The sequence below is a fragment of the Acartia tonsa genome, chromosome 6 (assembly GCF_053477335.1).
Source record: "Acartia tonsa isolate MP-2025a chromosome 6, ASM5347733v1, whole genome shotgun sequence".
Taxonomy (NCBI): domain Eukaryota; kingdom Metazoa; phylum Arthropoda; class Copepoda; order Calanoida; family Acartiidae; genus Acartia; species Acartia tonsa.
The window spans coordinates 48,959,166-49,087,233 of NC_137265.1; the positions used below are offsets into that span (position 1 = coordinate 48,959,166).

Here is a 128,068-nt window from a genome sequence, read left to right on the forward strand (position 1 = left end):
ACAATATTCAACAAAAATTCATTAAATTTGGCTACTTTGGACTTTTAGTGTTTTAAAAACAAATGAATTATTCGTCTACGCAGATTTTAATTTCTATCTTTTATTGGTGGATGGAGGATTATTACGCTCCATTTAATTGATTAAAAGTGAAAAATTCTATAAAAAAATAAGTTGATAAAATTGTTTTTCAAAGCTATGCGGTAGGCTTTACGAACAAAAAGACGAACATAGAATCATTTCGCAAAACCATACTTTTAAAAAGACAACTACATAAATTTATATATTTTCATTTTACCAAAAATATACTTTTTGTAAATCTTCCTGATAATTATTAAAATGACAGAAATAATAAAAAGCTTTTCCTGATAATTTTAGAAACACATATAGACACACAAACAAACATCTATCTGTATTTATTGTATGAGATTCTAATCTAAATTTTATTGGGCGTTTTTTTCCTTATTTTGACAGTTAAAGCTAGAACCTATATCAGAAATTGTTCTATATAATTATCTTGTTATTGAATTTTTAATCCTTGATATTTGTCCGCTTTCAATTTTAGTTCCAGAAAGAAAAAGTATAAATAGAATTGCTTACATGCTGATTTTTTTTTCCAGAGGCGACTCCAGTGACGTCATATTTTTCTTTTCCGAAAAAGGGAAGGGGGGAAGAAAATCTCTTCAAAAGATATGGGGAAACCCCCTTTTCTCCCATCTCTTTTTTTCTTCCCCCCTTCCCTTTTTCGGGAAAGAAAAATATGACGTCACTGGAGTCGTGTTCCTCAAAAAATTATACAAAATCGGGAAAGATTGAGTTGTGTCCTTTTTGGTATGGAGCCCTCCCCTAATTAGCTATAAACCTCCACGAGACCTATGAGAAGTTACCCTGTTAAGGAGAACTCGATCGGTTTAGCGGATAGCGATATCCTTCGGTACAAACAGACACAAATACAGACAACACATCCTGTTACTTTATTATAAGTATAAAAGATTTAATTTAAACATTTTCTTCAATTATACAAGTGTAGTTAGCTAACTATTCAAATATTTTAATAAAGTCCAGCAAAATTGTCTAAAGAAATTTAATTAGACTTTATGTAATATCATCCTTATGTAAAATTTACATGTAATATTAGACAAGGACAAAAACATGTTCAAAGTAGTGCAGTAATAACAAGCTTACAATATCTTTATCAAAAAATGAAAAAAACGTCTAAATTTTAAATAAATTTTGTAAATAAATCACAGAATAAGAATATTTATTCTTTGTATAGTTATGTAATAAATAAGTTGGTCGCGAAGGAGAAATTAAAATGAATAAAACTCTTAAATTGCTCTATCCCTCCCTAAAACAGACCGCCACATTATTTGCAACAATTTTGCAACGGTTTTTGCATTGTTTACTGAGATTGCGAGCAGACAACAATTCCTTACCCTTTTTGGAACACCCCTATTTCCGACCCTTTTTGCTGGGGTTTGATGTATGCACCCCCATCCCCTATATTTAGATTATAAAAGCAACTACACAGAAGCGAAAAGTAATCAGATTTTTGTGTAGCGAAAATTAAGATCTTTTAACGGGTAGTTTAAAGACCTAAACTTGTAGTTATGAATATTATGTTGTAAGATTTTTTTTGTATGAAAGGGTGAAAAAGGCCAAAAAGAACATCCCCATTCTCATTGTTTACAGACAACCAGCCCTCAATCTTTACAAACCATGTGTGGAACACTAAACTCTATGTTGAAAAAGTTGCAACTATTCATAGTCCAAAGGATTACCTTAATTCGTGTTAGTATAGTGGCATGTGTCTGCCAAAGACACAGTAAACTTATTATTAAATAAAATGTGTGTTGCTTTTTATTAAACTAGTTGCTTTGCCTGTAACCTGGAAGAGGGGGGAAGATGGCAAGAAAATAGCCTAAAACTATACCAATACATTAGAAAGCTTCCCTGAAAAGTACGATATTATTATGACTAGCCTTTTCCAAGATCTTTAGCTTTAGGTAAGAAACCCTACAAATTATATCGTAGATGTGTCTTTTTAAACTTGAATACCAAAAATAATATGTCCTAAAAATCATAGCTGTTCTGTAGTTGCGCGGAATGGTTCGTTACTTTTTTAAACACTTTGTATAAATCTCTCCTTACATCTGATGGTATTCAACACAAAATATCACAGAGGGTTTAAAGATCTGTAAAGAACTGTTTTGGGAATCTTCATGCAAAGTTTAAATTAATAGAACAATTCTAACATGTATAAATTAACTAAAACAGCTAACCGTTACGGACTGACGTACAGACCGACCCTAATTATTGAAAAGCTTCGCCATTAAAAAATTTTGGGGGGAGGGGTTTAAATTAAGTTGCAAGATTTTTTGTAACGTTTATATGTTTATCAGAGACAAACAAATTATATACTTTGATACTTAACATTGTACTCAAAATTTTTTTTAATAAGGATGATTTTTATGATGATCATAAATATACATTCCATTGCAAAAAACGCGATCTTTGGTTTGTTTAAATGTCCATTTATTTAGCATTTTTCAATAATGTCAAGCGTGGGAAAATTTTTAGATTAAATGTCTGATTAAATGATGAGCTAACGCTCGATCATTTAATACCTTGGGATTTAAATATCCATTTATGCTAAATTTTGTTTGCTTAAATAACTCATATAAATTATCTATTTAAATACTTTGTAATTTAATGATATTTTTTAATGATAATTTTATCCCTAATAATAAGATTATTTAAAAATTATTTATTTACTTGTTTTATATTTTAAAACTTAAAACCATTAAAGAATCTATATAAAGCTAGTTTTAAAAGCTATTGATCCATCTCAACCCAAGACTACTTTATCAAACTAACATCTTTGTACAGGCCATATATATATTTCAATAACTAAGGTTATCATTCTCAATCGTCCTGTAAAGGAAAAAACACAAATCAGTAAATAATACATACAAAAAGTCTATTTTTGAAGAATCTGAATAAGATATTTAACGTTTCTTTTTTTCTTTTTGATTTGAAGAATTGTAGAGATTCATCGCATCTTTATAAAAGGTTATGTAATTAGAAATGCTGTTAAAATTAAATTTTTATAATTCATATTAATAAAAACACATACCTATAAACTTTTTTGACATTTTAAACGTATTTACACTCCCGCTACATATCTATTTATGGTCTAATAGCAGACCATTTCAAAACAAACAAAAAAAACAGCTAAAAGAAAGGGTTGAAGATTTTGAATGGGCGTAGCAAGAGGGGATTGTGGTGTGGTTGTTATTTTCATTTTTTTTAAAAACATTGCAACTGCATTTTACATTCTAATATTTAATACAGGGTCAAATTTACGAATATAATATTTTTCTCTAGATAACAAAATCCAAGGGTCATTACTCTGTACTTGCTCTAATGGCACCATTTGAAAATCATTGGGTTGGTGTCCATTAGAAGAAAAATGAATACCTACAGCTTTGGTTGAATTTGGTTTAATGGAACTGTTATGGGCATTAAATCTATCACAAATACGATTTTTTGTTTTGCCAATGTACTGTGGTTTTAGTCTACAATTGCCAGATTGTTTAACACATGTTATACAATAAATTACATTAGAAGATAAACAATTCATACTAGAGAGAATAGGAAACTTTTCATTTGTTGTTGATGATGTTAAATAATTTGCAAATCTGGGTGAATGTTTACAAAGATTACAATTTCTATTACAATGTTTAAAACCAATCTTTTTTCTCTCTGATTTTCGATCATTTAAAACAGGAAGTTTGGCTCGAATTAAATATTCTCTGAGATTTTTTGGCCTAGACCAAGTAATCATTGGTGGGTGGGGAAAAATTCTTTTTAGTCTAGGATTTTTTACCATAACTTTCCAAAATCTAAAAATTATATTTGAAATAGAGGGTAAACGGGGGTCATATTGTAAAGATAAAACTGGGCGTTTTATTTCAGATTGCTTAGCTACTTTTTGTAAAGCAACATTTCTATCAATAATTTTCACTTTATCAAAAGCTTTTGTTATATAATTAACTTTATAACCACGTGATAAAAGCTTTATTTTCAAACAATCTAATTTGTTTAAAAAATCTAAATTTTCACTGCAAATACGTTTTAGCCTTAACGCTAATGAGTAAGGTATATTTTCTGTAATGTGTGAGGGGTGACAGGATAAGGGCGAAAGATAGTTGCATTTTCGCCCCGGTTTCTCATAAAGGTCAGTTTTGATAAAGTTATCCTTTGTCACAGAAATAACTGTATCCAAAAAACAACGGGTTTCTTGGTGAAATCATAACTGGCTGTAAACTTAAGATATGGATGGAAATCATTTAAATGTTTAATAAATTTTAAAAGCTCATTTTCACTACCATTCCATAAGAAAAATATATCGTCAATATATCTGCGAAAATGTCGGGGTTGTAGGCCTTTCCATCTTTTTAGAGCCAATTGCTCTACACCAGCCATAAATAGACACGCGAACGTCGGGGCGACTCTTGAGCCCATCGCGGTGCCTATAGTCTGTAGGTAGAAAGTATTATTAAATACTAAAATATTACACGTAAGGACAAATGTAAGAAGTATAATCAGGAACGATGTTGGTACAGATTTATCTTGTCTCTGGTTCAAAAAGCTACCATATATAAATCTAAAACCAGGCACAGATTTTAGCTATTTAACCCTTACAGATCGGGCCCCAATTCCCACCTTAATAGATCGGGGGGGGGGGGGGGGGGGCTCAAAGAGCCCCCTCCTCTATCTCGGCTCCTGGTACAGATAAAGACGTAAAATTTTTTTCTGGTGGTTCATGTGTATTTTTAGAGAAAATTACTTTTTCTAGTCATAGCAGTCAGACCGCTCCGCTAAATTTTAAAACAGCTGTAGAGCTGCCAATTTTGCAGCTAGGATGACCAAATTTTAGGACGAACTTTTATTTTTCATAACAAAAAAATTACTTTTTCTGATCATCGCCGAAAAACGGCAAATAACGGAAACCGCCATTTTTGGCGGTTACGGCGGTAAAACGGCGGTTGGCGGCGCAAATTAATATTTTTATCTGTTTATTGTTGCTCAAGTATTTACCAAAAAAAATTATAGGTCTCTAACTGTGATAGAAGCCACGATATTCATGATTTATATCTGTAGTAAAAGCCGGACAAAAATCGGTCATAAAGTCGGTCAGGGAGCGGTCAAACGGTCATAACACCACTTTTCTCAGAAGGTCATTGGTATCTAAGTATTCACCAAAAAAAATTTAGGTTTCTACCTTATACACAAAAGTCATAATGTAGAAATTAAGATTTATTTAGAATTTTTTCTAATTTTTTTTGCTACCCAACCGACTTTGACCGGACACCACGACCGACACAGACCAGATATCCTAATAAAATCAACTCTTGCCGACGTATAATTACTAAACTTAAAAAGTCATGAAGTTACAGCTCTCCATCTTACCTACAAAAAAAATGAGATTGAAAAAACTAGAGGGAGGGGCTCTTTGAGCCCCCCCCCCCCCGATCTGTAAGGGTTAAGATATTTTTAGCATTAAACTTACTATACAATATAATCTTATTGCTTAGAAATGGTTTAATTTATTAATATTTTTATTTGAGAACATAAGTTTTCGGAAAAGTTTAAATTTTGTAAATAAAAGTTTAGTTTAGAAGTGATATTATTGAAGGGAAAACTTATAATTGAAAATAAATAGAAATTAATTGGAAGTGGCTTGTTACATAACATCGTAGTGCCACAATTAGTCAGGGATCTAAAGGGATAAGACAATAAATGATAAGTTAATATACAACCCCAAATGACCCCACATGAAGAATACAATTATAGGTTTAGACTTGCAAATTTCAATAATTAATGAAAGTGCCAAAAGTCTGTATTTTTATAAAACTTTGGGTACCATTATATTCACAGCCAAATATGTCTTTCCCTACCTCTCTGACTTTTAATAAAAATAATAACTTTTGTACAAATAAGGACCATATAGAAATTAATTGATGTATGGAAACCATCATTTTTTGCATGAAAACTTATGATAACATCATATGTCCATAATTTGTCACATATGAACTCTTTTTATGTGATACCATATAGTCGACAATAAACCATTAAAATTGTATACCAATTAAAATCTTCCAGAATTGACAGATAAAATATGGCTTTATTTAAAAGTAGTCATGATTTACATATAATTAGATTATCATTTTATTGGATTAAATTTTTTCTGACATATTATCAACAATACTTTATTTTGAAAGCATTTAAACTACGTTATATTTGCTTATATGTTTTAAGCTCCGCTACTGTCAAATTTGATTGTCCATGTACCTGTATGTTGTAAACCTTGTTAATCTGAAAATTTAGTATAAAGTTTTTAATATATTAGTTAATGAACAAACTAAAGAGATCAAAAGCCTTAGTTGCTAAACCCTTAACGGTCGGGGGTGGGGGCGTTGAACGCCCCCCCCCCCCTCCGGTTTTTTCTATTACCTCTCACGAGATTGTTTAGTCCTTTGACACTGTACATAATTATTATTTGATCTGTCCTTAATATTTTATTCATATTCAATTTTTTTGTTTGTATATGAATATTTAATACCTGTATTATAACACTGTTATTATTTTTACTTGTTATGTGTGTCATAAAATAAATATCTAAAAATCTCATTTTCTGTGTGAGAAAGATAAAGAGCCCAAACTGCGTGACTTTTTAAGTATGGGTATGACACATAACTGAGAGTTGGAATTTTTTGAATATCTTCATCCTGGCGGGCACAGGATGCCAGCAAACCTGGCAGGGTCATCCAGGTAAAGAGCAAAAATATTTTTTTGACTAAAACAAAGCATTTTATCACACAAAAATACTAAAATATCCTCTAGTAGTACATCCTTATATAAAATACAGGTGTTCAAGTTACTTTTAGGTTCCAGGTATGATCCTGCAGGTCCTGATTCTCCAGGCCTCCAGAAATCTTTAAAAGGCTCCTGTGGCCGCAATTTTTGACTTAGAGACTTCAAATTTTAAACTTGTCTTACATATCTACATAATGTATTGAAATTTTATAAAGATCCGCCACCGTTTTCCCGCCGACCGCGTTAAATAAAAGGGTGAAGAAAGCGAAAATTTACTTAGACTTATAAAAGGTCGGAAATTCATTATCAAACAGGCGATTTGCACAAAAAAATTTATCCCTCTAGCTCTAATAGGAACTGAGATAATAAGGGGGGGGGCGTTGAACGCCCCCCCCCCCCTTCCCCCTGACCGATTAAGGTGCCGCAAGGGGCCCGACTGTAAAGGGTTAATATTATTATTTATATGAATTAAATAAAAATCAAAGTTATATAATGTTTTGGTTCATAGTGATTTGGTTGTAGACATGACGAATTATGAGCCTTCAAACAAGAATGTATAGCAGTAAAGTTTTATAAAACAATTAAACATATACTTTTTAAGAGAGATAGCAAGAGAAAGAAAGAGAGAAAGAATGAGAGAGAGAAAGAGTACATTGTCGAAAAACAAAAAAAGCGAGATTGTCTCATGGTAGTTGAATAAGAATATACAAACACATTCACTCATAGAGCTGCACCGCTCTTTTCATTGCAAAATTAAATTTTGTCTTTATCTATTACTACTTGTATTAAATCACGTATGAATTATAAACAGGTTGGAAGAATATCTTATTTTAATAGTGAACCTCACTGTTCTTCTTTTTAAAAGCGAAGCTTTTCTATAATTAGGGTCGGTCCGTCCGTCCGTACGTCCGTCCGTCCGTCCGTCCGAGATAATTTTATTCGTTAATTGTCCTATCGATTTCAAACTTTGCATGATGATTCCTGCAGTAGTTAGGTTAGATTTAGAAAGCGTATCAACTCTATAATCATTACCAGAATGTCCGTACGTCCATTTTAAACATGTTGATTTTTCTTATTTTTTAACAGCAAATTTTTATGTGATCTAATTATCCGTTTTATCTGATTTTTGGTATTTTGATTCCTGGGACAACAAAGAACAATATTTTAAGCGAAGCAACTCTATAATCAAATCCTAAAAATGTAAGTATGTCCATAAACTCAATAAACATTATCCTGTATCAAGAAGTTTTTCAACAAATTACTTACAATTTTGCTTCGACTCTTATACTTTTATATTCTGATGATTCAGTTTAGACACTATACAAGTGTTAATGTCCGTTTGTCCTGCCGTTTCAGTGCTTCGCTTTTATGGATGTTGTCATCCTTGTTGATAGAGAATCAAGGATGAAAACATATTTAAAAGCAAAGCTCAACTAATATAAAATACAACAAACATTAAGAAACTTAGAGTTGCAGCGTTTTTCTTATTTACAGAAGAACAAAAATATATCAAATAATAGACTATAAATAGGATGTGATTATCGACATACCTACAATGGTTTGTTAATTATATTGTGTTTAATCTCTATAGTAATCACCATCTCAAAAATCAGATCAAATATAGCATAATTATATCATATAAAATAACAAAATTTCTAAAAGTCAACTGGTTATAAATAAACGAATGTTCTGACTTACTGGTAAACTACGCTTTCTAAATTAACCCGAATTGTTACAGGAATCATCATGAAAAGGTTTGGATGTTCCACTGATAAGAAAATGGACTTAAACAACAAGTTCTATAAATAATAATATTGATATTGATTTGTGTAATACATAATAGAGTTTTCAGGAGACATTTATTTTTCTTTGGTTAGGTTCAAGCCACTTTTTATACCAAATACTTTTCAACTTAATTTAATCTTCTAAAAAAAACTAATATCTTTTATTTATAGATAGCTGCAGTAGAAACACTTTTTAACATCCATATTATGATGCAATTCAAATGATAGTAATAAATAAAATATTTGTATTGTATTGTAAAAATTTTATTTAGGATGCCTGTAGATTTTTCATTTATTACATCTGTGCCAGAAATAAAAATTTGACATAAGGTATTTTTGATTCTTGTTTTAGGGTGGGTTAGGTTAAGTAAAGGTTGGATAAACCCCACTGGGACAGTATTTTGTAGGGGAAATAGATGAGGGAGGGGAGAATTTCGGTGATCAAGAGATAGGTTTGTTTGAAAGCACCATATGACCTTTTAAAAATTCAATATCACACCTAATCTTTTAAAACATAATATTAATTTACTTGTAACCGTTAACTAATTGACATTTTAAACTGGACAATAAACAAGGAAAAATTGAGAAGTTCACAACTTATTGTCTATTGGCTAAACAACAGATCTATAGTATAGATGTATATACAGACAACTACCTCCCTTCCTTTTTCAAAGACCTCTTTCATCTGCTTCTAAATTATTTTCTGCTACTTGGCTGTGGTAATAAAGCTTCACGATTGGTTGATTTTCAATGACCCAATAGAAAGGTTGCACAAGGTGGTTGCGATGGGGAGATACATTTATTTAACCCTTTCTTCCTCTAGTGTTTTACTCTAATGATTGTCTATTGGCTAAACAAGTCACTAACTTGCGCAATGTCACGATATCTACAGAACAAGGATGATCAGATGCAATTCTGTTGTATCGGAGATCTTAAGGGATAAGACAATGGACGATATATTGATATTCAACCACAATGATAAAGAATAAATTTATTATTAGGTTAATATTATTTGTTGAAATGTTTGGATTAGTCTGAAACTAATAATAGTGATTAAAGAGAAATTTTGTTTCAAAAGTGAAAAACAACAATTAAAATTATTTTATTCTTAAAATTAATGAAATAAAGAGAATGTATAGGTAATTTTTGGAAAAGCTACATGAAGAAATTTTTCAATCTTGTCTATGATTCTGAAAAAGTAAAGAATAAATGAACAGAAAATCAAAATTTAGACAACTGGAGGCTTTTTCTTACAAAGTGTCCGGTCGAAACAAAAAAAAAACTTTTTGAAAATTATGGGTGGGGGAGGGGGCTGTGGTTAGTTTTTTGGATCTTTTTTCATCAGGTGAGCTTAGGTTATATTGGTTACTTAGTAGTTTAGCAGGGTTAGGGCACCAAGAGCATAGGCCCCCCGCAGTGGTAAGGCATAGGAAAAAACTACCCTCCCACCAGTTTCAGTCATCTTATAATAAAGGGTGGGGGGTTCAGTGCCATTCACTTTTTTGAAGGAAAAAAAGGTTTTTTTTTGGTATTTACTACTTTTCCTTTTATTCGAGATAAAAAAGAAATGATTAATTATTTGTTATGTGAAGGCGGTCTCAAATCAAATTTAATTTTGCAACATTCATTCAATTAAAACATCTTAGTAACCATTCATTATTATGCAAGGATGAAAGCATCCATAAAAGCGAAGCTCTGTAACTGTTAGGCAAACGAACATTAACAATTGTTGAGTGTCAGAACTAAATAATCAGAACATAAATGTATAAAAGTCGAAACAAAACTGTAAGTAAATTTGTTGCAAAACTGATTAAATACATGTTACTGTTTAAGGACATACTGACGTTTTTAGGACTTGATTATAGAGATGCTTCGCTTATTATACTGTACTTTGTTGTAATAGGAATCAGTATTAAAAATCAGATGAATAGGATAATTCATAAAAAAATTAGTTGTCAAAAAAGTAAAAAGTCAGCTTGTTTTAAATGGACGTACAGACTTTCTAGTAACGATTATAGAGCTGCTGCGCTTTCCAAATCGTACCTAACTACTAAAGAAATCGCCATGCAAAGTTTGAAATTGATTGGACAAGTCTAACATGCCTAAATTAACGAAAAAAAGCTATCCGTTCCGAACGGACTGACGAACGGACCGACCCTAATTATGGAAAAGCTTCGCTTTTAACAATGTCTATCCGGTTATTTTCTTGTCTGTTTTTAGGTCTGTTCTTTAATGAATACATCATTTTGAACGGTTGTCTGTTTGTCAATTTCTCCCAGGGTATTAGGTTAACTAACAACCAACAGACAATCAACTCGTTGATTGCACGACCTTTGTTTGTAAGTCTTAACTGTGCATGATATTGAGTTGCACGTGTTTTGGGCCAAGGCATTACTCCTACTCTAACTATTTATGTCAAACACCTTACATATTAGCAGTATGAGCCGTCATTAACGTCTTCAGTTATGACGCGGTTTTGAGTCAAGATTCGAACCCAACATCCCCCCGACGACTAATAACGAATAATCCTATTGTTTAAAACTTTAGAATAATTAAATCTTCGATTATGATGTATAATTCTCTTTTTATGGATGTTATGTAAAATCTAGCGGCTTCGCCCCCTAGAGGCCTCTAGTGGCACTTTAAATCTTGCGTTCTACCTAGCTATGTTGCGTTTTTTATTTATCTTTAGAGGGTGGTGGTACCCTCCCACAAAATCAGGGTGGGAATACAAAAAACCCACCCAAAAAACCCACCCAGGGTTTTTTTAAAAACCCAATAAAACCCCCCAAAAAAACCTTAAAAACCCAGGGTTTTAAGGGTTTTTAAGGGTTTTTACGGGTTGGGTTGGGCTGGGCTTTTTAAAAAAAACCTGGGTTTTTCCCCACCCATCCAAAATAGGTATAAACCTCCTGGGGACCTATGAGAAGCTAACCTGTTAAGGAGAACCCGATCGGTTCAGCAGTTAGCGAGATCCTTGGTACAAAAATACAAACACACTTTAGTATAAATTCGTCTTTTATGGATGTTGTCATCCTTGTTGTACTTTGTTAAAAACAATAGTTTTATGAAACATAAATATTCTGTTAGATGTTATCACGGTTATGATAAATTTTGTCATTACAAACTTAATTTGGTTTAGGTCTTTGTACGGTCATAATAATTTGTCAGCATATTCTAAGGGAGGGGTAGGAAAATGGGGTAAATTATAATCTGCACAAATTCTTATCTAAAGTACCCAAAATTGTATTTTAGTTTGCCTAAAAATTTTGGATACTTTTATAAAACTTGATTGGTTGGTTCAAACTAGTAGCGATAAAGACTTTCAACCATCAATTTAAATCTACTGAAGGGGTAATTTTATTTATCATAATGACAATCACATCAATTTATCGTCCATTGTATTATCAATGGGCAATGGGCATAACTACAGCTTATCTTTGGGAAAATATTCGAATTTTAAAATAACTTATTTTCTTTCTATTCATTAATAAAAATCTTTAAATGTTGTGCTTTTTATGAAAATAATTGTCTTTGTTTAATTAAAACAATATATTTTGTACAAACATTTTATTTCTTGTGTATAAAATAAACATTAATTAATTTTGTATATTAATAGATACTTTTACGGTTCAGTAAAAATGAGAATAAAAACATAACAAAACAAGGACGACAACATTCATAAGTAGCGAAGCTCCAAAATTAGTCATGAAAAATTAAACTGAAATAAATCACGAAACCTTTCAAAATTTATAACATGATAACCTAGGAATCGACGTAGCAACCCAACAAATAAGGAAATCTGAATGAAAATTTGTGAAATTTTATAAAATGTTAATTTATTTCATTCCAGAAATTTTTAACCGTCTACAATGAATATGAGAAGATAAAATTATGAAAACTTAAAAAATCTAGGAATCGAACTAGCACCCCAACCAATAGACAAATCTCAATAAAACTTAATAAAAGTATGCAGAACATTAGGGTATTCAATCCCTGAAAATTGCAGCCGTCTATCTTAAATAGGAAGAAAGAAAATCATGAAAACAAAAATATCTAGGAATCGATCTAGCAACCCCAATGATTAACACATCTTAATAAAACCTTTTGAAAATATGAAGAAATGAAACTTATTTCATCTCCGAAAATTTCAGGCTTTTATCTTGAAAAGGAGCCGAGAAAATCACGTTTCTCCTAAAACGATTCAGACGGACAGACGAACATTTCAAATTATAGAGAAGTTTCTCTACTAAAAACTTACAATACATATTCCTAGAATATTTTATTTCTTCAGACCAATTAATGATGTTTAAGATACTTAGGATTATATTTTTTAATGAAAAAAAAAATATTTTTTTTTATGCCAGTTTTCCTAAATTAAAACATCTTGTATTGGTATTTATAACATCACCTGTCACCCTACGCATCTAATAATACATGTGTTTGAGACGCTTTTCTATGTTTTTTATTCCATTTCTGTAGATTAAAATTTATAGTTGAAGAAAAGTTTTGACAATGTAAGTTTGAGATTTAATAAAAGTCCCCAGTGTTTTTTGCCCTAAATGCTAGAGGGTTGCTTGGTAGTAGTATGACAAGTTTTTAAAACTCATAAAAGCGTCTCATTAAAAGAAAGAAGGTGCTAGTATTTATTTCCCCCCTTCTTTTTTTCAGCCCGTCATAATCTGACATGATTTAATTTTGTGGAATATTATAATTCACCGGGTTAATGGGTTTTCCCTGAAGGCTTAAAGTATTAAATTTACAAAAATATTGCTATCTTCTGCGTTGAGCAGAGATAAATGGATTGACAGATGGGTTACAGTTTTAGTCTATCCTGTTATATAAAGTAGTAAGCTTTTTTTGTCTGTATCAAAGGATCTCGCTAACTGCTGAACCGATATGGTTCTCCTTTACAGTAAAGCTTCTAATAAGTCCCGAGATGGTTTTAGGCTATTTTATTTTAATAAATAAGTCCAGATATAGTTTTAGGCTATTTTTCTGCCCTTCAATATCCCTTCGAACATAGAGACTCTAGATGCTATGCGCGCAGCCGCTAGTTTTTAACAAAGTAACAAACACATATTGATAACCCGCGTCTTTGGTGTAACACATAGCGCATACGATGCAGAAGTTGATGGGTTCAAATCTATGCCAAATCCGCGTCAATATTAAATACAGGTATAGTTGTATCTACTGCTGCTATGTCAGATGGGGATGCTAATAGTAATGTCATGGGGAATGCCTTGGCCTCGAAAAAGTGTAAATCATTACCATGCACATTTAAGACTTCCAGTTAAAGGTCGTGAAAACAAAGGGTTGGTTGTCTGTAATATATTGGATCATTTTTAGAGTTTATGATCGAAAAATGGTATTTTCTTTAATATTCCTCCAATTTCAATTTTATTTAATTCGTCATATAGTCAAGACGATTATAAAATTTAAATAGCGCAAATAAAAATTATTCAAAGTTATACAGTAGAATAGTTATTTAACGCCTCGTATTATTGACAGCTTTCCGCATACTTAAAAATTGAAACTTTTTAATTTTTTTATTTTCTTATTTTAATATTCGTGGAAAATTGTATGTAATACGAAGATGTACATGATTTTTTAGTATAGCTGAGAACTGGTTCGAATCTAGCGGATATGATTCGGTTTCGAAGCCATAATCTATTTAATTCCTTTACCTAATCCTTGAACCCTGGGGGGAAGGGAGTGAAAAATCCTCGGCTTCTTATTTTACCTATTCCGTACAGAAAAACATAATTTTCAAAATATTTTGAATTTTATCATCATATTGGACAGCTTCTGCTAGCAGCCGTATGCGGCGTAGCCAGGTGATGATACACTGATTTAAAAATCAGCCGCTTTTTGTCATTGTTCAAATCTAATATGTCTATAATAAATATCAAACAATTGAGTAAATTTTACGGCCGATTAACAGAACTTTTTCAAGCACGTGGTTGTATTTTTAGGTCTTTACCACACTACAAAATAATATAGCTGTTAAAAGTTGTACCTGCTGATTAAATGTTATGCTTATCTATAATACGAAGAAGAATGATATCTGTCTGTCCGTCCGTCCGTATCTCAGTAACCACTGAACCGATTGGATTCTACTGTTCAGGTAATATACCTACTGTTCCTGTGGTGGTTTCATGCTATTTTCTTGGGGTGTGTAAGACTCCTAACTCCCCAATTTTTTAAAAAACCAGTTTGAAATTAGTGATTGCATCTCCAATTTTTTTTAATTACCTCTTGGGACAAAGCCCCTAGAAGCTAGGGGCGAAGCCGCTAGTTGATTAAAAAGTATTTCATTATTTTTCAATCAAAATTTGATCGGACATTTTACATTATGAATAAAGCAAGAAGTATCATGAAAGAATAATATTTACACCCTGAATTAAATGTTACACTTTACGCCCTTGGTAAAAAATTATGATTTGATATTTATAACTCAAGGAATATTGAGTTAGCACAGCAACTCTTTAAATATGTATTACTAAAAAGTGTTTATGATGTTTTTTCTTTGTGAATCTATTGCTAGCAATTACGCCCATGGAAACTCTTCTAAAAAAACTTTAATGTCCATAGTTCACCTATAAAATTTAAATTTATTTTTTTTGTTCCAATTTTAAAATTAGATCTTTTTAGGGACGAGGGGGTGTGTGGTGTTTAAGTGAATATTTTTTTCTTAGGCTGTACCCTATTTGGAGTGTTTAACCACCCCCCCCCCCCCCCCGCCATACTAAAACTTATTCTGGAACACTTATTTTATTTCCTGATAATTTCTTTCATGAGATCTTATTGGACATACACATACAGCTTCTTTGGGTAAGGCAACCGAAATTAAAATGGTATTTCTAAATCATAAACTTCTATTATTCCAAACTGGTAAAATGATTTTTCTTTGATTGCAATATGCCTGCTAAGTATCTATTTGAAATAATATTATTATTTGCAAGATATTTGCTAGTATAAGATCCCCTTGGCCCCTAAAGCCTAAACATATTCAGGACTACGGGTAGTGGTAAATGGAGGATAAATTATTCTTCCCGAACAAAGTTTATACAACGTTTTTTCATCATATATTCTACACAAGCGGCTACGCCCCTAGAGGCCTCAAGGGACACATAAATTTTTTTTTTTCAATCTATTTTAAAATCTGCTATTTATAAAAAATATTTTTTTCATCTCTAGATGGTGTCAATTATGTTTATAGCCAATCGCAAAAAAGTCCGCAGGGCGGCGTTTTTGAATTTTGTCAATTTCTCTGGGGTAGGTGGTGGTACCCTAGCCCCAAAATAGTTATAAACCTTCCCGGGACGTATGAGAAGCTACCCTGTTAAGGAGAACCCGGTAGATTCAGCGGTTAGCGAGATCCTTCGGTACAGACAGACAGACACACAGACAAACACAAATCGTCTTACTTTATTATAAGGATAAAAGCAATAGGATAGCTGTCTGTCTGTCAATAAGTGTTTCTTTCTATGTGTACCGAATGTTAATATCTCCCTAACCTCTGGAATTTGTGGTTTTACTTTACAGCTTAGCTTATTATAGGTGCAGGGAAGGTTTGTATCTATTTTTGAGGAGGGTACCCAGGGGCGTCCAAGCTTTTTATTTTTTGGGGGGGGGGGTAAAAATTTGAAAATAAAAATTTTGGGGGTGCCTACGTAACCCCCAAACTCATTTTTTTTTGGGGGGGGGGGGTAATCTTTATATCATAGAAGGAAAATTTGAAAATCCAAAATTTTGGGGGTGCTTACGGCACCCTTAAGTTCACTTTGGGGGGGGGGGTAGATATACCACACTTTTCTGGGATCTTGCCAGATCAAGTATCAACTGTGGGGAATACCAAAGGATGACCCCATGCAAAATTTGAGCCGGATCCGGCCAAAACCGGCCGGATTTTTATAAAAAACCGGTTTTTTCCGGTTTTTAGGGGGTATCTGTAAATCAAGCCCCCTCCTGGGTACGCCCCAATGATTATTTTTGCTTTAAGGTCTGATCTGAATTCCTCAACAGTGGATATGACCCCTAGAGTTGAAAAAATGGTTAAAATCTGGTCTTTTGACCGGTTTCCGGCCATTTCCGGCCCAAAAAAAAAATTTAAAAAATCAAAATTTCATCTAAAATTAAAAAAAATATGCTTTAAATTCCATTTTTCATTAATAATTTTTCAAAAAACAAAAACCTTAGGTAATGAAGATAATTTTAGCAACTTAAAATGTTAAAAAAGGTTGAAAATTGACAAACTTATGTCAATTTGGAAAATGTTGGTAAATCCTAAAAATTTGACGGATTTATACATACATTTCAGAATTTAGCTTGACTATAGTCTTTAAGACACGCCATATCCAACAAAATTGCAATGAGAGGGTCTAGATGTTTTCTTAACCAAAATTCTACATACCCTGGCGGTTCCAGGGATATATCATTAAAGCTTGTCGGCTGGCCAGAAAGCTTTTAACAGGCGGCCGACTAAAAGCCGGATTTAATGGTTATCAACTATTCAAAGTAGCGATTTTCGGTTTTTTGACCAAAACTCATGCAGGGAGTTGTGTTTTGGGATAAGCAAGTTTGTACAACTTATTGGGGCGGACATTTCTTTACTTACGCATTATCCGCCACGGGCGAACCATTTGGCCGATACGCGCCGCACAAGGCGCGATTTTTGACGATTTTTCAAAAAAATTCGGTTTTTTGCCCCTTTAGGGGATGATGGAGTCGATTTAGCGACTTAGGACACTTCTTCAATAATGTTCAACTTTTTGAGGCGGACATTTCTTTACTTAAGTATCATTCACCTCTAGCAGACCGTTTGGCAGTTATTCGCAGCCGAAATCGCGATTTTCGGCGATTTTGTTGTTTGCGAGGTTTTAAAGACCATTTTTGAGGGGAAGGAGTCATCCAATCAAGATAACTTTGAAATACTTTTCATTTGCAAATTAAATTGGCTACATTTTATGTTAAGTAAATTTTTTTGTGCGTCCAACTGGTTTTGTTCCAGTTGAAATTTAAAAATTATTACTTTTTAATTATAATTATTTTTTTCTTGCAATTTTGAAATTAATTAAACACTAATTGTTAGTACATCATAATTTGATAATTAATTCCACATTTCAATCACTGATATTTACTACTTGGTAATTTTTTTCTAATTTATCTTTTAATTAGGTATCTAATATTCATCTCTAGCAATTATTTATAAATTAAAAAGTAATAAAAATTACTATAAGATATGTAATAGGTTAGGTAATTCAATTGATAATCAAATAAAGTAATTTAGAAATGGTGATAGTTACTACATTATAAAAAAAAAGTATTGATCAAGTAGTAATAGGATATTTTACATGGTTAATAATGATAAAATCATAAATAATAAGTAATAAAAAGATAACGATAATTAAAATGAGTTATTATTGATAGATTTAAAATAGGTTATGTAATATAATTTATTGATTGATTTGTAATAGGTTATATATGATAATTAATACTTATAATACTATAACTGAATAATAATAATAACATAATCATAATTATTATGTATAAATATGGTAAGATAATATAGTTCATAATTATAGTGTTATAATTATTAATAAGATAATTTGGAGCCTGCGACTGAAAAACTTATTTCACCCAAACTTGTTTCTTGTGGGGGGAAAATACATTCCCATATAAACAACCCCTTAAATAGTGGATGTAAATATTCATTTATTTCCCTGGTATCTCATTTATATCCCTGGTATGATTTTAGAAGATTTTTAATTTTTTTTGGAAGATTTTATAATTTTTATTAATTACTAAAAGAAAGAAAATAATCTCCTTTTTTCATATTTATAATATTTTTTGAAAAGAACACTTATTTTCAATATATATAATTTAGCATAAAAATGAGTTTTTGTTTAAATGAGAATGATATTCCTGTCCAGTTTTTTGTTTAGGAATGAATATTCAAAAAACTGGACAGGAATACCCCATTTCATGGGGTTGGTGTAATTTGTAGTTGTTATCTTTTTTTAAAATTTCAACTGGAACAAAACCGGTTGGACGCACAAAAAAATTATGTCACATGAAATGTAGCCAATTAAATTTGCAAAAGAAAAGTATTTAATAATCATTTTGATTGGAGGACTCCTTTGCCTTTGAAACCTCATAAACGGCAAAATCACCGAAAATCGCGATTTTAACGGCAAATAACAGCCAAACAGTTTGCCAGAGGCTCATAATGCATAAGTAAAGAAATTTCCGCCTCAAAAAATTTAACATTATTGAAGAAGTGTCCTAATTCGCTAAATCGACTCCGTAATCCCCTAAAGGGAGCAAAAACCGAAATTTTTTTAAAAATTTCAAAAATCGTGCCTTTGGTGGTGTGTATCGGCCAAACAGTTCACCCATGGCGGATAATGCGTAAGTAAAGAAATGTCCGGCCCAAAAAGTTGTATAAACTTGCTTTTGTATGTAAATCCCACAAAAACAACTCCCTGCATGAGTTTTGGCCAAAAAACCAAAAATCGCTACTTTGTACAGTTGATAACCATTAAATCCAGCTTTTAGTTGGCCGCCTGTTAAAAGCTTTCTGGCCAGCCGAAAAGCTTTAATGATATATCCCTGGAACCGCCAGGGTATGTAGAATTTTGGTTAAGAAAAACATTTAGACCTTCTCATTGCAATTTTGTTGGATATGGCGTGTCTTAAAGACCATAGTCAACCTAAATTCTGAAATGTATGTATAAATCAGTCAAATTTTTAGGATTTACCAACATTTTTCAAATTGACATAAGTTTGTCAATTTTCAACCTTTTTTCACATTTTAAGTTGCTAAAATTATCTTCATTACCTAAGGTTTTTGTTTTTTGAAAAATTATTAATGAAAAATGGAATTTAAAGCATATTTTTTTTAATTTTAGATGAAATTTTGATTTTTTAAATTTTTTTTTGGGGCCGGAAATGGCCGGAAACCGGTCAAAAGACCGGATTTTAACCATTTTTTCAACTCTAGGGGTCATATCCAGTGTTGAGGAATTCAGATCAGACCTTAAAGCAAAAATCATCATTGGGGCGTACCCAGGAGGGGGCTTGATTTACAGATACCCCCTAAAAACCGGAAAAAAATGGTTTTTTATAAAAATCCCGGCCGGTTTTGGCCGGATCCGGCTCTAATTTTGCATGGGGTCATCCTTTGGTATTCCCCACAGTTGATACTTGATCTGGCAAGATCCCAGAAAAGTGTGGTATATCTAGGGGGGGGGGGGGGTAATCACCTCTTTACCCCCCCCCCCCTGGACGTCTATGAGGGTACCTCTTCTCTCCCAAAAGAAATCGTCGAAGAAAAAAAAATACCCACTCCCACAAAAAAAACTTAAAATTTAGGGTCGCTTATCACCCTCCTTTCCTTTTCTCAAATGCTCCCTAGAGGCCTCTAGGAGCATAGCAGCTTGTTTAGTATAAAGATTTAGGATTTTGTTTAATCAACAGGTCCCTGTTAGCCTGAAAGACATTAAATGCCCTGCTTGACTTTCCTTTAACATATTTATCAAATAAATTTAATCTCCTCTCCCTTCTCTATCTTTCTCTCTCTCTCTTTTCTTTCCCTCAATCTCTCTCTTTCTTTCTATCTCTCTCTCTCTCTCTCTCTCTCTCTCTCTCTCACTCTCTCTCTTTCTTTCTATCTCTCTCTTACATCATTTTTATATATTTTTATATCAGGATCAAAAAATGTTTGAATATTCATGGAAAAATGAAAAATAAATTGATTAAACAGCCTTTGTCCCCAAATCTTATTGTAAAGGATTATCACCTTAGCTTTTTATGTCACATCTATATATATTTTGATTTCTGTTATATGTAAGAAAAATGTTGGGAATAGTCCCTTTCGTAACATCGCCCCATAAGTAGCGATTCGTCGAATTTTAAAATGGCTTTTTATAGGTTATTTTAGGTTAGGTTAGGTTATATTGGGTTAGGTGATTGCCCCACAGGGTTAGGTAATTGGCCACGCAGGAGAAAAGCTACTGTGAAAAACACGAAGAATCGCCCCATAAGGTGCGATGTTACGAAAGGGACTATACCCAAAATGTTTAGTGTCTCAATATAACGCTGCTTTAAAAGTCCAAATGCGTGCACAGGATTTTGCCTGATGGTGTGATTCAAAGGAAAGGATCTTTGTATTTATTTATATTTTTAATCCAAGAACCTATATATTTATTCCTGAAGTAAAAAGTTGAAGTTTAGAAGTTTTTAAATCTAAGATAATTTCAATAAGGATTCTAAGCTGAATATAATAGTTATCTATTTCATTGTATGATAGACAGCTTTCCGTGGATTTTAAAATAAAAAATATAAGATTGAAAACAGTTTAGTTAGCCCCAAGGGGACGAAACCCGGACTAACAAAACTGGTATTAATTTTATTCTTTTTATTTTAATATTAGTGAAAACTTGTCTGTGATTAGATTCTATACATAATTTTTCAATATGGCTGTAAACCGGTTCTTATCCACTGGATATTAATTTGATTCTTGTTTTTCTAGTTTTCAAACTTTCATTGAATCATGGATCAAATATATGATAAATAAAGTAGTAAAAATATTTTAAAAGAGATTTATAAAATTTATGATGTAAATTTTAGGAATTTTTATGATTTTTATGCAGAGATTGTTTTTAATCAAATTTCAGGGATATTAAATTTAACTTATTTTTCTATATTTACGGTTGGTCTGTACGTCCGTTACGGATATATCTTATCGTTAATACAGCCATGTTAGAATTATCCTATCTATTTCAAACTTGGCAAGATGGTTTATGTACAGTTGATAAGATTTTAAAAGCATAGCAACTCTATAATACACTCCCAGAAAGTAAGTATGTCTGTCCAGTTTAAACAAAATTATTTTATTTACATATTCTATTTATTAAATTTGTGTTTTATGATTTCATTCTTATTGTGCAGTTTTAAAACCATTCAGCTATTTCATCATTACTTTATACCTAAGAACTATAAAATCCTAAAAAGAAAAATTAATTACAAATCTTGATTCTAAAAAGCAGTAAACAAAATTGGTGTAGATACTAAAGATATTAATTTATTTTGTTTAAAGTACACCTACCTACCAGTCTGTAGAAATTTTAGACAAGCAAAGGACAAAAAAACAAGAATGTTGACATTTGTTTTAGTGGAAGAGCTGAAAAAATATATTTATAAAAAAAACTAGGTAAATTAATGATTAATTAATGTCTTTACTATTGACAATTAAAGTAGGAAAATTAAGATATTTTAAAATCAGAATATACGAGATAAATATATGTCTTTCTGTTTGTGGGTAGTGAAGATATCAATGGCCATTATAAAATGTCTTCAGGTTGAAATTTCCACTGTCATGAATTGGTGAAAGGAGGGGAGTGAATGGGGTAAAGGGAGTTGGGGGAGGAGGTTGATATTTTAGCCCGCTGCGTTTTTCACTTTATTAGAGAACAAGATAGTTTGGTGTAAGACCCAATTAATAAAAATCCTTTGATCTTGCCACCCGCTAGACCGATATGATTCTTTATTACAGTGAAACTTCTCGACTTACCCCAAACTCCTCGTTGATACGTCATAATAAACAGCTAAACAACAAGGATGATTAGTAAAGTAGCTACGCAACATAAATCTAGTTTTCTGATGACAAATGAGAAATGTTTTGAATGCAACTTTGTTGCAGACTTGTTCAGACAAAATTATATATGGATCAAATGCAGTGAGTAAATCTTCTCATTTTTAGACCTTTTTATTATTATTTATTCAATTATTATTAAACTGGATTTGAACCTATATCAACAAAAAATACAAGACCAATTTAAATATTTTAGATAATTTCAATAAATACTGGTTTCAAGTGTGGAAAGTCTTAGGGATCTTAATGGATAAAACAATGAGCGTTTCATTAATGTACATCTTGTTGATGGTAAAAAAATTACCCCTTTTGTAGATTAGAATTCTAGGTGGATAAGTGGTGAAGTTTAATCTAAAGTCAAGAAAACAAAACATTATTATAACCGGTTCTACCCCCTCCCTTATTCTCTTCCCCACTTTCAGTTTAGAAGGGTGACGCAAATTTCAGATCCCAGATTTCGCGATTTGAATAAAAATTATCTTTATAATATAGCGAATTAAATAATCTTGCAAGTATTGCTTTTATCTTATGAAGAATCAGCGAAAAACGAGAACTGAAATTTGCGTCACCCTGCCAATATGACGCAAGACGCATGACCGCTACGACCGTGGCAATATTTAAAACCCAATCGGATAAGTGGGGATACTACTAGTTTGGTATCAATCAATCACAATTCAATAAAATAATCCGAAGTCTTTGTGTAGACGAATAAGAACACTTAGCTATAAAACTTTGGGTACCATTCCATTGTCCCAATATCTCGACAAAATTACAGCTTTGTATTAAACGTTTCTTGTCTACAAACTGAATTTGATCCTGTAGTAGACAATAGTAGACCAAGTTGCACATTTTAGATCATTTGTAATACAGAATGTAGTTTTTTTTACTGTACATTATTACAGTTCTGCAATAAATGTTCCGTGTCTGCAAACTGAATTTGATCCTGTAGTAGACAATTATAGACCAAGTTTCACATTTTAGATCATTTGTAATACAGAATAGGTTTTTTACAGTACAATATTACAGTTTTTCAATAAATGTTCCATGTCTACAAACTGAATTTGATCCTCTAGGGGACAATAATAGACCAAGTTGCACATTTTAGATCATTTGTAATACAGAATGTAGTTTTTTTGACAGTACAATATTTAGTTCCATGTCCACAAACAGAATTTGATCCTATAGAAGACAATAATAGACCAAGTTGCACATTTTAGATCATTTGTAATTAAGATTAACATCTACAAATATTTATCAGCTTTAATGACAGGGATATACAACCTGAATTTAAAAATTTGTTTATATCAATGCATTATTTTCTATATTAACTAATTGCTTTGCCCTTAGCCTCAAGGGAAAGCAAAAAAAAGCCTACAACCAAGTCAACACATGTATAAAGCTTTTCTGAAAGTACAACCCCTATCGAACAAGAGGTTTGCAAGATCTTAAACTTTATACATAAAAACCTTACTACTTTATATAATAGGATAACAAATATGCATAATACTTTAGCATAATATGCATACAATCAAATTTCTTTTTATTAAGACCTTGCATATGCCTTTCTCGATCCGGGACGGTTTAAAGCTATTTATTCCGCCACCTCCACCTTTGAACAAGTACCTAGATACCAGGTACGAGCAACCACTTTTAATAATAAAGATATTAATTTAGGTTGCTATTATCAAAGTACAGATTAGCAAAAGTACAAGAAAAGTACAAGAAACAAATGACCAAATATGTTTTTGTATTTATTTGTATTGTCTACTCGGCTCTCGTTAACGGCTGAAACATTGTTTCAGAATTCAGAGGAAATTTAGTTTTTGTAGGTTTTAATTTGGCGGGGGGAGGGGGGGGGGTCAACAATCAACATATTGTTCTAGGAATCCTTATACAAGACTTTACATCGGTTATACATGCTTTTGTTTTCATAGCTATACGTTGCGGAGAGACAATCTCAAAATGAAATGTAACTTTGCTTTTGCAAATATCATTAAATACATTCTATACCGGTGTAGAAGCTTTCAAAGTAATCTGTATTTGGAATAAATGTTTTGATTACCTTGTAAGGATTGATCTGGGAGAAAGGGATAGGTTAATGGATCTAATATTTTTTATTTCTAGCCCGTCATAGCAAGGTGATGGGGAGGAACTTATATACCCCTCAGGTACATCCTTGGGCACATTTTGATTTATAACTCAAAAATTCAAAACTTAAAAGAATGTGTCCTAACTTTTGTGATTTTGTTTTAACCCATTTAGGACGAGCTCCCAAAGTTCAAAGTTTTGATTCACAGGGGTTCAACAAAATAGATTTTTTCAATGATTTCTCAACAGAATTAAAAAAAAATAAGGTGTCAATATTTTTGTTCATTATGGCAATTTTCTTCTTTTTTGTTTCGTTTTAGTTCCCTGAAACCAACTTAGAGGTCTGCAAAAAAAAACACTGCTTGCATATATAAATTCTATGGATCATTTTACACCTAATATTTACTAAAAATACCGACTAGCTATTTTTAAAAAATCACAGAAGTTAGGACACGTTCTTTTGTTAAAATTATTTAAATTTCATGGTTTTAGCCTTATTTATAAAAAAGTTTAAATATTGAAGTCTTGTACATATTGTACAACTTAATAAAAAATCTTTAAAAGTTCCATAGTTTCTAAACAAATCAAACATAGATTTCTTTCTCAACATTTGGACTCATAAAGTTTACAGTTTATTGTGACTACGTCCAAATTGTGTTAAAATTGTGTCAAAAATGATCCATGTGACGTAATTAAATAAGGGAGGGGAGAGGAGAAGTGGGAAAGAAAACCCCTAAAAAAGAGATGGATAATCCCTCATTTTTATTACGTCACATGGATCATTTTTGTCAAAATTTTAACACAATTTGGGCTTTGTCTTTATTGTTCCTCCCTCTTTGCTTTTCAGGCAGGGATCTAAAGGATATAATTGATGCACATACCCCAATGATGATACACAAAATTACCTCAACACACTCAACTAAATGAAACAACCAATCAAAATTCAATTAAAGTCTCCAAGGTTGTTAAGCCAATGAATAAGAAAACTATTATTATAAGACTTTGGGGACTAGTGTAATAAACAGCCAAATATTCAAATTTTAGTCCTCGCACTATTTTCCTATCCCTGTATCCCTGGGTTGGGTAGATAGAGCACCTACTTTCTTTTTAAACAAATTTAGAAAAATCAGGTTTTTATATTTATGAATTAAGCAGAACTTAAACTTGAAAATAAATATCTATAATACAAATACATAGGTCCCGGGAAGGTTTATAACTATTTTCTTGGGGGGTGGGACACCCCCAACCCCACAAAAAAATGTAAATTATCCCCCCCCCCAAAAAAAAAAATCTAAAATACGAAAAATTGGTTTGATTAAACCTCTTGGGGCAAAGCCCCTAGAGGCTAGGGGCGAAGCCGATAGTTTCTATTAAATGAATAAAAATATGATGAATAAGTACTATACAGTAAAACTAGAGAAACCTCTTAATAATTGAAATATATGATTTGCGGATAGTGTTAACACTAGAGTAAAACCCATCCCATGGACCTTGTGCCGACTCAAAATTGGGTCTTTGAAATTGAAAATCATCCAATAGTATCGGGAATATTAACACAGCCAAGTAGCAAAAATAGCTAGCAGACGAAAAAGGTTCTTGGAAAAGGGGAGCAGGTAGTTATCTGCATATACATTCTGTATATTATACGTTTCACACAATTTGCTTCCCCCTAAGCATGCAGGAGAGGTCGAAGGATGTCAAAAAATAGCACAAATCCACCCATCCACACATTTTAAAAGAGTATTTTTAAACTTTCAAAGGGCTTATTACTTTATAATGTTAGATTTGCATATATATTTAGATTTATTTCAAATAAGCTTTTTTTTATAAATGTCAGCAAGCAATAAAATTAAAAATATTTTGAAATTCTCAATATGACAAACAAATGCATGTACTGACGGATGGTAATGTATAGACGAACCCTAGTTGTAAAGATGCTTCGCTATCCAAAAGAACCCTTTTGAAGTGCCTTATCGTTAATTTAAGATGTATGCATACATTTAATGTGTATATTTGGATTTTACAAAGGGAAACTACGAGTTTTTAACTTTTCGTCATGTGAAATACATACTTTATTAAGGTTTAAGTCTGTTTATGAGCAAAATTATTACTTTAGCGATCAACTGAAAATTGATTACCCATTTGTTCCCTAATTTCCAAAAGTGTACGACAGATAACTCAACTATTGCAAAAGCTATTTTCAAAGGTAAAGGCTCTTAACAAAGCGAATTATACATTATACATTCAAAATTTTAATTTAAAAAAAATTGAAGTTTGAAGCTTTTTAGCTAGGAGTAAATATTGAGATAGGATGATGGTGATACATACAAAATTAGAAACTAAGATTCAGCTGACCACTTTAGCTCATGAATCAGGAATAAAGGGACTAGACAATTGACGATAAATTGTTATACATACCCAATGAGGATAAATATAATCCTCTCTTCTATGGATACTTCTAGTTTGGAACCAAATTGCAAAAAAATTAAAGTTCCCAAAGTTTTTGTGTCAACAGGTAAGATTACGATGGCTATAAAACTTTGGGTACCAGCATTGCATATTGTTAAACTATAGGAGTGTCCTTTTATGAATAAATTTAGCTCCGCCCATTTTTAAAGCATTTTATCTGTGCACACTCCTTAATTACAACTCATTAAACAAACAATTTAAGGAATAACCAGGGATCTCAGGGGATAGGACAATGGACAAAAATAATATGTACATATGAAATCAAGTTGTGTATCAAGCTTATTGTACAATAGTTGTACAAACCAATCAAGATTTTTTCAAAGGCACCAAAGTTTTTAGGCAAAAGAATGGGATAACTAAAATTTTGGGTATCATTATAATTTGCAGTGCAATGTTCCATTTATCCCTGGGAATAAGGAATAGATAGAACAGTTAGGGTCTTGAAATATTTTGCTTTTTTCGGTAGCCGCGCATTTTTGAAAAAGCGAAGCTTTTCTATAATTAGGGTCGGTCCGTAGTAGTTAGGTACGATTTAAAAAGCCTAGCAACTCTATAATCGTAACCAGTATGTCCGTACAACCATTTTAAACATGTTGATTTTTAACTTTTTTTAACAACAAATTTGTATGTGATAAAATTATCCGATTGATCTGATTTTTGGAATACTGATTTCTATGACAACAAAGTACCATGTTATAAGCGAAGCATCTCTATAATCAAGTCTTAAAAACGTAAGTATGTGCTGAAACATTATCCTGTACTTTTTTTTTAATTTACTTAAAATTTTGATTCGACATTTATACATTTTTATTTTCTGTTTTTTCAGTTCTGACACACTACAAGTATTAATGTTTGTTTGTCCTAACGTTTCAGAGCTTTGTTTTTAGGGATGTTGTCTTTCTTGTTTTTATTTAATTTTGGCTGCCATTGATAAAATTAGCTGCATCTACAGAATAAAAAATTCTAATTGTATAATTGTGTTTTAAAAAAATCTTTGAAAAGTCGAACTTTTTATTTTAGATGTTCACACCCTTTTCCTATAAGCCCCTGGAAACATCTAACAAAATATGAAAATATAATGGATATGAATAATATAAAAAAACTACCTTCCTTAGGCATAAAAAGTTTTCATATAAAGATGTAATATTTTTTTTGAAACATTTATCCAAAAAATTAAAAAAAATATTTAAACTTAGCGCGATGATTACTTTAACATTTAGGTGAAAATGTTATATTATTTGAAAAAACTTTTTAAATCATATGATTATCGAGATCACTTAATTTTGAAATCATTGATTTCTAGGACGTTTAGGCACAATTATATAAGAAAGGCATCCCTATGATCAAATCTTAAAAAGTAAGTATGTCCTTGTAAAGAATTGTATATATTATATTAATTACCTCGCCACTAGTCTCTAGGGGAGGGCAGGAGGGGTCTAAAACCACCCCAAGCTAACCTGAAGAGTACAGCCCATTAAGAAAAGCAATATCCAAGATCTTAAGATTCTGACAAAAAACCTTAGTACTTAGTATATTATAGGATTATTATTTAATTTAAAACTTGTTGCTGTTTTGGAGAAACGCCTTCTTAAAGCATCCACCTTTTATACCCTTCAATCATTGAAGCAAATGAATTTTTGATTAAATTTTGTCCAATTTTACAACGTTTTTTTCGATTAATCAAAACACTGATTAGGGGGCGGGATAGAGAGAGAGAAAGAAAGAGAGATAAAGGTGTAGGGTTAGAAAAAATGAAAATTATTAAGCATTTAATAAAATACGTAAAAGTTACAAATCAAGTTGGTACCATAATAAAAAATTATTATTATTGAGGACATGAAATGAATTAATTTTATAATAAAATTTGTTTTGTGATTACCAAATATCTTTGTAAAACTAAAACAACTTATATGATTAGTCGGTTTGCTTGCTTAACGTATATGATCAGTCGGTTTGCTTGCTTAAAATAATTATTTGGAGTAAAATTGGTACAGTATGATTATTGACGGGCGGGAGATATCGGATGGTGCCAACGCCCTCTTGAAACCTAAATTTGAGATGCCTGCCGTACCCTGTTTTACATCCCATAAAGATTCATCCTCTGACAAAATCTCTGTGCAAGCCACTGACATTTTATATATATTTAGTATTATCTTCTAAAAGGAGCTAAAGGTCCAAAATTTTTCAGCAAATTCAAAACGTATATTTTTTCTTATAGCTATAAAAGGAGGTATTTTTATTAATTCCAATATTTTCCAACCATTTGTTTGAAATAGCCTGACAATGAATAAGATTTTTAAAACGGTTTCTTCCTTTTTTAATATTTTTTTGGGTTAATTGGTTAAATTGGTTTTATATTTAAAGTAGAATTTTGAACAAAATTGGCGATGTTATCAATTAAATGTATAATTTTAGTTCATTTATTATATTTTCAAAACTAATTGAGTTTTTTTTAAATCTTACAGCTTGTTTAAAAAATTGTTGAATGTACCAAATTCAAAATGGGCCTTTGAGATTGATTTATTTAAATTAGGACATGGTAGCCGCAGCTGTATTCGGACACACGGCTTACAGAAGCTCTACTATTAATGCTGTCCATAGTACCTATATAAAAAATGACGTCATACAATAAATATGACCAATGATAGGCCAATACACAGAATAATTACCAATGGCAGGCCAGTATCCATTTTAATTGACCAATAGTAGGTCAGTATGACGTCATTTTTTATATGCACTTCCCACTGTCAGCTGTGCACTACTTGCATAAGCCACCCAATAAGCCCCAGCCGCAATCGCGCTACTTAGTGGAAGTATTTATAAGCCACTCAAAGTCTCCATTCTTCGTTAAACTCAACTTAAGCCACCTTTATTTATAAAATTTTGAAAAAATTCAATTTCAACACTTGTGTTTAATAACTATACTTAAGTAGACAATTAGTTATTTAATTTTAGCTTGATATTTATGTTGACTTTAAATCCAACTTAGATCAAAATAAGATTCTAACAACAGCTTTAAGATTTCTGTTGATATAACAATATATACTAATTCTAACATAGAAAATATGAAATATGTTTGTAATAATTTTTGTATTGAGTTAATGCATCCGTGTGTGGAATTTTAAATAAAATCGGGGCTTTACCTCAAAGTGTCTATCGAGCACTGTTCCCCCCTTCCCTTATTTTTTAAATAAATTGAAAATAGAGAGGGTGTATTAATAACCCCTACGAGGGCCCTAACCCTGTAGGGCCTATAACTGCGTTGCGTTATAACCTAAACTAACCTGACCTTTAGTAATAAAGAAACAAAACATTACTCCGTCTCTCCCCCCCTCCACCCTTTTTGCAATTTATTTCAAAATAAGAAGTCAGGGGGGAGGGTTCTTATTCGATTAAAGTAAATTGCCATTAACTCGAACTTCACAATAGTAAATTGTGTTATGAAATAGGTAAAATATAGTTTTCTATGTAAAAATAACAATACAATCATCCATTACGGATGAATCATAAAACTAAACCATATTGTTGACCTCGACCAGGTGCCCTACGTGGCAAACAAAAATACAATTATTTTTTTACTTTCCTCATGAAATTGTCTATGATACAATTTTATAATAAGATATTTTTTCCAGTATTGCTTCGAAACCGATTAATAAGAACTGATTCTCAGCAATACTAGAAAAAATATGTATAGAATCTTATTATATTCTTCGACATATTTGGGCTAAAAAAAGGAAGCTACTTTGTCCGAAGCTACTTTGTCCAAGATCCTAAAAAAACTGGTTTTAATCTTATAATTGTACATTTTTATCTCAGCAGAAAGCTGTTTATAATACGATGCAAGAAAAAACTATTCCAGTATGGCTTCGAAACCGATTAATATCCGGTGGATTTGAACCTATTCTCAGCCATACTAAAAAAATATGTATAGAATCTTATTATATCCTGTGTCATCTCGGGGCTAAAAAACTGGTTTTAATCTTATTATTGAAACATTTTTATCACCGCAGAAAGCTGTTTATAATACGATGCGAAAAATAACTATTTTAATCAGACGTAATTGTCATTTAAATAACAGATCTATAGCATAGATGTATATACAGAGAACTACCTCCCTTCCTTTTTCAAAGACCTCTTTCGTCTGCTTCTAAATTATTTTGTGCTACTTGGCTGTGTTAATATAAGCGACACCATTGGTTGATTTTCAATGACCCAATAGAAAGGTTGCACAAGGCGGTTTCGATGGGGATATACAGTTATTTAACCCTTTCTCCCTCTAGTGTTTACCTCTAATATTTAAATATCTGGCTACAGCTACTTTGCATATTGATATATTTTGCCCATTACCAAGCCCAACTTTTGGACTCATTCATTTTACCATAAACAAGAACAATCAAGATGCATAGAAGCATAATTATAGTTACTTGTGGATCTTAAGATATAAGACAATGATAAATTGATGCACATCCACAATGATGATAAATATAATTTCCCCTTATGTATATTAGAATTCAGGGACAATTAGAATTACTTATGGAGAAGTTTGGATACTAAAGTTTTATACCAACCAATACGGATTTAAAAAAAAATAAAAAGTGTTGAAGAAAACGAATAAGAGATTGATAAAAGATACACTTCTGAAACTTTGGATACCTCATTAGTGTTACTACACATTATACCTTATCCAAATATTTAAATATTTAATCATTTCCTGAATATCCTGATTTAATAGTAGCTCTACACTCTGCAAATTAAGCATTTTTACACAAGTATTTTTCTTGTATTTTCCTATTGACTACATCATAATTCGTAGAATAGTTGGTAAAGGCATATCAGGAATAAAAAGCATAGGACAATTATTTCAGTACAAAATAGTAAAGGAATCCTTAACAAATGATATATTATAAAATCCGCAATTCTTATAAACAGATTTAAATTACTGGTTGAAAAGTTTGGATACTAGACTTCTAGAAAAAAAACCAAGTGTTAAGCAAACTTTGGATACCGGTGTAATTAAAAGCGAAGCTTTTCTATAATTAGGGTCGATCCGTCCGTACGTCCGTCCGTAACGGATAGCTTTTTTCGTTAATTTAGGCATGTTAGAATTGTACTATCGATTTCAAACTTTGCATGGCGATTCCTTTAGTAGTTAGGTACGATTTAGAAAGCGTAGCAACTCTATATTCATTACCAAGAAGTCCGTACGTCTATTTTAAACATGTCGATTTTTTTACTTTTTAACAACAAATTTTCATGTGATCCAATTATCCGATTGATCTGATTTTTGGTATATTAATTCCTGGCCGGGACAACAAAGTATAATGTTATAAGCGAAGCAACTCTATAATCAAGTCCTAAAAATGTAAGTATGTCATTGTCCATAACCATTATCCTGTATCAAGCAGTTTTTCAACAAATTTACTTACAATTTGGGTTCGACTCTTATACATTTATATTCTGATTATTCAGTTCTGATACTATACAAATATTAATGTCCGGTTGTCCTACCGTTTCAATGCTTCGCTTTTATGGATGTTGTCATCCTTATTTTAAGTATAATTTCTCCTACATTTTGTATCAATCATTTTCCTAACATGTCTCACCGAAAATCCACGATTTTAATTTTTTGTATTGAATCGTTATCCTTTTTTATTTGTGTTAAAAAATGATAATTCACATTTAAATGTAATATTAATCTGTAAAACATGAAAAATGAACCATTAAATTAAATCAATTCATTAAATAAAAGATCTAAAAGTGAAAGTGTGTATATGTTTTTCTCGTATTCATTCGAATCCGGTGGATAAGAACCGGTTCTCATCCATACGAAAAAACTATGTCTAGCATCGTATTATATCCAGCTTTCTACGAATATAAAAATGTACAATCATAAGATTAAAGCCCGTGCCTAAGGCACCTTGGGACTAAAAAAATGGTTTTAATTTTATAATTGTACAATCTATATCCGCGGAAAGCTGTTTATTATACGATGCGAGAAATTACTGTTATGTGTTTACCGATATGGTTTTCTTTTACACTGAAGCTTCTTATATGTCTAGGGAGAGTACTTCTAGCCTCCAAAGAGAAATCAACTTTAGAAAGAAAAAAACCCTACCACCAAAAAATTGTATCTACTTAGGGACGTAGACTCTGGTATAATGTAAAAGTGCATTATAACTATCATAATGGTTATTTCGTGCCTCTAAGATAACATTATATAATCGTTTTCGAGATCGTACTGAACACAAACACACACACACACACACACACACACACACACACAACGTCATCCTAATACTTTATTATAAAGTTAAAGTATATTATACCTCCTATAATGGTTGTATCGTGCCACTAAGATTACAATGTTTAACCGTTTTTGAGATCTTACTGAACACAAACACGCACACACACACTCACACACTTACACACACACATAGGCATCCTAATACTTTATTATAAAGTTAAAGTATATTATACCTCCTATAATGGTTGTATCGTGCCACTAAGATTACAATGTTTAACCGTTTTTGAGATCTTACTGAACACAAACACGCACACACACACACACACACATAGTCATTCTAATACTTTATTATAAAGTTAAAGTATATTAAAACTCCTATAATGGTTATATCGTGCCACTAAGATAATATTATATCACCGTTTTTGAGATCTTACTGAACACAAACAAACACACACACACAAAGTCATCCTAATACTTTATTATAAAGTTAAAGTATATTATACCTCCTATAATGGTTGGTTCGTGCCACTAAGATTACAATGTTTAACCGTTTTTTCATAATTTCACCCGCATACAAGACCACTAAAATATAAGATAGCACAAAATCAATAACATTTCAGTTCTGTAAGTGAAATTATACCATAATGATTAAAGTTGTACAATTGTCTTAAGGGTTAAGAAGGTGTTAAACTACCCTCTCCCCAATGTATTTTGGGGTGCTTTAAGCACCTCCAGAACTTTTGAACACCCCACCCCTTACCAAAAAGTCTTGGATGTCCTTGCCAATAACAGTAAAAAAAATCAAGGATATAATTGTTTTGCAAAAATAATACGTAAGTCTATCGGTCTAACAGAAAATCTAGTGCGGCTGATTTAGTTAAAAATTCGTTGGTTTGTTTGGCAACATTTCTGTTAACTAACCCTTAAATTTTACCAGTAAACTATAGATACAGGAATAGGTAAATAAAAAGAATTTTTATTTTGTTTACGATATACTAACATTAGAGTAAAACACTAGAGGCGGAAGGGGTTAAACAACTGTATGCCCCCTCTCTGAGGACCCTTTGCCGACTTTCAATTTGGTCTTTGGAAATCAACCAATAACATCGGGAATATTAACACAGCCAAGTCGCTACAAAAGATCAGAAAGGTATTTGCTAGCAGACGAAAAAGGTCATTAACAGGGTGGTCCAGTTAGTTGTCTGGTTATTCATCTATACTATAAATTTATCATACTAACAGATGTATAAAAATATCTAAATTCAAATAGACATCTTGTTACTTTAGTAAATATTAATTTGTAAAGAAAAGCTTAAATATTGTATCCCTTTTTCCCTGCATCGAGATGACTTTTGAATTATTAAATGACTCCTGTGGAGCTTCCTCGATCCTCTAAATGAATAAGCATACCAACAAGTTAGTAAAGTGTATCTAATAAAATAACAATAGGTAATCTACAGGGTGTTTTTTTAATAAGTTAAAAGCAGTGTTCCGGAGCCGGAGCCGGGAGCCGGGAGCAGCAACATTTTTGGTGGAGCCGGATCCGGAGCCGTATTTTTCGTTAAAAACGGCTCCGACTTCGGATTAGCTAAAAATGATTTTTTAAAGTAATATTATAATTTGGCAACGGTCTATTTCCATATAATAAACTGAAAAACTATTGTTACTTAACAAATAGACACACATCCTTCTACTTTTATATAGCTTTAATCAAATATTATATATTATTTTTTTTATTTGATCAAATTCAATAATGAAAAAAATTGATATATTAATTTTAAGGTAGGAGCCGGAGCCGCATCAAAATTACACGGCTCCGACACCCTGGTTAAAAGTATTGCTTAATTTAACCCACTTGCCATTGACAGAAATTGATAATCGATATCTTAATTTCTTCATTGATGTGGGACATTTTGTATTTAAGAAAAAAACATTTGGCGATTTTCAACAAATTCTGCCTTAAAAACCGGTTTTTCCAAAGTACATATTTTCGAAGATTTTTGGATCATGACTAATTTAAAGGGTTTGCAAAAATGCGTACATTTTTAAAAATCAAATAGCGCGGCTTGTGTTAATAGTAAAAATGTTATGCATATCGTTAGAATCGTCATAAACTCTAGTTTTTAGGTGTTTAAGAACTATTCCTGTGCTAGGATCTACGTGGTAAAATGTTCCAACTTACCTAAAATTTTCAACATTTCTCACATTTTCCAATGTAGCTTCTATACTACAAATAGCCTGTATGTGTTACATATATTTCCAAAAACTAGAGTTTATGACAATTCTAACGGTATGCGTAACATTTTTCTACTATTAACACAAGCCGCGCAATTTGATTTATAAAAATGTACGCATTTTTAGTCATGATCCAAAAATCTTCAAAAAATAGGTACTTTAAAAAAAAGGTTTTTAAGGCATAATTTGTTGAAAATCGCCAAATATTTTTTTCTCATACAAAATATCCTACATCACTGAAGAAATTAAGATATAGATTATTAATTTCTGTCAATGGCAAGTGGGTTAAATTAAGCAATACTTTTAACTTATTAAAAAAAACACACTGTACTTGTATTGTATGCTGAAACATTTTTATGTTATTCTATATTGTATCAATAAATGTATTCGGTATAGATATATTTAATCCAGCAGTGCAGAGTTGGAGACAGTTTTCGTCTGCTAGCAAATTGTTTTTTTTTGTTCTTTTGTATTGAGCTGTGTTGATATTTTAAACAATATTGGCTGATATTCAAATACCCAATTGAAAGTCAGCACAGGGTCCACGGAGTGGGGGCATGCACTTCAATCTCTTCTACCTCTAATGTTTTACTTTAATATCTTTTCTCGTATTCATTCGAATCCGGTGGATAGGAACCGGTTTTCATCCATACGAAAAAACTATGTCTAGCATCGTATTTTATCCAGCTTTCTACGAATATAGAAATGTACAATCATAAGATTAAAACCAGTTTTTTTTAGCCCCGAGGAAAGCCGTTTATAATACGATGCGAGAAATAACTATTCTCGTATTCATTCGAATCCGGTGGAAAGGAACCGGTTCTCATCCATACAAAAAAAAACTATGTCTAGCATCGTATTTTATCCAGCTTTCTACGAATATAAAAATGCCCTTCGGCACCTCGGGGCTAAAAAACTGGTTTTAATCTTATAATTGTACATTCGATAACCTCGGAAAGCTGTTTATAATACGATGCGAGAAATAACTATTCTTTCATTTTACTATTTTTTGTGGGACATATTTTTTAGGGAGGAAAAATCAATTGCATGGATCTTAAGGGATAAGACGATGAACGATTATTGATGATAAACAAATTCTCCCCTTCTCCAAATAAAATTATTGGTTAAAAAGTTGAATCCTTATAATAAAGTGACAGGATGTATGTTTGTCTATGTGTCTGTCTGTGTGTCTGTTTGTCTGTACCGAAGGATCTCGCTAACCGCTGAACCTATCAGGTTTTTCTTAACAAGGTAGCTTCTCATAGATCCCAGAAAGGTTTATAACTATTTTGGGGGAGTGTACCACCACCCTCCCAAGAGAAATTACAAAAATCGAAATTCCCTTACGTAGAGACTTGAACGCAACATAAAAATGTTAAGTATTATTTTTAAAAAAAAACAAGCATTTAAAGTTCCACTAGAGGCCTCTAGGGGCGTAGCCGTTAGTAACTGATAAAGAATCAAGATCTAATAAAAAGTTATTAGGCTAATGAAAAAATATGTTCATACAACTTTGGAATCATGTAAAATTAAAATGCCCCTTCGCCCTCTGTAAAAATCTGACTTTACTGATTAAAACACTAATCTAATAGTCACAAATTACAACTTCCAAAGTATATGTAATATAAATAGAGGATTGTGTTTAATGAACATATATTATATTGTATTGTACGTATTGTTTTTAACTTGACGATAGAAACTAGTTTAAAATCCTGTTTAGGAAAAGGAACCTGCATCCCCCCCCCCCCGGGCCCCCCTCTAAAATATGATTTTAGTATAGCTTTATAGTATTCCGTCGACATCCAGTTTTTAATGTTTTTTATCGACAATATTACATTCATTAAAAGTGATCAAGCTGATATTTATTGACATGTATTATCCTATTTGATTGATAGCACAATATTTACTGCTCTGAAAAAAACTAAACATAATTTAATTGAGGGTAGTTTTACATTGATAATTTAGATCAGTACAAGGTATCCTAATTTGTCACGTGTCTAACATAGTAGAACACTTAATCTTACCCACCATCCATAAAAAGGTTTGTGACAAAAAAATTAATTAAACTTTACAAAAGAATTTGTAAAAGTTTAATTTCTCATTAAAATGTAAATTTTTCGAGTAAACTTTTGGCGAAAATAAATTAATGAAAGTTTTTAACATAAACATAGACACACAATTTTTAGTTTTATGACACAAATATTTAAGTATTATATAACTAATACTGCTCCCCTAACAGTTAATGGCGCGAAGCGCGTCGAAACTCTCACAACCCCAAAAAATAACTGGGGGTAAAACAGGGGTGGAAAGGGTAATAACCTTTTCCACAGACCCACTTGATAAAAGGGTGTCAGACAGTCCCAATTATGATAAATAAAATCACCCCTTCTGCTAGTTTGCATCAACCAATCAAGTTTTAATAAAAGTACACAAAGTTTATCAGCCAAAACGAATAAAAAGAACTTCATAAACTTTGCATGGTTACCAGTATAACATAAAATTCAAATTTCTATGCCCCCCTTTTTAAAATTTTTCCCATTTAAATATTTTTGTTTATTTTTAGTAGCGAAGCTATTCTATAATTTGAAAGTCCGTCCGTTCGTCCGTCTGTCCGTCTGTAAGTGACGAAGTGGGGTAAACGTGATTTTCTCGGCTCCTATTAAAGATAGACAGCTGAACTTTTTAGTTAAGATTCCTATGACATGTGCCCATCTAATCTATATGTCCATCTGTCTGTTATTTGGGGTGCTAGATCGAGTTCTAGATTTTCAAGTTTTCGTGATTTTACCAAGTTTAATGTTTATTGTATGACACTGCTCTATAGTATTTTTTTTCGGATCTCCATTTATAATTTTTGAGCTTCGCTACTTATGGATGTTGTCATCCTTGTTTTTTCAAAAACATTCAGGTTAGGACTTCAATTTTAACTTTGACTTTAAAAAAACTTTCTCATATTAACTCTTTTCAATAAAAGTAAAGCAAACTAAACTTTTCCAATTTTCGGAGAAGAAAAAACTTAAGTTTTGGTTTAAAGTTAAAAAAGTTGAGAAATAAATATCTGCTATTTAAACAGTACAAAATATTCATCTTTTTTTACTTTTTAAACTCCTACTTTTTTAACTTTTTAATTTTTTTAACGGTTGGGGGGGGGGGCGTTAAACACCCTACCACCCCCCCCCCCCTCTTATTATCTTAGCTCCTATTAGAGCTAGAGGACTAAAAAATTTGTGACTGTCCCCTGTTTAATAATAAATTACCGACTATTGGTGAGTCAAAGTCAATTTTCGCATTCAAAGCCCCCCCACCCTCGACCGTTAAGGGTTAATGTTGCGAATTTAAATGATTAAATTTAAAATTATGAAATGTTTTAGTTACGTAGCTACTCTATAAGTTGTTTTTTTTACATGTAGTTTTGATCATGTTGCCTTTTATATTTCTAATTAAGAAAATAACTGAAAGATTAAAATTCTTGAATATCTATACATGTCTTTGAGTTGGGTAGGACTTTTCAAGTGTTAACGGTAGAAAACTAAGCTAAGTGAATCTTCTATTTCTATTTTGATCTTTGTAGATTTATAAAATATTGTTTATAATATAAATATTTCAGGCATATTTCTACTATTGAATATAATGTTTTAGCTCACAAGCAATATGAATCAAGACTTACAGATAAGAATAGCTCTTTTGAAGGAATCGATATATAATTAATAACTTTGATATTGCACCAGATTTTCATGTAATCAAACTATGTGATACTAAAAGATACCCCTCGACCCTACTTACCTCATATCAAACCCTTCTACTAGATGAACGAAATGACCATATTAGCAAATTTTCTACTTTCAATATATCCACGTTTATTATATCCATTTTTGAAAGGTAGGTTCTTTAAAATACGTTTAATTACATTACAATGACTTTATTTTGTACTAGCGGCTACGCCCCTAGAGGCCTCTAGTGGCACTTTAAATGTTTTTGTTTGTTAAAGTCTATGTTAATTATTTATGTTACGATACCTACCATATGTTACGTTGAAGTCTCCTTATCTATGTTACGATACCTAACATATGTAACGTTGAAGTCTCCCAATATTAGAATTTTATTTGATTTTTTTGTCATTTCTCTTGGGAGGGTGGTGGTACCCTCCCCCAAAATAGTTATAAACCTTCCCAGGACACATGAGAATCTACCCTGTTAAGGAGAACCCGATCGGTTCAGCGGTTAGCGAGATCCTTCGGTACAGACACACAGACAGACAGACAGACACACAGACAGACACACAGACAGACACACAGACAGACACACAGACAGACAAACATCCTGTTACTTTAGTATAAGGATATATTTTTAGTAATGATAAGACAAAAGATAAAATTACTTTCCTTGACTATTCCTTTATCCCTGCTATTTTTTACAACTGTAAGACAGATTTGTGATTAAGTGAACAAATAACTCTATTTTGGTAAAAGTTGGGCGGTTGAATATATTTCTATTATCGTGAATTTTATCCTGACAAATATTTTGAATGAGGTAATAGACGTTGATTAATAGTTATTTCTCGCATCATATTATAAACAGTTTTCCGCGAATATAAAATATACAATTATAAGATTAAATCCAGTTTTTTACCCCATGCCTTTGGCATCTCGGGGCTAGATATTGGGCTAAAAAACTGGTATTAATCTTATGATTGTACATTTCAATATTCTTAGAAAATACAATGCTAGACATAATTTTGTATGGATGAGAACCGATTCTAATCCACCGGATACTAATCCGTTTCCATTGAATACAAGAATAGTTATTTCTCGCAACATATTATAAACTGCTTTCCGCGGATATAGAATGTACAATTATGAGATTAAAACTAGTTTCTTTAGCCACCGGGCTAAAAAAACTTGTTTTAATCGTATGATTGTACATTTTTATATTCGTAGTATTGTAAGAACCGGTTCTTATCCATCGGATTTGAATGAATACGAGAAAAGGAATTAGATATCCTAATATCTACGTCGATGTTAAAATATAAAAAGAACGTTTGTACTTTTATTTTGTACAAAATATAATTTTTTGAAAGGGGTTTTGATGTTAAACATTTATGTTAATAAAATGTTATATATTTCCCAAAATAGTATGGAATATAATTTCTTCAGGAAAAGAAAACTATTGTCTCCCTCCCAACTAAGTAAATGTAAGTTTAGAGCCCCTTAAACCCCAAATAAAAAAGACCATAAAATTAAGTTTAATACCAGTATAATGTCTTCAAACTGCTTGTGAAATTTGCCATATTTTAGGAGGGGATATTCCAGTACGGCTTCAAAACCGATTAATATCCGCTGGATTAGGACCGCTTCTAAAATATCCTAAAAGCGATGCAGACAATTTTTCATGAATATTAGAATAAAAATCATAACAGTTAAAACAGTAATAACAGTTTTTTTTAGCCCGGGCCTTTGGCCTTTCGGGTTTAACAAAACTGGTTTTTATATTATAATTTAACTATCCGCGGATACCTGTCTTTACACTAAATTTGTCCGTCCGTTTGTCGGCAATGTCTTGTTTTAACATACAGTTGCGTTATTATCTGACTAAAAAATAATACACACAATTAAAATCACCGTCTTTTTACGTTAAAAGCAGATTTTTTGCTTAAATTATTTTTTCTTTAGTCACGATTTACGTTGGTTTAAGTTTTGTTACTTTGTTAATGAAAGAGATACAGCACCAGTCAATATCCGATGGTTCTTAGTCATGCTGAAAAATCATGTATAGCATCGTATAACAGACAATTTTCCACGAATATTAAAGAAAAAATCATAAAATTAATACCAGTTTTTTAGCCCAGAACCCCGGTCCCTTGGGTTAACAAGAGTGGTTTTAATCTTATAATTTTTATTTAATATCAGCGGAAAGCTGTCTCATGAGTACAGAATTGAAAAACACTTCATCACAAAAATAATATAAGATATTTTTTCTTGTATTGTCATATCTCTTTCTCTGGTTACTTTGCTTTATAAACCAGATGGTTGTTAATTTAGATGGATAAGTGTGGATAGATAGATAAATAGGTGTGTAGATAGATAGATGGATAGGTGTGTAGATAGATAGATGGATAGGTGTGTAGATAGATAGATGGATAGCTGTGTAGATGGATAGATGGATATATAGATGGGTAGTAGATGGATATATAGATGGGTAAATAGATGGATAGATAGATGGATAGATAGATGGATAAATGGATGGATAGATAGATGGATATATAGATGGATTTATAGATGGATAGATAGATGGATATATAGATGGATAGATAGATGGATAGATAGATGGATAGATAGATGGATATATAGATGGATAGATAGATGGATAGATAGATGGATAGATAGATGGATAGATAGATAGATAGATAGATGGATAGATAGATGGATAGATAGATGGATAGATAGATGGATAAATAGATGGATATATAGATGGATAGATAGATGGATATATAGATGGATAGATAGATGGATAGATAGATGAATAGATAGATGGATATATAGATGGATATATAGATGGATATATAGATGGATAGATAGATGGATAGATAGATGGATAGATAGATGGATATATAGATGGATATATAGATGGATAGATAGATGGATAGATAGATGGATAGATAGATGGATAGATAGATGGATATATAGATGGATATATAGATGGATATATAGATGGATAGATATATGGATAGATAGATGGATAGATAGATGGATATATAGATGGATATATAGATGGATATAAAGATGGATAGATAGATGGAGAGATAGATGGATAGATAGATGGATATATAGATGGATATATAGATGGATAGATAGATAGATATATAGATGGATATATAGATGGATAGATAGATGGATAGATAGATGGATAGATAGATGGATATATAGATGGATATATAGATGGATATATAGATGGATAGATAGATGTATAGATAGATGGATATATAGATGGATAGATAGATGGATAGATAGATGGATAGATAGATGGATATATAGATGGATATATAGATGGATAGATAGATGGATAGATAGATGGATATATAGATGGATAGATAGATGGATAGATAGATGGATAGATATATGGATAGATAGATGGATAGATAGATGGATATATAGATGGATAGATAGATGGATAGATAGATGGATATATAGATGGATAGATAGATGGATAGATAGATGGATAGATAGATGGATAGATAGATGGATAGATAGATGGATAGATAGATGGATAGATAGATGGATAGATAGATGGATATATAGATGGATAGATAGATGGATAGATAGATGGATATATAGATGGATAGATAGATGGATAGATAGATGGATAGATAGATGGATAGATAGATGGATAGATAGATGGATAGATAGATGGATAGATAGATGGATAGATAGATGTATAGATAGATGGATAGATAGATGAATAGATAGATGTATAGATAGATGGATAGATAGATAGATAGATAGATAGATAGATAGATAGATAGATAGATAGATGGATAGATAGATAGATAGATAGATAGATAGATAGATAGATAGATAGATAGGTAGATAGATAGATAGATAGATAGATAGATAGATAGATAGATAGATAGATAGATAGATAGATAGATAGATAGATAGATAGATAGATAGATAGATAGATAGATAGATAGATAGATAGATAGATAGATAGATAGATAGATAGATAGATAGATAGATAGATAGATAGATAGATAGATAGATAGATAGATAGATAGATAGTGTACAATACTTCTAGAAATCACTATTTCAAGAAATACACCCTGTGCACGCCACTGGATTAATAGATAGAGAAATGACAAAATTGATAAATATACTGAATAAATTTAAAATGATAATTCATATTATAAAACAAGGATTCAATATCTATGACAGCACAGCTTTCAGCAAACAAAATACAACAAACTACAGCGCCTTTAGCATGCACAGGTCAGAAGGTTAGGTGAGTAAATAAAAATAGCTAAAAAAACACTGCAATATAAAATCAAAATAGCCTAAAACCTTCTTTGGATCAACGTGAAACTTCCTTAAAATGGAGAATTCAGGCATATTAGCCTTACAACTTTATATAATAAGATAGAATGATACTTTTAAATAGCTTTTTTTTAAATTGTATTAAAGCCGTGTGATTACAAACACACAAAAATACATTCTACAAACAAAACAGTAAATTACCGACATACAAACCTCAGTGACTTGAAAATTAGCCGCGCTACTAAGAGTTAAATTTTGGCGCACCTTTATTTTCACGCGATAACGCACAGGGATAAAGTGATATATAATTGAAAATAATTTAATATCCTATATGGATTATATTACGGACTCATCATAAATAACCTCCTTCCCCTTATTTAGAATTTGTGTAGACATTTAGAATTCGCGAATTAATTTAACCTAAATCTAACAAGGAAAAAAAGATGTCATGTAGCGAAAAACTGTTTACATATATCCTTTTGTAAATAGGTTATGCCTAAAACTTTATATCTCTTTTATTATCTTCCCTCTCTCTCTCTCTCTCTCTCTCTCTCTCTCTCTCTCTCTCTCTCTCTCTCTCTCTCTCTCTTTTGTAAATAGTTTATGCCTCAAACTTTATATCTCTTTTATTTTTTATCTCTCTCTCTCGCTTTCTCTCTCTCTCTCTCTGCTCTGTCTTTCTTCATTTGTCTTTAAGCTTCGCGCTCTTATAAATTGTTGATTTTCTTATTTGCAAAAATATTTAAAATTAGTTGGGGTTAAACGTGACGATTTTGTTCAATGAGGAAGTTTTTTCATTAAAATATTAGGGGGAAGATACATTTATCTTCTATTGGCCTATCCCTAAAACCCTGCGCTAACCTTTGACGTAGAAACTATAAAATTAGCATCTTAGGAACATTAATATTTCATGGTGTTAAATCAGGGCTCGGCAGCTGCATATTAGCTTGGCAAAAAGATTAGCTCAATATACAAAATCTAACACGGCTGTAGCTCCAGATTGATATAAAAGCAGCCCCAGTGTTGTATCATTTGTATATATAACTGATTTTTTGTAAGAATAGCTTTCAGATTATTAAAAGTTATCAGTATTGCAAATTCGTTTTTTTTGTCGTTCAACACAATTAAAAAATAATTTGCTACTGATGCATTTTGCGAAATTGAATTTGTGGCATTGGTTGCACACTGCATATAACATGCTTCTGTCTATCTGTCTTTCTTTGTTACTTAGAATCTATAAAACAGCTGATACGATTGTTTAAAGGTTTTCAAAGCCTCTTTTTGGTCCTAGGTTGGTTGAGACTGTAATAGGTTGGCAGCGTTCGGGTAGCCACCCCCCTAACATTTGAATATCTTCACAAAACCCATCCTCCTCCTTTTATAACCCTGTGCATACCACTGGTGTGTCAACCCTATGCATACCACTGGTGTGTCTATTCTTTATTTTTACTAGTTTTATTTTATCTATGTACTAGCGGCTACGCCCCTTGAGGCCTCTAGGGGCACTTGAGGAGGGGGGAGTCGAATTTGATAACCCAATTTCTTATTTTAGATTTTAAAAGAAAAATTTGAAAAAAAAATTTGTTAAAAAAATAGTTATAAACCTTCTCGGGACCTATGAGAAGCTACCCTGTTAAGGAGAACCCGATCAGTTCAGTGGTTAGCGAGATCCTTCGGTAAAAACACACAAACAGACAGACAGACATCCTGTTACTTTAAGGATTGGTGAATAGGAAGATCCTATTCCTTTTCGACAAACTAACAAACAAGTTTTGTAGAGTTGATTCACAATAAGAAAAAAACAATGAAAATTAAAAGAGTATTTTTATAGAATTTTGAGTATCAAAATAAGATCATCTGTAAATTTTTGTAACAAATATAAATTTTTTATAATATCACAAGTTTAGTTAAACCAAAAAATAATAAATCAATTACACATATAATTCCTGACAGAGATATGACAACTAAAGAAAATTAATTTTGCCTCCAATTTTTCCGCCAATACGATTTGATTAGTATTAAAAAGTATTTGCATCTTAAAAACGAAAATTTTTAATTGGCAGAATAATTTGAGGTTTTATTAGATAAACTGAAAATTAATTGCCTATTTCTTCCCTAATTTCCGAAGTTGTACAGTAGATATTGCAAAACCTATTTTCAGCTACTACGGTCAAAGGGGAAAGCGATATAATGTATAAACGATTTATATATTATACATTTAAAATTTTCAAATTTAGATTTTTTTGGGAAGTTTGAAGCTTTTTTTAGCTATAGTAAATATTGAGATAGAATGAAGAAACTATGTACACAATCGGCAACACAAATTCAGCTGACCTTTTATTAGCTTTTATCCCTATATAAAAGACTAAAACAATAATTTTAAAGCAATGTTGCTTTTGCATTGATTGTACAAACAAGAATATAATAACTAAAAAAACTAATTTGAAAGATGAACAAGTAACTTACAACTTACATCTTCATAAGTTGCAAAGGAATAACAAGGTAACAATAATGAAAGAGGACGACAAAGCCCAAATTGTGTTAAAATTGTGCCAAAAATTGTTGATCCATGTGACGTAATAAAACGACGGAGATGAGAGGAGAAGTGGGAAAGAAAACCCCTTAAAAAGAGACGTCACATGGATCATTTTTGACACAATTTAGGCTTTGTCAAAGACGAAAAACTAGGAATTTTAAGGTATAAGACTTTAAACGATAAATAGATATTTATTCCCAATGACGATAAACAAAAATATCCCTTCTGTAGATTTGAATTATTCAGGGAAAAGGGAATGTGATTCTGATAAACAATTCTTACCCACTTCCTCTTCAGTTACATATAAAAAAAACAAGTTATACGCCAACTTCTTTACCCCAACAAAATATCAAATTTTGCGACAATTTCGATTGTAAATAATTGGCTGAATAGCAGCCCTTGAGAATTATTGGTTGAAAATTTTGAACAAAGCTAGTTTTTATCATATAGCAAAGATTTAAAGGAAAGGTTCTTGTCTTATCGCTTAAAAGACCCTAGAAATTTGAAAATGTGTCTTTAAATTAGGGCTGGGCTGGATATCTGGACAGTGTTCAATATCCGGCAAATTACCTGACATCCGGCCGGATAAATGGATATCCGGCATTAGAAATCATCCAGATATCCAGAATCCGGATAGTTTCAATATCTGGATTCCGGCCAAACCGGATATCCGGCCCAACCCTTGTTTAAATGAAATAGGAAAATTTATGGAACAATTAATTAATCCTCCATTTGCTTAACCATTATTTCCTGGTATAAAAAATGGAATTTATTCAAATTTAACAAGAAGAAAAAACAAATTAAAAACAAAAACTTTTAGGAAATCGTTAAAAGTAATTAAAAGTAAAAAGTTTGGATATGATATCAAAAAACAATTATTTCTCTTAAAAAACAAAGGTTAAAAAGAAAGATGATTAAGTCCCTCAACAGATTATGACGTCATACGATAGAATAGCCATTAGGAGGCCAGTATACACCATAGATGACCAATAGTAAAATTTATGCAGGCCTCTTATTGGTTTTTTCATCGTATGACGTCATAATCTGTTAAAAAATCATCATCATCTTCGTTAAAAAGTCTATTCATTAGCAACTTTTTCTGAATTTCAGGCGTTTGGAGATTCTAGGTATAAAAAACTCGTTATATTGGATTACATACATGAGGAGGTGGTTATAAAATAAAAGAAGATATCAAAGGAAATTAATGAAACAATCATTTAAGAATCAATAAAATACAATGAATACACAATTTTTGACAAGCAAGGATGACAACATCCATAAAAGTGAGGAGTAGGTTGGAAGACTTTGCTGAAGATTCTGATGGTGTTGATCTCCAGGTAGTTGCACTTCTGACAAGCTCTTCCGCGAAAACCGTTTTAGATCTTCACTTTTATGGATGTTGGTTCGAGGCTAAACAGCCAACATCCATAAAAGCGAAGATCTAAAACGGTAGGAGAAACAAACATTAACACCTGTAGAGTGTCAGAACTGATAATCAGAATATAAATTTGTATGAAAGTAGAAGGAAACAAAATTGTTATTAAATGTGTTGAAAAAAATACAGGATATTGTTTAAAGACATACTTACATTAAAATAGGCGTATGGACTTTCTGGTAACTATTATAGAGTTGCTTCGCTTTCTAAGTCGTACCTAACTTCTATAGAAATCATCATGCAAAGTTTGAAATCGATAGGACAATTCTAACATGCCTGAATTAATAAAAAAGGTAACCATTTCGGACCTACGGACCAACCCTAATTATTGAAAAGCTTCGCTTTTAAAAATGCATCGGATAAAATTTTGGGTGTCTTTATAAATTACTGTAGATAATACCAACTTAACCAGTGCGGTGTTTGAATGGACCAAAGTAAAAGTAAATTATAAACTGCAGTTTATTATTGTCCATTTAAACACCCCACTGGAAACTAATAATTTAAAGTAGAAAATATATATCTAGCTGTCTTATAGGGCATGCTACGATTCAAAATCAAGAACGATAGCGTTCAAAAGTAGCCAAGTACTAAGTTTTAGATATGATATATACAAAAAATAGACCATAGAAAGAAAACGAAGTTGCGGGTTTTGTCGTATTTTCACAGTAGCTTTTCTATTCCTATTTCTATCCCCTGCGGAGGGCTCTACCCCTGTCGGGCATATTTTCTAACCCTGCGGAACAATCATTAACATTTACTTTACCTAACCTAACCTAAAATAATCGTTCAAAAGCTAATTTGAAAATACGATAAAACCCACAACTTTGCTTATAATAGTATAATAATAGTTATTTCTCGCATCGTATTATAAACAGCTTTCCGCGGATATATGTAGAATGCACAATTATAAGATTAAAACCAGTTTTTTTAGCCCCGAGGTGCCGAAGGATCTTATCTACCGGATTCGAATGAATTCGAGAAAAAGAATTACAAAAGACGTACCCAAACGGAAATCTTGTAGAATAGATCCGCTACCAAACATATAAAATACAATACAATATATCAATAAATGCAAATTGTTATGGGTTCGATTCCCTTATCTGTTAAAAATCCATTTTCTTAAATTAATTATTATATTGCTAAAAAAATCTTCAAAGGCAGTTTAAATTTTTTTTGTTTGATTATTTAATGAGATATTTTTGCTTTTTATCTGTAAATATAATATAAGTATATAATGTAAATTTTTTCGCTGAAACATTTTTTGGGGGATTTTAAAATTTGACGCCTTTCCTTCATTTTAAAGTTCTTGAAGTTTTTCGTTGATTTTTCGCCCAATCTCGGTGTTTCTTTATGCCATCTGAAATAAAGAATCGTTATATCCAGGAGAAGGATTTATTATAAATTGGATCTTACACCAGATTTTCTCTTATAAATTGTACCTTGTAGCGGACTTATATTGTTTTTTTTTAATGGCGAAGCTACTCTATAATTCGAAATGTCCGTCCGTCTGTCCGTCTGTCAGAGACAGAAAGAGGGAAAAGTGATTTTCTCAACTCCTATTCTAGATAGACGGCTGAAATTTTCAGGGATTGAATACTTTAATATTCTGCATACATTTATCAAGTTTTATTGAGATTTGCTTATTGGTTGGGATGCTAGTTTAATTCCTAGATTTTCAAGTTCTCATGATTTTCTTTACTCCTTTCCGAGATAGGCAGCTGATATATTTAGGATTAAATAAGTTCACAGTTTACATATCCTCACAAATGTTCATTAAGATTTGCTTATTGGTTGAGGTGCTAGATTTCTAGATTTTCACGTCATAAATCTTACAAGACTTCGTGATCTTTTAGTTTGATTTTTTATGAAACTGCTCTTTAGCTCATTTTATCCATCCACTATTTTTGAGCTTCGCTATTTATGGATGTTGTCATTCTTGTTTATTTTGCGCTGATGTGAGTATTTACATAAACGTTTTATTTTTTCTCGGTTTTCTTTTGAAATATAATATAAAAAGATATCTCTATTGAAACTAGAGATTTTCCAATAAATTTTTAACATTTTTGGGAATGCAAAAATTTTCTATTGTTTATGATGTAGTTTACCTATTAACCTATAATCCTAATGTATATTAAACAAGGATGACGACATCCATAAAAGCAAAGCTCTGAAAAGGAAGGACAAACGAACATTAACACTTGTACAGTGCAGTGTAAGAACTGAATAAACTGAATATTAATGTATAATGTCTATACAAAATTATACGTAAATTTGATGCAAAACTGATTAAAAACATGTTACTATTTAAGGACATACTGACATATTTAGGACTTGATTATAGAGATGCTTCGCTTATAACACTATATCTTGTTTTAATAGGAATCAGTATTAAAAAATCAGATGAATAGGATGATTTAAACATTCAAAAATTTGTTGTCAAAAAAGTAAAAAATCAGCTGGTTTTAAATGGACGTTTAATGGACTTTCTGGTATCGATTATAGAGTTGCTGCGCTTTCTAAGTCGTACTTAACTGTTATAGGAATCACCATGCAAAGTTTGAAATCGATAGGACAATTCTAACCTGTTTAAATCAACGAAAATAGCTAACTGTAACGAACGGACGAATAGACGGACGGACCGACCCTAATTATAGAAAAGATTCGCTTTGAAAAGATGTATTTATGTGTGTCCACTAAGATCTAATAAACGGCTGGACTAATTATAACTATTTGACCCATCTAACCCCTAGAATAAAGTTATGAGGTAATGCCACCCTCTTATGGCACAAAGTCCCAGGAAGATAGGGCTGAAGTCATTCGGACTGTTGTTGATCTATCAGTAATTCTGTTTCTTAAGATCTCGTATATCGCTGGATCTATTTAGGTATATATTAAAAAGACTAATTGTTGTTCCTAAGAACCGGTTTTTGTATGTAAGATAAAATAAACTTTACCTGAATTACACTTTTCATAGTAGGGTAGCTCTAGCTTCAATCTTTCTACCCATTTATACACATTTCTAAATAGATAGATAGATAGATAAATTAAGATAGAGAGATAGATAGATAATTTGAAAGATAGAAAGACAGACATACATGCATATATGCAGACTTTTAGAGAGATAGAAGACAGACATACAGACAGACAGACAAATAGACAGACAGACTGACAAGATTACAGACAAACAGACTTAGAGGCTGACAGAAAGACACACTGCAGAAAGACAGACAAAAAGACAATCAGACAAAAAGACAGACAGACAGACAGACAAACAAACATATAGATAGATCGATAGACTGTAGTTTATGTAGAAGTTTTGCTTCTTCGACAATAAAATATTATTAAACTATCCTTACCCATAAGATTTTATTCTGAACTCCATGCTTTCAAGGTGTGTTATTGAACCCAAGACTGACAAATCAGCAATAGTTAGCTTATCCCCAGCCAAATACCTAAAATATGTGTAAATTAACAGTTGACAAAAAGTGCAAGGCATCTTTTAGTGACTTTAGCTAGTGACCAGAGTTATATCTTAAAAGGGCTAAACGATTCAAATATGCATTAAATTAAATTCAGATTTTTATTTCAATTTACCTTGATTCCTCAAGAAACTGGTCGAGATATTCTAGTGCTTGTTTCAAGGCATTCCCCTTCCTCTCATCAGCGTCTTCTCCAGCCAACACTTGGGGGTTCTAAATACAGAATGGTAGAATAGATAGATAGATAGTCGGTTAGATAGATAGATAACTATAAATGGACAGATTGATGTAAATTTGTAATTAGATGTTCTAAATACAGAATGGTAGAATAGATAGATTAATATTCGGTTAGATAGATAGATAACTATGTATGATTAGATTGGTATACATATGTAGATATAAATTCTGGTTACTGAATGGTAGAATAGATAGATAGATAGTTGGTTATAGACTTTAGTCCACATAGAATGAATAACAAAAGATTATAAAAGATTATTTGAAAAACATCATGTTTTATGCATTTAAGCAATCTTCAGTTACAACTTTTTTTTAAATACTGACAACAAAATAAGCATTCATAGATTTTATCGATAAAATTTAGAGGATATTTTAATTATATGGATTAATAGATAGATCAATAAATATAAATTATAAATGCTAAATATACTTTAAGTTAGATATTTATTATTAACTAAATATCAAAGTATTTGTTTAAAATATGTATTTCAACACTTCAGTTTTTGAAGGTGACAGCGTTCTTTCTACTACAGAGCAAACTTAGACCTATCTTATTATAATAGAGTGAACTTAGACCTATCTTTGTATACTATATATTTTTTTATAACAGAGTAAACTTTTTTTCTATAATAGAGTGAATTTAGACCTATTTCTTTATAATATAGTAAACTTAGACCTATCTTTCTAAAATAGAGTGAACTTAGACCTATCTTTCTATAATTGAGTGAACTTAGACAAATCTATCTATAATAGAGTAAACTTAGACCTATCTTTCTATAATAGAGTGAACTTAGCCTTATCTTTCTATAATAGAGCAAACTTAGACCTATCTTTCTACAATAGAGCTAACTAAGACCTATCTTTCTATAATAGAGCTAACTTAGACCTTCTATAGTAGAGTAAACTGAGAACTATGTTTCTAAATAAAGCAATTTAGACCTATATTTTACCTGAGTTTACTCTATTATAAAAAGTTATGTCTAAGTTTACTCTATTATATAAAAAAACATAGTTAATCTAAAGATAAATTTAAGTTCTTAGATGATTTTAGATTATATTTTTGTCCAATAATGACACTTCTAGTTGAATTAAGACTAACACAAATTCAATATAAGCTTTTAGAGTAGCTTCGCTAATAGGATATTAAAAAATTTAATAATAACTTTATCAATTTGTGTCAATTTTGTTTATAATTTTTTAGACTTTGATATGATAATCTTCAGACTAAAATAAACAAACAATTAAAAAAAAAACTGTGGAAAAAAGCGGCAGGATGACTGTTAGTTTGTTTGTTTGTCTCTTTTAATCTAAAGATCTCTCTCTTACAGAATGCACGCTTTAATTTTAATTTCGAATGAAGCTTAATACTGACCAATAACAGACAAAGCCCAAATGAGTTAAAATTTGTTGAACATGATCCATGTGACGTAATAAAAATGAGGGATTATCCATCTCTTTTTTAGGGGTTTTCTTTCCTACTTCTCCTCTCATCTCCCTAATTTCATTACGACACATGGATCATTTTTGACACAATTTGGGCTTTGTCCAATAACAGATTACTTTTAACTCTTTTATTTTAGGAGGTTAGGTCAACCCTGCAAAAAGAAATTGCCCCCAGGAAAATTGTATTACATTCTTCCCCTTATTTTATTTATTAAAAGCAAAGATTTTCTATAATTTGGGTCGGTCCATCCCTTTCCGTTAATTTATGTATGTTATGATTATCCTATCGATTTCAAACTTTGCGTGGTGATTCCTGTAGTAGTAAGGATTTTTTTAAAAAAGCGTAGCAACTCTATAGTCATTACCAAAATGTCTAATTGACAAAGCCCAATCTGTACCACGTTTGCACCACTTTTGATTCCTGTGACGTCATATAATGGAGATGAGAGGAGAAGTGGGAAAGAAAACCCCTAAAAAAGAGATGGAGAATCCCTCATTTTTATTACGTCACGGGAATCAAAAGTGGTACAGATTGGGCTTCGTCTTTTGGAAGCATCTCTATAATCAGGTCCTAAAAATGTAAGTATATCCTTAAATAGTATTATATATCTATGCAGTTTTGCAACGAATTTACTTACAATTTTGTTTATACTTATGCAATAATAATCTGCATATTCATTTCTGGCACTCTACAATTGTTAATGTTTGCTTGTCCTTCAATTTTAGAGCTTCGCTTTCATGGATGTTGGCATACTTTTGTTTTTATTTCATTTCCATAAACTTCCTCTCCCATACACTCTTGAGGCGAAGCCACTAGTTGCATTATAGAGAGAATATTTTTTTGGATTCTATGTTTTTAGGGAAGCTTCATTATAACAAGTTATATTTTATCCAATGATTGTTTTAAAGAGAGGGGGGGGGGGCTCACACCTTAAAGAAAATAGAAAAAATTTTAAATACAAAGATGAAAAATATAAAGCTTCTTTTTCGCTATTATTAAAATCAATCGTAATGTTAGAAGTACATAAGATTTATCTAAGAAATGTTTTGAATCTAATTTAAAGAAATTTAATATATTATTTTGAGAGTACTGAAAACATGAATTTAATATCTGACAGGGATTTCACAATGAAAACTTTTATTAATTTTTTATTTTATTTTTGTCCTTAAAAGCTTAAAGTTAATTGAAAAGGTAGAAAAGAGTGAAGATTAAATGGGATACCATTGTATTTACCCTCCCTGATATCTACAGAACGGTTCAGATTAATCGAAAACATTTTATTCAACATTTTACTTTATTTTGCAAGTTTGAATCAACCAATCAATGTTCATTCCAACAAATGAGAGATTGTGTATAAAAAATTTAGGTACCAGAATGATTTTCATTTCAATATCCCCTCCCTGCAATAGGCTAAAGCAAAACTTGATTAGTGATATAAGAGTTGAATGATATAAAATATCCTCTATTTTTACTGTGTAACACTATACTGTTCTTCTTCGCGACAAATGCTTTTGGGGCATTATTGTTATGCTTTTATTATTTTAAAATCAAATATAAATGGGCATTACTGAACCACAGACCAAATATGCAATTCTACATTAAATTCTTACTAAGTCTAATTTTATTTTACTGCAAAATATTTTCAATTGCAACTTAAATTTATAAATTTGTACAGAACCTGGTTGCATAAAATGTTAAAAATAAAACATTATTTTTTTTTTAATAAAGACTTAGCTTTTTTTAAATGTATCGATTAATTTATTCAATTGCTCTTTCTTTTTATCTTTTTAGCATTAAATAATCTTCCTATTACATAAAGTAGTAAGCTTTTTTTGTTTGTCCCGAAGGATCTCGCTAACCGCTGAACCGTCATTGCTCTCCTTTACAGTGAAGCTTCTTATAGATCCTGGGAAGGTTTTAAACTATTTTTAAACTCAAATTTAAAAGGAAATGAGGTATACTTTCCCCCCTCCTACCAGTGCCCCTACAGGCTTCTAGGGGGCGTAGCCGCTAGTATTATATAAAATAGTAAGCCTTTTTTGTCTGTATCGAAGGATCTCGCTAACCGCTGAACCGATATGGTTCTCCTTAACAGTGAAACTTCTTATAGGTCCAGGTTTTTAACAACTTTTTTAACCACCCCCCTCATGTTTCCCAAGAGGCCTCTAGAGGCGTAGCCGCTATTACTTCATATGTCAGAAATGTTATTTAAACTATACACACGCCCTAACATCCACCATAGCACCCCTTTAAAAATTCCTGTGTACACCCCTGCCTCTAAAAACGTATATTTGGCGGCTTTTGTCGAAAAATGGAATTTCCGGTGAATATTTATTTTTATACAACATGTCAAACTTATGAAAAGGATGATATAGTTCTCCTCTCAGGGATACAACGGATAGGATAATAGAATATTTATTTTTATACAACATGTCAAACTTATGAAAAGGATGATATAGTTCACCTCTCAGGGATACAAGGGATAGGATAATAGAATATTTATTTTTATACAACATGTCAAACTTATTAATAGGATGATATAGTTCACATCTCAGGTATACAAGGGTTAGGATAATAGAATATTTATTTTTATACAACATGTCAAACTTATGAAAAGGATGATATAGTTCTCTCTCTCAGGGATACAAGGGATATGATAATAGAATATTTATTTTTATACAACATGTCAAACTTATGAAAAGTATGATATAGTTCACATCTCAGGGATACAAGGGATAAGATAATGGAATATTTATTTTTATACAACATGTCAAACTTATGAAAAGGATGATATGGTTCACATCTCAGGGATACAGGGGATAAGATAATAGAATATTTATTTGATACAACATGTCAAACTTATGAAAAGGATGATATGGTTCACATCTCATGGATACAAGGGATATGATAATAGAATATTTATTTTTATACAACATGTCAAACTTATGAAAAGGATGATATGGTTCACCACTCAGAGATACAAGGGATAAGACAATAGAATATTTATTTTTATACAACATGTCAAACTTATGAAAAGAATGATATAGTTCACATCTCAGGGATACAAGGGATAAGACAATAGAATATTTATTTTTATACAACATGTCAAACTTATGAAAAGGATGATATGGTTCACATCTCAGAGATACAAGGGATAAGACAATAGAATATTTATTTTTATACAACATGTCAAACTTATGAAAAGGATAATATAGTTCACATCTCAGGGATACAAGGGGATAGGATAATAGAATATTTATTTTGATACAACATGTCAAACTTATGAAAAGGATGATATAGTTCACATCTCAGGGATACAAGGGATATGATAATAGAATATTTATTTTTATACAACATGTCAAACTTATGAAAAGAATGATATAGTTCACATCTCAGGGATACAGGGGATAAGATAATAGAATATTTATTTTTATACAACATGTCAAACTTATGAAAAGGATGATATAGTTCACATCTCAAGGATACAAGGAGTAGGATAATAGAATATTTATTTTTATACAACATGTCAAACTTATGAAAAGTATGATATAGTTCACATCTCAGGGATACTAGGGATAAGACAATGGAATATTTATTTTTATACAACATGTCAAACTTATGAAAAGTATGATATAGTTCACATCTCAGAGATACAAGGGATAAGATAATAGAATATTTATTTTGATACAACATGTCAAACTTATGAAAAGGATAATATAGTTCACATCTCAGGGATACAAGGGTTAGGATAATAGAATATTTATTTTTATACAACATGTCAAACTTATGAAAAGGATGATATAGTTCTCTCTCTCAGGGATACAAGGGGATAGGATAATAGAATATTTATTTGATACAACATGTCAAACTTATGAAAAGGATGATGTAGTTCACATCTCAGGGATACAAGGGATAAGACAATAGAATATTTATTTTTATACAACATGTCAAACTTATGAAAAGGATGATATGGTTCACATCTCATGGATACAAGGGATATGATAATAGAATATTTATTTTTATACAACATGTCAAACTTATGAAAAGTATGATATAGTTCACATCTCATGGATACAAGGGATATGATAATAGAATATTTATTTTTATACAACATGTCAAACTTATGAAAAGGATGATATGGTTCACATCTCATGGATACAAGGGATATGATAATAGAATATTTATTTTTATACAACATGTCAAACTTATGAAAAGTATGATATAGTTCACATCTCAGGGATACAAGGGATAAGATAATGGAATATTTATTTTTATACAACATGTCAAACTTATGAAAAGGATGATATGGTTCACATCTCAGGGATACAAGGGATATGATAATAGAATATTTATTTTTATACAACATGTCAAACTTATGAAAAGGATGATGTAGTTCACATCTCAGGGATACAAGGGATAAGACAATAGAATATTTATTTTTATACAACATGTCAAACTTATGAAAAGGATGATATGGTTCACATCTCATGGATACAAGGGATATGATAATAGAATATTTATTTTTATACAACATGTCAAACTTATGAAAAGGATGATATGGTTCACATCTCATGGATACAAGGGATATGATAATAGAATATTTATTTTTATACAACATGTCAAACTTATGAAAAGTATGATATAGTTCACATCTCAGGGATACTAGGGATAAGACAATGGAATATTTATTTTTATACAACATGTCAAACTTATGAAAAGGATGATATAGTTCACATCTCAGGGATACAAGGGATAGGATAATAAAATATTTATTTTTATACAACATGTCAAACTTATGAAAAGGATGATGTAGTTCACATCTCAGGGATACAAGGGATAAGACAATGGAATATTTATTTTTATACAACATGTCAAACTTATGAAAAGTATGATATAGTTCACATCTCAGGGATACAAGGGATAAGACAATAGAATATTTATTTTTATACAACATGTCAAACTTATGAAAAGGATGATATGGTTCACATCTCATGGATACAAGGGATATGATAATAGAATATTTATTTTTATACAACATGTCAAACTTATGAAAAGGATGATATGGTTCACATCTCATGGATACAAGGGATATGATAATAGAATATTTATTTTTATACAACATGTCAAACTTATGAAAAGTATGATATAGTTCACATCTCAGGGATACAAGGGATAAGTCAATAGAATATTTATTTTTATACAACATGTCAAACTTATGAAAAGTATGATATAGTTCACATCTCAGGGATACAAGGGATAAGTCAATAGAATATTTATTTTTATACAACATGTCAAACTTATGAAAAGTATGATATAGTTCTCTCTCTCATGGATACAAGGGGATAGGATAATAGAATATTTATTTGATACAACATGTCAAACTTATGAAAAGTATGATATAGTTCACATCTCAGGGATACTAGGGATAAGACAATGGAATATTTATTTTTATACAACATGTCAAACTTATGAAAAGGATGATATGGTTCACATCTCATGGATACAAGGGATATGATAATAGAATATTTATTTTTATACAACATGTCAAACTTATGAAAAGTATGATATAGTTCACATCTCAGGGATACAAGGGATAAGATAATGGAATATTTATTTTTATACAACATGTCAAACTTATGAAAAGGATGATATGGTTCACATCTCAGGGATACTAGGGATAAGATAATGGAATATTTATTTTTATACAACATGTCAAACTTATGAAAAGGATGATATAGTTCAGCACTCAGGGATACAAGGGATAGGATAATAGAATATTTATTTTTATACAACATGTCAAACTTATGAAAAGGATGATATAGTTCACATCTCAGGGATACAAGGGATATGATAATAGAATATTTATTTTTATACAACATGTCAAACTTATGAAAAGGATGATATGGTTCACATCTCAGGGATACAAGGGGATAAGATAATAGAATATTTATTTGATACAACATGTCAAACTTATGAAAAGGATGATATAGTTCATCTCTCAGGGATACAAGGGATAAGACAATAGAATATTTATTTTTATACAACATGTCAAACTTATGAAAAGGATGATATAGTTCACATCTCAGGGATACAAGGGATATGATAATAGAATATTTATTTTTATACAACATGTCAAACTTATGAAAAGGATGATATGGTTCACCACTCAGAGATACAAGGGATAAGACAATAGAATATTTATTTTTATACAACATGTCAAACTTATGAAAAGGATGATATGGTTCACATCTCAGGGATACAAGGGATATGATAATAGAATATTTATTTGATACAACATGTCAAACTTATGAAAAGGATGATATAGTTCTCTCTCTCAGGGATACAAGGGGATAGGATAATAGAATATTTATTTTTATACAACATGTCAAACTTATGAAAAGTATGATATAGTTCATCTCTCAGGGATACAAGGGATAAGACAATAGAATATTTATTTTTATACAACATGTCAAACTTATGAAAAGAATGATATAGTTCACATCTCAGGGATACAGGGGATAAGATAATAGAATATTTATTTTTATACAACATGTCAAACTTATGAAAAGGATGATATAGTTCACATCTCAAGGATACAAGGAGTAGGATAATAGAATATTTATTTTTATACAACATGTCAAACTTATGAAAAGTATGATATAGTTCACATCTCAGGGATACTAGGGATAAGACAATGGAATATTTATTTTTATACAACATGTCAAACTTATGAAAAGTATGATATAGTTCACATCTCAGAGATACAAGGGATAAGATAATAGAATATTTATTTTGATACAACATGTCAAACTTATGAAAAGGATAATATAGTTCACATCTCAGGGATACAAGGTATAGGACAATAGAATATTTATTTTGATACAACATGTCAAACTTATGAAAAGGATGATATAGTTCACCACTCAGAGATACAAGGGATAGGATAATAGAATATTTATTTTTATACAACATGTCAAACTTATGAAAAGGATGATATAGTTCACATCTCAGGGATACAAGGGATAAGTCAATAGAATATTTATTTTTATACAACATGTCAAACTTATGAAAAGTATGATATAGTTCTCATCTCTCAGGGATACAAGGGATAGGATAATAGAATATTTATTTTTATACAACATGTCAAACTTATGAAAAGGATGATATAGTTCTCATCTCTCAGGGATACAAGGGATAGGATAATAGAATATTTATTTTTATACAACATGTCAAACTTATGAAAAGGATGATATAGTTCACATATCAGGGATACTAGGGATAAGACAATGGAATATTTATTTTTATACAACATGTCAAACTTATGAAAAGGATGATATAGTTCACATCTCAGAGATACAAGGGATAAGACAATAGAATATTTATTTTTATACAACATGTCAAACTTATGAAAAGGATAATATAGTTCACATCTCAGGGATACAAGGGATAAGACAATAGAATATTTATTTTTATACAACATGTCAAACTTATGAAAAGGATGATATAGTTCACATCTCAGGGATACTAGGGATAAGACAATGGAATATTTATTTTTATACAACATGTCAAACTTATGAAAAGGATGATATAGTTCACCACTCAGAGATACAAGGGATAGGATAATAGAATATTTATTTTTATACAACATGTCAAACTTATGAAAAGGATGATATAGTTCACATATCAGGGATACAAGGGATAAGTCAATAGAATATTTTTTTTTTATACAACATGTCAAACTTATGAAAAGTATGATATAGTTCACATCTCAGGGATACAAGGGATATGATAATAGAATATTTATTTTTATACAACATGTCAAACTTATGAAAAGGATGATATAGTTCAGCACTCAGGGATACAAGGGATAGGATAATAGAATATTTATTTTTATACAACATGTCAAACTTATGAAAAGGATGATATAGTTCAGCACTCAGGGATACAAGGGATAGGATAATAGAATATTTATTTTTATACAACATGTCAAACTTATGAAAAGGATAATAGATTTCCAGGGATACAAGGGATAAGATAATTATAAATACCAATTTTAATTAAATAGTGACAGATATTAGAAAATTATGGACAATTATGTTTATTGAAAGAGCAACGTTGAAAGTTAAATATGAAAAAAGAAGAGTAAACTATTATTTACACAAAACAGTTAATTAACAATGAATAGAAGTTTATACATTTAAAAATACATAAATTCATAATTTGTTTCATGTTTAACTAGAAATAAATTATATAAAAACAACAATGAATAGAAATACTTAAACAATTAAGTCACCTTGCCAGCAAAAACTTTTGAGTTGTGACATACGGAAAGACATACATACTTAATTAAAGAGTAGCTGCGCTACTAATAACATTACTTACAAAAAAATCTACAATGCTTTTGGAGAGACATCCCAGGTCAAAAAACAGGATCCGGTCAACTTGGGCTCTCTCCTGCGGGTCATGCGGGTACAGGTACGACTAAATAAAAGGAAAATTTTACTCTTTGATTGCATGGACTTTATCTTTATATTATCTAGAATTATATTTTTAAAAGCAAAGCTTTTCTACAATTAGGGTCGGTATGTACGTACGTCCGTTACAGTTAGCTTTTTTCGTTAATTTAAACAGGTTAGAATTGTCCTATCGATTTCAAACTTTGCATGATGATTCCGCTAACAGTTAGGTACGACTTTGAAAGCGCAGCAACTCTATAATCGTTACCAGAAAGTCCGTACGTCCATTTAAAACATGCTGATTTTTTTTACTTTTTTGACAACACATTTTTGTATGTTAATATTATACGATTCATCTGATTTTTAATATACTGATTCCTATTACAACAAGGTATAGTGTTACTGTTATAAGCAAAGTATCTCTATAATCGAGTCTTAAAAACGTCAGTATGTCCTTAAACAGTAACATGTATTTAACAGTTTTGCAACAAATTTACTTATAATTTTGTATAGACATGTTTATTAATATTCAGTTTATTCAGTTCTGACACTCAACATGTGTTAATGTTCGTTTGTCATTCCATTTCAGAGCTTCGCTTTTATGGATGTTGTCATCCTTGTTATTATTTTGATACAAAGGATCCTAAGGGAAAAGACAATGGATAAAAATTTAAATACCACCTAATTCATGGGATTAACAAAATTACCCTTAGGCAGTTATATTAAAAGTTTGGACACTGCTAGTATACGCAAATCCATCAAGATTTATAAAGTCCTCGAAGTGTTGAAGTCTATAAATGTGCAATAACTTATAAATTTACTTTTCATTGTTCTTTTCTCCCTAGCTTCGATTGCGCTAGCTTATTCTGACTATTAAAAGGGGTTCCAGGACAAACGCAGGAGTCCCAAACGTCGGAGTGGACAAACAAAGGAGTGTTAAAATATTTATTTAACTATGTATTTCTATACAGGTTTGGTTAGGTTAAGATATGAATATACAAATAAGCCCCCCGCATTTAAAAAATCTCCTGGTACTCCTGCGTTTGTCCTAGGACCTTAAAAGGTCTTAAGTAACTGATAGGCTTATTGTGAATACACAGTAGTACAAGAATGTACGGAAGGCTAGAATGTACCAGGCTTCTAAAAGATGACTTTTGGTTTTGGTTCTAAAAATTCTTTTTTTATTTTAAAACATTTTAACTTGTATGTATATCTGTAAAACTCGAGAAAACCCCATATGTACAGATTTAGAATATAGACTAAACAAGGATGACAACATCTATAAAAGCGAAGCTCTAAAACGATAGGACACACGGACATTAACACTTGTATAGTGTCAGAACTGAATAATCAGAATATAAATGAATAAGAGTCAAAGCAAAATTGTGAGTAAATTTGTTGAAAAACTTCTTGATACAGGATAATGTTTATGGACATACTTACATATTTAGGACTTGATTTTAGAGTTGCTTTGTTTATAATATTGTACTTTGTTGTCCCATGAATCAGTATACCAAAAATCAGAACATTCGGATAATTAGATCACATAAAAATTTGTTGTTAAAAAAGTAAAAAATAAACATGTTTAAAATGGACGTACGGACATTCTGGTAATGCTTATAGAGTTGCTTTCTAAATCATACCTAACTACTTCAGGAATCCCCATGCAAAGTTTGAAATCGATAGGAAAATTCTAACATGCCTAAATCAACAAAAAAAAAGCTGTCTCAGACGTACGGACGTACGGTCCGACCCTAATTATAGAAAAGCTTCGCTTTTAAAAATCAAGCGTTGACTAGCACTTAAAATGAACATTTTGTGGATACACTGAGATCTTTTGTTTACAATTAAAAGTTTTCGTGAGAAAATTTATACTTAAATATTATACTATTTTAATATGAGACCTTTTTTACCAAAGTACAATCATTAAAAAAAAAACAAGAAGTTATCAATTAACAAGGATGACAACATCCATGAAAGCGAAGCTTTTAAATGTTAGGACAAACGAACATTAACACTTGTATAATGCAATAACTGAACAATCAGAATATAAATGTGTAAAAGTCGACATTGTAACATTCGCTTATGATATTGTACTTTGTTGTCCTGGGAATCAGTATTCCAAAAATCTGATCAATGGGATAATTTTATCACAAAAAAATTTGTCGTAATAAAGTATAAACTAGGGTTGGGCCGAATATTTTTTTGGCCGGATACCGGATACCGGATATCCGGCTAATTTCAAATGCCGGATATCCGGTATCCAGCCGGATATCCGGCCAACGCCGGATATCCGGCAAATATCCGGTTATCCGGCCAAATTACCGGATATCCGACCGGATAACCGGCCAAATTACTACATATTAAAGTATCAAAAAAGGATATTGAAAATACGAATAATTGCTCCTTAAGGGGCGCTGCCACGAAAGGGACTATTCCCGCAAAAAAAAATTTCTTCATAAACTGGTCTTTTATATTATACTAGCGTTTGCGTCCCTAGTATCTAGGAATATATATTAGAAGGGACATGAAAGTGCAGAAAAATAACTTAAAACCTTACAACGACTTTTTTATAAAAATTAAACAGCCTAAAACCACCCTGGGACTTATAAGAAGCTTCACTCTAAAGGAGAACTATATCAGTTCAGCAGTTAGCAAGATCCTTTGCTACAGACAAAAAAAGCTTAGTAAATAAATCTAATTAACTATTACTACTCTCAATCTGTAATATCAATCTCTAACGGTTGGAGGATTGGCGGGGAGGTGGCGTTGAATGCCTCCCCCCCCGCCCCCCCCCTCTGATTTTTTTCTATCCCATTTTCTGTGTATAAAAGGTAGAGGGCTATAACTGAGTGACTTTCGAAATATGGGTATGACACATAACTGAGAGTTGAAATTTTTTTAATACCTCCTTCCTGGCAAACACAGGATACCAGCAAATCTGGTAAGGTCATTTAGGTAAAAAGTAAAAATATTTTTTTACTTAAACAAAGCATTTCATGTTATCTAATACTAAAATATCCTATAGTCGTACATCCTCATATGTAATATAGGTGTTCAAGTCGATATCAGGTTCCAAGTATAATCCTGCAAGTCCTGAACCTCCAGGTCTCCAGATATCTTTAAACGGTTCCTGTGACCGCAAATTTTTACTTGAAGATTTCAAATTTTAAACTTAGGCTTTTTTATATATCTTCATGACATATTACAATTTCATAAAATCTGTTGCCGTTTACCTGCCAACCGTCGGTTTGCGGCTGGCAGCTGCCAAGTACTGCTGCCACCGCCAAAATTTATGTTTTAAGATTTCTAATATAAAATTTACATAAACATAAACATATTCAGAAAAAATTGTTCTTCTAGCTTCAATAATAAGAAAATTAAAGCCATTGAAGATTAAAAAAAACAGAGATTTTTGTTGTAAAAAAAAAAAGATTATATTGCCGGTATTGGACCCGTAAGTACGCTACAACTATATAATTAATATATAGCACTATGTAATACTATATAACACAATAATTATTACTATACAGAACCCATACATTTTTTAGTATCAATTGATACGCTCTAGGGTACTGTAAAATACGCTACAGAAATGTTTATTAAAATAGTAATATTTGATACCCTCTATCGTACGGGAAATTACGCTGTAGAATAGTTTATTAAAATAGTAATATTTGATACGCTGTAGGGTATCGGAAAATACGCTACATAAATGTTTATTAATTTAGTACTATTTGATACGCTGTAGAGTATCGAACAATACACAAGAGAATAGTTTATTAAAATAGTAACTATTCATACCTTCTAGGGTACGAATCTGTAATGTAAAGAATAATTGAAACAGACACCAATCGTGCACACCTCTCATGGAAGTGTTTCAATGCTTGGTCGTTTTAGACAAAGATGAAAAGTTACTATTTATGCTCAGATTTATAGTTTTGATTTTTGTAATTATGGCTGACCATAGTTTTTATTTTTAAGGATCATGTTTAGCCCTAAACATCTTTAAAGTCATTTTTTTACTAAATTTACATTTAAATTAATGTTTTATGGCTCTGCTTGGTATGTTTGTTGATATAATAAAATGTATATGTACATATAATAATCATATATTATAAACTGATCTTTCATCCAAAGTAAAACAGTTTCATACTCTACAGAGTATCAAAAATTATGATAGTGGGTATCAAAAATTGCGAAGGAGAGTATTAAAAACTTACTTCTACCGTATTGAATTTTATTCCAAAGAGCGTATTGGATAATACTCTACAGACAAATACATTATTTAGTACTACATGTTACTCCACAGAACAATAACTAATACTCAATACAGTATTGGAATCTTCCTTGTATCGTAATAAGGTTTTTTTCCTAGAACGTACAAATTGATACTATACATTAATGTGAAGAATATATAGTATTATCTGATGCTAAAAAAAAAATAATTTTTAACAGTGTACCTAACTACTACATTAAACCTAATGCAAAGTTTGAAATCGATAGGACAATTCTAACATGCCTAAATTAACGAAATGAGCTAACTGTTACGGACGGACGGACCGACCATAATTATAGAAAAGTTTTGCTTTTAAAAATTAATATAGTGTACTTTTAAAACGTTATATATATTTTTAAAATCGCTTAATCAAATCTTTTTTTTTCTCTATAAAAAAGCATAATTTATCTGTTATATTGCAAAAAATTGTCTTATTTTGACATAATGCAATGTCAAATCAATATATTTTTATTTTTTTTAAACTTGAATTTATTATTTAACGAGACAGTGAAATAACTCAATGTTAAGCAGGACACTAGGTGATGGCAATAGCAGATAAGTTTTACACTTCTTTCAAGCTGGGAGAAAGCATGAGGGGAAGAAAAAAAACAGAGGTCGAAAATTAGAGAGAGAGAGAGAGAGAGAGATAGATAGATAGATAGATAGATAGATAGATAGATAGATAGATAGATAGATAGATAGATAGATAGATAGATAGATAGATAGATAGATAGATAGATAGATAGATAGATAGATAGATAGATAGATAGATAGATAGATAGATAGATAGATAGATAGATAGATAGATAGATAGATAGATAGATAGATAGATAGATAGATAGATAGATAGATAGATAGATAGATAGATAGATAGATAGATAGATAGATAGATAGATAGATAGATAGATAGATAGATAGATAGATAGATAGATAGATAGATAGATAGAGAGAGAGAGAGAGAGAGAGAGAGAGAGAGAGAGAGAGAGAGAGAGAGAGAGAGAGAGAGAGAGAGAGAGAGAGAGAGAGAGAGAGAGAGAGAGAGAGAGAGAGAGAGAGAGAGAGAGAGAGAGAGAGAGAGAGAGAGAGAGAGAGAGCGCGCGAGAGAGAAGGAGAGAGAGAGAGAGATAGAGAGGGAGAGAGAAAGAGAGAGAGAAAGAGATATAGCGATATATAGAGAGAGGAATAGAAAAAGAAATCATAGTCGTTTGAATTCAGACCGACATACATACATAGAGACAAAGTGAGTTATAAAGTAGCTTTGCTTATAGAATGACACACACACACACACACACACACATACACACACACACACACACACACATGTTTATATTGTCCTAATCAATGTCTTATCAATTTTGCACGGCTCAATCAAATAGTCAGATAAAACCAGGGGTCCAAAGGGATAAGTCATGGACGATAAATGAATGCACAACCTTACAATGATATTAAACATAATCATCCTTTTTGTAGATTTAATCATTGGCGGAAATATTGGACAATTTGCTAGTAGGAAATAACCAAGAAAATTTAATAAAAGAACCCAAAGTTTTTCTTTATAAAACTTTGAGTACCAAAGCCAGGGATCCTAAGGGAGGTTACAATTAAAATTTATCTCATAAAACTTTGGGTACCTTAATAATTTAATGCCAGTGTCCCCTACCTCCCTGAATAAAACAAACTATAAGAAAATCTAAAGAAATTTTAAAAGCTTTTTATACATTTTTGGCTTTACCCGTACGTCTATGTATTTATCCCAGAATACTGAAATAGAGGAAAGTGCTGATTGAAAAAATTAGAATTGTAAAAATAGTCCTTTTTATCTAAAACTTACTGTAAGTTGGTACTTGAAATGATAGACTTGTACTTTGTTCTTGACTAATAGGGATTGTCGAGATTTTACGTTACAGACAAACAAACGTAAATTTTTTCAACTGAATTTAACTGTTTTAAGAAATAGAAATTATAATATTTGCCAAAAATATTTGTAAAATATAATTCATTTAGCTTTAAATCTTTTTATTGATATTTGATTTTAGGGCTTCATAAATTTCGATTTCGAATCATTCATATTTCTTTAATTTACATTTTACCAAAGCAAGTTAACACTGAACAGTATGTTGTATATACAATGGATCTGAAGGGATAAGACAATGGACGATACATTGTTTTACAAATTCACGAGCCCCCTCCCTTTAGGAAAGAGAAAAAAAAGTTCCCACCTGTAGAATTAATGGAGGAAAGGTTTGGACACAAGTACATAATTTGTAGTACCAAAACTAGATTTAATTTTAAAGTCCCCAAAGGTTGATGACTAGTATAAAATACAGTTAATGTCCCCTCCCTACCAGGATATTAAAGTACGGGTACAAATTTCTGAATGTTTTTACTTCTTTCTGAAATTCTTGAATTTTCCCAAAATTTCTATATTGCATTTAGAGTACATTACAAGAACAATGAAGGTCCATAGAAATAAAGAAAGAAAAGTTCAATGCTGTTAAGTGTATAAATCATCGAACTACTTTTTATTCTAATAAAATGACTTTATCCTTTGTACTTGCGTGCGTAGTTTATTATCCTGTCTGTGTATTTTTTAAGATATCTGGTACGGCTAAACCAAAATATAAAGGGAGTTGAAAAAAAGGGAGAGAAAGAAGAAGTAAAATTAATTATCTTTACTTTTAACAAAAATCTGGCCTCTCTGGCATTACAGAAAGAAAGACAAGGACAGACTGACGGACACGAACACTTATCGAGTAGATGTGCTTCAAAAAATGAAGGAGATAAGTGGTCGTGATAGTCAAATACTAAATTTAGTTAAAAGCTTATTACAAACTGACAAAAAAGTTTTTAAAACAGTAGCTTTGCTGTAAAACTGAAAAGTTTTTTTTGTGTGATGTGTCTTCTTTGAACTTAGAAAAAATATTTTATTCAAAAAGTTCTTCATCAATAACTTCTCAAATTTCAAACTCTTTTTCAAGAGTTGAAAGGATTAGGGATTAATTTTTAGGGGGTAAATTAGCAAAGTCTTAGAAGAAAATATATCTAAGTTGCTTTATCCTTTTCTATGCCTAAGAAACATATTTTAACTTTGGATTTAAGAAATCTATTCTGCTTGTTAATGAACAATTAGACGCAGAACTTTTGGCGGTAAATTTTTTTATTCTTGTTCCTTAATCCCTGGAAACATCTCCTACGTATTTTGGAACAGGGATAGAGATTTTGTGATTTTAAACTAAATGAATTATCTGTTGTTTAAATAACATAGATTAATACAGATATGTTTTTATATGTTTAATTTGCTATCATTAATTATCATTAATTATCTATTATTAATTATCTATAAAAAAGGGTATCAAAGGTCATGATTGACATATTATCAACCTGATACTCTTCTAATCTATTATACAAAGTAGAATTATGTCTGTCTGTCTGTCCTTCTGATCTCGGTAACTACTGAACCGATCGGATTCTACTCTTCTGGGAATATACCTACTGGTCCTGTTGTGGTTTTTGGCTTTTGTCTTTTGGGGTGGGACACCCACAACCCCCTCAAAAATGAAAAAAGTCCCCCCCCCCGATTTTTTTTAATTATCTAAAATTAGTGGTGGCATCTCCAGAAAAACTAATTTTTTTTCTTTAATTGGTTGTACGGTTTAGATGTTTCCATTATCACCAAATCAAGATTATAAAATGTACCCACAGTTTAAATGCACAACAATTAGAGATTATGTTATAAAACTTTGAGTACCAGTGTAATTTACAGTCTAATATCCCCTCTCTCCCTGGCATCATTTACATTTTACTGCATCTTTTTTTCAATACGTGTTTCTCATGACTTTTAGGGGGATTACTAGACGATTTGGAAGAGGGACTTGGGGAAGTCCCTCCACAGATTATGACGTCATACGATAGAATAACCAATGAGAGGTCAGCATAAATTTTACCATTGGTCAATTACAGTGTATACTGGCCTCTCAGTGGCTATTCTATCTTATGACGTCATAATCTGTGGAGGGACTTTAATCATCTTCGGACTTGGGAGGGAGAGATACATGCACAAAATATGTGAATAATTATTACTTTTCTTTATAATATGATTAGTGAACTTCTTTGATGTAACTCTGAACAAGTTAATATTTTTTTGTGGTTTAAATTTTTAAAAGAATATAAAATATTTAAATATCTTTATCAATTTTCAAAAACCGCTGTTTTTGTTTTTATGCATGTAGGTAGAATCCTTATAAAAATGATAAATAATATTTTTTTGTTCGTTAAGATTTTACGCAGGGGCTGCTATTAAGCCAATTAATTCCAATTGAAAATGCCGCAAAATTTATTATTTTGTTAAAGTAAAACTTGTTTTTTCGTAACTGAAGGGGAGTAGGTAATAGCTCATACCAATAACGAAATTAATTCGGAAGAAAATCACGAAACCTATACGTGTTTTTCAGCTGTCGTTGGGGGGCAACACATCGTAAAATTGACGACCTCTCCATTTGCCCCCCAAATATTATTTTAGATTTATTTTGCTTGTTGGTTATACCTTATTCCTGAGTAGGTAAGAAGTGGGAAAAAAAGAGAAGAGGGTTGTGGGAAAATTTTCCTTTATAATTGTTTGTCAGAATCACATTCCCATTTCCCTGGATTTCACGAATCACTTAACTGATTGGGTTCTCCATTTTAGGGAAGCTTTACATTAGTCATTGGAATGCTTTAACGACATTAAAGTGACGTATGAGGGGATGTACAGACAGACCGGAATACGAGTATAGAGTAGCTTCGATACAATTAAATATCAATAATATAACAAAGGTATTTCTAAAAAATACAATATTTATTAAGCAATTAAACTGGTTAGAATAGGCAGATTAATGGGATTATTATTATAGGATATATTTAATATGATATCAATTAAAGGCTTGGACGTCTCGTTTTCTGTACAGGACAGAAAACCACGTGCACGGGAATATGGGACTAAGACTGTCGACAACCTAGCATATAGGTATACAGTCTACCAAGTGCAAGCTGATGGAGAGATGTTCTCACAAGGCCTGCATAAAATCAACTAGCCCCTCAACACAACAGGATGGAGTATAGTGGCGGTTACAAGTGGAGGTCTGACTCAGCCAGAGAAGTATAGGAATGTGGACAGGGATGGAGATGCATAAACTTAAATGGTGAATACCACACTCGCCTCCTTCTGAGGGAATATGAAATATTCCCTCACAGTTGACCTGCACGCCTGCTTCTGCGGGTTGCTGTTGTACTCGCAGGTTCTTCGATTGCGGCCATAGCCCTCTTTACGATATCAACAGGATTGGGTTCTGAGGGAGTAGGATCTTCTGGAGCTGCTGGAAGCTCTGGAGCAACAGCATTCTGGAGGGCCAACACGCCCTCGCAGGGAGCCGTGGCCACTGGGTCTTCAGGGACAGCGCCAGCCTGCGGATTAACAGGCAGATCAATTCCAGATGGAAAGAGCTCACTGATTTGAGCATTGAGCTCTGTGTCACTGTTTTCCTCTGCAGGATCAAGGACCTCGGGATTGCCTTCTCTATCGGTGGGCCTGTACTCATCAGAGCACTCAGAACCGCCATAGTGGGAAACCAGCTCAACTCCATCATCATCTGGCCGGGATACGTCCTCAGCGGGAAGGGATGCCTCTATGGTCGCCACATTCTGCCCAGGTACATTCATAATATTACAACGAGTATTAATATATTTAATTACCCTGTCAGAGTTTTGGTCCAACAGTCGACTAGTGGCCTCAATAACAGTGGTCATTCGTGATTTTAACTCGACGGTCGAGTCCTCAGAGACAGTGCGAATTTTTTCGCGCAAAGTTTTGCGGTTCCGCAGTAATTCTGCGGAAATTTCAATAAGGCGCTTGCCATGTTGTATATATGCTTTCTCAACAAATGAAGCATTGCTAGCAATTTTAGATTCCAGACTTCTCTGGAAGGGGAGAAGAGCTTCCTCCATTGCTTCTTTTACGGTGGAGGATAGGACTTTTTTCCATTCCTCAGCAGTCACCCAAAAAGCTTTAGGCTCAATTTTGCTTTCTGCTAATGTCTCTTTCTTTTTAGGGGGTAATGGAGGCGGTTGAGTTTCCACCTTAGCCTTCTTGGCTGCTGGGCCGCCGCTGCCTGTTGGTGTTGGCGGACGTTTTTCTACCACTTTTGGGGCTGATTTTACGGCGACTACCTCTAGTTCAGGTGAGGCACTACGTTTTGGTGGCGATTCCACCCGATTTTTTTGCGGTTCCCCTCCCCTAGGTATCATATTTTGTTCCATTAGAGGCCTGGCCCTAGGCCTGGCTGTATCGGGATATTCATTGGCCTCTAACTTTTTAGCCTGCCGCAATTTTTCTTGCAACTCAAGGAGTTCCTTTGGAACATCTTTTCCCGCGGTGCGGTAGACGTGGATTGATTTTGAGACACATTGAAGTTCACTGAGATTTTCAGGGTTGCGTGGCGGTTTTACTCGAGGCTGATACCTGTTCTCATCAGGTTCATAGTAGGCTTCCTCAGGGCCGCCCTGGGGATAGCCATGATTGCTGTCGTAATAATAGTCCTCTTCATTGTAGAAGGGTGCCTCTTCATATCCTCGACGGTATGAAGGGTGACCGGCCCCATGGGAGTGGTGGAAACCCCTTGAAAAATTCCGCCTGGGATATCCTAAAATAAAAATAATAAACTTAAAATTAAGGGTCATTAATTCCTTATACCGAATAAGGAAATATTTTTACAAAGACGACCTTTAGGGACGACAATCTTAGAGGTATATATGTCTGTTTACAGGTCGTCCGTTTTTTGGAGATTAGTTTTCCCCATTATTTGTAAAATCCCGTAATTCGTGTGTTTCACTCGTACCTCCTGCTTTGTACGCGTGAATTTTGGTGCAGGCTAATATATAGATGATAAAAACGACGCATAATAACGACCCTATTCCTGTAAGGATGGCTGCTACTACAAGCACTATATGATACCAAGTACTAGATAGAAAATCAACCACCTTATGATACGTTTGAATAAACCAGGAGTCGGTTATTTTTACTTCAAAATTATTGGAGTCCGCGGCAAGCTGGCTGAGGTATAATTCCTCGGCACTTTCTGAGAAATTAGTTTTTTCTAGGCTTTGCCAAGAATGATAAAGAAATAGGCTAATCGGTTTATCCATAAGATATTGGTTTACATTTAATATTTGCATACCCTGCCCTTGATTCCCAAGGAATTTTCCTTGGTACAAATGTAAGAAAATTGGATTTTCGGAACATTTAGTCGGAGTTAAATGGGTGGTGTTAACCAATCTGCGTGAAAACGGTGATATCCCCATAGTCTTGTTATTGATTGAAACCGAGAAATGATCCACAAAACAGGGTAAGTTTTCTCCCAAAGAAACATTGATCTTAAGGTTATCGCACTGTATTACCAGATCCAGTTCACCGAGCGCCCTAACTAGTTTTTTACGATGGGTCTGAATACTACTTTTAGACAGAAAGTGGTTCTGTAAACAGCGAGTTTCGGGGACGATTAATTTACTATATTGTTGGTAGGAATAGAAAATCTCTAGTGGTAACATGTCATCTTTTTCCTTAGCGTTTAAAAGTGGGAAATATGGTTTTACAGAGTTTGTGAACCATACCATTAAGTTATCAATATTAGTTTTGTAGTAAGATAATTCGGGAATTAGATTTTCAAAATGTTTTTTATCTTTAAGTTCTAACGCTAGCGTATTTGGGGATCGATCACTAGATATTTTTGGTCACCCTGTTCTCCTTCAAATGTAAACAATGAAATATTAAAGATGTCTACCGTTCGCCAAGGAGAAGTGAATTTTTGTGCGTTATCAGATTTATCATCCGAGATAATTCTATCGTAGCCTATTCTAAGATTGTGATCTTGACAATTGTTTCCCACCCAGTGACTGCCCAGGTAACAGCCCGCTTTTGTTTGTAATAATTCAACAGGCTCAGCCTGAACCCCTATTTGTTTTTCCTCAAATGTCCCAGGGATAAAAATGCCGTTAATGGTTACGCCGTGTCCCTCGCAGGCGGGGTCGATGCCGTTAAGGAGGTCGTTAGGGTAAGTAAGCGTCCCGTTTACCAGGAAACGCGTGTATGACATCTGGTGTTCATACACTGAGACTGATTTTCCTTCAAAGTTAAATATTTTAGTTTTGGACATGGTGTAACAGTCTTCATAAGTTACGAGGCTCGGTATCTCCACGAGTGCTGGAGCAGCGAGGTGGATGTGGCTATATCTGCCACAATACCAGTAATGAGTACTGGTTCGGAGGTGGCAACGAATTCCAGGTATAATTTTTCTTTCAACCTTTTGAAGTAGGTGAAATTGTTTTTGTTCAATATTGGTAATATTAAGAAACGCAGCGCATTCAGAGATTTTCAAACGCGGGTTTTCGTTTGCTACACATTGAGTCGCATCTATTTGTATTATTTCGGACGCATTTGATTTTGCCAAAATAATAAAAAGCCCCAAGAATCCCAAAATAAATTTACCTCGAGCTCCTGGTGCCTTTGCCAAATGATGCTGCATTTTATTTTTATGCTTCTTGTTTTTCTCTGAAATATGTTAATTAGTTAGTTTTAACATATATTTTTTGTTTATTTTCGTTATTATACATACGTAGATTAAGCTATATACATTTGCCACCTTGGTTTTATATTATACATTTTATATACATTTTATTTCTTCCTTTTAATTGGGTTATGCAGTCCGATTTGGACATGTATGCGGTTATCCCCCCCTTGTGACCTAGTTTTTCTTTCTTCTTCTAATATATATTTGGGTACTATGCTTTGTTTGTTAACATTAATAACCTTTTCAGGGCTGGATTGTTTGGGTCGTTGTGCGAAGAAAGAAGCCTCGGACGGGACGGTTTCTTCCAAGAAACTATTTTCGACGTGGATGTTAGGACCGGATGACCGATCTGCGCCAGGGGGTTCTTGGTCTTTGGGCTGTGGCTCAAATGGTGAGTTTTTTTCCATTATATCCCCTCCCCCATCACAATCCACCTCCCCCTGGGGTAAGTCCTGACTAATTTCAGGGTTTTCTTCTATAAAATCGTCACTATCGTTATCTAGGTAGGTAAAATCGTCGTTTTCTATACCTTTATTATCGTTTATTTCGGTTTGTCCGGTATTATCTATGGTCAATGTTATTTCCTCAGACGGGACAATTTCCTCAATTGGAAAGACGTTAAAAGAAAGTGTTTCCCCCAATAATTCTACTTTAGAATCTATTTTTCGTATTTTATCTCTACTAACAACTTGGTTAGTTTTTATTGGATTTGATCCAAAGGGACTGAGTTCAAAAAGGGCCTCTGAGAATTTTTTTGTTACAATAAAAGGACCCCCATAGAAAGATTGCAATTTTTTACTGACCCCTATCTTGACTAGGTTAAAAAAAGCAAAGCATACGTCGTTAACGAAAAGGGGAGATGAAGCCTTTCTAGATTTATTTTGAAACTCTAAATAGATTTTAGATTTTTTGGAAACCTGTGCAATAATTTCTTCCAAATTTTTTAGGTAGTTTAAGTAAGACCTGCAATCAATGTCTTGCCTTTTCTGCAGGATTGGAGAAAAGAAATCGAGATTGAGAGTTGGTTGTCTGCCGAACATAAGGTAATATGGCGTATACCCCGTTCTTCTAGATGTACTAGAGTTAATTACAAAAGTGGTCAAAGCTAATTTTCTTGCCCAGTCTTTACTTTCAATTCGGTCATCAGATCTTAGACCTGCATAAATGGTTGTAGTTTAAATGGTAGGTCCAGCTCTCAGGCATATCTCAAATTTGGCGAACTTAAAACTTTGCAACGCCTTAATAGAAATTAATTTTTTCTATTTAGAATATTTACATTCCATATTAAAATGCACTAAAAATTATTAAAATATTTCATTTTGTACAGCAAAAACGTTAATTTGATTTTAAAAATTAGCGATGGTATCGGAGACAACTTCGCAGGAAACTAAATAAAATTCGTGTTGATGACTTTAGAGTTTAAGTTTTTAGTAGCGAATTTACTCTATGTTTAACCCTAAACGGTCGGTACCCTTCCGGACAGATGGACAGACGGACGAACGGGCAGTCGGACGGACGGACGGACAGACGGACGGACAGACGGACGGACGGACAGACAGACAGACGGACAGACGGACGGGCAGACAGACGGACATTTCGAATTATAGAGTAGACGGACAGAGGGACGGAAGGACAGGCGGACAGACAGACAGACGGACAGACGAACAGACGGACGGGCAGACAGACGGACGGACATTTCGAATTATAGAGTAGACGGACAGAGGGACGGAAGGACAGACGGACAGACAGAAGGACGGACAGACGGACGGACAGGCGGACGGACAGACGGACGGACAAGCGGACGGAGAGACGGTCGGAAAGACGGACAGAAGAACAGACGGACGGACAGGTGGGCGGACAGACGGGCGGACAGACGGGCGGAGAGACGGATGGACAGACGGACAGATAGACGGACGGATAGACGAACAGACGATCAGACAGACAAACGGACAGACGGACGGACAGACGGACGGACAGACGGACGGACAGACGGACAGACGGACGGACAGACGGACAGACGGACGGACAGACGGACGGACAGACGGACGGACCGACGGACGGACAGACGGACGGACAGACGGACGGACGGACAGACGGACGGACAGACTTACGGACAGACGGACGGACAGACGGACAAACAGACGGACGGGCAGACGGACGGACGGACATATCGAATTATAGAGTAGCTTCGCTACTAAAAACCAGAAGGGGGGAGGTGACATTTAAGTCTCTCCCCCCCCCCCCCAAATGTTAAGGGGTTATTGAATTATTTTATGAAATAGGGATATGGTTTCATCAAATAAATTTATTAATGATAATAAAACAAGGATGACAACATCCATAAGTAGCGAAGCACAAAAAAATCGTAGAGGGGAATGTGTACAAGTAGATTTAAGGTGTATTTTTAAAATGAAGAATAGATTTTTCGGAGAAAATAAACACGAAACCTTGTTTTATTTTGTACAATGACGACATAAAAGATGCTCATAACATTGGGAAAAATTATTTTGATTCTGATATTCAAAAAATAGTTTGAAAATTGGACACCAAAGAAATGGGGAAACATATAAAACATATAAAAATAGCCAAAAACCTGCTAAAAGGCAGTCTTACTGCTATGTTTGTTTTCTTAAAACGACAGAATATTTAATTTTGATATCTAGAACTGAAAAAGTTTTGAAAATCGGACAATAAACACCAAAGATATGGAGAAAAATGTGAAAAATATAAAAATAGCCTAAAACCTACAAAAAGGCAGTCGGACCGTCATGGTTGTTATCTTTAATTGACGGGAAATTTAATTTTGATATCTGTAAATGAAAAAATTTTGAAAATCGGACCATAAACACCAAAGATATGGAGAAAAAATAGAAAAATTTAAAAATAGCCTAAAACCTGCTAAAAAGGAGTCCGACTGGCATCCATGTTTTATACTTGATTATACTCCATATTAAAAAGATTGTTGACAAGAAATTTCATCCTTCTATCTTAAACAGGAGCCGAGAAAATCGTTTCCCCTATTCTTTCTCAGATAGACGGACAGACATTTCAAATTATAGAGTAGCTTCGCTACTTACTAATTAGGGGGGCAGCAGTTCTGACACTTTTGCGTAAACAGGGAGCATAGGCTTTGTCTTTGGAGTGAGAGGATAGATTATTCAATAAAAAAAGTTTAGTTTTGGGGTGTATTTTCCTTATATTTAAATTTTTTTTGAAGAGTTAGAGATCAACTTATTAAACCAAATATTCATCTTTTGGGATTTTATGAGCATATATGAAGAAAAAATAAAAAAACAGCCTCCAGGTTCAGGTCCTGCAGGCCTCCAGGTGAATTCTGGACAGGTAAAAACTAAAAATTTTTAATTTTGAAGTTAGAACAAAACTCATTAAACAATAGTTGCTACTTTATGGATGGTATGACCTAATTTGATGAAAAATTTGAAATCAGGCTCCAGGTTCAGGTAGTGCAGGCCTCCAGGTAAATTCTGGACAGGTAAAAACTGAAAAATTTGAGTTTTAAAGTTAGAGCATAAGTTTTTTAACAAAAGTTGCTACTTTATGGATAGTATTAACTCATGTGAAGAAAAATTTGAAATTGGGCTTCAGGTTCAGGTAAAGCAGGCCTCCAGGTGGATCCTGGACAGGTAAAAACTTAAAATTTTTACTTTTGAAGTTAGAACAAAACAAACTTAACAAAAGTTGCTACTTTATGGACAGTATTTACTTGTTTTTACTTTTAAAGTTAGAGCATAACTTCTTAAACAAAAGTTACTTTATGGATAATAGGTATTAACTCATTTGAAGAAAAATTTGAAATCAATTACAAATTTTTCTTTAAATTATTTAATACTATACATAAAGTAGTAACTTTTGTTAAATAAGTTTTGTTTAAACTTCAAAGGTATTATTTTTAGTTTTTACCTGTCCAGAATCCACCTGGGGGCCCGCAAGAACCTGGAGCCCGATTTAAAATTCTTCTTCTAATGAGTTAATAATATCCATAAAGTAACAACTTTTGTTAAATAAGTTATGCTCTAACTTCAAAAGTAAAATTTTTCAGTTTTTACCTGTCCAGAATTCACATGGAGGCCTGCAGTACCTGAACCTAGAGCCCGATTTCAAATATATCTTCAAATTGGTTAATACTATCCATAAAGTAGCAAATTTTGTTAAATAAGTTATGCTCTAACTTCAAAAGTAAAAATTTTTAGTTTTTAACCTGTCCAGGATCCAGCTGGAGGCCTGCAGTACCTGAACCTGGAGCCCGATTTCAAATTTATCTTCAAATTGGTTAATCCTTATACTAAAGTAACAGGGTGTTTGTCTGTTTGTCTGTACCTAAGGATCTCGCTAACCACTGAACTGATCGGGTTCTTCTTAAAAGGGTATATTCTGATAGGTCCCAGGAAGGTTTTTAACTATTTTGGGGGAGGGTACCACCACCCTCCCAAGAGAAATCACAAAAAATCTAAATTTTTTTTACGTTTCTTAATTTTAGAAAGAGAGTTAAACGCAAATATAAATGTCAAAAGCAACATAGACATATTTTAAATATAAAAAAAAACATTTAAAGTGCCATTAGAGGCCTCTAGGGGCGTAGCCGCTAGTACTATCCATAAAGTAGCAACTTTTGTTAAATAAGTTATTCTCTAACTTTAAAACTGAAAATTTTTTGTTTTACCTGTCCAGGATCCACCTGGAGGCCTGCAGTACCTAAACCTGGAGCCAGATTTCAAACAAATTTTTTTTTCATTTATACCTGTCCAGAAGTGACCTTCCAGCCTGCAGCACCTGAACCTGGAGACCTATCAAAAAAATAGATACAAGGAAAATACACCCCAAAACTAAACTTTTTTTATTGAATAATCTATCCTCTCACTCCAAAGACAAAGCCTATGCTCCCTGTTTACGCAAAAGTGTCAGAACTGCTGCCCCCCTTAACAAAATTCACGTAGAATTGCCCTCTGGCACATATCTTATAACATAACTCCTGATTTTAACAACAACCAAACATGGAAGCCAACATCCATATAAGCAAAGCTCTTAAATGGTAGGACAAACGAACATTAACACTTGTAGAGTGTCAGAACTTAATAAGCAGAATTTTAAACATAAGTCGATATAAAGTTGTTACACTTTCTAAATTATACCTAATTTTTATAGGAATCAACATGTAAAGTTTAAAATTGATAGGACAATTCTAACCTGTTTAAATTAACCGGAATAGCTAACTGTCCCAGAATAAAATAAACTCACATACAGACGGACAGACCATAATTATAGAAAAGCATTGCTTTTAAAAAAACTAATATGTATTTACTCACTGACAGTAAAAAACTGATTCGTTTTCCAATATTTTTTACAAAAGCAGAAAAAAAGTTATGTCTTAACCTCTTTTCGAGGAAGCTTTGTGTTTATCAAGATCGAAATTAATTCCTTATTCATTATCCCAAATTAAGCGCAAATGTCGTCTTTGTTTGACATTCCTTTTCTAAAGAGACGCGGCATGAGTTTGTTTATGTTTTGATGCGTCCACGTTCTTTACTTTTGAATAATATGTGAGTGGGTGAAGATTTCGGAGAATAAAGTTGGGCCTATCATTGGTCTCATAGTGCGTGAACGACCCTAGTATACCAGGGGCTTTAAACCATAAGAACTTCAGGTAGAATTTGTTTATTTTATTTAAATTGAATGGCGTATAGGACGAATTTATTAAGTGTAAAAGGCTTTAGCCAGCTAAACATGAAACTTTATTTTGATTAATTATTATGTTTTAGTAATTTTTATGTGCCTTTATTTTTGCATTTAACAATGATTTATTAAACCAAATAATTTTCCTTTAAAGCCAAAGTACCCAAAAATTCTTTAACCAAAAGAAAAAAAAAAGATTTTTTTTAGTGCTCAAAGTTTTAAGTTAACGTATAATATTTTATTCTGTTTATTAATTGATCTTGTAATTTCAGGACTTTGAAATAGTTTGCCTCAATAAATCTATAATCAAACCTGCTGTTGAAACTTGATGGTTCCTGGTATTGGGGGTTTGTGTGTACGTCAAACAAGATCTCTAGAACTTCCTGCTAATTCGGAAGTCACACTCAACCAAAGTTTCATGATTGAGACGATTTCAAAGAAGTGAAGTTTGAAGTTTAGGCATTAGCAAATTTCAAATAACCTGATGTTTGAAGGAGCTGCACAAGCAATTTCAAATGGTTCTGAAGAATAGGCATTAGCATTCTTCAAAGAATCTGAAGAATAGGCATTAGCATTCTTCAAGAGATCAATAGCATCTAGTGATTATTGATGCAAAAAACATTGACAATTTTTCTGTGAAATAATTACCTAGTGAATCAATATGCCACTAACTAAAAAGCAGAAAATTGAGCGAGCTATCGCTATTGGCAGTGAAAGGCTAGAAGTGTTTGATGAACAGTTAAAAGTGTTTTATGACAATCTAAAAGACTGCCAAAGTTTTAGTTCATGTGAAAATGTGAATTTAAAATCAATTCGTGACATTTTTAGTGAGGTCAAGGACCAATCTGACCTAATAAAAAGTCTAAAACCTGCCGTGGAGACTAGTGAGTTGCGCGAGTTTAAGCGTGATTTGGACGAAGCTAGTGAACAGAAAAATGTTGCAGATAAAGTTTATGCGTCGTTGGAGCAGTGTACGAAAATTCTGCACTGGCTTGACAATGATTCAGACGACGCGAGGTTGAGCACTGTCGCCAAGAACCTCGACGTCATTGAGAAGGTGAGGATGGACATGGGAGTGCTCAAGATTTCCATGGAGTTGCGCCAAGAAGTACGTGATATGTACCGAAGGCTTAGAGAGATGGAACGTCGTTCATCTAACTTGGATGAGAGTGGGACACCTGCCATACTCTCCAGAAGTATGTCCACCGTGGATATTCGGAGTTCCAACCCGCAGTTTGGGCGCTGGGACAACAGTTTGTTGCCGTCTTTTGATGGTACTGACAGGGATTACTCCAACTTTAAACAGGTCTTTAAAGATCTGTGCGCTGGTTATGGATTTTCTGACCAGAGGCTAAGTCTGATGTTGTGTATGGAAAAGGTGATAACCAACCCGGAGCTACGCAAGCAATTGTCAGCGATTAGAGATCATAATGAACAATGGTTGTTTTTGGATCAGATGTTTTTATCAAACACCCGCCGGTTTATGAAGATTTTGACTAAGCTGAACAAGATGAAACCTGTGGATAAACCTGTGGACGTGGTCAGTGCAATTGCTACCTTCAAAAGCACCATGCAGGAAGTGGAAGCCATCGTAGGTTCTGAAGCTAAGGATTACCACCACCTAACTCTTATTCATATTTTCAAAGACAAATGTCCAGATGCCCTGAGAGAGAAAATTATGATGGAGCTAGGTAGCATGAACCTACCAGACATCAAGAAGATTGTAGAACTGTTGGAGAGGACAAGGGGAGCAATGTTGGCTGGTGATATGTCCTATGACACTAGCGCCGGCAAGAGGAATCGTGACAGAGCTGCCGCCGCGCAAGTATCTGGCCGCAGTGACAATGAGAATGGTCGGGCTGGAAAGGACAAAACTTCCAAGTGGAATAGTGCATGTCCTATTTTCTATCCTATTATCTATCCTATTTTCCGTTGTCTCACGTTTAAGAACATGGATGTTGTTGACCGAAAAAAAGTTGTCCAGCAGAATAAGTTGTGTGAACTCTGCCTGTGTGATGGTCATGCTGCTGACAATTGTAATAAATCGGATAAGCTTGGTGTCCAATAATTGCGACAGTTATCATAGTTGTATGTTGCATGAGGCTAGTGCTAGTGTGAATACAGTCTACAAATCAAGTTCTGCGCCTAGCACATGTACCTTCCTGCTGCAAATAGTTCCAGTTGTAGCACCTGGCGGCGGCGCCTGCCATGCCGCCGTCATGTTTGATTCTGGTGCAAATCTGCCACTTGTGTCTGAGAAGTTATCCAACAAGTTGAAGCTGAAATCTACCGGCAGATATACAACTATTTCTGTGGCTGACGGCAGTGAGACATCCTGCCGCAATGTTGTGTTCTATCTGAAGGACAGGGATGGTACTTTGAGGGAATTTGAGGCAGCTGTTATGCCTAACCTCGGAGGTGGCAACAAGATGCGCTCGGTCCATCCTGAAACCGCCGCCGAAATATTTAAGATGCCGCCAGAAAGATTCACATATATTAGTGGAGGCTTGGATATTATCATTGGAAATACCCATCCTGATGTGTTTCCGTCAACCTACCAGAAAGTGGGCCAGTCTATGTTGTGGAGAACCATTTTTGGTAGTGGTTTTATCTGTACAAGTGCTGACTGTGGAGCTGGTGAGCAGAAATCTGCATTTAAAGCTGTCAGTGTTAGTGGAGGCACCTTGCCTGATTTTTTGTCCTCAGAATCATCCAGGAGCACCTGCAAGGTAACAGATTTGGGCCCAGGATCCAGGTACAGATTGGCTCCAGAATGGTTGCGCCAGGATGAGAGTGCATGGCCGGTTGGTTCTGCCGTAGCTGTTGATAATGAACCGGTTGGTTCTGCCGTAGCTGTTGATAATGAACCGGTTGGTTCTGCTGTAGCTGTTGATAATGAACCGGTTGGTTCTGCCGTATCTGTTGATAATGAACCGGTTGGTTCTGCCTTAGCTGTTGATAATGAACCGGTTGGTACTGCCGTAGCTGTTGATAATGAACCGGTTGGTACTGCCGTAGCTGTTGATAATGAACCGGTTGGTACTGCCGTAGCTGTTGATAATGAACCGGTTGGTTCTGCCGTAGCTGTTGATAATGAACCGGTTGGTTCTGCCGTAGCTGTTGATAATGAACCGGTTGGTACTGCCGTAGCTGTTGATGATGAACCTGTTGGTTCTGCTTGTGATGCTGTTGTTGAGAAACCTGTTATTTCTGCAGTTGATGCTGTTGTTTATGTTGCAGTTAATTCTAATGTTAAAGATACTGCCACAGCCGTTGACAACACTGCTAGGGCGATCACTGCCGTAGCTGTTGATGATGAACCTGTTGGTTCTGCTTGTGATGCTGTTGTTGAGAAACCTGTTATTTCTGCAGTTGATGCTGTTGTTTGTGTTGAAGTCAATTCTGATGTTAAAGATACTGCCGCAGCTGTTGATATCATTGCTACGGCGGGTGAGGCTGTAGCCGTTCACAATGATGATGCTGAAATTGGTTGTGTTGCAGCCGGTTCTGATAATGAGGTTGGTGCTGTTGTGAATCAAGAATCGACCTGGCTGCTGCCAAGCTGGCCGCCCGACACAGGGTAAAGGGCCTGCAATATGGCGGGTGTTGCCGCCAGAAAGTTATTGAAAGTCTACCAACCCCACAAATCTAATTTACAACATAAACTATTTATGTGTGAAAATGATCTTTTAAAGAAAAAATAATACAAGTTATATATTAAGCTTGTGAAGGGAACCTAAAAGGGTTCTGTAAAGAATAAGTATTCATTATTCAACTAATTTTATTGTTCATATTTAAGCACAAAAATTCTACAAAATTGTTTAGACTTTTAAAGCAGATTTTAAAAGATTTTGTTTCTTTAAGTATGATTTTGAAAAGCAAAAGTTTGTGTGTATTAACTACCAAATGATTTTTGCAGATTTTTTTAGATTGAGAAAAATAGATTTTTTTAAAATTATTTTTCGAGGTATTTTTTTTCATGGTTCACGTTTGCTTAAAAAATGTTATTTCTCAGATTCTCATATGAAATAATGCATTAAAGTAAAGAACACAACATGTAAAATTATTATGATAATGTTTAAAATATTTCTTATTATTATTTTAAAAGATTATCGCAAAAAATCAAGATATTTGTTTAAATTTGTAAGCAAATAAAAGTTTTTCTTTCACTCCGGAGGCAAGGATTCCTAGTAATCCACGCGTAAAGATTTTTTTCTTCATTCCGAGAGCAGAGATTCGTAGTAATATACGTACCTAGCGATTTCGGACAATTTTAAAACCTTGAGAAAGTTTTTTTTTTTATAGCAATTATTTTCCTAGGTACATATATTTTCGTTCATGTTTAAAAATGTAAACTCTATTTTCTATGAGATAAGCATTTATAATAATGAACACGATGTATGATATTATTAAAAAATTGATTATTATTTATATGAATATCACAGAATTAATTTAAGATAAACTATGCATATTTTAAATTAACCTTACCCTCATTTTTATCGCAGATATTAAAATAAAAGCGGTTTTAAAAAAATTATGATTAATAATTGATTCTTATTTTATGAAAACTAAGAACATTTTTTTTAGTAAGAAAAAAAGCTACATTTTCATATGCCTATTTTTATACCTAAAATAAGAATCAAGCGAAATGCGATTAATTTTTATTCTATTTCATATGCTCAAATTTAATTTTATTGAGTCTAATTTCTTTTCAAAAGTACAATTCATTATAAAACTTACCTGAAAAGTTTACCAAAAAAGAATAAATGTGTTGAGGTTGCGTGATTCGATATTTATTCTAAGAAAAAAAATCAAGTATTTTAGCAGATTTTTTAAAATCACATATGAATTTCAATCAAGTAAAACATTTTTATTCAGATCAAGGAATGATTGAAAATTCATATTTAAATTCTCATTTTTTTTTACAAAGAAAAATTGGTATTTTTTTTCATAATTTTGATGAAAATTCTAACAAAATATTATTATTATTTTGCTATTATCTAAGTATTGAAAAGTTTTATTGTTGATTAAGATAGTTACAGTTCTTATTCATTAAGTTTGAAAAACTTTCTGCCCAAGGATTTTGAAAATTTTTTTTCTTACTACTCTTTTTGATGCTTAACAAATTTAGTTTTAAGTACCTATAAATCTTAATTTTCTTGTCTAAGATTTTTTTCGTTATTATCCTTACCATTATGTTTACATTTCAACCAGATTTCGTAGGTACTTATTGATTTATTAATAATGATTTATTACCTATTGATTATGAAATGATTATTAACCAGTATAAGTTGTTATATTTATAACATCATGATTAATAGGATTATCCATTTTAGGATTTGTGTATGTGATCTTGTGAGTGTCATGTGCCTGGAATATTGTTTGGTACAAACCAATCCCCATCCTTCTATCCTAAAATGTGAGGTATTATGAGTCCTAGTGAGGAGTATAATATTGAGTATGCATTTCACGGGGTTTCATTTAGTTAGGAGCAAAAATTGTCATGTTTTTCGGGATGTGGCCATTCTCATGTGATTATGGTGAGTTGAGTTTAGTGAGAAATGTTGCTAGTGCTCATCGCAAAAAATCTTGAATCTCGTTAAGGAAGTTAATTTGACTTTCAAACGGGGGGTGTGTCTTAACCTCTTTTCGAGGAAGCTTTGTGTTTATCAAGATCAAAATTAATTCCTTATTCATTATCCCAAATTAAGCGCAAATGTCGTCTTTGTTTGACTTTCCTTTTCTAAAGAGACGCGGCATGAGTTTGTTTATGTTTTGATGCGTCCACGTTCTTTACTTTTGAATAATATGTGAGTGGGTGAAGATTTCGGAGAATAAAGTTGGGCCTATCATTGGTCTCATAGTGCGTGAACAACCCTAGTATACCAGGGGCTTTAAACCATAAGAACTTCAGGTAGAATTTGTTTATTTTATTTAAATTGAATGGCGTATAGGACGAATTTATTAAGTGTAAAAGGCTTTAGCCAGCTAAACATGAAACTTTATTATGATTAATTATTATGTTTTAGTAATTTTTATGTGCCTTTATTTTTGCATTTAACAATGATTTATTAAACCAAATAATTTTCCTTTAAAGCCAAGTACCCAAAAATTCTTTAACCAAAAGAAAAAAAAAAGATTTTTTTTAGTGCTCAAAGTTTTAAGTTAACGTATAATATTTTATTCTGTTTATTAATTGATCTTGTAATTTCAGGACTTTGAAATAGTTTGCCTCAATAAATCTATAATCAAACCTGCTGTTGAAACTTGATGGTTCCTGGTATTGGGGGTTTGTGTGTACGTCAAACAAGATCTCTAGAACTTCCTGCTAATTCGGAAGTCACACTCAACCAAAGTGTCATGGTTGAGACAAGTTACAATGACAAGCTGACAGACATCTAAATTATAGATAAAATTCGCCAACAATTTCAAGATCCATATTTCAACTCCATTTATCCCTGCAAACATAATTTACATTGATGCGAATACATTCAAACACATGCGACGCATGTGAATTAATTGATACTTTATCTAAAGTCGCTTGTAATAAAAGATTTAAATATATCTATGTATATAAAATACATTAATATATAGATTTTTATTTTTGTTTAAATTTTAATTATTGGTGGTGTTTAAACCACTTTTTTGAACAACGCCCCCATAAAACGTTTCCATGTATAAATTGAAGAAAAGTACATTAAGCTATTAAGTACATCGATGAAGTATTTTTTTTCTTCATAGTATTTAAATTAATTTTTGAAACAAACTTAGAAAAAAAGCTTTTGAGATTTTAATAATCATTAATTAATTCTTTTAAAAAAAAATTAATTTAAATATCTGAAAATTTGCCGTTAGTTCTTAGTTGGTATAAAACAAAATAATTTAGAGTAGCGGGGCTACTCTATTACTATTAATATTACAGAAATTTTACATGAGAATTAAAGTAAATATCATAAGATTAGCACCAGTTTTGTTAGCTCAGGCATTCGGAACCTTGTTTTTACTAATTATCCACGGAAAGATGTCTATAATACGATGTGGTAAATTACTCAACAAAATTTATTTAGGATCTACAATTTTGATATACAAGATACAAAATATATTTGTTTTATTTAATGAAAAAAAATATATTTCTTTTATTTCATGAAAAAAATATTTTCTACTTTTCATCCCTTTTGTCCTTGTTAACACAGTATAAACTTTGTACAGCAGAGAAAGAGTGGGCAATGACAATAGTCCCCAAAGTTATTAGGTTGAGTGTTCACACTTTTCAACCACAAATTTTAATCTACAGAAGGGGTTATTCTAAGTATCATCATAGGGCCGGGGATGTATATTAATTTATCGGCCATTGTAGTATCCCTTTAGATCCACTACTGTATACCCCTTCTAATATAATTTACTTTTGTGTATTGATGAAACAATATGCTGATGTGATAATATGCGGAAATGACCGCACACCGTTTAATTGGTACTTTCCCCCCCAACTTACTTGTTTCACTACGCCTCCCACAGTACAAAACTGTATAAAAAGTCGTCAGAAATTAAGAACTAAAAATCATGAGATATTTGATCATGCAGGTAATGCGTGGACCTACCAGATTCCCCACAACCGCATAAATGCTTTGATTATGCCTTTCACATGGGTTACTATTAGGGTTTCTTGGGGGAATAAGTTTAGTTTCGATGCCTAATTCATCCATAACTTTTTTGAAAACTTCCCCAGTAAAATTTGTTCCCCTGTCACTCCTCAATGACCGAAATAAGCCGTAGGTGGGTACCACCTGTTCAAGGATAACTTTCACCGTGCTTTCCACGGTGGCGTCCTTGATGGGGTGGGCGATTATGTACCTAGAGAATAGGTCAACTAGGATAAATATGTAGCGGACATGTTGTCCTTGGAAGTAGTTAGGGGTTAAAGGACCGATAAGGTCTACTGACACCTGGCCAAAAATCTTGTGACTAATGGCTGAATGGGTGATGGGTTGTTTATGTTTAGGTACCTGTCCTATTTTTCTTAGGCAGGTGATACAATTTTTAATGCGTGATTCAACAAACTTATTAATTCCTATAAGGAAGAATCTTTCATTTATCTTGCGTATTGTTTCGTTAACCCCCTTGTGACCTATAATATTATTATGTGCTAATTCAAAAACTTTATTATATAATCCAATGGGTACGACGGGTCTTTCAATGAATGTTCCATTGCTAAGAGGTTGTCTAAATATTAGAAGTCCTTCCATAACGTATAAATGTTCTATTAATTTAAAAAGGACCTCTTTCCGGCCGGTTAGTTCAGCTCTTTCAAAACTCGACAACTTCTTTTTTTCGAATATCCACCTACGAATGTCAGATAATACTTGATCTTTTTGTGTTTCAGATTGCCAAGCATTGTGCACACCGACTTCCGAAGCCGCATGTAACTCAAAAATCTGGTCTTGGTAGGGGCAATCCTGTTCATAAGGATCCAAGGTAAATGAGCTAGTACATTTTTCACAATCGGTTTCCTTATGTTCTTTGCATAAAAATTGCCCTCTAGATAGATTGTCGGCATTGCAATGGTCCCTACCCTTCCTATGAATTACTGTAAAGTCAAAACTTTGGATAAAGAAAATCCATCTCAGAGTTACACCATTTATTGTTCCTCTTTGCCATTTTTTGTAATGAACTAAGGAAATCGAATCTGTTCGTACAATAAAGTTTCTAAATCTTAAATAATGAAGAAAGGTTTTAAGAACAAATACTAGGCATGCTAATTCGCCTTTATAACTTGGATAATTTTTCTCTGCCCCGTTACATTTTTTGGAACATATTCCAATAATTCTTTCTTCCCCCCCCTGTTTTTGGCTGAGAATTCCAGCGAAATAACTTGTAGAAAAATCTACATCTACTATAAAGGGGTTTGGATTATCCCACTGGGGATAGCCTTTACTTATAGAATTTGAGAACATATTTATGAAATTTTCCCAATCTTTTGATAGGGAATCGGTCCATTCGATAACTTTATCGTTTCTGTGTTCATCTAGGGTACAAGAGTTTTTTGCATAGGATGGGAAATAGGCCCTATAATAATTGGAGAAGCCCAGGAAACGCTGGAGTTCCTTGCCTGTCCTGGGCCTGCTCCAATTTTTAATTTGTTCTAAATATGCGGGGTTCATTTTAAGTCCTTGGGAACTGACTATATGACCTAAATATGTACATTCGGATGTGAAAAATTTACATTTGGCTAGATTTAACTTAAGTTTTGCTATTTTTAGGACTCCGAAGAGTTTTCTGAGATGCTTCAGATGTTCCTCAACATTCTTTGAGAATATAATAAGATCATCAAGGTAAGAAATTATAAATTCGTATAAGCCAGGGATAAGGGTTAGGACTCTGTCCATCAAATGGCAGAAAACACTTGGCGCGTTACACAGTCCGAACGGCAGTTTCTTGAAAAGATACTGCCGGTTAAGGGCTGTGAACGCTGTCAAGTGTTTACTTTCCTCCGAAATGGCTAGCGCATGGAAGGCGCTAGTCAAGTCGAGGGTGGTAAATACATTGCCAGTGCCTAATTTTTCTAAATTACTAGAAATCAAGGGAAGGGGCCAGTTAATTTTTCGTGTTACACTATTAAGCGCACGAAAATCGATTACGAACCTAAGTTTACCTTCCCCCCCAGCCGTTGGTTTTTTCTTTACCGCAAAGATTGGGGAGGACCACTCGCTGTAGCCCTCCTCAATGACGCCCCCCCTTAGCCAGTTTTCAATTTGTTCTTTTAATTTGGCTTCGTATAATGGGTTTAATTGAATGTTTCTAGCCTTAGTAGGTTTAGCCCCGGGGATCAAGTCTATCTTATACTGTAAGAGATCGCAGTTACCGATATCGGCATCGTCAACCGAAAATATATCGAAATGATCAAGGCATAATTTTACTACCTTTTCCTTCATCCCTGGGTTATTTTTGATAAGATCACTATTTTCTAAGTCTAATTTTTCTTTAATGAATTTAATTCTTTTAAGAAGTGTAGTTCCTGACAATTCATGTATTTGATTAATATTTTTATTGCAGGAATTTGGGGAATCCGATTCAAATTCAAAGCAATATCCAACTTTAACGTTATTCAATAAGGTAATATTTTTTCCTGCTAAATTAACAAAATTTACCCAACATTCTCCCTTCTCATTTACATTATAAATACCCTCCATAAGCATCAAGCCGTTATGGCTTGTCATTTTAGAATTATTTAGGGATATATACAGCTTCCTATTTTTTTGGTGGATAGGTATTGTTATCACCGTTGTATTCCCCCCCGGCAAGAATGTTGTTTTCTTTGCTAATTTTACGCATGTCTTATTTTGTTTTAATGTCCCAGTCCCCCCCTGGTTACTCCAATTTATTCCTGGGATAAGGGAGTTTTGTTCCGTATGAACATTGTTTGTAGGAATCAAGGGTATGTTTTTGCTCTCTTCAACTATGTTAATTGTTGAATTTTCTATTGGAATTTGCTCGCCAGTGGGGAGCTCGAATGAAAACTTATCTAGTAACAAATTAATTCGATTAACTTTGAGAAATTCATATCCTAGATTTATAATTTTAGACGTCGTTTCAGGGATGTAAAACGTTTCTTCGAATATTTTATCTGACCCATTAAAGCTGAATTTTAAACTTACGTGTCCTATGATATTTACTGGTTTTAAATCTACAGACAGAGCGCTAAGATTGGCAGGGGTGAATGTGATTTTATTATCATCTAAGATTTCTTTAGAAATAAGGGACCTAAAGTTGTTTCCTGTATCCACTAAAGCGTGTTGCAGGAATTCCCCCCCCACGGGATTAAGAACTTTTAGATTTGCACAGATAGGCATTATAAAATAAATTATATTTTTAGTCGAAGCCTAAGATGCATATTTTCCAAGATCCCCACCTCAGCGGTTAGACGATGGTAATCCTCACACAGAGATTTCCTGTGTTCCAGGTATAGTTGTCTGTCGAATCTTTTTAAATAATGAAATGTTTTAACAATATGGTTAATTGTTAAAATAATTTTATATAACTTTCTGGGTTTCATTAAGTTTTTATTAAGCGCTTTTCAGCTCCAGAAATTTCTTAATAAGCATGAGAATGTTGATAGTTCTAAAGAAACTACTAAACTTTAATACGGGTCCTTATTTATATACTTGGATATATGATAAAAACCTATCGGAATAAAATTGAACTAAAAAGTTTTCGAAAGATTGAAAGGCTACAAAGTAGCTTAAAAATAAGTGTTCAGCTTGTAACTAACAAGACATTAAAAACAGACTGACTTATTTTTTGATTTATATCTGTATTTATACAAAATATAGTTTTACTAGTTAGTATTTGATTCACAATATTAAATAATATAAAGTTAGCGCTGAATTACAGCTCAAAAAATATTAGATATGACTAATATAATAAAGAGGATCAACCATGACTGATTTATTATTCTGATATTGTTAGTATTTATACTTAATTTTTCCACCTATGGGGTAGAACGAGTTTAAGTATATTAAAGTATAATTAATGCTGAAGTCAGCTTCAAAAATAAGAAGTGGTTTGTAGTAACTGCTTTGATAGTAACTGGCCTTGATTAATAATATACATTCACTTTTATATAGTGACCTTTTATTCCGCTGGTAATCCTGGCGGAAGCTAATAGAACTAAGTTAATTTTATTCTGCTAGTAATCCTAGCGGAAAATAATCTAATCAAAATGTTTAAGATTTTATTAATCACGTTTTAAGTGATTTAAGTTTTTAATTTTTAACTGCTGCTTGATTGCAGCTCAAAAAATCAGAGAGGAAAAGATAATTAAAAATCTTCCTGAACAACTGAATTAGATTTGGATATTCGCTCGTATTTATACAGATTTTTCAGTAGACCCCCCCCCCCCCTTCTTATTATTTACTTATATGGACCGCGATAGCATTCTAGGCGACATCTTTCGGATACATAATAAATTAAATATAGTTCTATTATTGTCACTGTACAAAATACAATAATATTTACCCAGATGAATCCGTTATTATACATAATTGCTGAAGTATTTCAGCTACAAAAATCAGAGGCTAAAAGTGTGCAACTTTCAGATAAAATTGATACTGAGGATTTAACTCAAAAATCATTGTTTATATACAGATAATTCGCTTAATTCCCCTAGCGGTTAAAAATTGAACTAGAATGTTTTAGATTCTTATATATATATACATCAAAATATACGATATTTACATTTTAGATAGATCATGCGATATTAAAGATAAATACTACTAAATAGAAAATAGGTATTCACTTGTTGGCTTCTTTATAAAGACTATTAGATTTAAAAAAAATGGAAATATTAAGTGCATGTGAAATGCTCCTCAGGTTACCTCCCTATTTCCCCCAATTTCCTGTATCAGCTACATTTGGATAGGGAAAGGAGAGGAAGGAGTTTATTTTGTGTTGCTTAGTCAGACTTAATAATAACAATTTGTTTTATTTTTTCGCGCCAAAGCATTGCCTGGCAAGGGATATTTGATATTAAGGAATTTGCAAGTTTAGCTTGACATGGGATATTTTGTTTATCTTTCATATCAAAATATGAAATTCATTCAGCAAATTTTTATTTTCTGGGATAGGGACAATTAATATCGCATATATCCACTTATTTTTTTACATATAATGGACGTGATTTTTAACAATCGCTTGTACATGTTTATCTATTTCAGATTCATCGCTGGCTTCCTGATCCATTTGGTTGATAGTTTTACGCGCATACTGCTCAGGTATTTTATTACTATTACCTGGAGCTTTTCTAGGTGGGGTGAATTTACTCCGTGTTTTACCAAAGCGGGACTCAGGATGTGGGGGCTCCCCAGCTTTCTTTTTGTTGCAATTCTGCACTACATGGCCAGGGATATTACAATGCCAGCATTTAATATTTTTACTCCTCCCATTAAAGGCTCCTATAACGCCCTCGATTTGATCCCAAGCAATAGGATCATCCTCATGATCTACCCAAGAGGGAACCTCGTCAGGTTCTTCGGTTAAGTTTTCCTTATACACTGCCGTGTTAGTGGGGGTATTATCTTCGATAATGCTGATTATGGGTTGTTTTTTCGTTTCCGCAGAATTTTTAGGTAGGAACATTTCCATGGCTTGGGAATAGCAAGCCGAAAGGTTTTCCTTGCTAATATGGCCAGACCCATCCCAATTAACATATCTTTGTCCGAGGTTAATAAGTTTATTTAAGTAAGCGTTGTAATCGTCCAAAAATTGCATACTCTCAACGTAATTGGCCATGTCCATGGCAAGGTTGGTATACAGCAGATTTTTGCTAACGTTAAGATAGAATTCTTTCCACTTCTTTTTAGGTATGAGGCCGGGATTCATGAGTTTAAACACCCTAAGTTTGTTTTCAAAATAGGTGTCAAGGGGTTGATTAGTCTCCTGTTTTAGGTTGTAGAAGTACTGCGAGGCTACTTCTGGATCCGAGAAAGGAGTGACCAGCCTCCTAATCATCAGGTAATAACTTAGGGCAGATAAGGCCTGATTTCTTTCAGGCGTAATTAGGTCTCCTAATCGTTCCCCTCTAGAGTCATAAATTCGCTGGTATAAAATATCCTTAAAAAGGATTGGGTCACAGATTCTGTATGTCTTTGCAACCCTCCACAAATTAGAAAAGAAATTATCAAAGTCTGCCCTGCCGTCCCACCTAGGGGCATCCCTCGCAAAGTCAGAATCCCATTTTTGTCCCTTAATAAAGCATTCTTTAATAAAATCATCGTCGGCGGCGCTAGTTGTTGCCGTCGCGGATGTGCCTGTGCCTGGTGTATTTCTTGTAGAGGGTCTTGTTGCTACATTGGGTGCAGACCGTGTAGGTCTACGGAGGGGCTCTAACGACTTAATCCTATCAGGGATAAAGGGAAACCTTTCTAATAAGGTTTTTTCGTATTCCGTTAGAGAAGTTTCTCTTACATTCATCCAATTGTCATTATCCGCCGGACCTACAAAGCCTACAATTGAATAGGCCATACAACCTGGGGCTGTAATTCTATCCTTGGCGACCCATTCGGTCACGTTTATCCTTTGTTGGACCGATAGCCGGTCATAAAAAGTGGCATTAATCGAATCATCACCTATGGTGTTAAAATGAGTCGTGTTAAGACTTTCGTTTAACGTTTTTTCTGCAAACAATGGGCCAAGATTTCCGTCCGCTGGGAGTTTTGATACTCTACGTTTTAGGTCTAAGATGTCGGTATCGGCTAATAATCTGCGATGTGATTCCGTGTCCTTAAACCCTGCCCATTTTGTTTCTATTTCGAGCTTCATAATCTCGGATTCTTGTTTTATTATATCTCTATAATGTGACGAGTATTCGTTTAACTTAACATTTAACGCTTCCGTTATGAGTTCTTTGATTTTTTCAGGGGAAAGCGGGTCTGACTGCGGCTGCGGCTGCGAGGTACCAGGGACGGCCGGAGCCGGCGGAGTTTTGGTTTTATCATCCCCCTTCTTGGCATTATCGGTCATGGTGCTGGAGTGTAGTGTTCGTTAACACTGCTTTGTCTACCACGAACTTTTTTAAGAACTTGGGAGTATCCCTTTCTTCCTGTTTTAGGGAGAAAATATGGAAATGTGTGAAATTAAATACTAGTGTGAAAATAAAAGGCGGGTTCCTTTTTATCTTTATTTGGCAGTTTGCCACGAAATAATTATTAGAAATATTCTGTAACAAATTGTTACTAAAAACTGTTTCCGTGAATAAACTTAGTTATCAGGAAAATATTAATTTCACTTTGCAATCGAAGCTACTTTACAGTTTAATTTTGTCTGTATGTTAATAATTATCTATACCTTCCCCCCTCAAAAATTGAGTGGTAGACAAGACTGCGCCAAAATGACGTATGAGGGGATGTACAGACAGACCGGAATACGAGTATAGAGTAGCTTCGATACAATTAAATATCAATAATATAACAAAGGTATTTCTAAAAAATACAATATTTATTAAGCAATTAAACTGGTTAGAATAGGCAGATTAATGGGATTATTATTATAGGATATATTTAATATGATATCAATTAAAGGCTTGGACGTCTCGTTTTCTGTACAGGACAGAAAACCACGTGCACGGGAATATGGGACTAAGACTGTCGACAACCTAGCATATAGGTATACAGTCTACCAAGTGCAAGCTGATGGAGAGATGTTCTCACAAGGCCTGCATAAAATCAACTAGCCCCTCAACACAACAGGATGGAGTATAGTGGCGGTTACAAGTGGAGGTCTGACTCAGCCAGAGAAGTATAGGAATGTGGACAGGGATGGAGATGCATAAACTTAAATGGTGAATACCACAAAAGTCTTATGGTGGTTTAATGCTAATTTACTCTCCGCTATCCCTTTTGTAAAGGGGGCGCAGTCGCCTGAAATGAGAAACATTTCAAGTTTTCTGTTTGTTAGATCTTAAAAGGCAACAGACATACACTTATTAAAGATGAAAATTAGGGTTTCGCCGGATACTTTTTTGGCCGGATACCGAATATCTGACTGATTTCAAATTCCGGATATCCAGTATCCGGTCGAATATATTGCAAACGCCAGAAATCCGGCAAGTTACCGAATATTTAAAATGGCCGGATATCCGACCAAATATTCGGCCAAACCGAATAATCGGCCAAACCCTAATAAAAATGTTACCTTCTCTTCGCCATATTTATTAACAAGATACTGTAGAATTGCTCGACTGAAAAATAAAAATAATTTTTTAAAAGTCTTATCTTCTTAAATTAAAGAATATTTATTTATCGCATCGTATTATAGACAGCTTTCCACGGATATCAAAATAAAAAAAAAGTAAGAGCAAAACTAGTTTTGTTAGCTTCGAGGGCCCGAAGGCCCAGGTTAACAAAACTGGTTTCAATTTTAGATTTTTATTTTGATATTTGTGGGAAATTGTCTGTAATACGATGCTGTACATAATTTCTCAGTATAGCTGAGAATCGGATCCAATCCAGCGGATATTAATTGATTTCGAAGCCAACCTGGAGAAAGTGGGGGAATGTGCTATACCTGTATCCCTAAATTTTACAAAAGGGATAAGACAATGGTTTTTAATTTAATATACATACACCCAATACCTTAACAATCAAAATTGCCAGTTTGTTGATTATAATAATTGGTTAACAAGTTTAGACACTGGTTGTTAGTATCAACCAATGAAGATGTAATAAAAGTCCCAAAGTGTTTTAAAATTTGGGGGACAGACAAGTATAATTTATCTAAAAGTGTCCTATCCCTTCATTGCTGGGTTTTCATAAGATATTTTATCGCGTTCACTTTTTGTTCACATTAATCATTATTGTTTATCTTATACTTTTATCAACCTTTGTAGTAGCGCTGCCACTCTATAATTAGGATTTGTCCGTATGTCCCTCGGTTGACCATAACAGGTAGATCTTTCAAGAAATGTAAACATTGTCAAGTACCAAAAGAGATAATAAATTGATATACATCCCAAATGATAAAAAACTAAATTACCATTCTGTAGAAAAGATTAAACATCAGCCCACAGTTTTTTAACCAACGAATAGGATAATGAGGTTAATTTGGTACCAGTATAATTTCTGTTGAATGTTGATATGATAGAATCATCCTATGTTTATGAAACATGCTGTGGTGATTACTAGAGCAATGTTTTACACATTAGAAATCTATAACTAGTGTCAAATCTATTCTATTTAGTCTTTTTAATTAGCTTCTCAATTGTGGAAGTTGTCATCCTTGTTATTAAAGCAGCTCTCTCCAGTATTATGTTTTCATAAATTGACAGTCTCAAATTTTATAATGCCAAGGAATTGGAATATATATTATTATAAACAAAGTAAAAATTCCACAATAATTTGTTTTATCCTTATATAAAAGTAATAGGATCTCTCTGTGTCTGTATGTACTAGAGGATCGCGCTAACCACTGAACCGAATTGGTTTTCATTTACAATGTAGCTTCTCATAGGTCCTGGGTAAATTTATAACAATTTTTTGACTTTTGAAAACTAAGAATAAAAATAGGGGGGGGGGTAGTCGAATTAAGATCCCAACCACCTCAGATGCCTTACAGGCCTCTAGAAGCATAGCCGCTACTTAGAAAGATAGATATAATTATTTTCAACGAAATGATTTTGTTAAGAATGATTGGCCCTTTCTGTCTTATCAAAATCTTATAAACAATCTTTATGATATTTTATATTATAAATTATCAGGGAGGGATTGGACATTAGGCTGCATAGTACACTAGTCCCCAAAGTTTTATAATAACCTTTACTTATTCCTTTGGCTTAACAACTTTGGGGACTTTTTGATTGGCTTGTTCATTAAGTTGAATGTCCAAACGTTTCAACCACTAATTGTAATCTACAGTAGGGATAATTTTGTGTATCATTATTGGGAATGTACAATAATTTAACAGCTATTGTCTTATCCTTTTAAAACCCTGATAAATTATATACACAGATTTTTTGCTTAAGATATTAATCTATATTTTTGTTGTTTTTATCAAAGATTTTTAAAATTAATGCGATCTTTTAGTCTTACAGACTTAATGATTTTTCAACACAATATTTTTTTTAAGTGAAGCTTTTCTGTAGGGTCAGTCCGTCCGTCCGTCACAATTAGCTCTTTTCGTTAATTTAAACAGGTTAGAATTGTCCTATCGATTCCAAACTTTGCATGATGATTCATGTAGTAGTTAGGTACAATTTAAAAGCGTAGCAACTCTATAATCAATACCAGAATGTCTGTATGTCCATTTTATACATGTCGATTTTTAACTTTTTTGACAACAAATTTTTGTATGTTATCATTATCCGATTCTTCTGATTTTTTAAAAACTGATTTCTTTTACAACGAGGTATAATGTTATTAGCGAAGCATCTCTATAAACAAGTCCCAAAAATGTAAGTATGTCCTTAAACAGTATTATCTATTTATAAATATACAGTTTTGCAACAAATTTACTTACAATATTGTTTGTACTGATGCATTAATATTCTGTTCTGACAATCTACAAGTGTTAATGTTCGTTTGTCCTATCGTTTCAGAGCTTCGCCTTTATGGATGTTGTCATCCTTGTTTAATATTTGAACAGCAAGGTTACTTCAGGATTAGTGTTGTCTGTCCGTGCGTCACTCTTTCCTAAAAGGTTAAGAAATGTGCAAGGAGGAAAAGAACAATTGATTGTACTGGTAATCTATTTTTTAAACAACGTTCTCTTATTTATAGGCTTAATACTTTGAGGACTTTCCACGAATAATCTACAGAAGGGTTAATTTTGTTTATCACAATTGGAGAATTAAAATGTACATCTAATTATCCTCTACAGACAGATTTGAAAATTGATATAAACAAAATACATAATAGAAGCAAAACTAAATTTAAAAAGAGATTTAAAAAGTTCAGTTTGTTAATAATATCTACAAATTTCAAAATGATGATAAATTTAAACTTTTTTTTCAATTTTGCTTCATACTTATTTTCTCCATATAAAATTTCAAAATACACTTAAGCTTAACACTTTAAAACATATATTTTATAACATACATTTACTCATCTTAAAAAAACGAAGCTTTTCAACATTTGGAGCAAAGCGTTGATCGCTAATTCAGGCGATAGCTTTCAAACATTGATGATTCTTGATGATAAACAAAATTACCTACCCCTCTTTATGATGGAACCTACCATTTAAACTTAAATAAAAAGAACCAGCAGTTTTAAACTAACGAAGAAGATTTCGGGATTATAAAACTTTGGGTACCAGTATAATTTACAGCCCAATGTCCTATCCAACCGTGACTTTTCCTACTTTCTTATTTGTTGGGTTTTGCTTTTATGGATGTTATCATCCTTGCTTAAAAATACATTGAATGGTAAAGATATAAATTTTCACAATATAATATTCAATGTTTTAAATTTAAAATGGCAAAATAAATGTTATTTTATCAATGTAAATGCCAAAAATCCCACATATCGCGATTGAACAACCTGTACCAACCCATACGCCCACTCTCTTTACATAGAAAAAATATCAGAGGTGGATTCTTAAAAACTTTTTGGCTCACTGCCTCACTAAAATGAGGCTCGCTAAATATTTTTGTGAAAAATCCTCCAAAATCGCATTAAAAATCTAAAAAAATTAAATAAAATTAAATAAGGGTTTTTAAGATAAGATTTTGTTTGATTTTTGTAGATTTTTCATGTGATTTTAGAGGATTTTTCAACAAAAATGTTTAGTGAGACTCACTAATTATAGTGAGGCAGTGAGCCAAAAAGTTTTTTAAGAATCCACCTCTGGATAGAAAAAGTTTAGTAAGGTTTAGATTAGTCCTGCAGGTTTAGGCTACCTATTAACGTAATCAAAAGTGCTCGGTATAAAGGCTAATTCATGTTTTAACCAGATGGGGAAGGTTTAGAAGTAGTCCAATGGAGATATTTGAAAATTTACCATGTAGAGTAAGTTTTAAGACAGAAATTTAAGAAGACGAAGAGAGTCGCTCAAAAAAATTCTGACGCTATAAAAATGAGGGAGGAGGAGAGGAGGAGTGGGAAAGAAAACTCCTAAAAAAGAAATGGATAATCCCTCATTTTTATGACGTCACATTTAGCGACTTTCTTCGTCTTCAAATTTATATCAAGGACGACTTCATTCCAAGACCTTTATCTCAAAGTCCTTACTTAGTGCACGGAAATAAGTTGCACCTATTTTGGGGCCAAGGAACTCTCCATAACTAACACCAACGTGCATGTAACATAATAAAAATAGGTACACTTTTAACGCATATAGTTTTCATGGGATTTGGGCCAAGATTCGAACCCATAAACTGCCACCATTGGTTTTTATCAATTTCAAAATCACAAACATACAAATTTCTTTTTTTTCTGGGGGATAAAATAATTTTCTTTTGCTTGAAATTTTCTTTTTGCTTATTTTTCATTTGATGTGCTCTGTAACTTGATATTTTGATAATAAAATGTTTATGGGTTGTTTTCACTTCTTCAAAATGAATAATTCACTTTTATTTTATCAATATCATTATTTTAATTTTGTGTTGTAATTATATCAACATAATAATCACAATCACTTCATTGTTCTGTTTGATTTTGAATTGCTTTCAGTCCTCGGTCACCGGCGGTCATTTAGCGGTCACACAATGCTGGTTTATTTAACTGCAGCGGTCATTTTCCTCCATCTGCCGTGATCATATTGTAAAACCGGCAGCAAAGCGGAAAAAGACAACAACAGATAAACATAATTGTGGATATGCTTCGCTCCTGGCAAAGATATTTAGGGATAAGACAATGATCGACAAATTGATGTAAATTCCCACTTATGATAAACAAGATTACCCCTTTTGTAGATTAAAATGATTGTTGGACAAGTATTTGAACTTACCAATCAAGATTCAATAACAGTACAAAAAGTTTTTAAGCCAATGAATAAGAAAACTTAATTATAAAACTTTATATAATTTACAGAACAGTGTACAAGGACGTCCAGCTTTTTGATTGGTGGGGGGAGGGGGGGAAGGGTAAAAAATTTAAAATTAAAAATTTTAGGCACTCCCAAGTTTATATTGGGGTGGGGGAAGAGGGGGGGTAATCTTTGTAATATAGAGGCAAGGACGTCCAAGGTTTTTTATTTTATTTTTTTGAGGGGAGGATAAAAATAAAAAATCACCCCAGTACCCCCTCCCCCACTCTTGAACGTTCTTGTCTGTGTAATCTCCTTCCTTTGTATAAAATTTAAATCTACAAGTTGGGAAGTTTTAGCATCATTGAGAATGAATATTAATTTGTCTTAACCTTTTTATACAAATTTCATACATAAGAATTAACAAGAATGACAACATCCATAAGTAGCGAAGCTCAAAAACTATAAATGAAAATCGGAAAAAAACGTTAAACTTGATAATCACGACACATTTAAATCACGAAAACTTAAATATCTAGGAATCGATCTAGCACCACAATTAACAGACAAATCTTAATTAAAATATGTGAACTTATTTTATCTCTAAAATTTTCAGCTGTATATCTTGAATAGGAGTCAAGTAAATCATGAAAACTTAAAAATCTAGTAATCGATCTAGAACCCCAACCAATAGACAAATCTCAATAAAACTTGATGGAAATATGAAAAATGTGAACATATTCAATCTCTATTTTAGATTTTAGTCGTCAATCTTGAAAAGGAATCGAAAAATCACGAAAATCTAAAAATCTAGAATTCGATCTATCACCCCAATTATTAGGCTAATCTTGGTGAAACTTGGTTGAAATATGTAGAATGTGAACTTGTTTAATTCATAAAAATTTCAACAGTCTATCTTGAATGGAATCCGAGAAAATCACATTTCCCCAATTTTGTGTCTAACGGACAAACACTCGGACATTTCGAATTATAGAGTAGCTTCGCTATTAACAATCTCAAAATTGTGGACAAACTTATCAAATATACAGAAAATTCATTAAGATATAAAAATCACAAAAGTAAAAGTAAAAAGTGTACAATAATACATGCTATTCATTATGTAAACAATGATTTTTATAAACAAAAATAAGCATGTTACTTTTTCACCTTTTTAGAATAGAGTAAAATTATGAATGTTAGAGTAAAACACTAGAGGGAGAAAGAGTTAAATAACTGTATCTCCCCATCGCATCAACCTTGTGCAACCTTTATATTAGGTCATTGAAAATCAACTAATGTTGTTGCTTTTATTAACACAGCCAAGTAGAAGAAAAAAAAAATTTAAGCAGACGAAAAAGGTCTTTGAAAAAGGGGGGGATGTAGTTATACCATAAATCTGTTTTATGAATAACAATTTTCAAGATTTTAAGCAGCTACGCCTCTATAGGCCCATAGGGGCACTAAACATGGGAGGGGTTGACGTTCCCAACTTTAACTTGAAAGAAAATTTAAAAAAAACTTTAGTTGTGGGGATTTCTCATAAAGGGTGATCTTCCCAGGTACTATAGGAAGTTTCACTCTACAGGAGAACCATATCTGTCCAGCAGTTAGCAAGATCCTTCGGTGCCGACGAACATACACACCTAGACATCCTGTTACTTTTATATAAGGATATGCAGAAATTGATACACATCCCTAATCATGATAAACAAAATTAACTCTCTGATTAATAAAATCATTAGTTGAACTAATCAAATAACCAATTAAACTTAATTAAAGTACCCAAAGTTTTAAGTCAACAATAAGATAACGTGGTTATAAAACTTTGGGAACCAGTGTTATTTACATTCTAATGTTTCCTCCCTCCCAGGGAGAGATATACTTGGTCAACTAAAGGTCAATATTTTTTTTTTCTTACAGATAGGATAGTACATAGCTAAAAAGTGGCTCCTTTGGCTTCGAAACAGTTTAATATCCCCTGGTTTGGAACCGGTTCTCAGCCATACTGAAAATCTTCATTTTTCATTTAAATATCCGCGGAGAGCAGTCTATAAACGATGCGATAAATAGTTATTTTCTCGCATCGTATTAAAAACAGCTTTCCGCGGATATAAAATGTACAATTATAAGATTAATACCAGTTCTTTTAGCTTAGCGATACCGAAGGCAAAGTCTAAAAACTAGTTTTAATCTTATGATTTTACATTTTTATATTCGTAGAAAACTGGATATAATAGATGCTAGACATAGTTTTTTCGTATGGATGAGAACCGGTTCTAATCCACCGGATATTAATCGGTTTCGAATGAGTACGATATAATTCTTACCTTTCCCAAAGTATGAAGCCTTCGTCATTAATTGTTGGTACTGTATGTTGTGGATTCATCTAAATAGTTAGATTTATTGTTACTTGGATGTTGCACCTGACTTTCGCGTACTCTGATTGATAAGGTGATGGTAGCAGCTGGCTAAAATACCCCCCCCCCCCTCCTAATCGATGAAGGAGCTGACCAATATTAACAGACATTCTCATAGGTCTATGGAAGGTTCTATCTATTTTGATTTAGGGTACCAACACCCTCCCAATATATATCATACCTGGAAAAATTAAATTGAACTCCCCCCCCCCCCCCTCCTTCAACATTTGTTTTTATACTTTTGCTTTTTAAAAGGGGAGGATCGCCCCCCCTCCCCCCAATCTTCAATGCAGGGAAAGAGAGGAATAATGGTCCCAAAAGTTTTGAAATTAACTAATTAGAGAACGTGTTTTAAAACTTTGGGTACAAGTATCATTTAAAATATAATGTCCTCTCCTTCTCTGGGTAGCACCAGGCTTTCAAGAAAACAATAATTTATCTTCTTTGTATCTATCCCAGTAGAATGATATCCAATAATGTTGAGTTGAGATATCCTACACTAAAACGTCATCATAGCCACTTCAAACAGTGTTTAGACATTCAAACCAATATAAAATTGAGGAATTAACACTAAATCTAATGTTTGGTCTGTGGGCCCTTTCCCCCCACCCCCCTCCCTGTTACCTTGTATTTTAAAGAAAACTAGGGCGATCCTCCAAAACTTGCACAGAGATACTTTGAACACAAAAAGAATGTGAGAAAACGAACATATTTAGAGTAATCGGTCCGTCTGTCTGTCTGTCTGTATGTCTGTACCGAAGATCTCGATAATTATTGAATCGTTGTAGCTCTACAGTGAAGCTCCTAATAGGTCACAGGAAGAAATTGACAAACAAAACCTATCATAGAAGATTCAATAAATACATTTTTTGCTGTAATATTAGAACATAACATTTTTAAAATACTTAAGAAAAACAAATACTTTATATACACCAACAGTTTTTTGGACGTTGAAAATATATGTATTCTGTTTTAAAAGTTTAAATGAAAAAAGCAGATTTAGATTTTTTAATCAGGGGACATTTTATTATCTAAACTACAAAGTACCTTGATGTCTGTCCGTCCGTCTGAAGCTCAATATCTCGGCTACCAGTGAACCGATTGGATTCTACTCTTCAGGGAATACACTTACTGGTCCTGTGGTAGTTTCAAGCTAATTTCTTGGGGGCTGGGACAACCCCACCTCCCTCCCTCCAAAAAGAAAAATTTCACCTATTTTGATTTTTAAGGTACCTAATTTTTTTTTCAATTACCTTTGCCCCATGAGGCCGCTAGTACGTTATATTGCATGGTTACAAAAGATTTATAAACTATAATAAAGATTTCTCATTTATTGGCTACAAAAGTTTGGAAACTTAAAAAAAATTTTGATTGGGTACTACAAACCAGCAGAGTACATAACACTAGAAATATCAAAGGTACTCAAAGCAGTAAGAGTAAGAAGAACAAGGATGACATTGACTAAAAGTATGTAACTGATGGACAAACGGACAATAAAGTTATAGAGCAGGTGTTTTTTGGTCATAAAAAAATAAAAATGTATTATGATCTTTGTTAAGGGGTACCTTCACAAAAAAAACAGCACTCTAAATATCTTAAAAAGAAGACAAAAAAATCATATTTGACGTAATCCTAAGCGTAACAGAATGAGGGACGGACAGACAAAGTAAATTATAGAGTAGATTCGCTAGTAAAAAGGGGTTACTTGATAGATAGTTATGGTTAGGAATTCTTTTGACCACCAGACTTCGACAGGAATGTTTTTGATCAAATATATGTATTTGTCAGGGATTCAAAGGGATAAGACAATGACCGATAAATTAATGTACATATCCAATAATTATACACAAAAATACCCCCTCTATAGATTACAATTAGTGGTTGAATCGTTTAAATACTCAACTTTTTGAGCAAACTAATAAGAAGATGTTAATATAAAACTTTGGGGACTAGTGTAATAAACAGCCCAAAGGCCCCTCCCTCCCTGTGTAAATGTACTTGTAAGGTCCTGGACAGGTTTATAACTATATTTTGGGAGGGTACCACCACCCTCCCAAGTGAAATCCTGTTTATATTGAATATACTGGAATAGTTTAAGTCCAGCAAATGAGAGAAAGCGTTTATAAAACTTTGACAACTTTCCACTCTTGGGAATAACTACAATGTTTGATTTAAAAATCTGAAGGCTGCTTAAAAGTTATGATAGAGTAGCTACGCTCCTACAAATAACGACGTACATACCTTCATAAACCAAGGTTTTCTTTGTTAAAATTTATTATATATATCCATCCTATATATCTAGTGACTATAGGTGGAACAGAAAAGGACAGTTGGACGTTATAATAGGGCAGCTACGCTCCTAAAAAAACGACGTACATACCTTCATAAACCAAGGTTTTCTTTGTTCAAATTTCTGGTAAATATCCATCTTGTGAAGCTCAACATTTAGTCCTTTACAACAAGGGTGTGCTATCATTACCGCATAAAAGGGGCTAGGAGGGAAGTTCTGACACATTTGCGTAAACAGTGATTATTGGCTTTATCTTTGGACTGAGAGGATAGGTTATTAGGGATGAAATCATTCTTATATGATAAATTTTCCCAAGTTTTAAGAGTTTTTAGATAGGCTTCCAGGTTCAGGAGCTGCAGGTCTCTGAACAGGTAAAAAAAATAACTAAAAAATAAGAGGTCAACTTAAAAAACAAAATATGCATCTTTTTGGATGTTATTTACATATTTGAAGAAAAAATGTATAATTTGTTTTATAAGTTGACCTGTAATTAAAAAAGATAGATTTGAATGAAATTATCAGAATAAAAAAAGATTACTATCATTGTTTTAATTAGGAAATTATTTTAATTTTGCAAAAGAAATAGAAAATGTCTATGTAATAAATTGTGTATTTAAAAGACAAAATTCTGCAGTAATGATAGCACACTCTACCTAGTTCCTCAATGCACATTAAAACGGCCCGACAACCAGCAGATTCTGAAATAAAAATGAAGAAAATGAAGTAATAGGATGTCTTTCTTGGGTGTCTGTCTATAGTAGGGTTGGGCCGGATATCAGGTCTGGCCGGTTATCCGGTCGGATATCCCGTTATCCGGCCGGATATCCAGTAAATTGCCGGATATCCGGTAAATTGCTGAATATCGAACATTGGCCAGATATCCTGCTGGAACCGGATATCCGGCATTATAAATCAGCCCGATATCCGGTATCCGGCCCAACCCTAGTCCATAGGTATATTACAACATAAAAAACGATTTTATCCATATAACAACCAAGTGATAACATACTCATTTAAATGCACGATCGACCAAGAATAATAGACGCTAGATTTTACTGGTCCCCAAAGTTTTTTATTATCACGTTTCCACATTCGTTGGCTTAAAAATTCAAGGAACTTTTATCAAAATATTGAATGGTTAGAAAAACAAGCAATGTCTAAAGTTTTCCACCAATAATTAAAATCTATGGACAGGACAATTTTATTGATTATAATTGGGAAGAGGTGTAATAGTTATTTCTCGCATCGTATTATAAACAGCCTTCCGCGGATATAGAATGTACAATTTAGCTGGTTTGTATCTTACAATTGTACATTTTTATATTCGTAGAAAACTGGATATAATACGATGCTAACCATAGTTTTTTCGTATGGATGAGAACCGGTTCCTATCCACCGGATTCGAATGAATACGAGAAATCAGTGTATCATCACTCAGTCATACGTTTGTAATACCAAAAATTTTCAATATAAGAACTATTCTATGTATGATAAAAGAGGTTTGTATTATTACCTTCTGCATAATAAAGCTCTACGCTGGGTATTTCACTCCAACTCATTTTATTTCTATTCTTTTTATATATTTTTTCAGTATAATTAAATCATTTTAAAAAGTCTGAAATTTTAATAAACTTATTTATCTTTGTAAAAATGGATATATTGATAGAGAACTTTTTTCCGTCAATTTAGCTTGCTAATATGGAACTCATTATTGGTCAGAACGTTCATCCATTATGAGGGGAGGGGATAGGGTGAGGGGGTGGATGGGGTAAAGGGTGGATAGGGGTTGTCATTTTTTTAGCCAGCTGCGAGCATAACTGTCTAAGAGTACATAAAAATATGGTGCAACATCAAAGTAATAATATATCGATTACTTTAAAAATGGATATATAAATAATATATATAAATCTTTGGACACTTTTTAACTCTGTTTTTGATCCCAATAAAGAAAGAATAAAATGAAATTTGTGTTTCTTTTATGCATAAAACAGGTACAGCCAATATGGGAAAAAGCTTAGGATGAAAATATCCTTTATTTTGCTTTTGAACCCTAACATAACCCCCCCCCCCCCTCCCTCTTCAAAGAGCATATGGGTATCATACACCTCTCAGTCCTACCTTAACCTAACCTTAAAAGATAACTGAAAATTTGATGTCTTCAAAGCATTGAATGGAAAATTAAAGGTGGTCCCTTTGCCTTACTAGGGAATCCCGACGGTATCTCAGCTTAGAAATGCATGGAACATATAAATATTTATTGCATTAATCAGGAATCAAAGGATGAAAGGTTGATTTAAATTTGTTTAGCCTTAAAGCTTTCTTAATATAATATAATTTTAATTTCCGAATGTGTACACAGTTTCCTCGGTGTTTCCTCATCCAATCTCAATATTTACTACTAGCTAAAAAAGCTTCAAACTTTCAAAATTTTGAATGTAGAAACGATTTATACATTCAAATATTTAGTGAGTATTTTTATATGTATATAATACATTTCTTTACAGTTGGTTGGTATTTCAGGGATCTAAAGGGATAAGACAAAGACCAATAAATTGATATGCATTCTCAATGATGACGCAGAAAATTATTCCTTCTGTAGATTACAATAAGTGGTTAAACACTCAACTAAATAAACCAACCAATCAAAACCATCAAAATTTATTAAAACTCCCAAAAATTGTTAATCCAACGAATAAGAAAACGTTAATATTAAACTTTGGGGACTGGTGTAATAAACAGCCCATTCTCTCTCTTTCTCTGTTGGTATTTTCAATAAGGTATACATTCAGCATAGTGTCTACATATTCTAAATTTTACAAATTTCAATATTTAACAAGGACCATAAGAGTAAAACACTAGAGGGGGAAAGGGTTATATAACTGTATCTCCCCATCGCAACTACCTTGTGCAACCTTTCTATTGGGTCATTGAAAATCAACCAATGGTGTCGCTTACATTAACACAGCCAAGTAGCAGAAAATAATTTAGAAGCAGACGAAAAAGGCCTTTGAAAAAGAAAGGGAGGTATTTGTCTGCATATATTTACATCTATACTATAGATCTGTTCAAGGAACTTTATGTTCTAAGTAAACAAGGGGTCTTAAACCAAAAAAAAGTAAATTACAATGCCAATTGTTACAGAAAATCTTCGCAAAAAATTATGTTGTTTATTTTAAATAGCAGTTGAGAAAACAGATCTATAGTATAGATGTATATACAGGCAACTAACTCCCGTCTGTTTCTAAATTATTTTCTGCCACTTGGCTGTGTTAATATAAGCGACACCATTTTGTTGTTTTTAATGACCCAATAGAAAGGTAGCACAAGGGGGTTGCGGTTTAACCCTTTCTACCTCTAGTGTTTTACTATAATGTTGAGAAAATCACATTTTCTTATGGCGTTCCTGATGGACTCACAGACAGACAAAGTAAATAACAACGTAGCTTTGCTGCTAAAGATCGACAGAAAAACTTGTAGAGAAGCTACGCAGCTAAAATTCATCTTTAAAATCTGACTTTTGATCCTATTGACAATGTATATTGGTAAAATTTGGTCAGCTGAATCTTAGTTTCCGATTGTGTACACAGAACCCTCATCCTATCTCAATATTTACGTCTGGCTAAAAAAGCTTCAAACTTCCAATCAAAAAACAAAATTTGAAAAATTAAAATTTTTAATGTATAATGTATTTATCGTTTATACATTATATCGCTTTCCCCTTTGACCGAAGTAGCTGAAAATAGCTTTTGCAATAGTTGGGTTATCTGTCGTACAACTTCGGAAATTAGGGAAGAAATGGACAATCAATCTTCAGTTATTCTATTGACAATGTATATTGGTAAAACTTTAGGTAATATATAACCAGTAGGTCGATATTGTACACAAGTTTTATAAGTACAATGGCAAATAATCACTAAAATACTACCTCTGAGGGTTGAACATTAATATCAGGTTTACAAATACTCTTTTTTTAAATTGGAAACTAGAGAAAAAACATATGTAAATGTAATGTACAAAATCAAACACTTAATTATCATGTCATCAAATTTTATACACAATGTAATAGAAGAATGTAAATTTTTTTAATTAAATAAATTTAAGAATTTATCCTTCATTCATTGATTCATTTCTTCAGGTTAAAAATACGTTCCTAAACCATGATGAACAAAAAAACAAGCATAACATAGTTTTATGGAATCATCTATGGCTATGTAATGAAACAAGGATGGCAACATTCATAAGTAGCGAAGCAAAAAATAAAGAAGGGATATTGAAGAAAAAACCTACAGAGCAGTGTGATACAATAAACATTAAACTTGGTAAAATAGGGAAATCACGAAACCTTTATAATCACGCAACCTTTAATATCACGAAAACTTAAAATCTAGGAATCGATCTAGCACCGTAATCAATAAACAAATCTTAATGAAACTTGATGGAAATATGTAGAATATGAGCATATTAAATCCCAGATAATTTAAGCCATAAATCCTGAATAGGAGCTGAAAAGATTCGACACTGTTAAGTGTTTCAACATTATAAAAAAAGATTTAATAAAGTCCACTATGAGATATTAGATATGAGATATGATTGTAAGACTTTGGTTACCAGTGCCTTTTATAGTACAGTGTTTCATCCCTCCCTGGGGATAGTTAAAAGTGAGACTTTGCCATATTTTTATTTTAAAAAATTAAACAACTTAAAAGTTAACTCTACCCTATTGTAGAATGTACATAAAAAATTCGATATATATTGGAACAAAAATATTTTTTGAAAAATGTTTTTTTTCCTCTCTTGTCGTCAACTGTGTGTTTTAGCTTCCGTTAAAATATCATAAAATGCAAAAATTATGGAGGGGGGGGGGGGGGAGGTTTAATTAAGAATGAATTAATTGGTGGAATTCTAGTTAGAATTAAAGTCCTTAAAGTTATGAAAGTGATTTTAAAACTTTAGATTTATTATAATTCACAGTTAAGGGGAGGTGTTTTTTGTGCTGTAGTAATAACTACCGGTTGCGCCCTTATTATCTAGGGTATCTGTATTCAAAGGGGTAGAGTATTGGCAGGAATTAGCCTAAAAAGCACCCAAATAATGTTATCAAAAAAAACATCATAAAACCATCCTAAGTAAAGCTTCCCTAATAAGTGAAATTAATCAGTTTAGTAGTTATTGAGATCTTAAGCTTCAGACAAAAACAGGATATACAGAACGTTTGACAATATGATAAACAAACAAGAATTTATGCGGAAATGATGTTATACAGTCTTCAACATGATATATATAGAATTTATATCTAAATTGTTACATAAATTGTTTTTACTACACTATTTACACAGATATATAGGCTCAATTTCTTTTTTCTGAAATCGAAAAAAAATCAAAACCACCTTACCCAATGATATTTTGGATGATATATTAGTGATACGTATTTTGCCTTTTTTTTTAATTATGTGAAAGTAGATCAAAATGATAAAAATTGCATAAATACACAAATTTGCATGAATAATTTTTCTCATCTAATGAAGAATCCAATTGATTCAGTAGTTATCGAACTCTTAAGCTACAAACAAAAAAGACATACTTTTTTTAAAATACGGATTTAAAAGTATAATCTAAACTTTTTAGCACGTAGGTGTATATTGTAAAATGGCCGTAGTACTTAAACTCAATAATCGTGGGTGAAAATCATTATTACAATCAAAAATGTATTTTTGGTAATGTCGTTTCGATCCCCAGGGTGGCAGAAGGCAATGATGACAAAATTAATTTACACCCCTTTCTTTTCCTATACTATTTTCAATATACTAACTACAAAAGGTAGAATTTTACACATAACTAGCAGCAACGCCCCTAGAGGCCTCTAGTGACACTTTCAATGTTTTTTTTTGTCCAAGTATCTACGATACCTCTTTATGTTACCTTCAAGTCTCTCAAATATTAAATTTTTTTCGATTTTTTTGTAATTTCTCTTGGTAGGGTGGTGGTACCCACCCCCAAAATAATTATAAACCTTCCCAGGACCTATGAGAAGCTACCCTGTTAAGGAAAACCCTACCGGTTCAGCGGTTATCGGTAATAAGGATAATTGGGGGGAAAAATAATTTATAACCATTTGTATACCCCTTCATCCCTGCGTTCTTTGTTAGTTCTCTAATAAAACAATGGACGAAAAAATTAGGTACACCCTCAATGATGACAGACAAAGTTACCCTTGTGGAGGCTAATACTATTGGTAGAATAGTTTGAACACTGCTAGTATGTACCAACCAATCAAGAATCAATTATAGTTACTAAAGTCCAATGTCCCCTCCCTCCCACGGTAGGGGGGTTATTTAAAGAGCCCACTTTCAACCACACGGGTTCCTACGAACAAGCTCATAAAAATGTATGATTTATTTAAGTAGTATTAAATATTTTAAGATCCAATAAAAGTGGGCGATTTTATGTCCACCTCTTTTGTCATTAGAATTCTTTAAAAATGGTCGAGCGCACTTTTTTACTTCTTTTTATTATGGATTAGTTTAAGCTTAGTTAGAATGTAAAACAAGGAATATTATATTAACAAGAAGCGCAGCAATTTTAAAGATATATACTTTATATGCCAAAAAACATAGAAAATAGTAATTAGACAATGAGCGATGTATTGATTTACATCCCCAGTGAGAATAAACAAGATTACCCCTTTGGTAATAATTGGTTAACGTTTTGATACTTTTAATTTTGAACTAACAAATAAAATTTTATACACAAAGTTTTACAAATCAATATGAATAATATGACGTGGTTATCAGACTTTGGGTACCGATGTAATTATTTTCCCTACCTCCATGTAAAATATAAAAAAAACAGTTAACTGATATAAATTGAGTGAAATATAATAAATGACAAGGATTACAACATCCATAAGTAGCGAAGATCAAATATTATGAATGGATATCGGAAAAAAATTTACTATAGAGCAGTGTCATAACATCTAGCAAACGATCTAGCACCGCAATTAAAAGACTAATCTTAATGAACCATGATGGAAATATGTAGAATATGAGCATATTCAATCCCTTATAATTTCAGCCGTCAAACCTAAATAGGAATCAAGAAAATCATGAAAACCTAAATTCTAGGAATCGATTTATCACCCCATATAACAGACAGATGGACAAAACAATGTATATATTAGATGGGCATATGTCATAGAAATCTACACTAAAAATTTCAGCTGTCTTTCTTAAATAGGAGCCGAGAAAATCACGTATCATAGCGTTACGGACTGAAGGACGGACGGACAGACAAAGTAAATTATAGAGTAGCTTTGCTAAACAGTTTACTGATATATATATAGAATAAAACATAATAAATGATAAGTAAGAAACGCAGAGAAGGGTTTAACCCACTTTCAAAATAGCCCAAACCCTGCTCAAGGCCAACACAAACCATTTAAACTTCTTGTGTTTTTTCTTATCCCCCATTGTTTTACAAATATGGAAGTTCTTTGTCCTTGTTTTTTGCGGTCATTAAAAATTGATCATTGGATATTTGAAGATCCAATTTTGTACAGCACTTATCTTGTACAACCATATTAAGGTTTTGCTCAAGTTTTACAGATATTATTTTCTTTACAAATATACAAAAAAGAGATAAAAAACATATTTATTTAACTGTACTTTTAAAGCTTTTGTACGTTCTCGGTGAACTAGTTCTCTGGAATCGTTAGATTTAATAATCGCAATTATAGATAAATCAAATTAACAACGCGGCGGGGCACTTTCAAAGTAAACTCCCTTTTTTCCAGAATGGCTTCGAAACCGACTAATATCCGCTGGATACAAACGGTTCTTAGCAATACTGAAAAAAAATCATGTATAGCATCGTATTATAGACAATTGATCACGAATATTAAATAAACATCATGAAAATAATACTAGATTTGTTAGCCTTTGCTTCGGCTTTGCTTTCCTTGTGGTTTAATCTTATGATTTTTCATTTTATAATCTGCAGAAAGCTGTCTATAATACGGTGCGATAAATAACTATTCTTTCCAATAGCAAGGATGGCTATTTCAATAAGTAGCGAAGCTTATACATCAAAACTAACAAATAAACGAACATTAAACGTGTCAAAATAAGAAATAGAGTAGTTGCAAAAACATTTTTTTTGTAAATGCATACGAAATATCAGATAGATATTTTAAACAGCAGCCAAGAAAATCTTATTACAATAGAATTTTAAGTATAAAGTAATGTTAAATTGTGTCAAAAATCAGCCATGTGACGTCATAAAAATGAGGAATTATCCATCTCTTTTTTAGGGGTTTCTCTCCCACTTCTTCTCTCCTTCTCATTTTTATGACGTCACAATTTGGGCTTGGCCGGATATAGACTAGTAAGTTATAGATTAGATGCACAGAGGCAATTGCAATGTTAACCAAAAAAATAAAACATTTATCTCCAATAATTGCCGTGAAAATAACAACTATGAAGGCGAATTAGGGGGACGGGAAGACAAAGTGGGCTATAGTATACATACACAGTACACATTAGCCAGATTAATCTACAAAAACTGTATCACACTTCTTTCTATCTTTAATAGAAGTTGTTTAAATTTTTAGACTGTTTTTTAAAAATTATCTTTTTAAATTCATCTTCAAGACAATATATCTGCCAACCAAATACAAAGCAAATATAGAGATTCTATTATAACGAGCTAATTAGAAGAACATTAAAAACATTAAATATTTTATGGAAATATAATTAGAAAATTTTTGTATTTAAGTACAACAATGTATTAAAGTCCAAATTTATTAAGAAGTATAAAAATAAAAATCATTAGAAATCTAAATAATATAAACCTATTTATAATCCAGGGCATATTTTAAAGAAAACAAGGATGACAACATCCATAAAAGCGAAGCACTGAAACGGTAGGACAAACGGACATTAACACTTGTATAGTGTTAGAACTTAATTATCATAATATAAATTTATAAGAGTCAAAGCAAAATTGTAAGTAAATTTGTTGTAAAACTGCTTGATACAGGATAATTTTTATGGACATACTTACATTTTTAGGACTTGATTATAGAGTTGCTTCGCTTATTACATTATACTTTGTTGTCCCAGGAATAAATATACAAAAAATCAGATGATTTGATCACATAAGAATTTGTTGTTAAAAAAGTAAAAAAAACAACATGTTTAAAATGGACGTACAGACATTTTGGTAATGATTATAGAGTTGCTACGCTTTCTAAATCGTACCTAACTACTACAGGAATCATCATGCAAAGTTTGAAATCGATAGGACAATTCTAACACGCCTAAATTAACGAATAAAAGCTATCTATCTCGGACGGACGTACGGACGGACGGACCGACCCTAATTATAGAAAAGCTTCGCTTTTAATAAGAGTTGAAATGTCGCAGTTTTTAACCCTTAACAGTTGAACCCCATCTACCGGGCTTTTATCTTAGCTTCTAATTGAGCTAGAAGATTTTCGTATCCGAACAATTAATATGTTAACAATGCATTTGTTTGTAGAACTTAATTTTAAATAAAAACATCAAAAAGAGGTCTGATATAATTACATGTAAGAATGGCGTATATGAATTAATAGTTATCTCTCGCATCATAAACAGCTTTCCGCGGATATAAAATGGCTTTGATCTGATGGCTTGATATAATACGATGCTAGACATAGTTTTTTCGTATAGATGAGAACCGGTTCTAATCCACTGAATATTATTCGGTTTCGAATGAATACGAGAAAGTCTTTAGATAATTAAAATATTATACTCCTACATTACTAGATTTATTTTATATTTGGCTAATTTTTGGGATAGGAATTTTTATTGTATGATTGTAATCCATTTCAATTACATATCATTTTTTGTGATTTTAATCTACAGATACAATGTTATAACACAGATATCCTGTTTATCTTCAATTATGATAAACAAAATTACCCCCTTTGTAGATTAAAATTATTCAATAAAAGGTTTGAAAATTACTTGTTTGTTAAGAAAGAACAAAATAAAAGAACAAAAAATTATTAAGCCAACGAATAAGATAATGTAATAATTAAACTTTGTGTACTAATGTAAATTGCAGTTCGATGTCCCCCCCCCCCCCTGTCATGACCTTATTAGATGAATGATTTAAATAAAATAGCTGAATACCTGTCCCAAATTGTCTTAATCTTTAATTTCAAAATCTTGATTTAATATCTTTGAGCAGACATACTTAAGCTGGATTAAAATAAAATTTGCAATATTTTTTTCAAATTCAAACTTTAGCATGATAAGTTCTCTAGTGGTAAAGCATCATATAGCAAAATATCAAAGAGAGAGAGGGGACAATAGGCTTTTTATTACACTAGTCCCCAAAGTTTTATAATAACGTTTTCTTATTTGTTGACTTATCAACTTTTAATTAGCTAATTTATAAAGTTAGTTGAGTGTCCTAACGTTTCAATCACTTATTGTAATCTACAGAAGGGGAAATTTTGTGCATTAACAATGTGGATGTACATCCATTTATTAGCCATTTTCTTATCCTTTTAGATCTCTAGTAAAATGTACTGATCCCCTAAGTTTCATAAGCATACTTTTCAACTCTTTAGCACATAAACTTAAAATAGATCTGAAGCAGCAAATAAAGAATTATAAAAATGACGTCATATAATACAAATGACCAATGGTAGGCCATCATATATCTTACCATTGGTAAATATAAATAGCCTTTCATAGGTCATTTATATTGTATGACGTCACAGAAGTGGTAACGTTGTCTATCTACCATTAGAGTAAAACACTAGGGGAAGAAAGGGTTAAATAACTGTATCTTCCCATTGCAACCACCTTGTGAATGCAACCTTTCTATTGGGTCAATGAAATTCAACCAATAGTGTCGCTTATATTAACACAGCCAAGAAGCAGAAAATAATTTAGAAGCAGACGAAAAGGGTCGTTGAAATAGGAAGGGAGATAGTTGTCTGTATATACATCTATACTATAGATCTATCTACCTATAAAATCTCTGATATAATGTACATTTACCCTATAAGATAAGTCTTTTTAATAGTCCTTAATTATGTTTTAACTGCAAAGCTGACGTACAAACGTATGAACATAAGAAGGCACTGGAGTAGCTATGCATAAAAAGCAAACATATATTATCTAGAAATCAGAAAAAGAATCATCTTTCAAAGTGTTGAAATGATAGAAAATCCTTTTTTTCGCAAATGTAAAATCAACCATAACAGCCCCCTTCCATTTAAATTTTCTTTTGAAAGTGGTTTTAATAGGTTGTTAAATTCAGCTGTTATCGAGATTTTATAGGATGAACAAACAGACATAGAGACAATGTTCTATTTTGTATCATAGCTTACCAAATGGAAGAAAAAACTTGATTTACTTTTAAAAATGAATATAACAATCTTATGAAGGAGATAACAAGGATGCTAATTGGCGTATGTTAGTGATCTTAAGGGATAAGTCAATGGACAATTAATGGATGTACATTGTACATTACTAATGATGATGTATTGATTACAACTTTTGGTTGAAAAGTTTTTAAACAGCTAGTTAATTAAGATTTAATAAAAAGTACCCAAAGTTTTTAGGCCTAAGAATGAGAGAACGTGAACCATTGTCCCCTTTCTCCCCGGGGGGATAAATAAAAGTTTCTTTGGCGAAATACTGGGCAATGCCCCTGAAACATTTTGTGAAATTCAGAAATGCGCCATTAATCAAAATGCTGACAGATTCTAAATCTAAAATTTTATTTCTCTTCAAAACTTACAACAAAATATTACATTAAAACATTATGGTTTTCTTATAGCATTTAATTTGTAAAAACGGTTTTTGGCTGTGAGAAAAATTATAACGCAAAATAATTACAATTTTCGAAATACTTATTAATAAGCCTAAAACTATTTAATGTTATACAGTAACAAGGACAATTATGCTAATTGTTCTCAAGACGCGCAGCAATAACAATGTCACATAATCAGTTGAAAAATAATGACATAAAGGCTATGAATACTCAGGGATCTAAAGGGATAAGACATTGGCCAATAAATTGGTGTGACCCCCAATGCTGATACACAAAATACCCCTTCCGTAGCTGACAATTTGTGGTTGAAACGTTTGAACTAACCAATCAAATATTAATAAAAGTCCCCAAAGTTGTTGATATAACAAATAAGAAAACATTATTATAAAACTTTGGGGACTATAAACTATCCAATGTTCCTGTATGACCTATTTTACTTTATGCCTTAACCATAAAATATCTAAAAGGAAAGTCGAACGTACGACCATAGTATCAGAGTAGCTGCGCTACTTTAAAAAAGCTTAAAGTATATTCAATATTATACAGGAAAAAGACATAAATCAAATAGAGAAATGTATTTTTAATTTCAAGAATGTTGCTATTAAGGTGTGGTTGACAATTTCCCAAAATTTGTCAGTAGAGCTCTTATAACCCCCCCCCCCCCCCCTCCTGTAATAACTAGAACATCATAGGGTCATTAAAATATGTTTATATGGATAATGTGTCAGTTGTGACACTTTTTCTTTAATGGATATAATGACAGTTGGAATATGTCGTCTATTTAGCTTGCTAATATGGTTAACATTTATTGGTCAGTTCGTTTATAAAGAAAGAAGGGTTGGGGTTAAAATTTAAAATTTGCATGCCGACAGTGTACAATCATTTTATTATACAATCAGAATGTGGAGGGGATGGGTTGTTTAAGGGAGGGTCCAATTGCAAGTCACGAGGGTATTACTAAGTTAGAAATCATGAATTTGGTCATATCTCAATATACATTATGTAAATGAATACCCTATGTTAAACTTTCACGTTGTCGATATATTTGTTTTATGACATCGGTATTGTGTCAGTTATTAACACTTTTATTCAGGCTTTGCAACATTCCAAACCCTCCCCACTAACATTCACTTTTATTTTTGAAATAGCCTAAAACCTTTTCTTTAAATATAAACTAACCTTAAAATTATTTGATTATCGATAGAGCCGGTTACGAGATCTGAGATCTTACGAATTACACACTCATATACAACTTATCCTGTAATATAAAGTAGCAAGGTTTTGGCCTATCTTCAAACATGAAATCACCAGAAGAATATTTTTTCATTATCTTGTCCTGAAAACCCGGCTCTTTTTGCACTTATTAAAGTTTTTGCAGGGAGGATCAAAATTTGGACATACTATAATCTATCTCCATACTCTTACCCCTTAATTTTCGTGCAACAAATGAAAATGGGGGATATTTATTTATTTAGCATTGTCCTACCTTTGTATTCCTGATATTTTTATATATTCTTTATGAAACTTATTGACTTCCGGACAATTTCAACTTTTTTACAAGGAAAATTTAATTAATTCTAAAGAAAAAGTACGTGGTATATAGTGTACTTTCTATGCCAATCGATTTTACTTAGATCTACTTGGATATTGCACCAAATTTTCATGCACTCTTATAAACTGATGCTTACAGCTGGCTAAAATAAAGAATCTCCCTCTACCCCGCCCTCCCCTCGAACTGCAAAAACGAAGTGACCAATAAATGAAGACCATGTTAGCAACCAAAAGTGACAACAAATTTTCTCCTGTCAATATATCCACGTATTCTATATCCAATTGTATAGTACATATTTGCATGTTAAACTCAAGTGCTATTGTTATACAGTGAACTACCAGGGAGAAAGGGCAAATTATACTGGTACCCAAAGTTTTCTCACTCGTTGGCTTTTAAAACTTTGGGCACTTTTATTCTTGATTGGGTTGTACAAAATAGCAGTGTCCAAACTGTCAAGTAACAAGGATGACAACCTCCATAAAAGCGAAGCACTGAAACGGTAGGACAAACGGACACTAACACTTGTATAGTGTCAGAACTGAATAATCAGAATATAAATGTATAAAAGTCGAAGCAAAATTGTAAGTAACATTGTTGAAAAACTGCTTGATACAGAATAATGTTTATGGACATACTTACCTTTTTAGGACTTGATTATAGAGTTGCTTCGCTTATAATATTGTACTTTGTTGTCCCAGGAATCAGTATACCAAAAATCAGATCAATTGGATTATTAGATCACATTAAAATTTGTTGGTAAAAATGTAAAAAAATCAACATGTTTAAAATGGACGTACGGACATTCTGGTAATGATTATAGAGTTGCTACGCTTGCTAAATCGTACCTAACTACTACAGGAATCACCCTGCAAAATTTAAAATCAATAGGACAATTCTAACATTCCTAAATAAGCGAAAAAAGCTATCCGTTACGGATGGACGTACGGACGGACGGACGTACGGATGGACCGACCCTAGTTATAGAAAAGCTTCGCTTTTAAAAATATATTTCCTGAAAAAACTGTCCTTATTTAAAACCAAAAATTTAACAGACTTTGAATTCTTTGGGTTTAGCTTTTAGCGTCATGATAACATTCTATAATTTTCTTTGGAATGCATTAATTACCTAACTTTATCTAGGGAAAGGGAAGTAGCTTCTGAAGAATAAATTCCTATCCAAGTTTTGCGAACTGAATTGATTACTCAATTGATATACAAGATAAGACGTCTGAATTTTTGTAAAGATTCAAAAATTTATAAGGGAAGTTTAACCGTATATATAAATATTAGCAGTCGAGCTGCTTCTTGGACCTTATTGCAGGTGTATGTGTACATACTTTAATGATGTCCAATAACAAGTTCAAAAAACTACTTAAAGATAGAAATGGCCTAGTAAGTTTAAACTTATATTTAGCTAGAGCTGTTATTTTTAAGGCAAAATAATTTCTTTCATATACTTTTTTTTTGCATAAATTATCACTATCAATGACTACTTTAAGTTTACTTTTAATAAAGTTGAAGAAAATTTTTCGTGCATAACCAGCTATATAGGAATCTTTAAAAAATATAAAAAAAAATCTAAAACGTCTAACAAAGTCCTGATTTAATTTTTTACTACATGTTAATGACGTACAAATTTAACTAATTTGTGCTTAAGTGTTTAATCAGAAGCTAAACATTGTCTTAATTAGAATAAATAATAAAAAAAATTATAACTTTATGCCTGGATTAAAACAATAGAATTGTATAAGGTGTGCAATCAATACCTCATAAATTTCTTATTATCAAATAATAAGTGCTTCAAATTATTAAAGAAGCACAAAATGCCAGTTTACTTTAAATAACTTATATCATTATTAATCAACCTTCTTAAACATTTACTAAAGGGATAAGACAATGGCCGCTAAATTGATGTACATCCCCTATAATGATAAACACAATTACCCTTGCTGTAGATTACAATCAATGAAATATTTGGAAAATCAACTTAATGAATTAACTAATCAAAATGTCCTTATAGTTATTGAACCAACGAATAAGAACATAGTTTTGTAAAACTTTGGGGTCTAGTGTAATAAACAGCCCAATGCCCCCTCCCGCCCTGTTTTTAAAAGCGAAGCTTTTCTATAATTAGGGTCGGTCCGACCGTACGTCCGTCCTTCCGAGAAAGTTAGCTTTTATTCGTTAATTTAGGCATGTTAGAATTGTCCTATCGATTTCAAACTTTGCATGGTGATTCCTGTAGTAGTTAGGTATGATTTAGAAAGCCTAGTAACTCTATAATCGTTACCAGAATGTCCGTACGTCCATTTTAAACATGTTGATTTTTTTACTTTTTTAATGACAATATTTTATGTGATAAGATCATCCGATTGATCTGATTTTTTTATTACTGATTCCTATTACAACAAGGTACAATATTATGAGCAAAGCATCTCTATAATCAAGTATTAAAAATGTTAGTATGTCCTTAAACAGAATTCTGTATTTAAGAAGTTTTGCAACAAATTTACGTATAATTTTGTCAAACCTTAAATTTTCATATTTTGTATATTCAGTATTGACACTCAACAAAAGTTAATGTTCGTCTGTCATATCGTTTCAGAGCTTCGCTTTTATGGATGTTGTCATCCTTGTTTTGTGAATATGTGCGGAAGTGAATTCACAACTTTCTTATAATTTCTTCATTAAGATTTTTTTTAAATTCATAAAAGAAACTTGGATAGTAATTTCCATAAGCAGCGCAGCAATAACAAAACTAAAAGAATAAAAGATCGTTATAACAATTCATTCACACATAGTACTGAAACTCTAATCACCCCTATTTAAACAAGGATGACAACATCCATAAAAGCGAAGCACTGAAACGGTAGGACAAACGGACATTAACACTTGTATAGTATCTGAACTGAATAATCAGAATTTAAAAGTATAAGAGTCGAAGCAAAATTGTAAATAAATTTGTTGAAAAACTGCTTGAAGCAGGATAATGTTTATGGACATACTTACATTTTTGGATTTGATTATAGAGTTGCTTCACTTATAATATTGTTCTTTGTTGTCCCAGGAATCAATATACCAAAAATCAGATCAAACGGATAATTAGAACACTTGAAAATTTGTTGTTAAAAAAGTAGAAAAATCAACATGTTTAAAATGGACGTACGGACATTCTGGTAATGATTATAGAGTTGCTATGCTTTCTAAATCGTACCCAACTACTATAGGAATTATCATGCAAAGTTTGAAATCGATAGGACAATTCTAACATGCCTAAATTAACGAATAAAAGCTATCTATCTCGGACGGACGTACGGACGGACCGACCCTAATTATAGAAAAGCTTCGCTTTTAAAAATAATAATAATAAAAAAAGGAGGAGAAGTTTTCGTCTGTTTATTTATTACCATAGGTCAGGTTAGGTTAGGTTATATTGGGTAATGGGTTTCCTGCAGGGTTAGGGCAACGCAGGTACAGTACAGGCCCAGCAGTGTCAGGGCCCCTGCAGTAGTTATCCACTATTTTCAATTATTTCAAAAATTGTCGGATAGGGAGTATCAGTACTTAACATGAACTTTGTGTAAAAAAAGCACCTAATAATGACTCTTTTGAGCCATGGTACTTCAAATCGGAAATGCAAATAAAATTATAGTTAACAAAGTTTTATAGAAACTATAAAATAGCATTGAAAATTTAGCTTCATGCAATGAATAAATTTAGTTTGATTTGTAGCACAGCTACTCTTCTATTCCAAATAGCTGTCAGTTTGTCTGTATGTTTTAAAAATTAAAGCTTGGGATAGTTTTAGGCTATTTTACTGACCACCCTTCCCCAGGACGCTAGTGTGGTCACCAGTAAGAATAGAAAAAGATCTTATCCAAAATACAAAATGTTGAAATTTAGTGTAAATATCATTTAATGGTGACGACACACTATTTGCTAAATATGGAAAATATATTGAAAAATATTATGATTGTCTATACTACTTTATTCTGGTTTTAGAAAGCAATGATTTTCTGCATTCGTAGTAAGTCCGTTCATATGCCAACGGATAGCTTTTATCATAAATTTAGGCATGTTGGAGACCCCCCCCCCCATGTATTACAAGCTTGGTAAGAAGATTCCTGTAATTTTAAGGTATGATAAGGTTTAGCAACTCTAAAGTCACTTGAAAGACCTATTCTAAAAATTTTTAGATGATAAAATCTAATCTTTAATTTGACAATGATTCCTTGGACAATATAGTACAATGCTTAAAGTACTGTATAAAAAATGTGAAATAATAATTTATTTTAATAATATTAAATGCCAATCATGTGTCAAATGTTGCATGTACAGAATTTTGCTTAAATTTTATTTAGGTGTTAATAAAGCAATAGACAACATTTAAAAGGGTGTTTTTTAAATAGTCACCTATTTTTTTAGATTTAAAACTAGAAAAAAGTTAATCTTTGCAGAGTGGTTTTAAATATAAATCTAGCGGTCAGCAAGATCTTATTGTACAGACAAACACACAAGAAAAACAAACATCCTTAGTAAGATAATTGAAAGATAATTGAAAACAGTTAAAGGCTAGGGGTGAAGCAACTATCAACAAGTCCAATATATTCATTGAATCAAAAATGTTACATAAATTACATAATCACAGATTATGACGTCATACGATAGAATAGCCCATGAGAGGCCAGTATACACTGTAATTGACCAATGGTAAAATTTACGCTAGCCTCTCATTGGTTATTCTATCGTATGCCGTCATAATCTGTGGAGGGACTATAATCATCTTCTACATTGTAATGTGGGTTAAATAGGAAGGGAGGTGACAATAGACTGCAGATTATGCTTCGTTCTCTAATTCGTTGGCATACAAATGAGATCTTTTTTCAACAAATAGTCTTAATCTACCAATGGGTTATTTTTGGTGGTGTTTTCCAATTTATCGTCCATTGTCTTATCCCTAAAAATTCCTGAGAATCTAAAACCATCCATAACAAATATACAGATATGACAGAAAAATCAGTTTCATACAATATAAAAAAACTAGCAACTACTTCCCTAAAGGCCTCTAGGAGCACTTCAATTGGTGGGGGGGTTGAATTTGACCCCCTCCCATTTTTAGTTTCGGGTGAAAAAAAAATATGGGGTAATTTTATTCAAGTGGCAATTAATCTGGGTAGGTTTGCGGTACCCCCTCCAATATAGTTAAAAACCATCCCAGGTTTACATTTTAAAGGGGAGAACAATATCGGTTTATCGATTAGGGAGATCCTTCGGCACAGAAAGACAGACACACGCAGATCCTGTTACTTTTATACAAGATTGTAAATTGTTTTTACGAGATGAAGATAATTTTTGACAAGCAGAATAGTTGAAAGTTAATGTCCTGAATAATTGTGTGGGTAAAAATTGTTGTGTATATAATACTAAAATCACTGGATGTCTTTATGTTGTGTCGACAAGATCTTAATAATGACTAAAGAAGGTCCAGTAGAGAAATAAGGTAGAGCCCAAAATATAATCTGGACCTAACACACACACACACACATATACACCATCGCGAAAGCGCACCAACGACCCTTTTTTCCGCCATTTCCTTCATGTTTCATCCCCCCCCCTTCCAACTCACCTAAAAATCATATCCCCACCTATGTGTGCCCATTTTTGAGCGCCCTCCCCCCCCCCCTTAGTCAGAATGTATGCCAAAATTGTTATCGCGTTGTCCATGTGTAATAAAAAAGGGTACGTATGGATAGTATAGTACTACAACATCCATGAATATAACCGCAGAAAAAGGGAAGATACTACTTTTAGACATTTTTTCATTGCAACAAAAAATATAAAGACAAATATTTGTTTTTTTGCAATATTATTTGCAATTAAAGCGATCCGTCTGTCCGTCCGTCTGTCCGTTCCTTAAGATATCGGTAACCACTGAACCGATCGGATTCTACTCTTTAGAGAATATACCTTCTGGTCCTGTAGTGGTTTTAGGCTATTTTCTTGGGGCGCGGGATACCACCAACCCCCCAAAAATTAAAATCCCCCTCATTTTTTTTCTTTAGGCAGTTAATTTCAAATGTGGTGGTGACAGCACCAGAGGTACTTAATTTCTTTTTTTTTTAATTTCCTTTTAGGGCAAAGCCCCTAGAGGCTAGGGGCGAAGACGCAAGTGTAAAATGCATTAAAAAATCTACTGTTTTATTTGAGACAATCTTCTTGCTAAAAAAGCAGCACTACTAAGTATACATACAGGAATGAAGGAAAGGGATATTATATATAATAAAAAACAATTTTTCCACTTATGATAAAACATTGATAATGGCAAGCCTAAATAATAAGCTCATTTATCAATGTTTACAATGACATACAAACTTGTAAGGCTATTGTACAATTTCTCAATAGGTAATGGGTTGGGTGATTTATTTGGAAGATGATTAAAGTCCCTCCACAGATTATGACATCATACGATAGAATAGCCAATGAGAGGCCAGTATACACTGTAATTGTCCAATGGTAAAATTTATCCTGGCCTCTCATTGGTTATTCTATCGTACGTATGACGTCATAATCTGTTGAGGGACTTTAATCATCTTCTTTATTTCAGGTAGGTTAACCCCACTAATTGCTAGGCTAATAGTTTCCTTTTTGTATACAAATCAGAAGGATTTTCTAAATTTGATACATCAATATTTTTGTAGGCTTTGTTAGGTTCAGTAAAGTTTTAAAAGAGTCCTTGAAATGGTTATTTAGGTCTCAATGGTCTAGGAATAGGTTAGAGTGAAAGGGCCTACTCCTTTGTTAATTTATTCATCTGTTTATTCTGTACAAACCCATATGGGCACCTTCTCTCTCTCTCTATCTTTCTCTTTCTCTCTCTCTCACCCTCTCTCTCTCTCTCTCTCTCTCTCTCTCTATCTCTCTCTCTCTCTCTCTCTCTCTCTCTCACTCTCTCTCTCTCTCTCTCTCTCTATCTATCTATCTCTTTCTTTTTCTCTCTCTCTCTTTCTCTTTCTCTCTCTTTCTTTTTCTCTCTCTCTCTCTCTCTCTCTCTCTCTCTTTCTCTCTTTCTCTCCGCATGAGCTTTTTAGACGACCGAGCTTAGTATTAAAATTTGAGTACACGTAGTAGAAATTTATTGAGTAATAATTTTGCAAGGGGTGCAACATCCCCCCCCCCTCCCTCCTCTTTCCTCAACCCATATGTACCTAACCTTCCTATTTAGAGAGATATCAATTTTATATGTCCAAAAATCAGCCGTGTTTTCACCTAGGAGATAGGGAAAGAGAGTGAGAGCGAGAGAGAGAGATAAAGAGAAAGAGAGAGAGAGAGAGAGAGAGAGATAGAGGTAGAGAGAGAGACAGAGAGACAGAGACAGAGAGAGAGAGATAAAGAGAGACAGAGAGAGAGACAGATAGACAGAGAGACAGAGACAGAGAGAGAGAGAGAGAGAGAGAGAGAGAGAGAGAGAGAGAGATAGAGATAGAGAGAGAGAGAGAGAGAGAGAGAGAGAGAGAGAGAGAGAAAAGGAGAAAATGATTTTATTGCAAGATGTACGTTAACCCTTCAACCTAGTCTTACATATTAAGGTGCCACACATTTTGACCACGCAGGTTTTTGAAAATTGACTTTAAAATATTCAACAAGGCCGGATAAAATTCGTTGGATATCAAATATGGACAATCAAAAAGATATAAAATGTTTTTTTGATAATTTTGCAGTTTATTTGGTGACTAAATTTAGAACAGATTAAACAAATTAAGTTCTACTAATAATCACACATTTTGTCCGTTTATCAATTTATCTCTTTAAATTTTTAATTTGACAACATAAGGTTTTCAATATCTAAAATGATCAAAATCATTGGCACCATAACACGAACACACACACACACACAAGCAGTGATTTTTGCGGTGAAAATCAAGAAAGGCACAGAAGAAGTGTTGCGATAAGGAGGGGGGGGGGGGGTGTAGGAATTCTTGAGAGGGGGGGGGTAAGGGATTAATGGGGAGAAAAAGTGCCCAAACTGTGTGGCGATGTGTACAAGCCTTGGTGAGCTCGGCTCCCTCATCTGTCAAAGTAACTTCGCGGGTTCACTGTTGGGCCTTTTTAGAGCGCGCAACTGCCCCCCCTCCCCTCCCCTCTTTACAAACCCAGCCCTCACCCCCCTGTGATTAGCCTGCTTTCCCCAATATTAATAAGAAATCTAAAGATTTTAAAGAATGGTTTTAGCAAGTACATGCAAAGATAGGTCAATTAAAGAAAATTTTGATAAAAGAATAAAATGCTACTTTCCCAACATGATTAAACCCGCTTCAGAAAGAAGTTAGTTTTATGTTTGTGTATGTTTTGATAGATCTCGTAAATGGCTACATAGATCTTACCAGATCTTTAAGAAAGTTGCATTGTTTTACAGACAATATTTCACGGATATCAAAATAGGAATCTTAAAATTAATACCAGTTTTGTTAGACCTAGGTTTCGAAGGTTTTAATCTGAATTTTTATCTATTTCAATATCCGGTAAAAGCTGTCTATAATAAGATACATGACCATTCTTCAGATCCTTGTTTTTTAATCTTTTCAAGAGATGAAAAACATGTTCAATATCCCAACTGTACTATCTAAACTTTTTATAATTTAGAATTATTATGATAACAGATTTTTCGCCAAAAAATGTTTAAATCTAAAATGATAAAATTATTATATTTTACGTCTTGCTTCGCCCCTAGAACTTTTTAGTGCAATTCAAGTCTTTCTGTTTTTTTTTAATTAGAGGTGAGATTTTTCCCACAAAAAGTTTTTAGAAATTTTTCTGTGACATTTAAGAAGCTTCACTGTAAATGAGAGCCATGTTGGTTCATTGGTTATTGATGTCTTAACAATAACATAAAAACAAAACACAATAATCTTATATAAGGTTTTTGATCCATATAGTCTGTAAGAGCATCTTAGAGGGATTGGGCTCTAACCATACGGAATCCTACCCCATACAGGTAATTTACCTTTGATCCATATACAAGGGTTTATTTTCTTTAGACAGTTGAATTATAATTGTATTCTGTAATTTGGCAATTTGATTAAACTTTTTTAATGTTTAGTTACCAAATAATTTTGTGCTTCCCAAAAATTTTTATTGGTGAAAAGATTTAATATAACAAGGATGATAACATCCATAAAAGCGAAGCACTGAAATGGTAGGACAAACGGACATTAACGCTTGTATAGTGTATATATTTAATATAATCAGAATATAAGAGTCGAAGCAAATGCAGTGAGTAAATTTGTTGAAAAACTGCTTTAAACAGGATAATGTTTATTGACATACTTACATATTTAGGACTTATAGAGTTCCTTCGCATATAACATTATACTTTGTTATCCCAGGAATCAATATATTAAAAATCAAATCAATCGGATGATTAGATCACATAAAAATTTGTTGTTAAAAAAGTAGAAAAATCAACATGTTTAAAATGGACGTACGGAAATTTTGGTTATGATTATAGAGTTGCTACGCTTTCTAAATCGTACCTAACTATTAAAGGAATCACCATGCATTGAAATCGATAGGAGATTTCTAACAATAAATTTATAGTATAGATGTATAAACAGACTACTAAATGATATCCGATGGCAAAGACCTAAAGCTCAGCAGACGAGAAACAATTTCATTAAACTTTGCTTTCTAAATTCAGCTGTTTAATGCTTTCTTCTGCTTTTTGAAAGAGAAAGGTACAATTTTTGTGAAAAATTGCTATTTCTGTCTAAACAGTAAACTTCTATGAAGTATTTAAAACTCCCATTATCAATTTCTCACAACCTAGTTATTTGTGATTAACAAGACATTTTTCCTAATGATGTAAATTCTTCCTTGCAAATCTTAATTATCAAGTTTTTAGTGACATCTAGCGTCAAATATAGAACTAATATATTGCAGATGTTTCCAAATTTATTTTTTGCCTGAATTTACGTTGTTTTCGATTATTTTTCCATAAA

The 128,068-nt window shown here is 32.6% G+C and overlaps 1 protein-coding gene and 1 long non-coding RNA gene across 2 annotated transcripts; one reads left to right on the top strand and one right to left on the bottom strand.

The window, feature by feature from the left end:
• Positions 1-48,557: 48,557 nt before the first annotated feature.
• Positions 48,558-106,309, bottom strand: LOC145322855 (glutathione S-transferase 1-1-like). Its single transcript, XM_080165180.1, has 10 exons — positions 106,206-106,309; positions 105,346-105,390; positions 104,783-104,853; positions 102,313-102,371; positions 95,222-95,267; positions 60,897-60,995; positions 50,949-51,046; positions 50,711-50,806; positions 50,309-50,373; positions 48,558-48,711 (listed from the first exon to the last, which is right to left on the bottom strand). Exons 1-10 carry the CDS (start codon positions 106,249-106,251, stop codon positions 48,647-48,649), a joined length of 690 nt encoding a protein of 229 aa, XP_080021306.1. The 5' UTR covers positions 106,252-106,309; the 3' UTR covers positions 48,558-48,646.
• Positions 73,234-89,538, top strand: LOC145322854 (uncharacterized). The gene is made up of 3 exons (XR_013880826.1): positions 73,234-73,560; positions 74,094-74,889; positions 87,918-89,538. It is a non-coding gene; the product is annotated as an uncharacterized LOC145322854 (long non-coding RNA).
• Positions 106,310-128,068: the final 21,759 nt, after the last annotated feature.

Bases quoted from the DNA above. Each gene is read 5' to 3' on its own strand.
- LOC145322855 (XM_080165180.1), bottom strand. From the start codon at position 106,251: ATGAGTTGGAGTGAAATACCCAGCGTAGAGCTTTATTATGCAGAAG. The intron at 102,372-104,782 runs GTATGTACGTCG...CTAACTATTTAG, and splicing joins GAAAACCTTGGTTTATGAAG to ATGAATCCACAACATACAGT. The intron at 51,047-60,896 runs GTAAGTAATGTT...TTCTGTATTTAG, and splicing joins AAAGCATTGTAGATTTTTTT to AACCCCCAAGTGTTGGCTGG.